This window comes from Myotis daubentonii, chromosome 1 (assembly GCF_963259705.1).
Source record: "Myotis daubentonii chromosome 1, mMyoDau2.1, whole genome shotgun sequence".
NCBI classification, from domain to species: domain Eukaryota; kingdom Metazoa; phylum Chordata; class Mammalia; order Chiroptera; family Vespertilionidae; genus Myotis; species Myotis daubentonii.
Genome location: NC_081840.1, coordinates 93,540,856 through 93,685,034, shown reverse-complemented (window position 1 = coordinate 93,685,034; position 144,179 = coordinate 93,540,856). Strand labels below are relative to the sequence as shown.

At 43.2% G+C, this 144,179-nt stretch overlaps 1 protein-coding gene and 1 non-coding gene across 18 annotated transcripts; one reads left to right on the top strand and one right to left on the bottom strand.

Annotated features, from left to right (window-relative positions):
- Positions 1-59,924: 59,924 nt before the first annotated feature.
- BEND7 (BEN domain containing 7) lies at positions 59,925-143,317 on the bottom strand. 17 transcript variants are annotated; one of them, XM_059710973.1, is made up of 10 exons: positions 143,181-143,312; positions 142,721-142,821; positions 140,898-140,981; positions 118,538-118,837; positions 114,760-114,882; positions 111,509-111,774; positions 96,952-97,177; positions 75,896-76,015; positions 65,742-65,792; positions 59,925-64,094 (listed from the first exon to the last, which is right to left on the bottom strand). In XM_059710973.1, exons 3-10 carry the CDS (start codon positions 140,956-140,958, stop codon positions 64,081-64,083), a joined length of 1,161 nt encoding a protein of 386 aa, XP_059566956.1. In that variant the 5' UTR covers positions 140,959-140,981; positions 142,721-142,821; positions 143,181-143,312; the 3' UTR covers positions 59,925-64,080. The 17 variants fall into 17 exon arrangements, with proteins under 17 accessions (XP_059566956.1, XP_059566951.1, XP_059566969.1 ...); XM_059710968.1 differs by lacking the exon at positions 143,181-143,312 and having other exon boundaries at positions 65,742-65,795; XM_059710986.1 differs by lacking the exon at positions 142,721-142,821 and having other exon boundaries at positions 59,927-62,311; positions 65,742-65,795; positions 143,181-143,317.
- LOC132224862 (small nucleolar RNA SNORA30/SNORA37 family) lies at positions 74,500-74,626 on the top strand. Its single transcript, XR_009450747.1, has one exon. It is a non-coding gene; the product is annotated as a small nucleolar RNA SNORA30/SNORA37 family (small nucleolar RNA).
- Positions 143,318-144,179: the final 862 nt, after the last annotated feature.

Below are 144,179 nucleotides of genomic sequence, written 5' to 3'. Positions count from 1 at the left end.
TTTTCAATAAATGGAGTTTCACATATGTTGATATATATTTTGTTGTATTGACAGCAAGCTTCAAAACTTCATATGTCAAATTTGCTGAAGGTGTTAACATCATAGATATTTTTATGCTTAAAAATGTCAAATTTTGTGCCAAAAAGCATTTGCGGGAAGTTTTAATTCATTAATTTATTTTTTAAGAAAAAGTTATCGTATACTTCGGGAAGCTTATGGTGAACATGCTCCATCTCAAGATACTTGTGAACTCTGGTTTAAACGCTTTAAAAGTGATGATTTCAATGTGAAAGACAAAGAACGTCTAGGTCAACCGAACAAGTTTGAAGACCAACAATTACAAAAATTATTGGATGAAGATGCGTGTCAAACTCAAAAACAACTTGCAGAAAGATGAAACATTGCTCAGAAAACCATTTCCGATCATTTACAAGCAATGGGAAAGATTTTAAAGGAAGGAAAATGGGTGCCGCCAAAACCGGTTTGGCTCAGTGGATAGAGCGTCGGCCTGCAGACTGAAGGGTCCCAGGTTCGATTCCGGTCAAGGGCAAGTACGTGGGTTGCGGGCACATCCCCAGTAGGAGATGTGCAGGAGGCAGCTGATCGATGTTTCTCTCTCATCGATGTTTCTAACTCTCTATCTCTCTCCCTTCCTCTCTGTAAAAAATCAATAAAATATATTTTTAAAAAAAAGAAAGAAAAAGAAAATGGGTGCCACATCAACTGAACGAAAGATAAATAGAAAACCGAAAAGTCATCAGTAAAATGTTGCTTCAATGGCATGAAACAAAGTCTTTTTTGCATTGAATTGTGACTGGTGATGAAAAGTGGATTTATTTTGAGAATCCCAAACGCACAAAATCATGGGTTGATCCAGGTCAACCATCCACATCGACTGCAAGGCCAAATTGCTTTGGAAAGAAGACAATGCTCTGCATTTGGTGGGATCAGGAAGGTGTGGTGTGTTATGAGCTTCTAAAACCAGGTGAAACCATTAATACTGATCGCTACCAACAACAAATAATCAATTTGAACCACACTTTGGTTGTGAAATGACCAGAATGTGCCAGAATACACGGCAAAGTAATTTTGCTTCATAATAACGGACCATCACACAATTCAAAACCAGTTAAAGACACGTTAAAAGATCTTGCCTGGGAAGTATTAACCTACCCACTGTATTCGCCAGACCTTGCTCCTTCAGATTATCACTTGTTCTGATCGATGGCACACGCACTTTCTGAGCAGCACTTCAAAACATATGAAGAAGTGGAAAATTGGATCTCTGAATGGTTTGCCTCAAAACAAGAAAAGTTCTATTGGGATGCTATCCACTAATTACCTAAAGATGGGGGAAATGTGTAGCTAGCGATGGATATTAGTTTGAATAAAGCACTTCGATATTTCTCTCGAAATTATCATGTTTTCTTTGATTACAAAATCCGCATTATTAGCCAATACACCTAGTAATCTTCGTCCCAATATAAGCAGCTGGCTATGGAGGGTGCAGAGCAGATTTCTGTGAGCGACCTGCTGCTGTCCCATACTGCCGGCATTATTGGAATAAGCGCTCATATATGAGCTATAAATTTATCTCTTTGAGTTTCACCTTTTCTGTGAATTCCTGTGCTTGTACAATATTAATAAAAGGTGTATGCCTTTTCTGTTGTTAAATTGCCTTTTGTTAGTTTATTTGCAGGCTTCCACATACAGAACTTAAGAGGCTAGAGGAAAATTTTTTTTCCTCTCTGATACCATGTGCCTACAACATGGGTGGTGTCAGGGTTGCCGAAGGAGGAACGCACGAGGCCAAAGTGGGTTGGGATTATAAATTTATTAGGTCATCTGGATACTAGATGGGCCAGCACCCAGGGACAGGGAGTCAGAGACTTTAAAGGACTCTAGGCAGGCTTTTTCTGGGCAGAGAATTTTCTGGGTGGGTTCTGAAGAAAAAGAGACTGGTCTTTAGCAAGTAGAATATGGTCTAAGCAAAAGAGAAAGTCGGTTATGAAGTAGTCTAAAGGTCAGTTCCCAGGGGAGGGGGCATCCATTCAATTATTTGATCAGACCTAACAGGTGGAAGACTAGAGGCATGCTCTGCTTTTTGCCACTGGAGATCAGGGTTCCTTCTCAGAACTTGCTCCAATGCCTGGGCATTATGGGAATTTTCCAAGGATGTTTTTGTGATGACCATCCACTCGAATTTGCTTGGTAAATAATGGTTGACCAAATGGCTGATGACATGCTAACAGGAATTAGCAGAGAACAGCATTTTTGTAATGAATTTTAGTCATAGACTCAATAGAAAAGGGAGTAGAGGCAGGCAGATGTTAAGGTGGAACTGGGGGGAAAGCTGTGCTTACTGACCAGAGTCAGAGGTACAAAGTACAACTGAGCCACACCAACCAGGGGTACTGTTAATAGCTTCTCTCATTTTCCATAAGAGAAAAGGAAACTTACCACCAAAGGTAAAAGGGAGTTATACAAGTTGTTGGCTGATTTGAAGAGAAATGATCTTCCAGTTGTTCAAAAAGGATGTTTAGTCATCTGAAAAACATTCCAAAGCAAAGGTTTGTTGAAAGAATTTAGAGTACATGTCTCTCAACTGTAATCCCAAAAGACATGTTAGTAACATTTAGTTTCCTAGAATAAGTGTTACTAAGCTTTTGGAGAAAGACAATACATGACACATCATAAAAAATATTTAGGGATAGAAATGGGAGCCTCTGATTTAAGTTTTCAATTGCATTTCACCAACCAGGACTAAAAACAAACACTTTTAGTCAGGCCGGCATGACTCAGTGGTTAAGCATCGACCTATGAACCAGGAGGTCATGGTTTGATTCCCAATTAGGGCACATGCCCGGGTTGGAGGCTCACATCCCAGTGTGGGGCATGCAGGAGGCAGCCAATCAATGATTCTCTCTCATCATTGATGTTTCTAGCTCTTGCTCCCTTTCCCTTCCTCTCTGAAATCAATAAAAATATACAAAAACAAAACAAATGCTTTTACATCTTCAGTGAGAAATAGCATGGTTACGAAATATGCTGTTTTAATATATTTTATTGATTTTTTACAGAGAGGAAGGAAGAGGGATAGAGAGAAACATCAGTGAGAGAGAAAGGTGGATCTGCTGTCTCCTGTACACCCACTACTGGGGATGTGCCCTTGACCGGAATCGAACCTGGGACCCTTGAGTCCACAGGCTGACGCTCTATCCATTGAGCCAAACCAGTTACAGCTGAAATATGCTGTTTTAATGTGGCTATCAATCAGCTACAATGCCAGCCAAATAAAATACTGAGCTGGATTGGGGTGTAGACAGAGGAATGTGGAATTGCACATGGCAGGGGGATGGTGGAATAATCCTTCCACCTTTTCAGAGAAACATAAATGTGAAAGTGAAACATTGATAGGCTGCCTCCTGCAGGCCCCCTTCCAGGAATCAAACTTGCAACCTTTTGGTGCAAGGGACAAATGTCAAACCAACTGAGCGACACCAGCCAGGGAAATCCTTCCACCTTTGAGAGCAGAGCCGGGTTACCAGATTTTTGTATTGAGTCCAGGCAGTGACACAGCCTGTAAACATAGGTTGATGGAGCATTTAAACATGGGGCTCCTGAAACTGATCAGCTCAGTGTGTAGGCTGGGGAACCCTTCATCCAAGAGGTGAAATAATCTCTCTGTACCCTGTGGGATTAAAGGACATTTTAGTTTGCGCTGGATCAGAATAGAAGAGGTGGGTGAGGGAGGTAGGCCACACAATGGAGACCAGAGAGCAAGAAAAAAAAAAAAAGAACACTGGATTCTGAGTACAGACATAAAAGAAGTTTGTTTAGCTAAGAGAAGGAGAGAACGGTGAAAAAGAAAAGTGCAGTGTGGCACATCAGCAAGAAAGGACCAAGAACCGGTGGAAACTGGTTACTCTCCCTGGGCAGCAGTTCTAGCCAGGCCAAGGAATCCAAGACTGATTGCCAAAGATTGGAGGTACAAGACTCAAGAAGAGTTCAGAAGTTCAGGAAAATAAAGGAGGATTATCATTTAAGGTTCTGTGAACCAGAGAAAGAGTGAAGTGACAGAGCCCTGGGAGTGGTGGAGGTGGGGGGGAAGGGGGGAGGGTGGTGGTGGTGGTGGTAGTGGCAGGATGGGGGGAGGAGACGGGGGGAAGGGGAGGGGAGCACTCATTTAGAGTGAGCTCCACAAGGAGGTGCAAATAGGGAGAGGGCAAGGAACCTAAGTAAACAGATTGAGGTGGGCCAGCCTTTCTTCTCTCAAAGTGCCTAATCAACCAAATAATCTCCTAAAAAACAGGTTAGAGAAAGAGGACAGTGGAGGACTGTTTCTGGGCAGGCTCCATTGTTGTAATTTCGGAGAGAAAATTCCTGACAAGGCATTTCAATTTTTTGGTTAAAATATTTAAATGCAGCCTGGCCGGCGTGGCTCAGTGGTTGAGCATTGACCTATGAACCTGGAGGTCAGGGTTTGATTTCCAGTCAGGGCACATGCCAGGATTGCAGGCTCGATCCCCAGTGTGGGGCAGGCAGGAGACAGCCAATCAATGATTCTCTCTCATAATTGATGTTTCTATCTCTCTCCCCTCTCTCTTTCTCTCTGAAAGCAATAAAAATATATTTTTATTTTTTTTCATTATTATTTTTTAAAATATATCTTATTGATTTTTTACAGAGAGGAAGGGCGAGAGATAGAGAGTCAGAAACATCGATGAGAGAGAAACATCGATCAGCTGCCTCCTGCACATCTCCCACTGGGGATGTGCCCGCAACCCAGATACATGCCCTTGACCGGAATCGAACCTGGGACCTTTCAGTCCGCAGGCCGACGCTCTAGCCACTGAGCCAAACCAGTTTCGGCAAAAAAAAAATATTTTTAAAGAAACCTTTGTTTAATATATATGTATATGTATATGTGTATATATATGTGTGTGTGTGTGTGTGTATATATGTGTGTGTGTATATATATGTGTGTGTGTGTATATATGTGTGTGTGTATATATATGTGTGTGTGTGTATATATGTGTGTGTGTGTATATATATGTGTGTGTGTGTGTGTGTGTATATATATAAAAATTTGTGCACTCGGGGGGGGAGGGGGGGTCCCTCAGCCTGGCCTGTGCCCTCTCGCAGTCTAGGACCCCTTGGGAGATAACGACCTGCTGGCTTAGGCCTGCTCCCGGGTGGCAGAGGGCAGGCCCAATCCCTAGGTGCAGCCCCTGGTCGGGCTCAGAGCAGGGCCCATTGGGGAGTTGGGGCGCCGTCCCCTGTCACACTCAAGGCAGGGTCGATGGGGAGGTTGGGGCGCCACCCCCTGTCACGCACAGAGCAGGGCCCATCAGGGGGTTGGGGTGCTGCCCTCTATCACCCACAGAGCAGGGCGGATCAGGGGGTTGGGGCGCCGCCACTCTCACACTCAGGGCAGGGTTGATGGGGAGGTTATGGCTCTACCCCGTCACACACAGAGCAGGGCCCGTGGGGGGGGAGCTCCCCCCTATCAGGCACAGAGCAGGGCGGATAGGGAGGTTGTGGCCCCGCCCCCTGTCACACACAGAGCCGCAGGGCGATCAGGGGGTTTGGGTGCTGCCCCCTGTCACGCTGATTCCAGTGCCGGGAGGCCTCACGGCTCCGCTGATCCCGGTGCTGGGAGGCATATTACCCTTTTACTATATAGGGTAGAGGCCTGGTGCATGGGTGGGGCCGGCTGGTTTGCCCTGAAGGGTGTTCTGGATCAGGGTGGGGGTCCCCACTGGGGTGCCTGGCCAGTCTGGGTGAGGGGCTGAGGGCTGTTTTCAGGCTGGGGGTGACTGAACTCCCAAACGCTCCTTTTTTCCTTTTTTTTTTTTTAATTCTGGGCCAGCTTTAGCTTGAGGCTTGGCTCCAGCTCTTAGGCCTCCGGCTGAAAGTAGGTTTCTGGCCTTTGCTTACAATGTTGCGAATCTGCTGGCTGAAGTTGGGCGTATTTGTTACAGAGTTTCTTAAACTGCCAGCTCAGAGGCAGCGGCAGGCGGGGAACGTTGGTTTCCTCCGTCACTGAGGCAACCAAGCCTCATGTTAGTTTCAAGCTGCCTGGCCGCCGGCCGCCATCTTGGCTGACAGTTAATTTGCATATCTCGCTGATTAGCCAATGAAAAGGGTATCGGTCGTACGCCAATTACCATGTTTCTCTTTTATTAGATAGGATATATATTTAAGTGCAATATATACACACATTTCTATTTTAAAGAAAACCATGCCAGATTTGAAAAGGAACTCAGAGGACTGGGTGTGAGGAAGGGAGGCAGAGAGGTGGGTGTTCTGGGCTGCATATCTGGCGCTTTGGCCAGACGGGTCATGCTGTGCTGTCTGTTCCTAAAACACATAGATAGGAAGGTACTGACATCAGGCCAGACCTTGAGATATGGTCTCATGGCCCCTTCCCAGCATGCAGGCCTTCTTTCTCAGAAGGCCTGGAAGTCTCATTCCAAATTTGGGAGACAAAGGACTGGAAAAAGTATAAATAAAGTTTCCTTCATATTGGGGGGCCCAGAATTTGAAAGACACATTTTTCTCTGGGCCTCCACAAAATTTAATAATAAAATGTAACTCCTGTAGTCTGGGCTGCAGTTCAGCCTCTGCTTCGGCAGGGTGCTGTAACTGTGCTGGGATAGAGAGTTAGAAACATCGTGCTGTAGTCAGCTGGCCAGCTTAATAAAGGCTCTTAAATTTAAATTCTGAGTCAGTGGTCTATCTCGCTGAGTGAACCCATAACAGTGGGGAGAGAGCAGGGAGTGCCAAGTGGCCCCCCTTTCCAGGGAGCTTCTGGTGATAGAAGACAATAAAAAAGATGAAGAGGTAATAAGAAGTGTGGTGAAGGCAGGGCAAATTAGAGAACTAAATTACTGCCCAGAACAGGAGACAAATCTACAGGAAAATATTGTCAGCCAGGAAGAAGGAGGGAAATCTATGTAAATGATGGATATGAAAGAACAAATGAAGACTAGCACACATTAAGAATCAAAGGAGAGCCCTCACTGGTTTGGCTCAGTGGATAGAGCGTCGGCCTGCGGACTGAAGGGTCCCTGGTTCGATTCCGGTCAAGGGCATGTACCTTGGTTGTGGGCATATCCCCAGTAGGGGGTGTGCAGGAGGCAGCTGATCGATGTTTCTAACTCTCTATCCCTCTCCCTTCCTCTCTGTAAAAAATCAATAATAAAAAAAAAGAATCAAAGGAGAGAAGGCAAGGCAGGTCCTGAGTAAAGCCTGAAGCATGAAGGGCTATTGAGGGAAGGAAAGGGAGTAAAATTGTTGTTTAAAATGAGGATCAATAAAGCTAGTGAAAATAATTTTTAAAAGATACAATTTTTAATATACTAAGAAGTTTTAAACTTAGTTAAGATGTTACAGATGACACAGAATATTTAGATTTAAAGGCAAACATTAGAGCTTGAAAGGTAAGAAAAAAGATAAATGTGTTTCTTATTCAGATAGACTTACTATTGATTTAGAAAAACTTTTCTTCAATATTTGGCCAAAGGATTTTGATGCATTTTAGAAATTTGAAATGATTGCAAAAAGTGAATTCACAAATCATTTAAAAAATTTTAAAAATATATTTTCTCTATTTCTTTTTCCCTATCTCTGTACAAACACCCACACCCAAACTCACATATTCCTTCTCCTACATTTGTAGGCATAGTAATACTTCAGTATGCATTTCCTACAAGTAACATTCTACTTGCCCACAAAACCACTATCATGCCTAAGAAAACTAATTCCATAATATCTCATAGGCAGTTAGATTTAAATATCATTAAAGCCAAGAATATTTTCAGCTGTTTTTTTTAAAGTGAGAATCTAACTAAGGTTCACCCATTGCATTTGATTGTTTTATCTTTTGGGAGTCTACATTCTTTTTAGCCCAACCTTATCATTTTTGACAAGAGAAAAATACCATTGGGATAAGGGGATTTGCCCGAGGCCATTGCAAGAAGCAGCAGTTCCTTTTTGTGTAAGTAGTTTGGAGTTAAGATAGCTTTATAATTTAAGATAATTAAAAAATGGTAAGTATAAAAAAGTCTTCATCTCACAGGAATGATACTCCACTCTTGGCAACACTGAGCCCCCAGGGTGTGTCAGACAGTATACTAGGCATTTGTATTCCCATGGCGACCATGCCTTTGGGAGCCTCCCAGTCCCTGCCCCACAGGAGGTGCTCACAGCTGTCAGGCAGCCTGACCCAGGTCTGCCGGCTGGCTGCCTTTTTACTACCTGCAGCTCTCATACTCAAGTGTACCCACACATGCTGTCTCTGAGTATATTTTGAGACATTATATTTGTAAACTGTTACTCTTTGAGGGAAGTTTTAAAAACAGATGGCACACTCTTGCTTTGCAGTAGTCTCAGTAGTTAGCACTCTGATGCTACTTTGAAGAAAATAAAAAGGCAAGGTAAAAGCTTCAGCCTTTGATGCTTCAGCCAACAAACTGATGGGAGACCTAGATCACATTCCGGCAATGAAGGGGGGCTGTCGGCCACATAGTAATGGTAAGAGCAAGAAGAGATCATGCAAATGAGAAATACTGATTGTGCTACCCAGTGAACCTAGATTAAGAGTAGAATTAATAAAAGTGGATTTTTCTCTTTCTGCCCTTTTTTTTTTTTTTGGCAAATTATGTGAAGACTAGAGGCCCGGTGCATGAATTTGTGCACAGGTGGGGTTCTGTAGGAAGTTGGCTGTGGGAGTGCACTGACCACCAGGGGTCAGCTCCTATGTTGAGCTGTGACTGGTCGACCAGTCATTCAGTCGTTAGGTCGCTTAGGCTTTTATATATATAGATGTCAGAAAGATTAGGGTAGATACCATGCTTTATTTACCTTTACATTCCCAGAACTTAGTGCATAATTCAGAATATACATAGATATTCCGATAATACATTATTTCCTGAATGCATTCTCTGTGCCACGTGTTGTGCTGGTCTCTGCCCCAAGGCAAGAAATAGACAGGAAATTTCCACTCTGCTGGATAAGCACGAGGGAGGACAGGAGAAGGACCGAGTGTCAGGAGCATGAAGGAGGGTCACCTGACATGGGCTGGAGAGGAGCCGGAAAGGCTTCCAGGAGGAAGTGCCATTTTAGTGACCCTGAAGGTGGAGTAGCAATGCAAGTGTGCTAAACTGAATGAGAGAATTTTCTTTTAAATAGCCTAAAGCCACAGGGGAAACTAAAGTATTTACACAGACATGTTTGAATTAGCAAATGACATCAACAATTCACGAGCGACAAAAAAATGGTGACAGCCCTAACTGATTTGGCTCAGTGGATAGAGTGTCAGCCTGCGGACTGAAGGGTCCCAGGTTCGATTCCAGCCAAGGGCATGTACCTTGGTTGTGGGCACATCCCCAGTGCGGGTGTTCAGGAGGCAGCCAATCAATGATTCTCTCTCATCATTGATGTTTCTATCTCCCTCTCCCTTCCTCTCTGAAATCAATAAAAATATTTTTAAAAAATGGTGACAGTGGTAGCCTGTGTGTAGGAAACCTAGTGACTGGCACAGGGAGATATACCCTTTATACCCTTTGAATTACCTACTAAATTTTTTGAGTAATTATAAAAATGAATTTATGTTCTAGACATAAGGTCACTGCAGGGAACAGACAGGGAAGATGCTAAACACATCATCCTTCAGTTTAGCAAAATTTGAGGATGCTGTGAAATTGACAGTGGTCTAAGGGAAGGAGCTGTGCTTTCCAAACTGTGGCCACTCTGTAGGCTGTTAAGAAAGAGGGACTAAAGCCCTAGCCAGTTTTGCTTAGTGGTTAGAGCATTGGCCCACAGACTGAAGGGTCTCAGATTTGATTCCAGTCAGGAGCACGTACCTCGGTTGCAGGCTTGATCCCTGACCCCAAGGCAACCAATCAGTGTGTCTCTCTCACATCAATGTTTCTCTCTCTCTGTCTCTACCCTCCCCTTCTACTCTCTCTGAAAATCAATGAGAAAAAAATATCCTCGGGTGAGGATTAACAAAGAGAGAGAGAGAGAGGGAGAGAGAGAGAAACTTAATGGAATCATTAACTTGGCAATTTTTATTTATTTATTTATTTATTTATTTATTTATTACTTTTTAAAAATTGAATTTATCAGGGGACAATTGGTCAATGTGAACATATACACTGAGTGACCAGATTATTATGAACTCCTGACGTTTGTAGGCAAATTAGCTGTACACTGCATCGTATGGGATATGGAAGCTGAAGGCCTGTTCGAACACCTTTGCTGTCTGCAGTTACCAAGATAAAATGTCTCCAATTCGCACAGGAACATAAGGATTGGACAGTTGAGCATTGGGAAAAAGTCATGTGGTCTGATGAATCATGTTTCCAGTTGCATCATGCAGATGGCAGAGTGAGAATTTGGCGGAAACAGCATGAAAGCATGCACCCCACAAGCTGGCGGGGGCAGTGTTATGGTTTGGGGCATGTTTTCCTGGCATGATTTGGGCCCTTTAATTCATGTGGAACAACGTCTGAATAGCACAACATACCTAAGTATCATTGCTGATCAGGTTCATCCTATCATGTTGATGGCGTATCCCAATGGAGATGGCTTCTTCCAACAAGACAATGCGCCATGCCACAGTGCTCGTATTGTGCAGGAGTGGTTTCAAGAACAAGAGGGAGACTTTACCTTGCTTAGGTGGCCCCCACAATCACCAGATCTCAATCTAATTGAGCATTTGTGGGACGAAGTTAAAAGAGCCATCAGGCAGCTGGTTCCACAACCATCAAATCTCACAGAACTGGACAGTGCTATTTATCAGGCATGGTGTCAGATTCCTCGCATCACCTTTCAACAACTCATGGAGTCAACGCCAAGAAGAATTGCCACAGTATTGAAGGCAAAAGGTGGCCCAACAAAGTACTGATGGGGTGGTCATAATAATGTGGCCACTCAGTGTAGATTTCAGATATGGGTTTCTATGTTACAAGATCTGCATATTGCACTCTCACAGGAATGACTACTCCACTCTTAGCAATACTGAGCCCCCAGGTGTGTCAGACAGTATAGTGGACAGCTGTGTGCCCCCCATCCAAAGTCAAATCTCTGTCACCATATATTAGGATCCCCCTGCTCTCCCCATTCCCTTCTCTCTGGCAACCACCAAACTGCTGTTTGTGTTCACGAGTTTTCAGTTTTATATCCCATATATGAGTGAAATCATATGGTTCTTAGCTTTTTCTGACTGACTTATTTCACTTAACATAATGTTCTCAAGGTTCATCCATGTTGTTATAAATGGCGCTATTTCATCCTTTCTTATGTCTGAGTCATATTCCATTGTGTATATGTACCATACCTTCTTTTTCCAGTCCTCTATCTTGGGACACTTTGGTTGTCTCCATGTCTTAGTTACCATGAATAATGCTGCAATGAACATAGGGGTTCATATATCTTTTCGAATACATGATTTCGAGGTTTTTGGCTATATACCCAGGAGAGGGATTGCTGAATCATATGGTAGCTCTATTCTCAATTTTTTGAGGAATCACCAGACTGCTTTCCAAAGCGGTTGTACCGGTCTTCATTCCCACCAGCAGTGAATGAGGGTTTCCTTTTTTCCCCTACAACCTCTCCAACACTTGTTATTGCTTGTCTTGTTGATAATGGCCACTCTAACTGGTGTGAGGTAGTATCTCATTGTAGTTTTGGTTTGCATTTTCCTAATCATCAGTGAGGTGGAACAGCTTTTCATATATCTATTGGCTGTTGTTATCTTTGTCTCGTTTTGAAATCTATTTTGTCAGATAAAAGTTTGGCTACACCTGCTTTTCTGTGGATGTTATTTGCTTAGACTTAGAGAATCATTTTCCAACCTTTTACTTTGAATCTACCTTTGTCTTTGCAGCTTAGATGGGTCTCTTGTAGGCAGCATGGTTAGGTTTTGTTTTTTGATCCGCTCTGCTAATCTGCCTTTCTTGGTGAATTCTGACCATTTACATTTACGGTTATTGTTGAGGTCTGAGGATTTCCTATAGCCATTTCATCTTTTGTTTTCTGTTAGTTCTGTGCCTGCATTGGTTCTTTTCCTTTGTGTTTCTGTCTGTTGTTGTTTTTTGTTGTTGTTATTGTTTGGTGGTATTCCATACTTCTTTCCTCTGTTTCCTTTTTAAAAGCTATGTGTACTGGCATGGGATTTTTGTGTGTGGTTACCATTAAGTTTATAAAAAATAAACTTACATATATACTAGTACTGTCATCTTTTTTTTTTCTTTTGAGTGCATCTGATCTTCATCCTCCTTTGCTAGGTCAGACCTTGACCATCTCCCCTTTTATGTTTTTGTTTTCACAAATTATCCCTGTTTATGCTGTAAGTTTTTTGGTGATCTTACTCACAGTGTTGTGGCCTTATGTTCTTTGTTTCAGGTAGAATAACTCCCTTGAATTTTTCCTACAATGGAGGTTTTTCTGGTGATAAAATTCCTCAGGTTCTGTATGTCTGGGAATGTCTTTATTTCTCTTTCATATTTAAAGGATAATTTTGCTTGATATATTATTCATGGTTGGTAATTTCCTCTTTTTTGGACGTTTGAATATTTGGTTCTACTCTCTTCTTGCTTGTAGACTTTCTGCTGAAAAGTCAGATGAAATTCTGATGGGTTTTTCATTGTAGGTTACTTCCTTCTTTTCCCTGGCTGCTTTGAGAATTTCCCTTTGTCATTAATTTTTGACACCAACTGCCTTGGAAAGGGCCTCTTTGAATTGAGGTAACTAAGTGTTCTGTTTGCTTCTTGGATTCGAGGGTCTAATTCTTTCCACAGGTTTGGGAAGTTCTCATCCACTATTTATTTGCATAGATTTCACATTCCCTGCTCCCTCTCTTGCTCCTTTGGAATGCCTATAATTCTAATATTAGTTTTTCAGATGGAGTCAGATAGTTCTCATAGAGCTTTTTCATTTTTCTTTATGCTCAGGTCTATCTCATCTTCCCTCTGTGTCATTTCTAGATTGCTATCTTAGATATCACTAATTCTATACTCAGTAGTTCATTCTTAATCTCTTTAATTGCATGTTTCACTTCCAGGATTTCTGATTGGCTCTTTTTTAAAGTTTCAATCTCATTGGTAAAGTACTCATTTTGTTCATTGATTTGTTCTCTGAGTGCATTGAATTGCCTGTCTATATTTTTCGCATCTCATTGAATATTTTCAGAACTGCAATCCTGAAATCTCTGTTATTTATATCACATATTTCCATGTCATCCAGCTTGCTTTCTGGGGACTTTTCATTTTCTTCCTGTTCATCCTTGTAACTGTGGTTATTCATGGTATTTGCTGTACTCCTTGCCTACGCATTTATCTCTGTCTATATTAATGACAAAAAAAAAAGCTTTCTCTGAAGAGGTCTTTCTACTATTTTCCAGGAGATGGCACTGAATTGAAAGATTTTTTACTTCTATGCTCTCCGAGTCTTGACCTCCAGGGCTTCCATAAGACAGTACAGACATTATGCTTGTTGGGGAGAGGGGGGGTGAATTGCCCTCAACATAATGGTGACCCTTGACCTCCTTGGGATCAGTTGCAGAGGGAAACAACAGTTCTACTGCAATAGCTCTTGGTTTCCAGATAATATGCTCTTGGACCTGACTCCAAGGGCAATTGGAAGAGAGTTTTGGGAGCCCAAGAGGTGGCAGGGCTGTATGATTCCATTTCTTTCTTTTTTTTGTTTTTGTTAATCCTCACCAGAGGACATTTTTTCCATTGATTTTTTAGAGAGAATGGAAGGGAGCGGGAGAGACACATAGAGAGAAATATCCATGCAAGAGAGACACATTGACTGATTGCCTCTCACACATGCTATGACTGAGGCCAAGGATCAAGCCTGCAACTGAGGTATATGCCCTTAACTGGATCAAACCACCAACCCTTCAGTCTGCAGGCTGATGCTCTATCAGCGGTTCTCAACCTGTGGGTCGCGACCCCTTTGGCGGTTGAATGACCCTTTCACAGGGGTCGCCTAAGACCATCCTGCATATCAGATATTTACATTACGATTCATAACAGTAGCAACATTACAGTTATGAAGTAGCAACGAAAATAATTCTATGGTTGGGTCACAACATGAGGAACTGTATTTAAAGGGCCAGAAGGTTAAGAACCACTGAGGAAAAACTGGCTAGGGCTCATTCCGTTTCTTTGTCTAAAACACCACCGCCCTACTCAACCGTGAACCACATGTCAGAACCCCGTGCTCTGTCAGGCATCTGCTAACTCAGACACTATTTACTCCCCTGCTGCTTGCCAGGCTGAACTGCACCCTCCACAGCTCTCTGTTACTACCAGCCCAAGGAAGTGCCTGCTACCGCTGGCTTCCTCTCCTCTCCCAGACAGGCTGCAGTGCTGTGTCCTTTCTCATCTCCCTGTTTATTCCTGGTTGCCCACTTTTAGATGTTTCAATGTGCTGGTCTCTCAGGCATGGGTCTGTGTTGAGCCGGGATTTTTTTTGTAGAATTATAGTTGGTTAACTTGTTGAAATTTCAGGGGGAAAGGCCAAGCAGCTTTGCCATGCCACCATTCCTTTGATGTCACCTTCGTTTTCTTCTTGGCAATTTTTATTAATTTTCTTAATCCTAACCTGAGGATATGTTTTTATTAACTTTTAGAGAGTGAGGAAGGGGAGGGGGAAGGGAGAGAGAGAGAGAGAGAGAGAGAGAGAGAGAGAGAGAGAGAGAGAGACACACGTCCATGAGAGAGAGAAACATTGGTTCATTGCCTCTGGTATGCTCCCCTATTGGGAATCTAACCCACAACCTTTTGTTATATAGAAAGATGCTCCAACTAACTGAGCCACCCAACCAAGGCTACATCTTGGCAATTTTTAAAAGAAAACCTTTAGAAACAGAAATGGGGAGAAAATCTGGAAAAACAAGAGGAGAAAAGAAGACTATAGGAAATACAGCCAATGCATCACTGAAGCAATTAATATTTTTCAATCTTTAGTTTTACCCACTTGTTGCAGTTCACAATGCAAACCAAACAAAGGGCAGTTTTGATGAGGAATTTCTGTAAAGGCAACATGTCTAACATGTTTATAACACAGCAATCACATGTGCATTTTTTTTAATGGAGCTGTTTATTTTTACTTAAAAAAAAAACTTCCGTCAGGGCAGCACATTAAAGACAATTTAAATCTTCTTTTAAGCCCAGTGTGAAATGTGATGATGCTCTGTAGCACTTGGAGAAGAGAGGGGCCTTAAGGGGACATTTTAGCTGTCAGGTTGAGATCTTAGACAGGAAAGGACTGAGTTAAGAGAGTAAGAGCTGGTGAGGGGGCCTGGAGACTTTCTCAAATATCACAGACTAGTTTACCCCAGTCTTGGTTCAGGTCTAAGTTCATGATAAATCAGAAGTACGGCTCCACAATGCCTCACCTTGGCCATCACTGCTTTAAAGGCAAGTTTAGAAGGAACAGAATAGGCGAGGCAGCAAATTGCAGTAAGTATGCAGGACATTCCTTCGCACTCACTGTATTCAAGTTCACTAGGAACTATTGACAATGGCAGTGGCCATGTGCACTTTGTCGCAGTTGATGGTGGGTAGAGCCGTTGAGCGATCACTCTGGATCAGCTTTGTTTGCATCTATGAAAAGTCTTCCACTGAAAAACTTCTGTGTTATGTTTTATCCCACATTTCTCAACCTCCTCTCCAAGGATGAAAGACATAAGACATGTCTTGCTAAAGTTCTGATCCAGTATGTTTAATGCTTTGGTTCTAATTTACTGGTTTAGCCATAGAAAGAAATTTAATAAATCTTACATTAACAAAATTGTATCTTGAAAGATTAATTTGTCATTAGTGTGTAGGATGTATTAGGAAGGTGAATAGGGAAGTGAGGAAGCAATTTCAAGGAGACTGCTTGCCAGTAGTTGTGCAGCTGACAATGTTGGTTGAAATTATAAGATGCTACAGAGAGGCAGAGGAGAAGGAGGAGGTGAGGCAAGGCTTTCAAATATAACATCGAGAAGGTCATTGGCAGTCTTGGGGTTGAGGTGGAAACGACTATAGGAGGTTAAGGAAAGAGCAGGTGGGAAGGAAATGAAGACGACAGGTATAAACTTCTCTTTTAATTGGATTGATATGAAGAGAAAGGAAGAGAAAAGCTGATGGCATGAGTGGGAAGGAGGATTTTTTAGGATTGAAGACAGTCATAAAAAGAGGGGGAGGAATTACTCCATGGGGAAAGACTGAGATATAAGCAGAGAGGAGATAACTGATGGAGTAGAATCCTAGTGAGAGTGGAAGGGAACACTATTAAGAGCATAAGCACAAGGCAGAGGGAACCCTGAAATGAAGGAGAATTTGTTTCTGAGAAGAGAAGAAATGTGACAGTGTAGATGAAGAGTCATAAATACGTTGATGTAAAGTGAAAGTGTGTTGAAATAGGTCACTTCAGGTGCTCTCAAATTTTTTAAGGCGAGGCAAATCTGAGGGTGAGGAGTGGAGTGAGCTGGAGAGTCAATTAACTACCCATTCTGGTAGCTTAATTTTGCACTCACTTTTTGGTGCCCTCACACCCTTGATTTTCCACTGTGTCCAGTTTGCTGAACCCTACCCTGGGTACATCCAATCACCATGTATGTTGCTCTGTGCACACACCAGCAGCTGCATGACACTAAAGGGAAAAGCACGTAGTCAGGCCAAGCACACCTTTTAAAGCCTCTAGTCCTTGCTGGGATATCAATACTGCCATCCATTCCCAGGCTCATTCCCCACAGTAGCTGCTTTGGAAATCATGGAGAGAAAAATGAATCTATAGCTGAGTTGAGTGGAGATCATTTCAGATCATGAGTGTTTCAGATATTATCCTTGGGGCTTTTGGTAATAGAATGTTTTTTAAAAAATAATAAAAATAATGCTTTAGAAACATTACATATCCTATATAATAAAAGGGTAATATGCAAATTGAATGACGTGGAACTACTGGTCGCTATGATGTGCACTGACCACCAGGGAGCAGAGACTCAATGCAGGAGCTGTCCCCTGGTGGTCAGTGCGCTCCCACAGGGGGAGCTCTGCTCAGCCACAAGCTGGGCTGACGGCTGCGAGCACAGCGGCAGTGGCAGGAGCATCTCCTGCCTCCTCAATAGCACTAAGATGTCCAAATGCCAACTTAGGCCTGCACCCCATGGGGAATGGGCCTAAGCTGGCAGGTGGACATCCCCTGAGGGCTGCCAGGCTGCCAGAGGGATGTCTGAGTGCCAGCTTAGGCCTGATCCCCTGGGGAGCAGGCCTAAGCAGGCAGGTGGACATCCCCCAAGAAGTCCCAGACTATGAGAGGGTGCAGGCCAGGCTGAGGGACACCCCCCCCCCATGCCGAGTGCATGAATTTTCATGCACTGGACCTCTAGTATATACTGTATTAATATTTAAAGACTGGAAATCCTGGCTGGAAGGCTAAGCTGGTTGGAGCTTCATCCCTTGCACCAAAAGGTTGTGGGTTTGATTCCCAGTCAGGGCACATGCCTAGGTTGTGGGTTTGACCCCCAATTGGGGTGAGTATGGGAGGCAACTGATCAGTGTTTCTCCTTTCTCTCTCTCTCTCTCTCATCCCTCCCTTCATCTCTCTTTAAAAATCAATAAAAAACATCCTTGGGTGAGGATTTAAAAAAATGACTGAAGATGATACACTAAAGTATTTATTTACTCATTTAACAAATATATATTGAGTACTGTTCCCAGTGCTCAGGGAAATAAATTCTGCCTTCATGGACATTATGTTTTACTGAGGTGAACAGACAATAAATAATAATAATAATAATAATAATAATAATAATAATGCAGAACTATGAACAAAAATAAGGCAGAGTTAGAATATAGAGGGTGCTGGAGAAGGGACAGTACTTATCTCAAGACGATAGTGTTACAGGTGATTTATATCTTTTTCTTTGTGTCTTTCTCTACTTTCCAACTTATTTCCAATAAATATGTATTCCTTCTGTAATTAGAAAAAGTAAAGTAATTTGGAGAGGTTTTCTATTAAGTGGCAAGGACAGATTATCAGACTTCTTTTACTTTCTACCTAGTTCTTTTTTGACAAAGTTCTCTTTGGTTTGTTGTTTAGTTATCCACTGTATAAGGTGTGATTTTCATGGGAGAAAAAGAAGGAAAAAGAAGGTGGATTTACTACTTTTTATTTATTTACCTTAGCCTGTAAGCAAAGTGCAAGGAATCAAAGGCTGACCTAGCTAGCTCTTGGGAAGAAATGATTTGGCAGAGTGCTAAGTAATAGCTCTGGCAGCTGCGGTCCCACTCCTCTTTGGTTATGTGTGTCACCACAGTAAAAAGGGCACCTCTGGGGTTGTCAGAAAAACCACTGCCTCTCCCATGGGCCGCTGGTTGACAGTCTGCCAGCAGGGCCCTGGTACCTGCCTATGTTACTTACCACCTGAAGGACGTCTGCAGCCCCTGGCTTGAAGCTCAGGTGACTGAGCCTGTTGCACCTGTCTGTAACTTGATTAGCAGTTATCAAGTTCATAGAACAAAGTCATGTAAGAGTGATAAATGAATAAGAAGCAACTTTGGAATTCAGCATAGAGAATCTTAGGGATTGAAACCGACTGAAGGCTGGTGTTTTTAGAGAAACACCCTCTGGATATGCCTAGGAAGAAAGATCTTGGTGTTAGGAGAGATGCTGGAGTGAGAGGCTGGGGACATATGTGAAAGTTCCATTAGAAGTTAATGCTATTATATCTCTAGGTATCACTTATTAGAATGTGCAGATGTCCTTGGTACATCCTGTTTTTATTCAATATTTTAGGATGCACTCCAGAACATTATCTCCACACCTAGTAGATTATCAAATAGAAAGCTTTTCACTCCATGATTAGAGATAAGGATGAAAATGTAAAATTCCATGTTATGTATGCCAAACTTAATATGACCGGGTTCCAGCCCTCAGGGGGTCAATGTGATAAGAGGTCAGGCCAGATGCTTCAACAGTGTAGAGAAGGGGCAAGATATCGTAAAATATATGTAACATAAAAGTTGTTACTTAATTACTTTTGTTATTGTTAATCCTCACCTGATGATATTTTTTCCATTGATTTTTAGAGTAGAGGGAGGAAGGGAGAGAGAGAAACATTGATGTGAGAGAGACACATCAATTGGTTGTCTCCTATATTCGCCCCAACCTGGGCCAGGGATCAAACCTGCAACCCAGGTACATGCCCTTGAGTGGGAGTCAAACCCTCAACCCTGTGGTTCATGGGCCGACGCTCTAACCTTTGAACAACCAGCCAGGTCTCTTAATTACGTTTAAAATGTACAATTTAGTGTCATTAATTATATTTACAATGTACAGCCATCACCACTATTTTGTCATGAAATATATATTACATAAAAGTTGTCATATAATCATTTTTTAAAGTATATAATTCTTGGTATTAGTTGTATTCAGAGTGTTGTGTAAGCATCCCATCACCAATATTTCCAAAATTTTATCACCCAAACGTAAACTTGGTATCCATTAAGCTGTAACTCCCCATTCCCTCCTGTCCCCAGCTTATGTTAACCTCAAATCTACTTGCTGTCTCTGTGAATTTGCCTATTCTGCATATGTCATGTAAATGGAATCTTATAGTATATGTTTCTTTGTGTTTGGCTATTTTACTTATGGTAATATTTTCAAGGTCAGTCCATGCTGTAGCATATATTAGAATTTAGTTCCTTTTATGGCTAAATAATATTTCATTAAATGTATGTAGCACAGCCTTGGCTGGTGTGGCTCCGTTGGTTGGAGCATTGTCCCATATACCAAAAGGTGTCAGGTTCGATTCCTGGTCAGGGCACATACCCAGGTTGCAGGGTCAATCCCTGGTCAGGGTGAGTGTGGGAGGCAATCAACTGATATTTCTCTCTCACATCAATGTTTCTCTCTCTCTCCCCCTTCCTCTCTCTAAGATCAATAAAAATTTTTAAAAATAAAGGTGGGAGATCCAAAGATAGGTGTTTTAGAAAAAATATATAGAACATTTTGTTTATCTAGTCATCTGTTGGTGGATACTTGGGTTATTTCAGTTTTTTGGCTATTGTAAAAAATGCTGCAGTGAACATTGAAGTACCGGTACAGTATCTGTTTAAGTTCCTGTTTTCAATTATTTTGGGTATAAACATAGGAGTGGAATTGTGGGATTATATGGTAATTCTGTTTGGCTTTTCGAGGAACCACCAAACTATTTTTCATAGTAGCTGCATCATTTTATATTTTCACCACCAATTTACCTGGGTTCCAATTTCTTCACATCCTTGCCAACATTTATTATTGTCTTTCTGATTATAGTTAACCTAGTGGGTGTGAGGTGGTTTCTCATTGTGGTTTTGATTTCCCTAATGACTAATGATGTTGACCATTCTTGCTTATTAAACATTGATGTATCTTCTTTGGATAAATGTCTATTCAAGCCTTTTGCCCATTTTTTCAATTGGATTATTTGTTGTTGTTGTTGTTTTTGTTAAATTGTAGGAGTTTTTTTTTTTTTTTACATATATTCTGGATATTAATTCTTTATCAGACATATGATCTGCAGATTTTTTTTCTCCCTTTTTTGGGTTGCCTTTTCATTCCCTTGATGGAAAGAGATACACAAGCTTTGACGTGCACAAGCTCTGCCTCCCTCTTGTAAGGATTCTTGTGATGACACCCAATAGTCCAGAAGAATCTCTCCACTGCAAGATTCTTAATTTAATTACATCTGCAAAGTCTGTTTCTTTGCCATGTAAGGTAATGAATTCCCCGTTCTGATGATAGGACATAGTTGAGCCATTATTCTGTCTACCACAGTCCATTTAAAAAAATGTCAACAAGGTCAGAAAGTTTGAATGTGTTTAAGCAAAAAGGTGAAAGCAAGCAACTTTGAAAGAAAACAACCTGCCCTGTGTGCAGCTTTCACTTAAGGCAGTGGTTCACCTTCTGGCCCTTTAAATGCAGTTCCTCATGTTGTGACCCAACCATAGAATTATTTTCGTTGCTACTTCATAACTGTAATGTTGCTACTGTTATGAATCGTAATGTAAATATCTGATATGCAGGATGGTCTTAGGCAACCCCTGTGAAAGGGTCGTTCGACCGCCAAAGGGGTCGCGACCCACAGGTTGAGAACCGCTGACTTAGGGCTTCTGCTCTGTATCCCTCCATTCTCTCTGCCAGGAATGCTCTTTGCTGGGTTACTTAACTTCTCTTTTCATTCTTGAAATGGGACTAGTTATCCTTCCTCTTTTCCTCACATACGTCTGAAGGGTGAGAGATAAATAGACCCAGTTTGGTGCTTTTTGTCATCTGTGTGAGCTAGAAGTTCCTAATATAAAATCCTTTTGGGGAAATGCTAGGGAAATAGGACCATCTGAGTCTAAATGCTGACCCAGCAAGTTGGAAGCTGTGTGAGCTTAAACCCGTTAATTAACTTCTCTAATTTCCTTGTTTTGTAAAATAGGATCGATAATGTTGGCACCTTAAAGATTGTTATTAGGGTTATATGAATTTTAAACAAGGAAAGCACTTAGAACAGTACTGGGCATATAGGAAGCATTCAATAAAAATTAATTTTTAATTGTGGTAAAATATACATAAATTTTACAATTTTAAGCATTTAAGTGTATAGTTCAGGGCCTTAAGTACATTCACATTGTTGTTCAGCCATACCCACTGTCCATCTTCATAACTTTTTCAATTTCCCAAACTGTATATCTGTTAAACAATAACTCCCCATCATCCTCTCCTCCCAGCTTCTAGCAATCACCATTCTATGAATTTGACTATTCTAGGTTCTACATATAAGTGGAATCATAGGATAGTAGTCCTTTTGTGACTGGCTTATTTCACATAACATAATGTTCTCAAGGTTCTTCCATGTTGTAGTATGTGCCAGAATTTCCTTCCCTTTTAAAGCTGAATAATATTCCATTGCACGAATATAGAATGTTTTGTTTATCTATTCATCTGTCAATGGACATTTGGGTTGTTTCCATGTTTCAGCTACTGTAAATAATGCTACTCTGCACATGAATGCACAAGTATCAGTTCAGGTTTCTGCTTTCACTTCTTTTGGGTATAGACCCAGAAATGAGATTGCTGGATCATATCGTAATTCTATGTTTAATATTTGAGGAACCATCATACTATTCTTCACAGCAGCTGTACCATCATCCTCATGGCTTTAAACACTACCTACAAGCTGATGAATTCCAGCTTTATACCTACAGCTTTATGACCTGTCTGAGCTGTACATTGGTGTATACAATTGCCTACTTGGTCTGGTCAATTAGAGATGTTTCATAGACCTGATGAGATTAAACATGTCCCATAATGAATTGTTTACTCAGCCTCCTTCTCTTCATTTTTGATAAGTGGCACCAATAAAGCACCTCGTTGCTCAAGCTAGAAAACTTCTAGCAGGCCAGGACAGAATGACGATGTGGAGCCCCAGCCAGGATCAGGGAAGGCAATACCCCTTCCCACAGGTCTATTGCCCCAACCCACAGAGGATAGGCTACCCCAAAGGGACTGTAGCCTCTGTGCTGGGATGTGCTCAATACTGGATCCAGGGAGCCTGAGAGCCCCTCACTGAGGTCACTGCCAGCTTAGGGTGGGGACAGCTGTTGCACTGGTCACAGATCCATGGAGCTGGCTCTACCTTCAGCTAATCCTTGATTCTCTTTCCCTCACCTTTCACATTCACTTTGTCAGCAAGACCTGTGAGTTCTACTTCTGAAATAAATCTCAGCTCTTTATATCTCTGTCTCTACTGCCATTACCTACATCAAGCCCCCATCACCTCTCTCTACTATAAAACCGCCCAGCTGGTCTCTTCACTCACACTCACCCTCTCCCACCACATTCCACACTAAAGCCAGAGCAATTATTTCCAAAAATAAACCAGTCCATGCTTGCTATCCAGTTTTAAGACATTCACGGGTTCCTCGCCACACTTAGAATAAGAAGCCAGCTTCTTGGCGTGGCCTACAAGGCATGCCATTGGGCCTCAACCTACTTCCCTGACATACTGCTTTTTTTTTTTTTTTAATCCTCACCTGAGAATATTTTTCCATTGATTTTTAGAGAGAGTGGAAGGGAGGGAGGAGGGGGAGAGGGAGAGATGTGAGAGAGACATGTACCTCCCACATGTGCCCTGACTCTGGCTGGGGATGGAGCTACAACTGAAGTATGTGCTTTTGACCAAAAATTGAATCCCTGACTCTTGGGTCCATGGGCTGATGCTCTAACCACTGAGCAAACAGCTGGGGCCCTGACATACTTCTTAGCCCTGCCCTCTCTTCTGTTCTTCTCTGGGCATGGTGTCCTGCTTTCTACAAGGTGAAAAGGCCAAACAGTCAAGGCAGAGTTTTTCAACCTGGACACCATTGACATTTTGAATAATTCTTTGCATAAGGGTTTGTCCTGTGCACTGTGGGATGTTCAGCAGCATCCCTGGTGCTACTGTTAAATGCCAGTAGCACCATCCTGAACCACCAAAATGTCTGCAGACATTGGCAAATGTTGTCTGGGGCAGCCCCTCCGTATTCTTCAGAACGCTTCCTAGGAGCCTTAGGGCACTGGTCCTTCCTCTGGTAGATTGCTGCCCCATACACTCTCCACCACCTTCCCACACCTAGCACTTTCTTGTCTTTCAAATATATCAATTTAAATGTCATCTTCCCTGACCAACCAATATAAAGTAGTCACTGGGTCATATTCTTGTCTATTTTAACTCACTGTATAAACACTCACCAATCTCTGATGTCTCTTTTGGTTAATTATGTATTTGTTTATTTTATGCCCCCCTCGCCCCAACCCCAAGATGCCAGCTCTTTGAGGGCAATAATTTCCATAGTTTTGTTGAATACTATATTCCTAATACCTAGAATGGAACCTGGCACACAGTAGGTGTTCAGCACATACTAGTATTTGGTGAATGAATTCACAACACTTTGAACCCTGCATCTTGTTTCTGTGTCCTTATTAGGCCATTTCCATTGACTTCTAGCTCTTCTTTCTTTCTTAGCCCCAATTTTTGCCCCTTTTTTCCTCTTTCTTCATTATACCACAAGTGGTATTTCTCTACATTAATTTGATTTAATTTCTCATAACAGAAATACAGGCTAGACAAGCATGACACAAATGAAGTCTTGGCAACGTGGAACCTGAGTAGCAGGATCTGATGGTCTGGACTCTGCACTCTACAGAACGGGAGGGTCTCCCAGGGCAGAGGACCCCAGGGCAACAAGACCCAGAGAAGACAGCCCTGGTGGGAGTTCAGGAGGGCCTCTCACGCTGTCTCTTGTCTTTCCTTTACTCTGAAGGTTGGCGTCATTCTTCCCTCCTATGCCTCTCAGTTCATTGCTGCCATCAACACCTCCATAAGCTTTATTGAAGAAATCAGGCAGATGGAGCTAAAATGTCTTTATCCCAAACTCCAACCTCTGGGGAGAGGAGTCTTTGGTTCACTTGGGGAGAAAGTTATTATTACTGAGTATTTACCATGTGCCAGGCACTCTCTAGGTGCCAAGGATACAGTACAGGACAAAACAGACAAAATCCTGCTGTTCTGGAACTTACATTCTATGACGCTGCACTGACTATATGTTTATGACTGAGCACCTCTCAACAACCAGGCCCTAACCTTGTACCAAGGATACAACAGTGAGCAAAATATACTGGTACATAGAATTACATATGGCGATAAATTAATTAAGTAATTTAGGCAGTAGTCTAGATTACTATGTGAACACGTAGCAGGGGGGACTTGGTCTGGTTGAGGGACTAGGGAAATTTTTTAAAATGTGAATTACATGAACTTTAGCTTTTAGAAAAGTTTTAGATTTACAGAGAAATTGTGAAGACAGTACAGAGAGTTCCCCAAAATCCCACACCCAGTTTCCCCTATTATTAATATTTGTCTCAAGTAATGAAGCAATATTGATACATTATTATTAACTAAAATCATAATATGTTCAGATTTCCGTAGTTTGTACTTAATGTTTTGTTGTTGTTTGTTTCAGGATCCCATATTGTAGTTGTCTCCTTAGGCTCCTCTTGGCAGTGACCATTTCTTGGACTTTCCTTGTTTTTGATGACCTTGACAGTTTTGAGGAGTGCCAGTCAGGTGTATTGAAGGATGTGCCACTACTGGGATTTTTCTCATGATTGGACTGGGGTATCATTTCTGGGAGGAAGCCACAGAGTTCAAATGCCATTTTCATCACATCATATCAAGGGTACATAAACACTATCTACATGACTTGTCATTGTTGATGTTGACCTTGATCACCCGGGTGATGTAGTTTTTGTCAGGTTTCTCCAGTGTAAACTTACTTCCCCTCTCCTTTCCATACCACAGTGCAGCCCACACTTAAGGGTGTGTGTGTTATGCTTCACCTCCTCAGCAGTGTGTGTGTGTGTGTTTAGTAGCTTTATTGAGGTATAATTTACATACCACAAAATTCACCTGTTTGAAGTGAACAATTTGATGAGTTTTAGTAAATTTGTACCCTTGTGCCTAAGGAAACTGGTCATTGAGCTGACATCCAAAGGATGAGGAGGATTTAAGTAGGCAAAAATAGGAAAAGACTGTTCCAGGCAGAAGTAACTGCATGCACAAGACCTCTCAGGGAGCATGGTGCATTCAAGAAACTTGGGTTAATCCTGAATCACCTAGAAAAGAAAAATAATGTCACCATTCTTCATTTAATATGCTTCATAAACTTTTTTCTTCAAAACATTTTAAAGCTGCCTTCACTGGTGTGCTCAGTTGGTTGAGTGATGTCCCATCCACCAGAAGAGGTCACTGGTTTGATTCCTGGTCATGGCACATGTCTGGGTTGTGGGCTTGATCCCTAGTGGGGGCCATTCAGGAGCAGTTGATCAATGTTTCTCTCTCATCAATGTTTCTCTTTCTCTCTTCCTCTCCCTTCTCCCCCCTCTCAAATTCATAAAAAACATTTTAAAAAGTACAGTAAAATATTTTTTTAAAAAAAACCAGAAACATTTTAAAGCCAAAAGTGTTTTATTGGCTAAGTGTAAACACTCTAGTTCTGTGAAACACTGGGCTGTTTAGAACAACTCAGTCCCTGATGGCTTATCCAAGGTTTTACTATAACAATAAGTAAATCTACATATATAAAAGCCTAAGTGACTGTTCGACCATTTGACTGGTAGCTATGACACACACTGACTACCAGGGGGCAGACGCTCAACGCACAGGCATGGAAACATGGAACAGACTGATGAATCTCAGAGGGAAGTGGGGAGGGAGGAGGGCGGGAAGAGATTAACCAAAGATCTTATATGCATACTAGAGGCCTGGTGCACGGATTCATGCACCAGTGGCATCCTCGGCCTGGTCTGCGGTGATCAAGTTGAAACTGGCTCTCCAACATTCCCCAAGGGGTCCTGGATTGCAAGAGGGTGAAGGCCAGGCTGAGGGACCCTACCAGTGCATGAATCCATGCACCAGGCCTCTAGTATCTATAATCATAAAAGCGTAATATGCTAATTAGACCAGACAGCCGAACAACCTTCCGGACGTCATTCCGGATGTCCTTCCAAACAAAGCCATGGCAGTGGGGGCCGAGGCAGAGGTGGTTAGGAGTGATCAGGCAAGCAGGCAAGCAATTAGGGGTGATCAGGCAGGCAGTAGAGTGGTTAGGGGCGATGAGGCAGGCAGGCAGGCAGGTGAGTGGTTAGGGGGCAATCAGGCTGGAAGGCAGAGGTAGTTAGGGACAGTCAGGCAGGCAGGTGAGCAGTTAGGAGCCAGCAGTCCCGCACTGCGAGAGGGATGTCCGACTGCCAGTTTAGGCCCAATCTTGCGGGATCGGGCCTAAACTGGCAGTCAGACATCCCCCGAGTAGTACTGGATTGTGAGAGAGTACAGGCCAGGCTGAAGGACCTCCCCTGCCCCATGCACAAATTTTGTGCACCGGGCCTCTAGTTAAGATAATAAAATACAGAATGATTGCTGAGGGGGAATAAAATTGGAATAATTTTTTTTCTTTTTTTTTTTTAGGTATTCTTTAAACAAGAATGTAAAGTACATGTTACTATTTTCTTTCTGGAAAGTTTTTGATTTACTTCCCTTTGGAATAAACACACCACAACAAAGTGAGAATGAAAAGATAATTCAGAGGTAAAATGGAAAGGAACTATCCTTAGAAATATGTCTTCATACAAACTTAAAATCTGTTAGCATTTACATGTGTGAAATATCCAGGAAGCTCTCTCAGGACTCCTGTGGGACATTGAAAATCCCTGGCATGTATGAGTAGCGTATTAGTCAGGATAGGTAAGGCCATAGTTCAGTGACAGAGAAACCCCATATTCTCAGTGGCTTAACACAATGGTCATTGTCTGACATGGTTCAAGTTGCTCTCCTTGGTGGCTTTCCTCCAATAATTGATTCAGGGGTTGAGGCTCCATCCATCTTGCAATGGTTTCATCTTAGTCATGTGGCCTCAAAAATTTGCCATAGAAGAGGAAGAGAGAGTGTGGATGATGACTTAGGAATTTTATGGCCACGTCGGGAAGGGGAGTACATCACTTCTGTCCAAACCTCTTTGGTCAGAACACAGTTACATAAGCCCAACCTAAGTGCAAGAGGGGCTGGGAAATTAGGCTTCTTGTGTATTCAGGAAGAAGAAAATGGGATTTGGTGAACATATAGTATTGTCTTTGCCACAAGCTCTTAATTTTTTTGTTTGATGCTTTTCAAATTATAAAAAAATACATGCTATTGTAGTAAGTGAAATGGGTGTATAAATGTGAAGTGAATCACCTTCCTATTTCCAGTCTCCTCTCACTTCTCTTTCCTTGTATATTCTGCCACACCTCTCTCCTTGTTCACATAACTGTGTTCCATGTATATGTATAATCTGGGAGAAATGGATTCTGGAAGACACTTCTGAATTTGGACTTCTTCCTGATAATGCATCTGGAGTTCCTGAGAAACACCTGAAATGAAATGTTCACCAAGAAGTACCTCAAGTTGATGGAGTAATGATAAACTTCTGCAGAAATTTAAAATCCAGTGATTTGTTCATTTTCCCTGACTGACTGCAGGTCTTAGGCACTCACTTCTGCCTCTGGGAAGCCTCTCTGGGCTCCCTTTGTCACTGTTAGAGGTTCTGCCTCTGATGGTGGAACCAGCAGGAGCTTCGGCATCAGAACGATCTGGGTTCAGATTCTGACTGCCTCCTACAATCTCTGTGACTTTGAACGAGTAATAAAGTCCTCTAAGAAGAGATCTGGAAACAGAGATCTAATACCTAGAGCTTGTGGTATTTGCAGTATTATAAGATAAAATCTGCTCTTAATCTGCCAGGTTGCTGGATACCTATGACATCTTTGCATTCACAACTAGAGACTGAGGCAACTGGTATTTAAAACGTGTACAGTGTGATTGAGAAACTGGGGTAATCCTCTGCAAACACTGTGCTACAAGATGGGGAGGAAAGGAAGAGAGAATACAGACCTGAAAGTGTTAGTGAGCCAAAGAGGATTTGGAGAAATCATTTAGAAAAGAAAGAGGATGTGTAGGGAAATGAAGACTGGGAGATGTAGAAGTTATTAGAAACATGTTGAAACTGGTCAGTCTATTTTACTGCCAATTTTCCTCTTCATTAGTTATGCAGAGCTCCCATTCACAGGGGCAGAGTCCTGCTGTGCAGATTTTTTTTTTGTTAATGACCCAGTGGAACCCAGAGGTGTCCCCAGAGGAAGGGATGGGGCCTGCTCAGTGCTTTAATGCTGTCTTGCAGTTTTTGTAACAGTGGTCTAAAAGCAGAGGAGCCCAATTAGTGGCAAGCAGCAAGATTTTGCCAATGCTGAGAGGGTGGTGGGGAAAAAACAGCTACAAGAACAAAAAGATGTGAGAGAAACAAGATGGCGGCATAGGTAAACACCTGAACTGGCTGCTGCGCACAACCACATTAAAACTACAACTAAAAGACAAAATGAATAGCATCCAGAACCATGGGATGCTGGCTGAGTGGAAATTCTACAACTAGAAGGAAAGAGAAAAATGCATTGAGTCTGATAGGAGGTGCAGAGGTGTGGAAGTGTGGAGGTACGGAGGCATGCTGGCAGCTGGATATGCTGTTGTCTTTTTCAACCGGGAGGGAGATACAAGCTCCCTACTGCTCTGAAGTCCAGTCCCGGGTGAGAATTTGGGGACCCAGACTCATACGGAGAGAAACTGTACTGTCTGGCATTGGGCCGGAACGTGAGGGTGGCTTTCTCGCAGAGGTGCTTTCAGCATTCATTGTTCCTGCACAGGCTGCGGGACACAAAAACCCAGGGTCCTATCCGGGGGCGGGCCGACAGGCAACCATTGCTGTTTGCACCACTCCATGACTCCCTGAGACCACGCCCCACCCAATTTACAACCCCACACCAGCTGTGAGCAGAGGCTTTTGCATACTAATGGCCTGACCCTTCTCCACCTAAAAACCTGTCAAACTGCAGCTGGGTCAGAGAACCTCAGAGCTTCCAAAAGAAGGCCTAAGGCTCATCAGCAGCCAGCATTGCTTCACAGCTGCACCTCATCTGGGCACCTCCAAACCCCAAACAAAGAGGAGGAATCTGCAGATCTCTGTAGCTCCTGCTGGGTGGCCTAAGGCAGTGGCTGACTTAGCACCTCCTTGGAGATCCAAGAGCCAGTCTACCCAGTGGTCAGAGGGAGACCATCCAGATTACAACTCTTCACATCCGCAAGAGACACACTCAGGGGGCAGAGTCAGTGAGCGCCAAAGCCCCACTGCAGCAAGTCCTGCCCCATAAGGGTGTCTCCAGTACAGAAGTTCTCCCATTGTAGACACAACTGGTCCTCACAGCCATTTGGCCTGGAGGTCAATTCCTCCCAGTGATACCAACAACAATCAAGGCTTAACTACAACAAGACTGTGCACACAGCCCACAAAGGGGTGCACCAAGAGTGTCTACCTCAGGTAATTGGGGAGGCTGAGCCACTGGGCCCTATAGGACACCTAGAACACAAAGCCACTCTATCAACACAGGGAAGCAGCCAAAATGCGGAGACAAAGAAACAGGTCACAAATGAAAGAAATGGAGGAAAGCAAACTACTGGATATAGAGTTCAAAACCACGGTTATGAAGCTACTCAAGAATCTTCTAGAAACCTCCAAGAAATATAGTGAGACCCTTAAGGATATGAAAAAGGACCAATTAGAAATTAAGCACACACTGACTGAAATAAAGAATAATATACAGAGACCCAACAGCAAACTAGAGGATCCTAAGAATCAAGTCAAAGATTTGAAATACGAAGAAGCAAAAAACACCCAACTGGAAAAACAAAAGGAAAAAAGAATACAAAAATATGAAGATAGTGCAAGGAGCCTCTGGGACAACTTCAAGTGTACCAACATCCGAATTATAGAGGTGCCAGAAGAAGAGAGAGAGCAAGATATTGAAAACCTATTTGAAGAAATAATGACAGAAAACTTCCCCCGCCTGGCGAAAGAAATAGACTTGCAAGTACAGGAAGTGCAGAGAACCCCAAACAAAAAGAATCTAAAGAGGACCACACCAAGACACATCATAATTAAAATGCCAAGGGCAAAAGACAAAGAGAGAATCTTAAAAGCAGCAAGAGAAAAACAGTTAGTTATCTACAAGGGAGTACCCATACAACTGTCAGCTGATTTCTCAACAGAAACTATGCAGGCCAGAAGGGAGTGGCAAGAAATATTCAAAGTGATGAATAACAAGAACCTACAACCAAGATTACTCTACCCAGAAAAGCTATCATTTAGAATTGAAGGTCACATACAAAGCTTCACAGATAAGAACAAGCTAAAGGAGTTCATCACCACCAAACCAGTATTATATGAAATGCTGAAGGGTATTCTTTAAGAAGAGGAAGAAGAAGAAAAAGGTAAAGATAAAAATTATGAACAACAAAATGACAACAAATACATATTTATCAACAAGTGAATCTAAAAATCAAGTGAATAAAAAATCTGATGAACAGAATAAACTGGTGAATATAATAGAATCAGGGGCATAGAAAGGGAGTGGACTGACAATTCTCTGGGGGAAGGGAGTGTGGGGGGTGCGGGAAGAGACTGGACGAAAATCATACACCTATGGATGAGGACAATGGGGAGGGTAAGTGCAGGGGGTGGGATGGGAACTGGTTGGAGGGGGGCTATGGGGGGAAAAAGAGGAACAACTGTAATAATCTGAACAATAAAGATTTATTAAAATAAAAAAAGAGAGAGAGAGAAAGAAAAAAAAGAACAAAAAGATGTGATTGAAGAACTCAACAAAATAAGGACAAAAGACAGGGACCCAAACAAGGGCATTGACACAAATGGCCCAAAGAAAATAAATTGATAAAGGTTCTTCAGTAAGTATTTGGTCAAAAAAACCAGAAATCACTTCAGGTGTTTCAAACAGAGAGGGATTTAATACAGGGAATTAGGTCATAAAGTTGGCAGGGCAAAAAGATGGACAGTGGTGTCACCCAGAGATAAGAAATGCAGGAAGGTGGGCACATATTCCTATAGTTAAATTCTGGATGCTAAAAACTTTTTATCACCTGATGTTTTTAGAACAGCTCTGTAGCTTTTCTGGTCTTTGTGCTGCCCATAGTATGGATTAAACTCTAACCCCAGTGCTCAAGGCCATGGCACTGGTAATATAGTAACAGGCTGTGAGAAGTGGTGCATAGTATCTAACACTTTGACCTGTTAGTGGCCATTTACACAAATGGGCAGGTAAGTCACACACTTGGTTTTGCCTTCATCTGATTCAGGCCAGGGTTGTGTTTGTACAATTGGTTAACTTTTGTGTGAACCAAGGGATCATGCAGGCTGCCCTCTCAGGTGCATTTCAGGGGGAAGGTGGATCTGTGCTCCAGGTAGTGAGTCTAATACACCCAACAGCCAGTCTGACAGCAGGATTGGCGCACATTTTCATGGACTCTTTGGGTTCCATGAGTTTTTGAAAAAGCAATTTGGGAGGACCATAAGGTGTAGTGGGGGGCTATTTGATTTCTGGAAGGCTGTGGCACTCTCTCTCCAGGGTCTGGCATGCTGTAGCTTGTTTTTCAGGCTCTTCCCTTTTCTCCCCCCTCCTCTCTGGGTTGTCCTTTCCTCCTTTGTGCCCTTGGGTTTGCCCTCTCAGCACCATCACTCCAGGCCTTGGCTGGATGAGCTGCTCTCAAATACTGGCTTCTTTCTCCCACATTGTCCATTGTCATGGATGCTCTGTGAACATGGACCCCAAACACGGCCCAGCTGATTTTGCCATTGAAAACAGCTCCTTTCACAGAGTCCATGTCCCTGTGACAAGGTACTAAATGATACATTTTTCTGTTCTTAACTCTCTGCTTGCTACTCTGGAGCAGGCTGAGCATTTTCACAGTGATAGATGCCTCTTCTTTGGTACTTACCCTTCACCTAAGGAAGGTGACATTCTAGGCAGCTTCTTAAGGAGTATGTTCAGGAAGCCTGTGGTGACACCTGCATGTGACTGCTGGGAATGCCAAGACCCAAGAGTCCCCGCCAGGCCAATGAAAGGGACATGATTTCTCCCATGCACTGTGATTTATGGTTTGCAAAACATCTTATATCATAATTCACATTATTAATTTGATCCTTTCACTCATTATTTTTCACAGGTGACAAAATAGAAACTCAAAGATTAGGAAACTTATGCCTGGTCACAGGAATCAAGTCCAGATCTTCAGACTCTGACTTCTAGACCTTTCTCTAGTACCACACAAAGGACTAGTTTATGAAGATGTAATGGGTGGGGGTGTTGACAGCAAATTTGTCCTTGCAAGGCCAAAAAATATGAATTTACCCGTGGAGCTGGGGAAGAAAGGAAAGGAAGAAGATGGGATGGAAGAAGGAGAGGTTTAAACATACCTCATATCCGCCACGAATCTTGCTTTTCCTTTGGGCCTTTGTTTCATTGGCTCCCCTGCCATGAGAACATTCAGGTAAGCTTGTCATAGAGATAGATGGGTTTGGACTATTGCCAATATCTTCTTTTATCTAAGCATTTTATATTATTACAGAAAAATAATCTTGTTTATTTTTTTTAAAAATATTTTCATTGATTTCAGAGAGGAAGAGGGAGAGAAAGATAGAAACATCAACGATGAGAGAGAATCACTGATCAGCTGCTTCCTGCACACCCCAACTGGGGATCAAGCCTGTAACCACCCTGACCAGGAATCAAACCACTACCTCCTGGTTCCTGGGTCCATGCTCAACCACTGAGCCATGCTGGCTGGGCTTAAAGTGTAATTTAGTCTTATCTCTCAGTAAAGATTGAGAGACAAAATAGTTTAATGAAAAAAGCATTGGCTTTGGACTAATAAAGATAGCCCTCTGTAGGGAGCGGCTCTAGGGTCAAGCCTTGGGCTGACCTGTAGCAGGGCCACAAACAAGTCTCAGCCTGGAGGGCAGAGCTCTCCTAGCATAATTAAGCCTGACCTTGTAGCCCTCCCCAATTCCTTCCTAAGTAGCTAATTGACTGTGGGAGGTGCAGCACGTGTTGCCAAAACAAGAACCTTTGTATACATGTTAATCCACCCCTGTTTTAAACAGACTATAAAATAAAGCATCGGCTTGCAGGCAGGGTCTTTTGTGTCCTCATCCAGGCAAGGGAGATGCACTGAGCCCCAGCTGTATTCTCTTGTCTGTCTTTTCTTCAATCCTTCACTGGCCCTCCTCAGGTTCATCTTTGGCTGTGCTGGTGGGGCCCAGCCCTCCTTTACTGAACTATGACTGTGTAGTAAGGACAGGTCTAAGCACCTGAGATGTACTAAGTTATTGAATCCTCGTAGCAATCCTATGAGATAAGTACCATCATTGTTTTATTGAACAAATGGGGAAATGAAGATATAGAGAGATTAAATAATTTGCCTGAGGTCACACAGCTAAAAGTAGTGGAGTCAAGATTTAACTCAAGCAGTGAGATTCTAGAACCCAAGTTTTCAGTGACTCCCTTATAGTGTCAGGATATTGCTCAAAGTCGCTGAGCCTCAGTATCCTCATCTATAAAATGGGGAAAAATATATACCTTGGCAAGTGGTCAAATGAAAGAACTTACGTAAAGCCCCTGGCACATAGTAGGTTCTCAGATATTGGCTGCTATTATTACTGATAAGCCTATCGTGGCTAGGCTTGATGCCTACCCAGTGGTTCCTCTGAATTAAAACTGGGGTGTGGATCCTGACAGATGCAGAGAAAAAAGCATCTTGGCCCCACCACTAACCAGCTCCCCTAATGATGTTGGGGAAGTCATTTAATTTCCCGGCACATGTCCCTCATTTGTAAAGCGGAGCAAATAATAACAATTCTTCTCTTATAGAGTTGTTGTGACAAACAAATGAGATCATGAGACCATGCTTAACACAAAGACCATGTCCAGTAAATGTTAGCTTTTGTTATTAAGGGTACATTTTTGCAAAGGAAGTTCCTGGGGATTTAAAAGCAGGGGATGGTGGTGAGGACCCCCTCGATGGGGGGAGCTATTTCAGCATATTTTTCAAAGATAGTGTCTTTGATTTTAAAAATATTTAGAAAAAGTAGGTCTGCTCAGTATCTAATTGAAAGAATGGTTTGACTCTAAACCTTCTAACAAAGGTACTTGGAGCAGGTGCAGTTTTATGCTCCAGTCTCCCCAAACAGGCTCATTCCTCTGAAGCTATAACTTACGGATGCTCTAAGAGGAGGACTGAAAATGTATTGGTATTTCTCTGCTGTGACACCCCCAGGCCCTACCCTGCTAATACATCGGCCATTGCAGACCAAACTTAAATCTCCAGGATTCAGGCCTCATCTAGGTGTACCTGTGCGGGCGAGCTGATAGCTCTCTCCTGCCACCATTGTCATCCCAGACATTCCTTAAAGAATTTAGGAGTGCTTGTAGACCTACTCATGGCCCAACATTGGCAAGGATTGAGGGGTAATTCATGCTTCTCTCTTCTTTAGTGGTAACATATAAGTAGGTGGGCTGTGTCGATGTCCTGGGCACTGCAGAGCAGCCTCTGCTTGGCTGCACATGTGTGAATAGGTGACAGGACTGGCGTGAGGTAGCTTCCTGGAGCCTCCAGGCCTTTAGAGGTTGGGGCAGTACATATTCTTGTAGAGAACCAGAGTTCCAGTTGGAGAAAGTAGTGTGTGCCACGTGGTTGTGAGCGGCTCACCAGTACCCATGAGATGTCTTCCTGAGGTGTCCCTAAAATGATGACAGAGGATTTGGGGTGGTTAGGGAATCCTACCACTAACTGTAGGCAGGGTTGGAGCCAGATAAATATATATAACTTTAATGATAGATGTCTTGTTTGGGCTGTATCTTCTACCAGCAAGCCCAGTTCCCACCCTCCTGTTGAGTGACTATCCAGAGGCATAAGAGCTTAAGGCTTCCAGTGAGCAGGAATAACAGGAGGTGGCCTCAGGGCTCAGAAAGCTCACCTGTGCCACCTGCATTTGGTTTCTCTCACGAGAAAGGCATTCTTTCTGCTAACTAAACCCCAGATGAAGGGCTGATAACCTAAGGCGTGGGTGACAACGTGGCAAGCAATCTGACTTCATTAGGTTTCTTAGGGCAGGGCTATACCTTGCTCACCTTTCTGTTATCTTCCCATTTCTCATTGGTACCATATATATGTTGTTTGTAGACTGCTTAAATTGGACGACAAGGCCGGACATCCTTCTTGGTTACTGCTTGGGCTCCAAAGTTGTATCTGTCACCCTTGCATCCCTCACCTTTGTCCCTCGAGTGCCCTCCTGCAGTATTCCATGACTCCCCACCTATCAGCCACCAAGCATGCTAGAAAGTGAAGGTGGCCCAGTCAGGGGAAAAACATAAGGAATGGGGGGAGGGGAGTAGTGTGCACAGTGAATGCCAGGTGAGGAAAGCAGCGGAGACTGCTCTCCTAATTATCAGCCGAGTGACTTGGGAGTCCTCTGCACACCTCTTCCCTATAAAAACAGTACCAGGGGGTTAAAGTTACATCACCAAGGGAAGAGATAGGAAGAAAAACATCCCACTCACAATGGTACCTCCAGGGCTGACATTGGGAAGTCTCCTGAGCTTTGAATCTGGATCCTAGACTTGACCTTTAGAAGGCGAGGGAGTGCTCTAGTGGCAGCAGGAGGCTGAGGGCTTCAGATGTTTACCATTCTTGTTGAGCACCGAGTAGATCCTGGATCCTGGGCATTTTCAGTAGGTCTTCAGTGACCCAGTAGCACTCTTAGTCTCCAGAATGTGGCATGCCACCTAAACTTGAGGGTTTCTGTCCTCTCTTCAGAGCCGGCATCACACAGAACCCTGTGCTCAGAAGGGCCCTGTACTTGGTCACTGCTCTGCTGCAACCCTCTTGAAATTCTGAATTTTTCTTAATACTTTTTCTATTGTGGTAAAAATATGACAGTTTTTACCATAACTAAAAATGAAACACACATTATAAAGTTTGCCATTTTCAAGTGTACAATTTAGTGGCATTAATTCTCTTTACAATATTGTACAACCATCATCACTATTTCCAAAACTTTATCTTCACCCCAAATAGAAACTCTAAACCCATTAAGTAATACTCCTCTATTCCCTTCTTCCCTTAGCCCTTGGTAACCTCTAATGTACTTTCTGTGTATGCATTTGCCTATTCTAGATATTTAATATAAGCAAAATCATACAATATTTGTCCTTTTGTGTTAGATTTACTTCTCTTAGCATAATGCTTTCAAAGTTCATCCATGTGGTATCACGTGACAGAACTTCATTCCTTTTTATGGATCAGTAATAATCCATTGTATATATAGAATGCATTTTGTTTATCCATTCTTCCATTGATGGACACTTGCGCTGTTTCCACCTTTTGGCCATTGTGAATCATGTTACAATAAGCATGGGTATGCAAATATCTATTCAAGTCCCTGTTTTCAATTCTTTTGGGTATATCCCTAAGAGTTGTATTTCTGGGTCACATGGTAATTCTTTGTTTAGCTTTTTGAGGAACTGCCAAACTCTGAGATTCTTAGTGTTTGAACAAGGGGTCTTGCATTTTCATTTTGCACTGGGCTCTGCAAGTTATGTAGCTGATCCTGTCTCTCAGGGCTATTGTCGGAGAATATCAAAGGCTAAGGCACATCCGAATTACCTCTCCCTTGGATGGCTCAGCATGCATCAGCCCGGAATAAGCAGAGATTAGCCACCACACCTATCCTAGAGCCCACTTAGATTTCCTGTCCTCGTGTGGACAAACATGGTTTCCTTACCTGTGTATGTCATAGTGTGGAAGGAGAATGGTTTATTTAATGGCTCATTAGCCTGAGGACTGAAACAATGGGTGCCCACATAGCTTACTTAGTCTGCATTTATGTGACTACTACTCTACAGTCTTCATTATGATTTGTTCCACTGTCTTTGCCACCGTGATTTTATTGTCGGACAAATACTTGTAAATAGATAGCGTCAAATAGCTGTTACCTCAACTTGCTGTACTCCAAATCCTGAAGGATTGTATCATGAGACTTACCAAATCCTAATCCACCTCACACTGAAATGCCTACCTTAAACCAGATGAATATCCTGACTTTATCTGCTCCACTTGGAGACACCGTCAAGACTGCCAAGTAGTGACCTCTCTCATCGCCAAGAGCTTTGTCTTATCAACAGGGTGTCTTGGTGGTATTTTATGGGAGCCTGTGTTCACTAAGCTGTAATTTTACCTTTTACCCCATGTAGTTGTTTCATGCCCATTTCATCCATCATCTATCCATCCATCGATTTGTAGAGAGCCTATTATGTGTTAGGCAAACTTAGATACTAGTTCCATGATGACTGAGACAGAGATGGCCCTTATTTTTATGGAGCTCACCCTCTCCTTCACTGTTACATCAGATTCTACTGCTAGGGAAAGTGGAGACTAAGAGCCACTTTCAACTTGGGGGTTTAGCCTATCTAATAAAAGAGAAACATGGTAATTGGCGTACGACCGCTACCCTTCCCATTGGCTAATCAGGGCGATATGCAAATTAACTGCCAGCCAAATTGGCGGCCGGCAGCCAGGCAGCTGGAAGCAAACATGAGGCTTGCTTGCTTCAGTGACAGAGGACTCCAACGTTCCTCGCCTGCCACTGCCGGCCTCTGAGCTGCAACTCTAAGCAACTATGTTACAAATATAGAAGCTAAACAAAACCCCAGAAACCTGCTTTAGTCGCCGGGCTTCAGCCAGCAGGATCGCAACATTGTTTCAAATACAGAAGGTAAACAAAGGCCAGAAACCTGCTTTCAGCAGCGGAGGCCTAAGAGCTGGAGCCTCAGAGCTAAAGCTGGCCCAGAATAAAAAAGAAAAAAGAAAGAAAGGAGCGGTTGGGAGCTTCAGTCACCTGCCAGCCTGAAAACAGCCCTCAGCCCCTCACCAGACTGGCCAGGCACCCCAGTGGGGACCCCCACCCTGGAGGGTGTGTGACCAGCTGCAAACAGCCATCATCCCCTCACCCAGGCTGGCCAGGTACCCCAGTGGGGACCCCCACCCTGAAGGGTGTGTGACCAGCTGCAAACAGCCATCATCCCCTCACCCAGGCTGGCCAGGCAACCCAGTGGGGACCCCCACCCTGATCCAGGACACCCTTCAGGGCAAACCAGCCAGCCCCCACCAGTGCACCAGGCCTTTATCCTATATAGTAAAAGGGTAATATGCCTCCCGGCACTGGGATCAGCGTGACAGGGGGCAGCACCCAAACCCCCTGATTGCCCTGCGGCTTTGTGTGTGACAGGGGGCAGGGCCACAACCTCCCTATCGGCCCTGCTCTGTTCGTGACAGGGGAAGGTGCCCCAACCCCCTGATCAGCCCTGCTCTGTACCTGATAGGGGGGAGCTCCCCAACCCCCTGATCGCCCTGAGGCTCTGTGTGTGACAGGCTGTGGTGCCCCAACCCCCTGATCGGCCCTGCTCTGTGTGTGACAGGGTGCGGCGCCCCCTCCCCCCCACGGGCTCTGCTCTGTGTGTGATGGGGTAGAGCCATAACCTCCCCATCGGCCCTGCCCTGAGTGTGACAGGGTGCGGTGCCCCAACCCCCTGATCGCCCTGCTCTGTGTGTGACAGAGGGTGGTGCCCCAACTCCCCTATCGGCCCTACTCTGTGAGTGACAGGGGGGAGCTCCCCAACCCCCTGATCAGCCCTGTTCTGTGCGTGACAGGGGAGAGCGCCCCAACTCCCTGATGGGCCCTGCTCTGTGCATGACAGGGGGGAGCTCCCCAACCCCCTGATCGACCCTGCTCTGTGCGTGACAGGGTACGGAGTCCCAACCCCCCTGATGGGCCCTGCTCTGTGAGTGACAGGGGGCAGCGCCCCAACCCCCCAATCAGCCCTACCCTGAGTGTGACTGAGGGTGGCATTGCAACCTCCCGATCCGCCCTGCTCTGTGCATGACAGGGGCGGTGCCCCAACTCCCCAATCAGCCCTGCTCTGAGCCTGACCAGGGGCTGCACCTAGGGATTGGGCCTGCCCTCTGCCACCTGGGAGCAGGCCTAAGCCAGCAGGTCCTTATCTCCCGAGGGGTCCCAGACTGCGAGAGGGCACAGGCAGGGTGCACAACCCCTCCTTCCCCCCGAGTGCACAAATTTTTGTGCACCGGGCCTCTAGTATACTATATTTAACAAAGGAAAGGGGGTTTGGGCTTCTAGGATGATACTTTGTGGATAGGTGATTGGAACATATATGGGGAACTAATGGAAAATAAAGGTTAATTTAATAAGGTCTGTTTATGCAAACTAATCTCAGCGACTAACTCTCATCTTGGTGATGAGTCTCTCTCCTCTTCCTTGTACAGGAGAGGAGACTTTCACAAGGGAAATTCATGTCCTACTTTTAGGTCAAAAAGGGGAGGGAAGAAAACTCTTCTTGCATCTTGTTGATCTCTGTTGCCTTTACTGTAAAGTAATCCTTATGCCAAATGGCATTCCCTTCCACTTGACTTTTAGTAGGCCAGGCAGCAAGATGTCCTTAGAAGGAGTTTGTCAGTCAGAACGATTACTTGACTTGTCAGTGCTGTCTTGCTTCCCTCTAAGGTGCTTCCGGTGTCTTAGTGCCACCCTGCACAGCCAGTGCAGAGACAGAGTCCAGGCTTGGGAGCCAGGAGGTGGCCCGAGCCTGCCCAGCATAGTCGCTTTTACCCAGTGCCCAGGTGGTGAGACGACCCACACACAGGAGAGTCCCCAGGGGGATATTTCCAGGATCTGTGATCAGTCGGGTAAATAAGGCGCCCTATCAGAGGCTCCACCGAGAGATATGACCGGCCAAACCGGTTTGTAAACCAGCTTCAGTCACCTATGGGTGACCGCTGTGCTGTCTGGATGAACACAAATCAGGATGCTCAAACAGTTCTCTCAATGTTTGGCTTGCTTTTAACTTAAGAAGGGCTTTCACTTTTCTTCCCTTTTTATCTTTTTTGCAGCTGGTTCTTAGATATGCTGCAGCCCAGGCTATTTATCTGTGAGCTTCAGAAGGCACACACTCCCCTCCCCTCCCAGGGCTCCTTCCCCATCTGATTACATCTTTCCTAGGTAATGGGGTTTTGACCGGCCTTTTGTATAATGCTAAGCCACAATGGGACTAGAATACTCTCTCATTTTTATCAGTGTGTTTATTTCCTAAGTTGTTTTTGTAAGTGTGCCTGTTTCTGATTTTGCTCCTGGTCAGGAAGGAGCCCGGGATTCAGGGAGAAGATTAGATGCACTGGTGTGGCAATTGGTCTTTAAAAGAAAGAAGCAGAAGATGATCACATGCTGAGGGCCAATGCAGAGCTGCCTCTCAAGAGACCAATCAATTTCAATTAAGGAGATTAAAAGCCCGGAGCATAGAGAGGCCTTGTCATGGGTTTCTGAATGCGCCGCTCCCCAGCAGCCTGAGAGCAGGCCGTGGGCCCCAGAAGCTCTGCATGTTGTCCCCTGGGCCACTGCCAAGCGAGGGAGCGAATGCAAAAGGATGCTTCATGGGCCCTACTGGCATTTGAGGCAGGACTGACTCGTCAGAGTCCTCAGCTGTCTCCAGACCCAAGTCACTGGGCCAACCCAACCCAATCTGATGCCCCTGCACACTTCCTTGGGGCAGAATCAGATGGCTGGCAGCTGACTCTGATCTGCTCTCTAGGGGCAGAGCAAGCCTTCTGCGGCCCCTGGGTGGAGAGCTGGTTCTCCTGGTCTGTCCCCCTCACTGGGCACCACAAAGAATTCCAGGTGCCACCTTCCCTAACTGCTGGAGCATCCTAGAGCCCAGACCACCTGGGGCAAGAGGGGGATCGCAGCAGGAGGCCTGGTGGATGAGAGGGGCTGTGGCGTCACACAGGTCCAGGGCTGAGCCTGTCAGCATGTGACCACCCTGTGCTTGTTTCCTTTGAAGACTGGTTGACACACCAGGGCATCCAGTCTGCACCCAGGCATCCAAGTGAGCCTTGCTTTCCATGTTTATAAAAAGGGAGTTACCACTGCCTCACAGGGGTTGCGAGGCTCACAGGGGTGCTGTATGTATGTAAAGCATACGCTATATTCCCTAGCCACTCCCCTCCGCAGGGGGCCATGCTGATGACAGTTGCACTGGGAAGACAGTGCAAAAATTACACTCAGCTCCCAGCGCTGGTGACTTTTTTCAGTAGCCAGTATATCAGCGATATTGTGAGGATTCAACGAACGTGCTTTGTCCTCTGTAAATGCTATATAAATCTCGAGGATGTATTGCAGGATAGGGGCATGAAAATGGGGCCATCAGAGGAGGTGTAGGCAGGGATGTAGAGGAGGGGCAGGGCAGGAAGGAGGAAGAGGAAGGGCACTCTAGGAAGGGGAGCAGCACAGGGCTGACAGAAACCACAGTCCTTGTTGGGCAGGAAAGAGAAGTGGGCCGGGTGGAGGCCAGGTGCAGCCCTATGGCCCTGAGTGCAGGGCCTCCTGGAAAACTCCAGGAGGCTGAAGCCACCATTCACCTCGCCCACCCTGGGTGTCGGGTGGTAAGGTTCTCTCTAGGGACTGGTTGTTCGTCATGGGGTCTCTTCCTTCTCTCTGTGGCTCATCTTGTGGCTACTTTTCTATTTAATGGGATAGCCTGGAGGATGAACAGGGGGAGGGGTTCCCATTCAGGCCATAGGCTGCTTGTCTGGTTACCTATGGGACAGGAGGGGCACTGTTGAAAGTGATTGCTTCAAGAAGTGTGGGGTCGCCCGGCCAGTGTGGCTTAGGTAGTTGTCCCATGCACCACAAGGCCACCAGTTCGATTCCCAGTCAGGGAACATGCCTCGGTTGCAGACTTGATCCCAAGTAGGGGGCAACCGATGTTTCTTGCTCATCAATGTTTCTATTGCTCTCTCCCTTCTTCTCCCTCTAAAATAACCAAAATAAACATTTTTTTAAACAAACAAAAAATAAGTGTGGGGTCACAGAGCTCCAAATCCTATGGGGGAGGTACAGGGCAGTTCATGGACTTGCCCAAAGTCACCTTAGTCAGTGGCAGAGCCAGGCTCCTGCTGTCGTACTACACCCCCAGCCTCTAAGGCCTGCTGTCCTTTCTGACCTATTTCTCTCGATATAATTGAGAAGGAAGGGCCAGAGCTGCAGGATGAGGTTTATTGTGATGAGCTGGGATGGCTGTTCAACTTTGAAAGCCTCTGGACCTTTTTCTAAAACAGCAGCAAATGGATTGCACTATATAAAAATGGTCTTTTTCTTAATACAAATGTATTATACAACTGTGGAAGAATGACACGTATCATTTATATCGAAGAAGAGGAAACGATTGTTATAAGGAGCTTTAAGTTGCAAAGGAAGGAGTAAAAGAGTGTCCAAAAGCAACCTCACCTGGAGGCGGGCCCAGCTTCCTGGGAGGAAAGGGACCCTGAGCTCCAGCCCTTCCTTCTTGAGATAGAAACCAGCGCAAGAAGGCCGAGGGCAGGCTGTGGCTGCCACGCCAGGCACTAGGAGGAAAATGTGGTGCAATGTGCTCCGGGACCTACTTTTAAACACAGCACCTTATAGGGGCAGGTTTGTGAGTTGTCCTGACGAGGGAACAGAGGCCAATTTAGACAAAGACCTGAGGGAAGAAATGCTGCCAGTGGAGGTAGCACCGGACAGCAGGAGGCTTTGCCCAAGCCACAGCTCCGTGGGTTGTCAGAAGCAGCACCAGGGTCTCAGTCCTTCTGTGTGCCATAACAGAACACCATAGACTGAAGGGCTCAAACAACAGGCATTTACTTCTCACAGTTCTGGAGGCCGGAACTCTGAGATTAAGGTGCTGTCTGATTCCTTCCGGGTGAGGATCTATTCCTGGCTTGCAGATGGCCACCTTCTCATTGTGTCCCACATGATGGAGAGGGGCAGCTCTGGCCTTTTTTCTTCTTCATTAAATGTCACTAATCCCATTATGGGGCCCTTAATTTCAGAACCACATCTAAACTTAAATTCCTCCCAAAGACTCCACCTCCAAATTCCATCACAGTGAAGGTCAAGGGGGGTGGGGATGGGCAAACATTCAGTCCATGATGCTTGGGCTCTGTTCCTCTCCATTGTCTTGATGTCTTCTCAGTCAGTTTATGCTGGCCTCTGGCCAGCGCTTCTCAAACTATGTGGTGAAGGACCGGTTTGTCCTTATTTGTAACGGGGTACGATGTGTGATGAGAAACATGAAATTACTGTATAAAAAACATGTATGAAATGCAAGTTCATTTCTGAGTATTGGTTTCTACCAACATAACAGGTGTTACATTGGTATAGATCAGTGATGGCGAACCTTTTGAGCTCGGCGTGTCAGCATTTTGAAAAACCCTAACTTAACTCTGGTGCCATGTCACATATAGAAAGTTTTTGATCTTTGCAACCATAGTAAAACAAAGATTTATATTTTTGATATTTATTTTATATATTTAAATGCCATTTAACAAAGAAAAATCAACCAAAAAAATGAGTTCATGTGTCACCTCCGACACACGTGTCATAGGTTCGCCACCACTGGTATAGATGCTCCTGAATGCCCACTCTCACCTCTGTATTCAGCTTGTCATGGAGCAGGGACCAAGCCTTCCGTGCCTCCTGCATAGACCACCCCCTGAGCGCCACTGTTCCGCAGCCCCATGGATAGCACTCAGCCGTCACGGTGACCAGACTCTGAAGCTTCCAGAGACAAGATGTCATGAGCCCTGGATATGTTCCCAGGTGCCCAGTGGATGCTTGAAACCGAACCCTGTATACACTATATATACTATGTTTTTTTCCTGTACATACCTATGATAAAATGTAATTTATAAATTAGCCACAGTAGGAGATTAACAGCTAGTAATAAAATAGAACAATTATAAAAATAAACTGTAATAAAAGTTATATGAATGAGGTCTCTCTCTCTCTCTCTCTCAACTGATCTGATAGCTGAGTGACTACTAAGTGTCTCACCAGTGGAGAGTGTCCACAGCATGGACACACTAGACACGGGATGATTCGCATCATGAGAGGGGCAGAACAGGACAGCACAAGTTTTCATCCCACCACTCAAAATGCTGCACAATTTAAAATTTATAGGTTTTTATTTCTGGAATTTTCATTTAATATTTTCAGACCACAATTGACTGCAGGTAACTGAAACCACAGAAAGCGAAACTGTGGGGGAGGATTACTGTCATGGATCCTATTTCCCCCACGTATGAGCTGTGTACGCGCCTCAGTTTCTCCATGTAGCAAATGGAGGTGATACTATCTTCCCTCAGGGAGGCTGTGAAGTTTAAGTGAGGCCTGGCGAGCACTTAGCACAGCGCCTTATTCCTCTCTGTTCCTCCCTCAGAAAAAGACTCGAGCCAGGTCCCCCAGAAAGAGGCAGGACTGCTCCCCAGGACAGAGAGCAGCATGGCCTTGAGCTTTACAAGAACAGGGGCCTTTCCCACAAAGCCACTGGGTGTCAGAGCAGAGGGTATGGGTGGGGACCACCTTTGGGAACCAGGACCTGAGAAAAGATTTCCCAGAAGAAACTTTCCCCAGTGAGAGAACTGGAGGGAAAAAAGTAGGGTGTCAACCCAACCCCGGACCAGCTGACCGGAGGCTCAAATTCCAAATCTCTCATTAAGGTTTGTGGGGGGAGGCAGCCCCGACTGAGGAGAAACTGAAGCTTCAGATTCCCGGTTCCTCCAAACTGCCCAAGATACACACGAGGCTTATGAGCACCAAACCTTGGCATTGGCGTGTCTGGATTTCTGGCTCCAGCACAGTGAGCCTCACAAGCCGCAGGGCCTGCATGTTGGGACGGGGTCCCTCACTCATCATTGATAAAGTGGCGGGGAGCCCCCCGCATTAGTCTGCTCCAGCCACCATAACAAAGCCCCACAGACTGGGCAGCTCAAACAAAAGAAATTTATTTTCTCACAATTCCGGTGGCTGGAAATCCAAGATCCACGTGTGAGTAAAGTTGGTTCCTTCTGAGGGTGTGGGGCCGTAGCCGGCAAACTGCGGCTCACGAGCCACACGCGGCTCTTTGGCCCCTTGAGTGTGGCTCTTCCTAAGCCTTAGGAGTACCCTAATTAAGTTAATAACAATTTACCTACCTATATAGTTTAAGTTTAAAACATTTGGCTCTCAAAAGAAATTTCAATCGTTGTACTGTTGATATTTGGCTCTGTTGACTAATGAGTTTGCCGACCACTGGAGGTTTCTCTATTTGGCTTGTAGATGGCCGTCTTCTCCTGTGTTTTCACACCGACTTCCTGTCACGAGCACTCTGGCAGTGAGTATAGTCTTTCCTATGAGTCACTCGATGTCCTGACCCCCAGATAATATCAGGGGTGCCTGATGGAGGCCGGGACCCTAGGAGGTCCTCTAGGTTCCCCGACACCAAGTAACGATAGTTAGCCAACACAGGTGACTATGCTGTCAACTTACTTTATTACTTGCAGGTTTAATCCAAATTACAAACACAGAACACATACACACAACTATTGGGGGTTAATGAACCCAAAGTCCAAGGGTCTCAAATATCCTCTACTCCGGGCAGAGTGGTGGTTACTGGTCACTCGGAGTCACAGAAGCCTCAGTGTCCAGGGGTCCAAGTCTTGCAAGGAAGGCTGCTGAGCCAGCTCTAGACAGCAGGGCCCCAGAATAACCAATGGCCACCAAGCCAGGTTTATGAGCCGTCAGCAGGGCTCATCCGCAGGAGGGGGAATAGCAAGTGTCACTGTTCTTCGTTTCACGTTTATCTTTCTCCCTCATCTGCACTTGTTAGATTACCTTGTGGTCTCTGAGATTAGCCCTTGAAGTTCAAATCAAAATATTTGGCAATGTGCACGTAGATACTTGGTCATTGTTATCCCTTGAACCTGTGGTTGCCTCCCTTTTGCTGGCAGCCCAGGACTTGGCTGCTGGCCTGGACTTCTATGTGTTCAGATGACAAGGTTGAAACACAAGCTGGAGTTAGTTACACTGACTCTGCTCTCCACGTCTCCTCCTGGACATGTCTGTGCCCAACGCCCCCTTCTTGTAAGGACAGCAGTCATGTTGGATTAGGGTCCACCCTATTGACCTCATTTTAACTTCATTACCTTTTTAAAGACCCTACCTCCAAATCCTAAGGTGCTGGGAGTTAGGGCATCAACATGAATTTGGGGGGAGGTGGTGCAGGGCAGGCAGTTCAGCCCATAACACCTCTTTACCCAACTGGCCTCAATTTCATGAGCATGGAAATAAGGGTTGAGCCAGATTCCTCTTTAAGGCTCAAGGCAGAACTGTGTATCAACCTTCCAAATGTGGCTGAGTGTATTACTGAGGACATGTAATCTTTCCAGGTTAAATTTTATTGATAAAGCAGAGGTCACAAAAATAACATATATTTATCTCCCTAAGTGTTTGCAGCCTTCAGTTCTGGTTACAGTGACGATGCATTGAAAAACCAAACAAATTAGGTCTTAGGACAGACAACCCAGAAGCAAGCAAATCAATACCACCACCACAACAAAAAAAACAAGATTTCAAACCAAGAGAAGACAAGATTATAATGCCTCTTAACAATGTTGTTTTATTGATGCAATGCAAGGAAAACGACATTAGATTCTATTGATTCTTGTTGAGATCTAATAATATGCTCTATTCAGATCTTATTCACATACCACTTCCTCCATGGGTCTTTCTCGGGAGCTGAAATTGGTCAGTTACAAACAGAATTGTTTCTGCAGCCCTTTGAAATCACAGAAGCAGGCGTGTTTTAGAACACAAAAGATACCAAACTTTGTTTGGGAAACAAGGCATAGTTGGAAAAAATATCTCACCTTTAAACAAAATCGAAAGCACATCTAACTTTAGATTTATTTGATGACAAAGTCTTTCTCAGGGCTAATAAGTTTTAGAACCCATTTCTATTGGCACTGGTGAACCAATAAAAAATCCAGAAGGAGAAGTAGTATAACAATTCTGAGAAACAAGGTTGTTCTTTTTTTTTTTTTTTAAAGCATTGAATTAATGTTTACAATGTTGAGTCAAATTATTTACACATATGCTATCAGCTTTGCATCTCCAGAATTTGTTAACATTCAGAGTACGATAAATTGTACCTGACTTGCTTGTGAAAGCTCATCTTGAGAACAATTTTTTTTTCCAGTGGGAAAACATGTAGACGACATGGTGGGGCTTTCTTCTTCAGGGGTGCAGCCTAGAAAAAGGGTCTGTATTGAAATAAGTTTGGAAACATAGCCTACAACATCTGCCACTTGGAGATTCACAATTCAAGAATTCCTACAGGAAAGAGACCTGTGAAACTGTCCACTGAGAATGTCTAAGACCTCTGAGATTACAAACTCTTTTGTCTTGTGATATTGTGATTTACAATAAGAAATACAAGCATACCTTGTTTTATTGTGCTTCACATATATTGTGTTTTTAAAAAATAAAGGTAAAACCCTCCACCAGCAAAAAGGTTACAGCTCACTGAAGGTTCAGGTGATAATGGTTTTTTAGCAATAAAGTATTTTTTTTTATTTTTATTGCTAGCAATAAAGTATTTTTTATAGCTTGATAATTTTTATGCACATTAAAATATTTTTAATTAAGGTATCTACTTTTTAAAGACATAATGCACCCTGGCCGGTGTGGCTCAGTTGGTTGGGTGCCATCCTGTGCACTGAAAGGTTGTGGGTTTGATTCCAGGTCAGGGGACAGGCCTGGGCTGAGGCTTGATGTCCTGAGAGGGGGCATGCAGGTGCAGCCAATTGATGTTTTTCTCTCTATTCCTTCCTCTCGCTCTCAATATCAATAAAAATATATTTTATTTATAATATATTTTTATTGATTTAAGAGAGGAAGGGAGGGGGAGAGAGATAGAAACATCAATGATGAGAAAGAATCATTGATTGGCTGCCTCCTGCACGCCCCCTATGGGGATCAAACCCACAACCTGGGGATGTGCCCCTGACCAGAATTGAATCTGGGACCCTTCTGTCCACAGGCTGACGCTCTATCCACTGAGCCAAACCAGCCAGGACAGTAAAAATGTATTTTTAAAAAGGCATAATGCTATTGTACACTTAATAGACTACAGTATAGTGTAAACAACTTTTATATACACTGGGAAATCAAAAAGTTCCTGTGACTTGCTTTAATGGTGCTATTTGCTTTATTGTGGCTTTCTGGAACCAAATCCACACTATCTCTGAGGTATGCCTGTATATATTTATTTTTGCCCATGTTTCTGGCTCAGATCTCCCCAAACCCTTTGAAATTTCCTAAGTGTTGGGAACAACAGAGGTGTTGTTTGTTATGTTAATAAGGTGGATTTTGGAAAGCACTCTGGATGGGGGCTGGTTGCCCTGAGAACAGCCAAGTGACTGGAGGGTTGGAACTTTCAGTACCACCTCCCTGACCCCCTGAGGGGAGGGGCAGGAGAATAAATCAATTACCAGTGGCCCAGGATTTAATCCAGGGGTGGGGGACCTTTTTTCTGCCAAGGGCCATTTGGATATTTATAACGTCATTCTCAGGCCATACAAAGTTATCAACTTAAAAATTACCTGCTATGGTCAAACATTTAATTAACTCACCCTTAAATGCCTTGGCAGGGCCAGACCCAACGATTTCAAGAGCCTTATACACCCTCAGGCCCGACGTCCCCAACCCTTGATTAGTCACTCAGGCCTATGTAAGTGTGAGAATAAGCATATCATCTTTTCTGTCAAAGAAGTTTAGACAGCTGCCATGTTGGACTGCTTGACTTGGCAGCTGCCATATTGGCCACATGGCTTGCAGCTCCCCTGGGGGCTGCCATCTTGAAACAGCAAAGGCCACCCCCTCCCTTTGAATTAGCCAATCATGCAAGACTGTGCACCTGAGCTCCAATCAAGAGCAAGGGACAGGTCACATGTGTCAGACCATGTGTGCGCACCTTTCTACGAAGAAGTGAAGATGTTTGCCTTGCTGCCTGGCTCCCGAGTATGTTTGGTGTTCTACCAGGACCCCTGAATTGGGGGGCTCACCGTATTTCTAACAGTAAGGAAGCCTCCACAAAACCCCCAAAGGTCAGGGTTTGAAGGGCGAGGTGCTGGGTTCAGGAACACGTGGAGATTCGGGAGGGTGGTGCACCTGGAGATGATACGGAATTTTTGGACTGGAACCCAGATTCTTTGTCCGTTGGAGTCCAAGAAGCAATCTATGGACAGAGGGTGGTATAGCAAAGGTGGAGATTTATTGAAGAACAAGCACAGACTCCCACGTGGGGAGAGGGAAAGGGTCCCACCGGCTTCCTGTTTCAACAGTTTATAAAGGCTGCAGTTCCTGTGCCCTGATATCCCCTTTGATTGGTCAATATTCCCTTTCAAATTGGTTACTATAGTAACTACTGAGGCCCTTCTCCCTCATTGTCCTCCTATTTCCTCTGGGCTTTCTTCCTCCTTCTTTGTTTTGTAAATATAGACCTTTTTTGGTTACTTCCAGTTCCCTTGTCTTATGGAAATGTAGCTCCACCTGGCTTCCTTGTGTTACGGAAAGGTATCTTCTTCCAATCCATAGCCCTGTGTTTTCCCATGGACCCCAATTCGAAAATTCCCTAAGCCTGCCTATATTCTCCTAAAGTTCCTGTTTCAGAAAGAAAATGGAAGCTGCACGCCCTTTCCCCACACCTTGCCCTAGCCAGCTCTTTAGTCTGGCTGTTTCTGAGTTATAATCAGTAACCTAGTAAGTAAAAGATTTCTCTGAGGTCTCTGAGCCACTGTAGCAAATTAACTCAACCCGAGGAGGGAATCTTGGGAATCTCTGATTTATAATTTGTCAGTCAGAAGCACAGGTGACAGCCTGGGCTTGCAATTGGCATCTGAAGTGAGGGGTAGGGGGACATTCTTGTAGGACTGAGCCCCTAACCTGTGGAACCCGATGCTAACTCCAGATAGCCAGTGTTAGGAGTTAATTGAATGGTAGGACACCCAGCTCCTGTCTAAGAATTTCTTGTTGGTTTGGAGAATCCGCCTCTCCATGTTGGAATTGGTACCAGACTCCATTTAGCCCAATAATACCTATTAAAATTCTATCAAGAAAATATTCTAAGAAATACTTACACATTGGAAACTCTGGCCTATAGAATAAATCCCAGAATTCCATAGTCCAGCTTTCAAGGTTTTTGACCACTGGGCTCCAAGCTTCATCTCCTCCCATGCCTACGACCCCGGCCAAACTTCCTGCCCTTGGAGACAGCAGACTTCTGAGATCGGCATGTTGCCCTTTCTCACACCTAGCCTTCTCCGGGTACTGGCCGCTTTGCAGGGTGACTCCCGCCCTCTTCTCAATCTGTACAAGTTCCCTCCATCCTTCAAGACTCAGTTTGGGTCCCTCCTCCTCCACAAAATCTTCCAATGTGTGTCCATCTCTGAGCTCTTAATTTTGTTGATTGTTCATCTTTTGGTCAGACACCGTGGGGTGCCTTGTGGCCTCTTGCACAGAGTTCCTGGAGCTTGTCTTGCTGCTGTGATTGTGGTGGGTTTTGTCTTGTCTCCTCACTGACCCCTTGACAGCAGTGACCAAATGTAGGTTCATTTAGTCCTGGTACAAGGCCTTCGGCATAGTAGGTGCCCAGTAAATAGTTGTCGGTTTATTTAATGTTTTTTTGATCTTGTGGTTTTGATTTCTTCTGCAGCTGGTGCTGCCTGACCTCCTGGGCCATAATGGTCATGGCCCTCAGGGTCCTTCTGGAGGGTGGAGTGCTGATCAAGCGCTGAGTGGGTTATGTGACTTTCTAGGGCAACCATACAAAGGAAGGGCTGGGAGGACACAGCCTCTGAGAAGGATTTGGGGAAGGGAGCGACAAGCTGATTATGTGGCTTAAGGGAGAGAAAATTCTGGTGTCAGTTTCTGCCTCTAACTCCTCTCTGCCCTCTAGGGCCTCAGCCCAGCAGCCAGTAAAAAGGGGGCTGGGTCTCAACTTTTCCCCACAGCCAACACCAACAGTCCATGGTCCCACACTTTCCCTACTTCCACGGGTCCCTGGGGTCCTGGCACTTCCTGTACTTCTGTAATGCCACCCAGTCCTCTCTCCTCAGAATGTAAGGGGAAGAGACACTATCACAGGCAAAGCTTTGGATCTGCTCTGATTCATGAAGGGAGCTGTATGGTCCATGGGGACATGGGAGACAGTGAAGGCCATCTGTAAGTGGACTGTGAGACCTTGAGAACCTGGCTGTTTACAATCCAGGCCAAAGAGAAGCTGCTTCTACTAGTAAATGAGCCTGGGTTGCCGACAGCTAGTGTTTCGATCTCCTGCACGTTCCCCTCCCCCTGCATGGCCTGCCCTGCTTTCCTCTCTTTTTTGTACTCTCTAGAACCTTGTGTTGGGTAAGTCTGGAGGGCTGCAAACAAAAGCACCCGCTGGCCACCCCCAGAGCGACCCGTCTGCAGGTCAGATGAGTCTTAATGGAACAACTTCACTGGTGGCAGCTGGTGCGGTGGTAAACCTCACTGGTAGGCCACCACTGGTGTGCACACACGTCCTAATAAACCCGTGTCTTTCACAGCCAGCCTTACAGGTTATTTCTTTGGAATCCACAAACAACACACCGAGGTTTTCTGGGACCTCAGCACTTTGCATAACAGGAGGAATTCACACATTGTCCTCATTAGCCACAAGTAACTTAAGGGCTTTGAGGTTGGGGTCCTGTGTATCTCCCAGGTGTTCAAGGGCTGTTGGTCCCAGTTTTCACTCCGCATCAGGACAAACTGCAGAGCTTAAAAGACTTAGGTCCCAACCCAGAGCTCTGGGCCAGCAGGTAGGGCAGGGCTGGAGATTTTGCATCTGTAACAAGTTCCCAGGTGGTGCTAATGCTGCCAATCTTAGGCCCACACTTTGAGGATCACTGGTTTTTGGCATTACCTCCTTCCAGCTTTTCCAGCCCTGCCACCGGCAGCAAATACCTCCACACTGAAAGGAGGGCTCTCAGTGATTTCAGTGGCTTTCGTTATTCTGGGGATGGTTTGACTTCCATTTAAGTCTCCTCTAATTCTTTTGGTCAACCGATGGACAATGGAAAGTGAGAGGAAATCAGGAATAAAGATACCAGAGCTGAGCAAATGGTAGAGACAGTATTTAAACTCTGGTCATTTGGATTGCGAAGCTCCATCTTTTATCCACTCAGTATGTTCTCTTGGAGACCCTTTAATAGAAGCCAGTGTCAGGTGGAAGATAACAACAGCTACTTCCCAGCCTCTTTCTGGCAGTGGTTGGGGATACTTCAAATGAGATGGTTCAAGTAAACACTTACAAGCCTGACATAGAACAGCATCCAACACATTCACATGGAAGAATACCCTATTGCACAGAGATTAGAAGCACAGCTTCTAGGTCAGGGTGTCTGGGCTGGATTCCTGGCTCTGCCACTTATTAGCTATGTGACTTTGGGCAAGTAAGTTAAGCTCGCTGTATGTCAGTCTCTGCATCTGTCAAGTGGGGCTGATCACAGTGCTTCCAGGATTATACTGGGGTTCAACTGAATTACTATCTGTACAATACCAAGGACAGTTCCTGGCTCATTAGAGGCACTGAATAAGTATGTGCTACGATTCCTGGTTGAATGTTTTTGTGCAAACTAAGCAGAAAGAGCCTTGTAACCCCGAACACTCATTGGGGTTATTGTGAATACTTCTCTCCACTGAAAGTGGGAGCAGGGGTCACACATCCTGGGTTCTAATCTTGTCTAAAATCTGCTCCTTAATTATGTGAGCTGGAATATGGAGAATTGTTCATGATATATTTATTGGAAAATAATATGTTCCACCTGATTGGATTTACTAGTAGATAATAGTATCTACTTCTTAGGATATTTTGAAGATTATATGAGTTGAACTGTATGTTAAGGTGTTAGCACTGTGCCTGGCATGCACGTGTCCCCCACGTGTTAGCAGGTTTTCTCAGAGTTGTCACAGCATGTGGGCTTGATGGCCACAGGTCAGTTTTCCGAAGAACATCACCTGTGAGGTCAGTGCAGAATTGCACAGGTGCATAAGCCTACGGGAGAACAGACTATCACCCTGACTGCTTAGGTTCTTGCACTCATTTGTTAGAGCAGCCCACCCGGTGTTTTATGTTTCCAGGGTAGTCATTCTCTCCAAATCGCTAGGCCCTGACGGGATTGTGTTTTGAACTGAGGTGTCAAGTGCACTTATGCCTCAGATGGATTTCTTCTGGTCTTGCAACTAATACATTTTTTATAAAGCACCCAGTTTCCTTTCAAGCTACAGAGAGGATATCCTTTTTGTACTTTTTCTGTCAAGCTTCAGATGACTGTTTACCCCTTCAAAGTAAAGCATTAACCTCCATAGTCCTGTAAATAGGTTCAAGGTATATATTATTGAAGAAACAAGGGGTTATATGTATTAGAGTAACAAGGAGGTACATGTTATTGGATTAATGAGAATATATGTGTTACTGGAATAACAAGCTGAAGTTTTCACTGGCACTTATGTGATAGTCCAGAAGCCTGTATCATAAGAGTTTACATCGATATCTCAGGTATTCCTAAGAGTATGTAAGAGGGGAGCATTACATATATGCAAATATGTAGACCACTAAGCCTTTTTCTTCCTTTACCTTTATTTATTTTGAAAATGACATATGTTCATTTTAAAAAACGTACATCAATAATCTTTTAAAGTCAGAGATAACCACTGTTAACAACTTTCTATTCTTCTGTGCATGCATACAAATACTTCTTTTACAAAATTGGTCAGGCTGATGGTTAACACAACCTCTATACCTCTTTAGAACTGTTGGTGACTTTTGGTATATATTTTCGGACTGCAATTTGTCAGTGTTTGTAGTTACAACTACAATTAAATCCAACTTTATAAAAATAAATATGTTTCTGAAATTTAAAAAATTCAATCAGGTTGAACATACTATTTTGCAATAAATATATCATGAACATTTCTCCATGCCATTAAATATTCTTCTACATTATTAAAAAATTTAAAAATAAGTTCCTCATTGCAAAAGCAGCACATGTTCATCACAGAAAAGTTAATTTAGGTAAACAACAGGAAAAAAATTTTAAAGTAACCATAATCTCACCGTTGAGAGGTAGCCATCATCAAACATGTTGGTGTGTGTTCTCTTAGACTATTTTCTATGAGTATGTATATTAGAAAAAAAAATCCTGCAGTCCATATTAACGTGACCTGCTTTTTCCAATTAATTGACAGTGGATGTAGACGTACACTACTTAAAATGGCTGCACAGTATTCCACTTTAAGGATGTAGTATAATTTTAAATATTATTGGATATACGCATTAATTTTTTTAACCATTTAAACTATGTTGTGATGAACATAGTGGCTTAATCTTTGGGCAAATCTTTATTTCTTTCAGATAAATTCCTTCAAGTAGAATTGCTGGGTCAAAGGTGTTAAATTTTATTTGTATTGACAAACTGCCCTCAGAAATATTATACCATTAACATGCCTATCAGTACTGTACACCACAAGAAACACTGCTGATACCTTTCTTTCCATTTTTGCCAACTGAATAACCCAAATATTTGATATTTTGTGTTTAATTTTAGTATTTTAATATTTATTGGCCATTTGATTTATGAGTTGGATATGTACTTTGTATTAAGTCTATGCTTTCTTAATATCCACTTTTTCCTACAAATACTTTTCTCATTTTGCCATTTGCTATTCAATTTTGTAAAATCTTTGAAGTATGATTTAAAAGTTTTAGTTAATAAAATGAATTAATTTTTACTTGATAATTGCTTCCTATGGCACTATTTTTGGGAAATCCTTTATCTCCCCACGCTTATTATAAATATTAATTTAAATTTCTAGTATTTTAATGACTTGTTTTACTTAAATCATTTAAACATCTGGAATTAATTGACACATATAGAGTAAGGTAGAGGGTCTAATGCTATTATTATTAAATAATCACTTTATTATTTATTTTGAAATATATTTTTATTTATTTCAGAGAGGAAGGGAGAGGGACAGAGAGAGAGAAACATCAATGATGAGAATCATTGATAGGCTGCCTCCTGTATGACCCCCACCGGGGATTGAGCCCACAACCTGGGCATGTGCCCTTGACCAGAATCGAACCCAGGACCCTTCAGTTCACAGGCCAACGCTCTATTCACTAAGCCAAACTGGCTAGGGCTATTTAGTAATCACTTTAACGTGATTATATATTCACAGAGTTGTGCAGCCATCACCACTATCTAATTTTGGAACATTTTCATCATTTCAATGAGAAGCCCTGCATCCATTAGCCATCACTCCTCATTACTGCTCCCCCTCTCGGCCCTAGGCAACTGTTAATTACCTACTGTCTCTGCGTACTTGCCTATTCCAGATATTTCACAGAAATACAATCATAGAATATGTGACCTTTGTATCTAGTTTCTTTCACTTAGCATAATGTTTTCAAGGTTCATCCATGCTAGCATGTATCAGTACATTTTTATTGCTAAAGAATATTCCATTGTGTGGATATGCCACATTTGTTTATTCATTCATCAGTTGATGGGTATTCAAGTTGTTTCTACTTTTTGGCTATTATGAATAATGCTGCTCTGAATATTTGTGTGCAAGTCTTTGTGTGCAGATGTTTTCAGTTCTCTTGGGTATATACCTAGGAGTGTAATTGCTAGGTCAGATGGTAACTCTATGTTTAACTTTTAGAGGAACTGTCAACCTTTTCCAAAGGGAAAAGCAATATTGAGAGTCCAATTTCTCCACATTGTCACCAATGCTCCTTATTGTCTGGCATTTTGACTATAGCCATCTTTGTAGGTTTAAAGTGGTATCTCATTGTGATTTTGATTTGTACTTCCCTAATGACTTATGATGCTATCTTTTCATATGCTTTTCAGCCTATTGAACATTTATATATTTTTAAAGACAAGGCTGTTCCCATCTTTTGCCCAATTTTATTTATTTATTAAAAGCAGCTTATTTTTCAATACATTTTTCATTGATTTCAGAGAGGAAGGTAGAGGGAGAGAGAGAAAAATCAATGATGAGAGAGAATCATTGATCAGCTGCCTTCTGCATGCCCCACACTGAGGATGGAGCCCACAATCCGGGCATGTACCCTGATCAGAAATTGAACCGTGACCTCCTGGTTCATAGATCTATACTCAACCACTGAGCCACACCAGCTGAGCACATCTTTAAAAAAATCCTCTGATTTTAGATATAGAGGAAAGGAGAGAGAGAGAGAGAGAGAGAGAAACATTGATTGGTTGCCTGTATTATGAACCCTAAGCGCCCTGACCGGGGATCAAACCTGCAACCAGGTTTGTGTCTTCACTGGGAATTGAAAATGTGACCTTTCTGTGTATAGGACAACATTCCAACCGAGTCACACTGGCTATGGCTTACCCACTTTTAAATTGTTTTTTTTGTGTGTGTGTGTGTGTTTTTAGTGTTTTATAAAAATTGATTTTAGAGAGGGAGGAATGGAGAGAGAGAGAGAAAGAGATAAGAGAGATACATCTATTGATCAGTTGCCTCCTGTATGTGCCCTGACCAGGAGTCAAACCTCGACCTCCTGGTGCACTGGAGGATGCTCCAACCAACTGAGCCACACCGGCCAGGGATTTTGTTTTTGAATTGCTAAAGTTCTTTCTATATTCTGGCTTTTCTCCTGCATTCAGTTTTTCAAATGAATTCATACTAATTTCATCAACTTCTACCACCTTCTCCTTCTCACCTCCTAAGTTATTGGTTTTTTTCCAACTAAAAGTAATCTCTTGGTCTTTGAGAGTTTGTTCCTTTTCTAAAGCTGTTATTTATGATCAAGCCTCGGCACAATCAAGGTGCATTTCGGCTCCTGTTTTAGGATGGTCAACAGCCAGTGTCCAGGAGTCAGTCTAACGTTTAACATACGCCCGCTCCGCCTAAACTACTGAGCCAGTCCGCTGGGACAAAGCGAGGGAAGACGGCTCCCGGAAACACCAAGAGCAGGTGGATGGGACAAACACACTTGAACAGTACATGCCTTAAACCACAGAAACAAACACAATCTTCGTTTTTTGTGTTAATCTTCACCCGAGGATATTTTTTCTATTGATTTTTAGAGAGAGAGAGAGGGGGGAGAGACAATTGATGTAAGAGAGACACATTGATTGGTTACCTCCCCCACACGCCGACTGGGCCAGGGAGTGAACCTGCAACTCAGGTATGATAAGCCCTTGACCAGGAATCAAATCCAGGACCCTTTGGTGTGCTGGCAGACGCTCTAACCATTGAGTGACACCCCCTAGGGCAACCAACACAATTTTAACGGCTACCCACAGCTGTAGCTCCTTGTTAGAGGGAGTGCTGGTGACAGGTGGGCGTGGAGGAAGGTGGCATTGCTTCACCCAGTGAAACGTTTCTCCTAAGGACTATGCAATGCACTGTGTTCATCACAAGATGGGGGTGGGGTTAGCGTGGGGTTGTTAATCGAGTCACTTCTGACTTTCCCTATCCATTGGTTAGAAATACATCACTTTTGGAGGATGCTAAACTCAGTGATATACAGAGTGTCATTTATTATAATGTATTCCCTTTCTCCCTCCGTTGCTAAAGTACAGCAGAAAGTAGCTTTTCTACGAGAATGTGCAATTGGTCCCCCACTTCATTGAACCAATTTAGGACACTCGATTTCCTTTGTAAAATTGATTTTTCTCTCCATATTCACATTGAGGGCCCTTCAGGTTTTCAATCTGTGACAGCATTGTGGTGGAGAGAAGGCACGCCTAGAAGTTGAGAGGGCTGGTTTCTGACCAGCTCCCCCATTTAACACACTCGCATCAGTTTGAATTTTGGAAAGTATTTTAAAGGAATCATCTCAAGTCACTTAGCTTCAAAATTTAGGTTAAAAATATCCTCCAATTTCTCAGCATTAACAGATTAGAAAAAAAAAATGGGCAGCCCCTGTCCCAATTTAAACGGCCCTGGAGTATCCAGTGTGTCTGGGGTGTCAGTAGGAGCAAAGCACATCACACTGGGCTTTCCCACCGGGCTCCAGTCCTAGATCACTTTTTGGCCTTTTCATGGACTCTTTTACATTCTTTTAATTTCACTGATAACAAAATGGGCATACATAAACAAATATACACATGTATATAATATACAGTATATTTATTTTAGGGGGCATGATCAGTTTCATGCTTCTGCGATTACAAAATGAGAATTCAAAGTGTTGCTTTAAATCATTAGTTATCAGTTCTCTTGGAGCCACCCAGCATCTCTTTGGTGGGTCCACTGACACAATTTCGCTACCATTTATGAAGAGCGGTGATGTAGGGACAATGGAAGTGCACGTGATCCAAGACTACAGGAAGGAAAGGGAGTCGTGTGGTCACTAATGCTCCCATCTGTCCCAGTCCACTCTTGCTGGGGCAGAGGGAGAGGGAGCGTCCTGAAATGTGCTTTCACGGGGGCCTGAAATCTTAATGGCCTTACAGATAAGAGCCCTGATATCCCGAGGCTTAGATTCCGGAGGAAAAATGGATGATAAGAACCACATAAATAGCAAGACAATTTCAGAGAGCGGCAAGGGTCACTGTGACTAGATGGTGGAGACTGGTGGTTACTTGTGAGCGGATAGTCACAAATCCCTTGGAGATGATGAAATTTAGTTGAGACTTGAATTATACGGAATGAACAGTACTTCAAATCTTGATTGCCTCTAGTTTGGGACAAAGCTTCCACATTTAAGTTCCCTTCTCTAGTTCAGGAACACAACGTACCTTATACGACGGTTTCCTGGGATCATAGTCCTTCATAAGTGATGGTCAGGATGAGCTCCGTGCCTGCCGTGCCAGCCCCCAGCCAGTGCCATGCATACCCGAGTGCCCAAACACTTGCTGACTGAATGAACGGAATAACATCTGAACCTGAACTCGAGTGTCATCCTCCAAATCGCTCCGCCCGGTGCTCCCGGTCTCAGCCAAGTAACACCCCGTGCAGAGACCTGTGTGTCAGCTCCAACGATGCTCAACCACTGAGCCGCGCTGGCTGGGCATAAAACATTTATGTTTTAACAGCTACTCTGTACGAGAGAAGATTGATTTGTCCTTCTGATGTGTTGTTTCCATAGAAGCAGGGCTTACCTTTAAAGTGAAGATTATAAAGCTACCTAATTCATGTAAAATGAGGCTTCAAGCATATCAGTGCTTAATGCTTAAGTGTCACTGGGGGACTTGCTGCAGCCATTGATCGGGAGGCTGGGCAGAGCCTGTGGCTCGCCGTGTTTGAATATGATCTTTCTGGTAGCAATTTAGTTTATTCCTAAAAATTTATCTCCTTCAGAAGGAGATAAAACTTCTTGGGTAAGATCACCAGAATATTAATAAATACCTTTTAATTAATGACTAGCATCGACTCCTCTTCATAATCATGGGAGGAATGGCACACAGGCATGAAACAGGCACTTTCAATTAAAGTAATTTATTGTATTCTTCCAGAATGGGCATAAAGAGCGTCTTGGGGATTGATATCACAACACAGTGTCATACACCATTCTCACCACTAGCCTTGTGTTGAACTTTTTTAAAGAACATAGTAATTTAAAAAAATCTAAATATTTACATATTAATAAAACATATATACAGAAGATTGAGACATTATTCATAGATATGGAATAATTTGCTTTTGCTAAGAAAGCCTATAGAAAGGATTTCTGAATAAAGTCTGAACAGTAGTCACAGTAAGTAAACACAAATACAATTTTAATTTACAAAATACGATTTCACTCTTGCAGTTATATGATATGTATTTCCAATTTGGGGATCCATTGCACATACTCGTGAGTTGAACAGTCCCCACCCCCCTCCAGGGGTGAACACTCCATGCTGTCGCCCGGTCTTGGAAGGACGTGCTCAGAACGCGCGTGGTGTATACTTAACAGATGCCACAGTGGGAAGGTGAACGTTTCTACCTCTGTTAGCAACATAGTCATCGTGTTGTAATAGAGCTGAAAGGGCACTAATTAATCTTTTCAATTCCCTTAAGAAATACTTTCTTCTGAGAGGCAGCAGACCAGTTTGAAAACATATGTTGCAGAAAAACAAAAGCCCTGTTCACAGTATCTCACCAGACTTGGTGATCAGAGAGGCTGGTTTCAGGGGAGTGATTACCAGCTCGCCTTGCATGTAAAAGGCTAACTAAGGGTGTGATAGAAACAACCACTCTGAACCTCCAAAAAGACAATGAACAAAAGACACACATGTATGAGATGAGCTGTCTAGCAGTTGGATGGATGCCACAAGCCACACCTAGCACCAGCTTCCTGCCACTGTTGGTTAATGAGCTGGTCTTCAGTGGAAAACAGATTCATCCCAGAGCTCTCTCCTCAGGCTTAGCTGTTCAGTGTGATGCGGCACAAGTACCTTGGACAGGGGAGTAAGGCAGTTAGATGCCAGTCCTGGCCAGGCCACTGATGGGTTACCTGGCCCTGGGCAACCATGACTCTCACTCCCCAGCTGCCTCCCTTAGTCCTACTAATAAGGACATCTACAATAACTCTGAGCTTTAACACTCTCTGACTCAATAAAATACGTGCTAGGGAAATGCATTAAACAGTAGCACAGTAATTCCCCCTCTCCCCCATCCTGGGGGTGTTTCTAGTCCACATTTCTTTCAAGCCAAGTTTTGGCCTTTGGGTCAAGTGTCAAAGTTTCAAGGTAATTTGCTTTATAAAATAAATGAGGTGTAAATGCAGTGTTTCTAAATAAAATGGTATTTTAAATTCACCATCTTATGAAAGGAATCCAGATGAAAATATTTCTGTAAAACAAATATGCACGTGGCATGATATCTCTAAAATGAATCCAGATTTCATTTGTTGGCTTTATATAAAGTGGAGTGTAAGTGTACTAGGAACCAAATAAAATACGTAACATTAATGGAATACGTGTGTGGCGGGTTGCCAAAACGCTGACCCACTCACTCGGCTAAAACCATCTGTCAAAACAGCTGGCAGGTATCAAGTAGGTAACTGCTTACTGAGTTTCTCCCCTTTCAATGAGTTACTTTGTCACTGTGTCGATACCACCTCCTAAAAGGTTGTTCTTTCAAAGAAATTCATATATCACTTACCCTTATCCTATATAATAAAGAGCTAATATGCTAATTAGACCCAACAGCAGAACAACCATCCGGGTGACCTTCCAGATGAAGCCGGACTGTGAGGGCTGAGGCAGCCGGGGCTGAGAGGGCCAAGCCCCTTGCACAAATGGTTATTTTGGGGGAACTGATGTCACAAATGATTTCATCTCACAGAAGGGCTATCCTGTCTCCCAAAACATCTTTTTCATCTTTTAAGCTGATGAAGGTCTAATTAATTTTAACAATTGCTCCCTTTTCAGTACTGGAAAGTGCCATTCTCCTTTATATAGCATCTACGCAATTTGTGTTAAAATAACTATGCTTCAAAACTCCAAACATTCACATTGAGGTTATGGACAAAAACAGGGAAGAGAGAGCTTCTTATTTTTAATGGACAATGAACTAACTGGATCAGATCTTGGACTTCAAGGGTGATAAATCAACTCTAGGAATAATTTTTAAAAATCTTATACCAAATTGGAGGCTTGCTTATCACAGTTGACAAAGATAGTACATCAAAACTATTCAAACAGGACAGGCAAACTTCACAGAACACGCACACTCTGCAGTACACTGAAATGCTCGTGTGGGTCTTTGAGGAAATTCAAAGGGAAGAGGTGCATATGCTAATGAGCACTGTCACTAAATGAAAGTCTAGGCAGTGAAATCTGGCTCTGAGTCTTCCTTGTTTTCTCTCCTGGTGTCAAATATATTACCTACAACAGAGAAAGAAAATGAAGGGGGCACTTCTCTGAAGGCAGTTGCACACTTTCCTATGACATGGCTAGAGGTAGTTTGTATACGTGAAGAATGTTGTGGGTGAGGTGTCTGTGTTTCATGTTTAAATCACAAATTTTTAGCCAAGACTTTAGTTGTGCTAAATAAACAATTTTAGCCATTAGAAATTTGTAATGATTATTTTTGCAAGGAAGCTCTTGAGTGTGTATCACTATTAGAGAATGTCCATATGTTGTCCAGTAACAGAAAAGAGCCAAATAAAATATGATTTACCTGTAAAACAGATCATCATGCAGCTATTCAAATACATACGTGCATGAAAAATGGTAATTTTTCAATTAAAATTAAAAGTGCTTATTAGGTTAAAAAAAATCCAACTCAGCAAACAAAATTTTATATATTTGATCTCCATTGGCTAAATTAAATATAGAGAAAAGTCTGGGGGGGAGGGGAAATACCCAATAATGATTGCCTCTGGGTGGTAAAATTAATTTACATTTTCTCCCTTACACTTTTCTTTATTAATGTTTAAAACGTATGTGAAGGAATGCCAATTGATGACAAAGACTGGCAGGCCCAGCTGAGCTCTGCACTACTCTATTTCAAATTCAGAAGCCTCCTTACCACATTTTAGAAAGCACTGTTACGATTTTACTTTCTCTATGCTCTTTTCTCCCACCACAAATGTCCCCAAGTCCTGGAAGGTTTTTGCCATCAGCCGCACTCTCCACACCTGGCTGCAGGTGGCTGGCCTCTGCCTGTCACAGTGGGCGGGGCTCTGAAGGCGGGTGTTTGTTCACCACAACCTGACACAGTGCTGACTCCTGGGAGCTGCTCCAAAATGCTCACTGACAGGGCTGAGGGAAAATGTTTTCCCACTATAAAATCTCTATCCATTTTTGTTAAGTCTAGACACACAAGTTTGCTTAAATGAAATGGATCGAAACAAATGTCATTTGGCTGCCAGACTATAACCCTGACCTGTTAGATTCTGATTCATACATTTACACTCTCCTCTACGCTCCTCCATATACATGAATTTGGAAGAAAAGGAAGACCTAAAGTTAATAAAAGCATTGTTAAATCTTTAACAGCTCAAATAAACATGATAAAGAAAGTCTGGCCAGTGAGCCTCAAATCCCAGGAAGAAGCGCCTGTACAAATAAGGTGGGGTCTCCTGGGGGTGCACGCAGGCGGGAGAGGTTAGTAATAGCCTTGTATTCAGAGAAGCCACCAGACTGGCGTTTTACTTCAGTGGCAATCAAGAGACAGGCTACTGTAATCAAAATTATTTAATTTCATTACTACAAATTTTGGGCACCAATCTGGGAATTCTTTTTCCCCTTTTCTAAATGATAAACAGTACTTCTTTTTATCATGCTGTTTAGTAGTTTGTGTTAAAATTCTGTCAAGAGTCTAGTGAAAAGACCTATAGGGCCATTCTACTCCTGTCTTCATTATGACCTCACAGTGCTGGGCAATATTCCGGAAAGAATTCCATGAGTTTGAAACTGCAGTGGACTTCAGGGGACTTACGATGGACATTCTAATTGTGGAGACTATGGGACAGTGAGATGGAATCCTGAAGGGATTAGCACATCCATCAACTCTTGGGATCTTTAAGAAACATGCCGAGGAAAGCTGGCTTTGGCTTAGGTGTAAGAAAGCTATGCGGTGTAATGACTGGGAGTCGAGAGGCCATCAACAGCTGTGAGACCTTGAGAAAGTCATTTAGTGTTTCTGGGCCTCAGGCTGTTTTACCTGTAAAATAAAAGGACTGGATAAAAAGGAGGCATGGGACTAGATGATCTCTAACGTTCCTTCACACTCAGAGTCCTTGAAACTCTTTTCAGTTCCATGAGGGGTTCTACATCCCGTGTTCAATTTTCTCATCTGAAACATCTCTCTGCCTCCATCTTCAGGTGTGGAAACACAAAGGGAATGGTTTTCAAGTAATAGTAATTTTTAAAAGCCCACTGTGTCAGATGACAGTGAGGATGGGCAGTGCAAATGCCCTGGGGCAGTGGGCTGGAGAGGAAGGAACCTGGACAGCACAACCAGAGCAGCATGGTATTCCTCCAAGGGGCCTCCTGAACTGCACAGTTTCATTATTAGCTGCACTTGGTGAGTCTACAGGGAATAGGCCGGGGTGATAAGCACACAGCTATTCTGAGTTGTTCTGATATTCAGAGGACAGATGGGAAGGAACAGTAGAGATCATGCATTTCAATTCTCTTAATTCATAAATGTGGAAACAAAGCCAAACAAGAAGAGAAATCCCTTTTAAGTAATGATTATATGGTAAAACTTGATATAAGAAGGTCCTTTTTCATTTGCCCATTGACCTGTTGCTTAGCTACTCAATGGCAGAAAGCACTGTATTATTTACCTGGTTGAGCTTTCTCGCTGCTCCAGTGTTCTCTGACATAAGTCTGTCCTACACCTGTGAACTCTTGGTTGTCATCTCAGGGTAAGTGCTATTAATGAACACATGACCTAGTAGAGTGCTTACACAGACTAGCTACTCCATTCACATTTGCTGATTTCCATTTAAACTTACCAGCCCACATCTAGAGAAGAAAACACTGCACTGAGCTTTTTCACTTAAGAGGATTTTTTTGGGCACCTGGGTTTTGTGGGCAGAAAATCTTCATGTATTCTTTTGAGGGCAGTCAATAGAGTCATGAGGCCAACTGAGGAATACATTGCTTGCCACATGGCTTGTGGCTTAGACACCTGTCCCGCTGGCTCTCGGGGATGAACTGATGCAGAGGCAGGAGGCCAGGGCAGAAGGATATCACTTGAGAGTTAAATAATGTGGTCAGAATTATGTCTATGGCTTGATATTGTAGCAGACGCTTCAGGGAAATGTTGCATTGGGGCGATCTGGTTGTAACATTGGTAATGTGCCACCCATGCCAGATGCACTGGCGTATTCAGTCACTCAGTTAAAACACAGCATTCACTGTGTGAAGGTGCCCACTGTGTGAAGAGTTGTGACTGCCTGCCTCTCAAAGCCCTTTGGAGCAGGTGGGAGAGGACAGAATGGACATGCACTTCATCTGAAAACTGGTGATCCCTGTTCTAAAAAGAAATGTCATATCATGTTAAAATATGTTTTAATGTCCAAAGGTTTTGGGAGGCAAAATCTTGTGACACTAATTTCTTAGGACTTGCTGTTCTGAGGTTTTTAAGAATATAAAACTGTGAGAAAAATGTAGCTTTTCATATTCACTGTGACAAATATGTCTGACCACAGGGCAATGCACACCTCTGATTGTCGTCTGGGTCTGTTACAGAAGCATTCTGCTCAAGCATCTGCATCTCTAATGTTAAAAACATTTTCAATGCATATATTTTCCTTTGCTGTATTTTCCAGTGGGTGATGAAAATGTAAATGTGTTTTACCTGTTGGTGGTAGAGAGATGCTGTCCAGTCTTTCATCACCGTCAGCTACCTCTGCTGGTTACAAACATAAAACACAAATCTCATTAGTTTCAGGGAGCACATCCATTTCACCAATACAGTCACACAATTTTAAATCTCCATTATACATAGGAGTTTTCGCCTTTCTTTTCCCTTTTCAGCTCCAGCCAGTTCACATTATGGATTTTAGTGCCAATATTTAAATAAAATATTTTAAAGATAAAATAAAATCAATTTTCCTGTATTAAGTATTTTTTATAGCTTATGAAGCTTATTCTATCGATCATTGATGATTTCAATGCTTTTCGCTTATTTACATCGGCTTAAATATCCATCCAGATTTGGGGGTGACTTGTTGAAATATGATGCATGCGGTTAGTGAATTCTTGTGGTAGATTTGTGCTTGCATTTCCAGAACCATTCCTGTGGGGCGGGCTTAGGAAATCTTGAGAATGACTCTTTCTCTGGAGATTACTGGAAATTCAGATCTCAGAGCTGGCAATCTAAGTTGGCATCAGTTCAGTCATAAAGAAAATCAGAAGGAATAAGCACTTTTTTAAAAGAGCCATCACTTCTGTTTTAAAATGCAAACCTTTGCTCATCTCTTATATATTTCAATCTCCTTATGAATTTTCCAAAGGTAAATCCTTCAGTCACAGAAAATCTTCCACTAAACATAAATACAGGTGCCCATATGTCTCCTGAGAGCTGATGGGCTTGTCCGTCTCCCCAGCATGCTACAGGACAGGTCAAAACATTTCATCATGGCCAGCTGCATAACGTCAGCAGTGCTCCCTGTCTCAGGGCTGGTGGCCCCGCGGGACGTTCCCTGCCTGTGTGCATGTGAGGCTAGTCAAATGAGGGCTGCATTTGTATCACCTTGTAGTGCTCAGTTGGGAAGCAAGCTAGTCCTGTGTTCTTGTGTTTTGTTGCTGTTGCTTTAAACACAATCAGGGCTCAAAGATTTCCACTCTAGTCCACTCTCTTACATCTTGTCCTCTGACGGGACACACTGACTCAGTGACCCACTGTCTGCTGACCCGCCCAATCCACCACAAAGAGAAAACACTGAGAAGAGAAAGACCAGTCAAGACCAGTTTTGTTTGGAAAAAAGTAGAAACCCCTAAAAATTATGTTGTACATGAATATTTAACAACAAAAACATTCAAGTGAAGCAATAAGACAAATGGTAAGAATAAAATTTTGTATATAGATTTATAGATAAAATACAGGAAAAATTAAAATATTAGTGGTGTTTCTCTGAATGAAAGGCTTGTAAGTATTTAAAATTTTGTTCTTTGGGTTTTTACAATTATTTTGTATATTTAAAAAATAAATAACAGTTATTTTTATATTTAGAAGATATTATTTTCTTCTAATTAGTTTGATTGGATTTGATAGATGAACTACATGATAATTCTTTCATTGTCTAGGACTAAAAATTTTTTAAAGTATATTTTTATTGATTTCAGAAAGGAAAAGGGAGAGGGAGAGAGATAGAAACATCAATGATGAGAGAGAGTCATTGATTAGCCGGTCTACATGCCCTGACCAGGAATTGAACTCTGACCTCCTGTTTCATAGGTCGATGCTCAACCATTGAGCAACACTGGCCGGACTCATTGTCTAAGATTTAAAAGGTTCTCCAGCAATAATAATAATAATAGCAATGCTAGCCACCATCACTTATTAGATGCTTTCCATTTACTGAGCATTTGACATACACTGAGTCATCTAACCCTTAGAAAAACCCCTCAAGGCAGGTCTGTTATGTCCATTTTAACAAATGAGGACACTGAGACAGACAGGCCAAGAACTGTACCTACGGTGACACAGCTAGTAAGTGACACTGCCAAGGACTTGACTCAGGTTTATGCTTGGACTCTTAATCTCTTTGCTATTAATCATCCAAACATATATCGCATATATGACTATGAGCTAATTTTTAAATCTCCAAGTTTCAGTTCATTTTATACTTGAGTAACTTTCTCCTCTTTCCATTTCAATTTCTTTTCATTTAGTTATAACAAAAATCGGTTTTAGGTATAAGTTGATCTTCCTTTTGTAATTAAGTTATCTTCACTTTTAAAAAGCAGGCCTATGCAATTATGTGCTTTAGTAAGAACAATATATGTAAAAACATGTATAAGTTGGTATATACCAGCTGCATGAACAGGGCACAGGGTCATGGAGGAAGAACATGACTGTGTTACTCAAATTTAATTATAATATCTGTCAATAACAATGACCTCACCATCTTTCTTTCCTGGTGACAAATTGTAAAATTTGGAAAAGATTGAGAAAGTCCAATAAAAATTTAATAGCAATGACAATTTTACTTGTACAGCTAACACACACACAAAATTGCAATTTCAGCTCTGAGGAAATAATCTAATGAAAATGATAAAAATCCACACCAGGAAAGGAATCATTCCAGTTATAGAAAAAAATTATTACATGTAATGAGAGCCCCAAATGAATTTCTGTTTGGATTCATATAACAACCTTTCAGATCTGCATGGGGCATTTTTTCAAGAGGCAGTTCGAGCCGCCTTCCTCTTTTTTTGTTGTTGTTAAGCCCCACCCGGGGATATTTTTTCCATTGATTTTTAGAGTGAGTGGAAGGGAGGGAGGGAGAAGGGGGAAAAGAGAGAGAGAGAGAGAGAGCGAGAGAGAGAGAGAGAGCGAGAGCGAGAGAGAGAGAAATACCGATGTGGGAGACATTGGTTGCCTCTCTCATGCTCCCTGACCAAGGCTGAGGATGGAACCTGCAACCCAGGTACGTGCCCTTGACCAGAAATTGAACCCAACCCTTTTCTGTGCTGGCTGATGCTCTAATCACTGAGAACACTGGCTAGGGTAGTGCAAGCTTTCGTAAACAGTGAGCTGATTAGCTTGCCCAGGTGGAGTCTGTATCTAATTCCAGGAATTGCACCAAATATGATAATAAAAAAAAAGGTTAAAATTGTGGAATATCTGTGAGACACTGTTTGGATTATCATTTGGACCAAAAATAATGAAGACAAAAAGCAGGAGAGCAAGTAATATTTTTGAGAAGCCCGTGAGTTCCTATCAGCATGACAATGGCTCTAGTTCCAATTTGCTGGGGTCCCACTTTTGTGTTGCTTGAGGAGAATGAAGTGTCACAGGATGTGAAAAAATGGGGAGACAAAACCTATTTGGCAGGTCACTGCTGATGTGCTGGTCTGGTCTGTGTGGCAGGGTTGGATTCTGTAGACACCTTCCACATTTTTTTTTTTAATCCTCACGTGAGGATATTTTTTTTTTTTAAATTGATTTTAGAGTGAGAGGAAGGGAGAGAGAGAGAGAGAGGAGGAGGAGACAAACATCAGTTGGTTGCCTCCCATACACCCCGACCGGATTGACCTAGAAATCTGGGTATGTGCCCTGACTAGGAATCAAACTGGCAATCTTTAGGTGAACAGGCTGATGCTCCAACCAACTGAGCCACCCAGCCAGGTGGCACCTTCCACTTTTTGGATGCTAACAGAACCTGCTAGAGGGGCAGAAAAGTGCCAAGGTGCTGATCCCCAATATTTAGGCAGATAAGCTAAACCTACTGGCCAAAGTGAAAATGTCCAAAATCAAATATTATGAGAACTACGGAGCAGGCCACACAATGTTCTGGGCACGTGCAAGGCTACCCCGGAAGGGAAGGGCTGGGAGCAGTCTACGGTTTGGGACCCATTCTGTAGAAGCAGGCATGGGCGTGTGGAAATGAGCCTGTGTCATGTGGTTGAGAAATGTGTTCACTGGTCAGTCTGTTTGTGGGACAGAGAAACAGGAATGGGGGAAAAAAGTCCCTACTGTGTGCATGTGTGTTTGTTGGGGGGAAGCGGAGAAGGGAATAGAGACCAGAACTCATAATAATTTGTCTTAGCATCTGAAATAGGAAAAAAAGGTGTGTTTATGTATAAAATATATAGTATGGGGAAACAGAATTGAAACGGATCTTCCTATTTCAGTCACGTGGCCCACTGCCAGGAAGGCAGTTTCTGTGTCTCTGAGAAGAGGCCTCTCCAATACACTCAGCAGACACTCAACAGTCTCCCCACCATTTGTCTTCAATGTTTCAGGCCCTTCAGGGACTTGTAATCACGTCCAGCCATGGGCACATGTTTTGTCCACAAAGCCCTCTCCTTCCTCTCTCTGGGTTCCTCTGCAGCACCCACGTTAGTAACATCAGCATTCTGGACTTACAGTTCTTGTCCCTCAAGCCCGCAAGGAGCTCCAAGCATTTCTCCCATTTTCCATTTACCCTACCGCCCATGTGAGACAAGAAGGGACCGGCATGCTTCTGTGGATTCTGAGGGGAGGAGTGTGCTAGCCCACCTCAGACTAGAAGCTGGTGGCACAGTTGCAGTGGTGTGTGGAGAACCAAAGGCTAGCTGGTTCTTGCTACTTTGGCCCTTTGCCTTTCCTTTGGGCTGAGTATTAAATTTAAGTCTCTTCACTATGACACCTTTAGATCTCTCTCAAACCTGAATATTAAAGTTAGTGTCCCTCTTAGGGGGATCAACAATTATCCCCCGTAAATCAATAGACAAATGGAAGTTCTTACATACCCAACAGTCAAGATTGCCAAGGCAGGATTTAGGCAACACAAGACCAACTTAATACTAGCAACCACACCGCTCAGGCTACATACTTGAAATCTGATTTGGGATACAAAAAAAAGAAGAGACACAGCACTCAATATGGTATTAGTGCTTAAGCATTACTTACTGTGTAAAATGATTGAGCAATTATCTTTGATAACACTTGTCATTTACTGTAAAACATTTTTTTTTCACCCCAATCCTTTCCTGGAGCCTGAAATCTAAAGGGGCTAAAGTAATACAAAGAGCCTGGCTGGTGTGGCTTAGTGATTGAGCACCAACCTATAAGGCAGAAGGCCACAGTTCGATTCCCAAATGGGGCACATGCCTGGGTTGCAGGCTCAATTCCCAGTGGGGAGCATGCGGGAGTCAGCCGATTGATGTTTCTCTCTCATCAATGCTTCTATCGCTCCCTCACCCTTCCTCTCTCTGAGATCAATAAAAATATTTTTTAAAAAATAAAGTAATACAAGAGGCTTTGTGAGGTGGCCAAGGCGGAGGCTGGAGGCCTTTAGCATAAGAAAGCATAAGAGACCCTGCTGACAGCAGTGAATAGAGTGTTACTCAGTTACCCTCCCCTGAGTGAGGTCAGGCACCATGACACAAGACTCAACCTTTGGGGGAGGAAAGGAGAAGAGAGGAAATTAGGAGGGAACTACGAAGATGGGGGTGCAGAGAAGGAAATAAGAGAAAGGGCTTGGGGAGGAGGAAGGGCACTCTGGGACAACCGTGTGAGCGGCCACAGGCATACCCTAAGGGGCCCTAAGGATCTTGTTCCGGAGAACAGAGCTCAGGGACGGTGCTGCCCTGTGGGTTTTGGGGTAAGTATTTGAACCTCAAGGAAGAAACTGATGAAAGAACATTCTCTAGGTTCTCACAAGAACTAGATGAGCTAAACAGTAAGACTTTTTGCTGTGGACTATTTTTCCTTCTTTTCCATGGATTGATTCGCTGGTTCATTTGTTGGTTCCACGCTGTGCCACACAATGTTTGGAACAGAAACATGACTCAGAAGCCATCTGTGCTCCGGAGGCTCTCATGGTCACTGGAACAAACAGGTGGGTGACTCCTCTGGTGGCAGAAGACTAAAGTGCTGCACTGCCTATGAAGGCTCCAGGAGGAAGAACCTGATGCTATGACAGGCAGAGGGAAAGTGTGAGTTGGAAAACCTAGCATATTTCAGAACAGGAAGAGTCTGCAGATGAGGCTGGTGAGGGGGTTGGGGCTGACTATGAAGAGCCTTGCCTGCCACACTGAGGGCAGGGGGTGGTATGTAGAAGGGGCTTTTACTCCGGGGGACAGGAAACGAGGAGAAGTATTTAGTTGGGGCAGGTAAGGTCAGATTTCATTAGCTGAGGCAGAGAATGAAGTCTAGGGTCTCAGGCCATGGCCATGTCTAGGGCTGCACACCTGAGAGCCACTGATGACGGACAGTTCAAGTCAGGAGTGAGGATTTAGAATGGGAAAAGTAAGGACAGAAACTTGGGAATGCTGGCTTTAGGAGATGGGTGAAGGAGAGGCAGTGAAGGAGACCGAAGGCATTGCCAGAACATGTGGAGGAGAAACAAAGAGAATGAAGTCATAGAATCCAAGGGAAGAGAGCTTCAAGAAGGATGAGGTTCCACAGAGTAAAAATCAACATGGAGGTTGTCGGAGTGTTAACATAAGGAGAGTGAAATCTGGTCGCTGGGATGTGAATGCAGCAAGAGCTCACGTAGAAGACGAGGTCAGAGGGCAAAGTGCAATGGATTCTAAAGTGAACTGGGATAGGGGAGCCCACTCAAGGATGCAAATCTATTTGGAAGAATTCTGACCAACAATGCGAGGAGAAAGAGAAGGTAGTGGTTTTAAGAAATGGCCAGGATAAAGGAGTTGTTTTGCTTTTGGTTGGCAACGGGAAGGAAGATAAGGTCATGAGCATTTTTTGTGTGATTATGTGTCAGTTCTCTGTTACTGGCAATACTTACATTGTCTTATTGTATCTCTGAAAACACCCCTGAGGTAGCTGTTAGCCTTGTTATATAAATGAAGGATGCAGGCCTGCTAGAGGTTGAAAAATTTGTCAAAAAGTCCCAGGAATTTGTAAATGGCAGCTCAGAGCTAGGAATTCAGACCGGTTCTTCCCACTCTATCATGCTCTGTGATGAGTTGTAGTGAAGGAGAAGAAGGCAGGGAACACTGAGAGACAGGGAGGATGACCAGATCATTTATCCAAGTCTGGAACCTTTGAGAGTGAAAGGGGCTTGATTAATAACTAGAGGCCCGGTGCACAAAAATTTGCGCACTTGGGGGGGAGGGGGGCCCCTCAGCCCGGCCTGTGCCCTCTCGCAGTCTGGGACCCCTCTGGAGATAATGACCTGCTGGCTTAGGCCTGCTCCCAGGTGGCAGAGGGCAGGCCCAATCCCTAGATGCAGCCCCTGGTCGGGCTCAGAGCAGGGCCGATTGGGGAGTTGGGGCGCCACCCCATCATACACAGAGCAGGGCGATCGGGAGGTTGTGATTCCACCCTCAGTCACGCTCAGGGCAGGGCAGATTGGGGGGTTGGGGCACCATCCCCTGTTACACTCAAGGCAGGGTTGATGGGGAGGTTGCGGCGCCACCCCCTGTCACTCACAGAGCAGGGCTCATCAGGGGGGTTGGGGCTCTGTACCCTGTCACGCACAGAGCAGGGCCCATCAGGGGGTTGGGGCACCGCCCTCTATCACCCACAGAGCAGGGCCAATCAGGGGGTTGGGGTGCCGCCACTCTCACACTCAGGGCAGGGCCGATGGGGAGGTTATGGCTCTACCCTGTCACACACAGAGCAGGGCCCGTGGGGGGGGGGGGGGGTTGGGGCGCTGCACCCTGTCACACACAGAGCAGGGCCGATCAGGGGGTTGGGGCGCCGCACCCTGTCACACACAGAGCTGCAGGGCGATCAGGGGGTTTGGGCGCTGCCCCCTGTCACGCTGATCCTGGTGCCGGGAGGCCTTGTGGCTCCACTGATCCCGGTGCTGGGAGGCATATTACCCTTTTACTATATAGGGTAGAGGCCTGGTGCATGGGTGGGTGCCGGCTGGTTTGCCCTGAAGGGTGTCCTGGATCAGGGTGGGGGTCCCCACTGGGGTGCCTGGCCAGCCTGGGTGAGGGGATGATGGCTGTTTGCAGCTGGTCACACATCCTTCAGTGTGGGGGTCCCCACTGGGGTGCCTGGCCAGTCTGGGTGAGGGGATGATGGCTGTTTGCAGCTGGTCACACACCCTTCAGGGTGGGGGTCCCCACTGGGGTGCCTGGCCAGTCTGGGTGAGGAGCTGAGGGCTGTTTTCAGGCTGGGGGTGACTGAAGCTCCCAACTGCTCTTTTTCTTTTTTTTATTTTTTATTCTGGGCCAGCTTTAGCTTTGAGGCTTGGCTCCAGCTCTTAGGCCTCCGCTGCTGAAAGTAGGTTTCTGGCCTTTGCTTACAATGTTGCGATCCTGCTGGCTGAAGCCCGGCAGGTTTCTGGGGTTTTGTTTAGCTTCTATGTTTGTTACATAATTGCTTGCAGCTCAGAGGCCTGCAGTGGCAGGCGGGGAACGTTGGAGTCCTCCGTCACTGAAGCAAGCAAGCCTCATGTTAGTTTCAAGCTGCCTGGCTGCCGGCCGCCATCTTGGCTGACAGTTAATTTGCATATCACCCTGATTAGCCAATGGCAAGGGTAGCGGTCGTACGCCAATTACCATGTTTCTCTTTTGTTAGATAGGATGACGCTGGGACAGCAGTGGTAAAGCAACGCTGCTCAGGCACGGCAGGCTGCTGGTCCCCACCCGGGATGCGAGGGGCCACGGGTTATGACTCCTCAGCGACCTCCACTGCTTCCAGGCACTGCTGTGTATGACGCAGACAATCTCAGAGAAGATACACTAGCTTCTTTTGTAAAGACATTCATGTACAACATGTGTCTGAGCCTCCCAACTCTGAGGCAGGCTTTATTTTTATGTCCACTTCATGAGAGGGACACTGAGGATTAGAAAGATGGGGTGACGTGCCCAAGGCCCAGAGCTGGTAAAGAGCAGCCGTAACACTCGAGACCAAATCTTCTCCCATTATGACTTATTACCTGATATGATAATACATATTTTACCAATTAAAAATATTAGTTGTCATAGCACTTTCACAGGTCCTCCCCAGGCAGTGGGCCAGGATTTGGTAGCTGGTGCTGAAAGAAAACCCTTGAGTGCATCCTTTTCCTGAGACTGTGCCAGTGGTAGCTGTCGCTCAATGGCACAGAGGAAAAAAACCTAGTAGTCTATTGCTCTTTATAAAAAGAGCATCAATTAAATATAAAAGAAAAAGATGATGGGGAGATTTTTAATAAAAAAATCATCCAAAGCTACATATTTTCTTTGTCAGACATGACCTTGGGACTTAGAGCTTTGTAAACTGCTGATATAACTCTATCATAGGTAGGTCAGGGGATGCTCAGGTAGAGCTTACATACATAGGTGACCCTACAGCTGAACATTTTAGAGTCCTAGTAGCGACTTTCAGAGAAAAGAGCTGTAAGGTTTTCATACTGAAAACCACTTGGTCCCTTGGTGCCCATGTGTCTCGTGATGCTGCCAGGGTCTTCCCAGCCTGTGCCAGGAGCTCTCCCCGAGGCCGTCAGCTGTGCTCCACCGGCAGGTCACAGTGACTACCACTCACTGTGAGTTCACATACTTTAGGGTCGGTTAGCGACACAGCCTCATGCACTGTCCTGCTTTCTCATGGATCCCATGCCACCCAAGCCTGTAACATGTCAGCACTTCAGGTCTGTCTCCCAGACTCTCACACTCGAGCCCCAGAGCACAGGTGGCTCTGAGCAGGGCAGACACTGAAGTTTGATCAGGATTAAAAAAATAGAGAGAGGTTTGCGACCTCCTGAGATGATTATTTTTACGTGATAGCAGAAAACTGACCTCAAAGGGACTCTTCACTGCTAAACTGGCCGACTGTCAATGGGGAGGTTGAGACTTCAAATGACTGAATAGTCATAATTCAACTTGTGTTCACTTTTCCTGGAAGAAATTCCAGAATCACCAAGGCCAGATTTAAAAAAACTGTTTAAATAAATAAATATTTGACTTAAAAATCTCTATTTCATGGTGTTCCAGGTGGAATGATTACTGTTATTTTTTTTTTTTACCTTAAACAAATAGTACATTTTATCAAGTTAGGCAGATTCAAACAAACAAAAATCAATGGGCAATGGAAGCAAATCACAACAGAGACCCACTTTCCTCCATAAGAATGTAAGCCCACAGATGAGGTTAGCAATCTTTTTCCTTTGTACTATTCAAAGTGAATGGCCTGACACATTTTCACTATTTAATCTTCAGGTGAGTTTCAAAACTCATTTGAGTAAGACTTTAAAAAACAAAACCATAGCACGTGTATGTAGCGCATCTCCTTCAAAAGACGAGAGACGGCGAAGCAGCCGAGAGCAAAGCTTGCACGGTGCCATGCCCGGGGATTCAATAAAGGGCTTCTGCGATTATTTTCCTGCAGCGCGCTCATACCTGAGCCTCTTTTCAACCTTCTTCTGGCCAGTTTAATCTGATCCTGCAGAATCTGCACCCAGTCTCTCGGGCCAGGCAGCTTGTCCACATGGTTAGCAGTGCAGTACTTTTCTGTGAAGACTGAAAGAAAATGTGAAATACTGTTAAATGCTTCAACAAATAAAACAGGCAGATCCGAAACAGAAATGTATCCCAAGAAGAAAAAACATTATATATGGATGGGTTCTGCACTAGATAGCTTCACTATCCATATGACATCCCTGTGGTGGGGGTGGAGCCTGGCAGGGCCCTGACGCCATAAAATGTACTGGGCTTCGAAATGAAACCAGCTCTGCATAGTGAGGAGTTTTTATGGAAAGTGCCTATGGAAAGTGCATGTCCCTGTATATATGTCTTATGAGCAGAGAAAATGCTTCCTATGGATCCTCTGGCCCCATGACAAAATTCAACAACTGTATTAAAATATTTCACTTTTTAATTAATTCAAAATCTTATGCAAAATTACACAAAAACGATGATGTTCTCATGGTTATTCCTACTAAATCAGTTCTCAGAATAAGTAGAATGTAATTGTTTCTTTTTAATACATTTTTATTGATTTCAGAGAGATGAGGGAGAGGTAGAGAGACAGAAACACCAATGAGAGAGAAACATCAATACTGGGGAATTGAGCCTGTGACCTCCCGGCACAAGGGCAGACGCTCAACCTACTGAGCACACCGGCTGGCGGAATGCAGTTGTCTCTTAATGAAAGTTCCAATTCTATATGGAGGCAACTCTTGCAATATTCTACTGGCTTCTAGGAAAGAGCTATCTATTAAGCACAAAAGAAACTATGGAGTCATAGGACAGGACGAAAGGGAGGCCAGACATTATCTTAACCCGCCCAGTGTGTGACTGCACAGGCAGGAGCTGGGTGGACGCTGCTGCTCCGCATGTCATTCCTGAGTGCTTCCCAAAGTGCTCTCCTCTCTGTAGGTCACGACCAAGTATGCACTCACAGCACACTGCCCACTTGGTATTTAAAATATCTGGCCCGGCTGGCATGGCTCAGTGGTTGACCTATGAACTAGGAGGTCACCATTTGATTCCTGGTCGGGGCATGTGCCTGGCTTGTGGGCTCAATCCTCAGTGTTGGGCATACAGAAGGCAGCCGATCAATGATTCTCTCTCATTATTGATGTTTCTATCTCTCTCCCTCTCCCTTCCTCTCAGAAATCAATAAATACATATTTAAAATGTTGGTCATTTTAATGTTCTTAAGGCTTCTTTTAAAAATAAATGACAAAGGAAAATGTTGACAGATTCAACTACTCTGTAAAACTATAAAATTTCTATTGAATAGAAAATAAACATTACATTAGAATGAGAAAAGCTAATTGCACTAAATGTGACTGAAAAGGTTCAATATCTACCACTATATAAAGCACTCACTCAAATAAAAGAGCAATTTCAAAAGACTCTATAGATAACGAACAGTGTATTTAGAAAAAAACATTAGGAAAAATGTTTAACAAATATGTAAGCCCCCAAATTGCAAAACACATTTTATACCTATTAAGTGAGAAGAGCAATGTTAAAAAGCTAATACTTAATATTGATAAAATTGTGGGGGCCTGGCATATTCAAACATCATGGTTGGCATAAGCTGGCAAAACCCTTTTGGGAAATAAGATGGTACTATATAATGAGAGGCATAAAACTTTTACACCTTTGCATTGGAAATCTTACTCCTAGAAATTTATCCTAAGAAAATAATTTGAAAGAAAGAAAAAATCCACACACAAATGTAAAGAACCCAGTCATGCGGGAGGAGCTGGGTGGCAGCGGGAGGATGGATCAGGGAGTGAGAGGAGGGTCGCTTTGAGGAAGCTACTGCAGCGTCTGAGTTGGGGCCGCATGAGTAAAGGTGGACAGGTGACCGGAACTGTATATAGAACAGGCATTTCTGCTCAATCACATGGCCTGGGAACTATAGAAGAAAGGGAGGTTTGTGGGGGCAGAGGCAGATGTATTAGGCTTGGTTTGGGACAAGTTGAGTTTGGGTACCCTTCCCTACACAGAAGCCTACATACAGTTCAGGGAAGGGTCCAGGCTGGTACCAGTTTGACAGGCACAAACATACAATGGTAGTTAAAATGAGAGAAAAAGCATTGAGTAGGGAGAGCCTGTGGAGTGAACAGAGCGCTGGGCCAAGCACAGAGCCAGCGAGAACCCCGATGGTTGAATGGAGATTAAGGCGCAGGAGTCCATGAAGGAACCCAGGATGGGCCAGAGTCTGGAGACCCAGGAGGGGTCCTGTAAAGCCAACGAGTGGTGCTGATGGAGGAGGACCCACAGTTTAAGTGCAGAGGAAGGGCCAGGAAGGGAGGTTTGGAAAGTGTCCACTGAAGGTCATCAAGGAGTGGTGGGGTGGCCACAGAGGACACTCTCAAAAAACTGGGTTCATTTGGAGGAAGGAAGAGAAGAAGGGCTGCCAGGGGAGGAGGGCTGAGGGCCGGGAAACCTGGGCATGTCTGCAGGCTGACGGAAACAGCAATGTTGTGCGGGAAGACAGGAGCCAGGAAAAAGGGGGCGATAAAAGGGGACGGGGTCAGGCTAGAAATGGAGGGTCGCCCTCAAACAGGAGGGGCTTCTTCCTCTGACCTCAGAGGAAGGGAAGACAGGCAGGTTGAGAAGTGGTTACAGGCTGGAGTAATCACTCCCAGACCTCCTTGCATGTACAGTGAGGGGAATGGAGAGTGTGGGGAAAGTCTGGGATTGCCTTTGAGAAGAACATAAGTAGGAAAGCAGCAGACTGACAATGGGAGGACACCAAGCAGGCCTGTGGTGTGGGCAACAACCTGTAGGCAGGCTGTTTTTCCCAGGGCACTTTGCAGCTCCTCCTTGGAGCGGAGCCCCTGGATGGTAAGGCTGCTCTTGGGTTAGAGCCCAGCTGGATAGTCTTGGCAGAAGGACAGGGATACAAAGCACTTGAAGATGTGCTGCCACCTGGAATGAATGACCTCAACTTTCCTCACTTCCCCTTCCTGCGCAAATCTGGGAAAGAAGCGAAGCCAGAAAAAGGCTCACAGACTTAGAAAAATCTATAGAGACCAGGGAATGGAATTATCAACAGGGTTGGCGGGAGTTGGCGTGGAGTAAGGGCAACTGGGAGTGCGGTGCTGGAGTGTAAGTGGGCAGCGAGCAGTTCCGGATGAGAATGCTAAGGTGTGCTCACGGGTGGGGCTGAAACGTAGTAGAGGTGAACGTCACTGTGGATGAGGTCTGGATACTACTGGCTGGGGGTCAGATGGACCTTTCACGTGAACAGTGAAGTTATCGAAGATGGCAGGGCGACAGGGAGTGCGAGGAAGATATGTAGCTGTGGTAAGAACCTTAGAGGAAAGGACCCAGCCCAGCCCAACTGAGTCGAGGAGGAGTGATGGTTAGGAAGCAGAATTAAGGACCAGGGAAAGTATCACCCAGGCTGCCTGGTATATGATATGTGGGATGGGAGATACACAGAAGGAACAATACCTTGGGGGTGGGGTTTGCTTTTGAATCTCCCACGCCGGGTTATAGACACCTCAGGGTCTTCACTGGGTTTGGACCCCCACAGCACCTACAACAGTACTTAGTACTGACTAAGAACGCAATAAGCATTTGATTTGTATTTAGCACCCTATTCGTTTATATGAAAGTGTGTAGCACCGAAAGAGCTGAATACATTGTCTTAGCAGATAAACATCTCCCCCTTGTAATATCATTTATATAATTAATTTCCATAGCAACCCCTGTTTTCTCAGATTGTGAAATGCAGGGTGTCCAAATTAGCACCCATTAGAAAGTAGTGGCTCCAAATGAACAAAGTTGATTTGGGTTATGCCCACATCAAAACGACTCTCAGCCACTACGTGTGTCAACAACCGGGGTTAGGAGGACCAGAGGGAAGCCTGGAATGCTTCTCCCACACTGTGAGGAGCTTCCAATAGATCTTTCCAATCTAATCTTGAGCTCAGGTATTCTGTCATTCCTAGAAAGGCAACCATTTCTGGTTGTTTTTTCTCTTTTCAGTTAAAACCCATCCAGTTTCAATAAAAAACAACAACCAGGAAGTCTCTGCCTCCTGTGTCTGTGTCTGAGATCACTGAAGGCACAGCACAGGCTTCTTGAAAAACACCTGCACAACAAATATTTCCACTGGGTCTATTACCGACATCCTATTTCTTGGGTTACATTCATACTTAAAAGCGACTTTTAACTAGGACCTATCTGCCGATGAAATCCTATTCTGTTGCAAGTGCAGATGAGGCCTTAGGCCAAAATATTGTGATTGTATTGACCTGAAATCGCTCAATATGCTATGTGAATAGCAGTATCGAGTAAGCAGAATACATTTTTGCTGTCTGATTCTATAGCTAAAGGTCAAGCTATTATCCTGGTAACAGTTCCATTAGGAGTAATGATGTGAAAAGAGGTATTGCATTAATGTACTGGGGTTCCTACTATGTTAATAGTGGCTCATTAAGAATCATAGAACATTTTGCATTCATCCTTAGAATGCAATAGGTCCTAAAAAGAAATTTTTTTCCTTTTCTATTTTACATATTAAGGGGAAGCAAGAGCTAATTTCAAACAAGTCCAAGTAATCTGAACAAGTGGATGAAGGCCAACAATTAAACTAAAAAGAGTTAAAGCATCTACTCTGCTTAATATAATTTGAGGTCCCAAGGCACAAAGAGCATGTTAAATCACTGGAGAAATGACAAATGTTCAATTTGATCTGTACATGAATAATGACTTTTCTCAGATGTTTGCATTCAATTGAGCCGAGCTCTTTAATTGTCTATAAATAATGAACAGGCTAGTGGTGGCTGAGCAGATCCTTCCATCCCTAGGACTGTGGCATTTAACATAATCATCAATGAACACAGCAGAGAGTGGCGTGTCTGCATGCAACACGCTGAGAACAGAGCAGACTGGCCGGGTTCCCCCAACAGCTGTGTGTTCACACCGTTCCTTGAGGACTCTATCGGATTTGTCTGGCTCTCTATGCTGGGAAAAGCAGAATATGGTATGGATTTTTAAAGGGTGTCATTGGATCATACAGACATTTAAAGGAGCAGGAGTAGACAGCAGAGCTTTAATGTCACTGTGAAATCCTCTAATAAAGCAAAAACTCTGGCCAGAGTGAGTGCCCAACTTCTGATCTGATGACTCAGTTTTAACTTCCGGTCAAATAGACAAGTGAAAGTCAGGTTGCCATCAGGCAGAACTGAAAGCGGGGTCGTCATAAGATCAGCTGAAGTCCCAGAGCTTGAGGGGGACTAGGGACGAGTGAGAAAGATCTGTCCGCAGTAGAGTCCTGTGGCTGGGGTGAGCGGAGGAGAGGGAACCCTGGGACCAGCCCACAGACGGAGGAGGGGGAGACGAGGCTCCCTACAGGCACTTGATTTCCATCTCCTCACATGGCGGGCATGGAAAACGGCACCCCTCCCACACCTCCCTCTTCCCTTTTACTCTTTTAAAGCTGTCTTTTGAAAGGTCCCCTAAGCCAAGCACTTTATACCTATCTCATTTAATCCTCACAGTAACCCAGTGGAGGAGGTATTGTGATCCCATATGACTGATGAAAACATCAAGGTAGAGCAGGTTACATAACCGGCCCAAGATGGCACAGCTAATAGGAGCTATTTTCCACATAAATGAAATATTAATTTTATGTTGCAAATAAGCACACAGATTCTGTAAAAGAAAAATGATTGAATTCTAAATATAAGCAAATCAATAGCTAAGGTAATACTTGCATGTGAAAGAAAGCTGTGAACACTGGTGTGACTTTCGACTGCATGAGGCAGAGCGTGGCAGGCAACGAGCAAAGACGGGCCTCCCCTCCAACTAACGGGGCAGGGCCTGGGGCAAGGAAGGCAGAGGGATGCTGTGTAGGTAGTTTCAGCTTGAGATGACGACTCTGGTCTAAATTTTATACGGTTCTAATAGAGTATATATTTCCTTTGATGATATCATGGTGCTTCATTCCCCTATTTCATGGTTAGAGCCGAAACCTATAAATTATAGGCTTGACATCCATTCCAATAATTTATTAAAATTACAATGAGCCTGGCACTCCAGGCACTAGGAGAGAGAGGAAAGAGCTAGAATAAGTCTGGCTCCAGTGCAAGGCCTTAATGTGCTCCATATCTTGGTGCAATTGTTACCGACGTAGGGACTGGCCCTCAGCTGTGCAGGTTCAGAAATCGGACTTTATCTGAGAAGCAGGGGCTCAAGCCTAGAAACCAGCTCACAACAACTAAACCTGCAAGATATTGGTAAATAAACTAGGACGACAATTAATTAATGTGGAATGGGGTTATCTTTCTAGCATCTGAAACACTGGATATCATAACCTAGTTCTCCCACTTTTTGGAATCAAGGTGCTGGAAGGAAGAACTTAGCAGGTTGCTTGGTGAGAATCAGAGGTTGCCGAATGGTGTGGGGCTGCCCATGCTCAAGGGTGCCTATGGGAAACTGCCCATCCCTGGTCCTGCTGCCATCTGGGCAGGAATGTTTCACACCAGTGCCCTCCAAGCCAGAGCGTGACTGCAGCAGAGAGGATGAGCAGGAGAGCTGTGGCGGGATGCCGTGAGCAGCCCCGACACCTTGTGCAAACCAAGACTATGAGGAGGCAGAAGCAAAGCGGAGAAAGCCAGCTGGAGAGGAGAGGGTGAGGCAGATGTGCCGAGAGCAGCAGGGAGCCAGAGGGACTGAGGCTAGGTGGTGAGGCAGGGGTGCAGAGCATAGGCAGGCCTGTGAGCAGCCTCCATGCCTACGGTTTCCATGTCAGCCTCACAGACTTCCCGTTTCCTAAGGGAACCTGAGTGACACCCTGCTTCTTGAAGAGAGCATTTTACAGGGGTTGAAGTATAGCCCGATTCATTTTTTTTTAAGCCTGATTCTTATTCCAGCATCGATGGCCTATCAGTGACCACCACTCTAATGCCCGGCCCTCTGGTACCGAGAGGGCACCGACAAGTCCCTGTGCTTTCCGGCGGCCGGCCTCTGTGCACACAGATCTTCAGGGCACATCCTGAGACACAGTCCCAAATGATCTGTTGAGGTGCAATTACTTCAGTGTATGGTTTACCTCACCTGTCTGTGTTGTTCTCATTAAGAGCAATGCCAGTGGATGATGTTTCCTGACCTCATACAGAGACTGGGGTGCTTCACAGCTAGCACCTGAACCCTATTTTCTTATTATAAAACAACATGCATTCATTCGAGAATATCTACCCAGCACCCAGCAGACTATGCCAGGCACCAGTGAACAGACAGTCCCTGTCCTCAAAAGACTTCGAGTGAAATGGAGGATGAAGGCAAATGAAGTGAAGAGGAGTGCAAAGTGAAGCTGCTATTATCGAAGTGGGTACGGGACACACAGAGCAGGGCACGAGGCCACTCCTGGTGGGGGTGGCGTGTGGGGAAAGCTGTTGGATAAAGTTGTGGCTCAGCTGAAAGCCAAGGAAGAGGGGAGGTGAGATGAAGAGTGGGAGAGGAGAAGGACGTTCTAGGATGCAGTTGCCCTGAGGGGGTACGGAGAGAGGCAGTCTCAATAGCTGGAAAGCTTAGGTTCCTACCCCTGCAAGGGAAGAGAGAAGGAGGTCCTGGGCCTGTGTGGGGAGGTTAAACCAAGGCCTCTATATGAGCCGAGAGCCTGTGGAAAGGGAACCATCTTCCCACCAGTACAAGGAGCTCTGTCTAGTCTCTGGAGGGAGGAAGAGTTTCCTTGGAAAATTCTAATGCTTGGCCTGGACCTCACGTAGGTTTGGAATCTGAAATTAAATACCCTGCATAAATGAACATAAGCAGTGCTGTTGATAGCTCTGGGCTCCAGACAAAAGGAAATGCAGAATTTCTTCTACAAACTGGGCCCCAACAGTTTCTCATGGAAGCAAAACAAACACCGGCCCACAGCAGATGAACTCATAAGTGAAAATAGTGCAACACATAATGAAAAAATCAGCTATAAGCAAGAGTCAGCCAACCCAAGAAAATCAGGATTAAACCCCCAATAACTTAAGGCAATGGAATTACAAAGTATGTTTAAAATGATGAAAGATATTAAAGAACTTAGGTCATTAAGAAAACAATGAGGCTGATTTAAAAGAGAACTTATAGAAATTAAAAATATAGTACTTTATTTTTAAAAAGTCAAAGAACAGGTTAGTCAATAAATTAATATCAATGAATAGAAAAGGGAGAGAGATCTGAAGAATTACCCAAAATGTAGTACCAAGAGATGGAGAGATGGGAAATATAACAAACAAATTAAGAGACATGAAAGATGGAATAAAAATGTCCAGTTAACACTAATGGATGTTTCAAGGGAGCGAAATAATGGAGGAAGGCAAAATCTGAAGAGATAGTAGATGAAAAATTACCAGAATAGGTAAGTCATGAACCCTTGGTTTCAAGAAGCACAACAACGAAGCAGATTAATAAAAATGAAGATATATCCAAACGTAAAATAAAGAAACTGGAGAATGCCAAAGGCAGAGAAGTCTTAAAGGCAACTACATAGAAAAAGCAGATTATCTACAAAAGGATAACAGGCTGCTAGATTCACAACAGCAACAAAATCTAGAAAACAGTGGAATATTTTCAAATTGCTCTGAAAAAAGTCCTCAGTCTAGAATTACCCAACTAAACTCCACATCACTCAATAGTGAGGGTGAAATAAATAAGTTTTCGGGACAAAAATAGAAAGAATATACCACAGAGACCCTCATTCAAATAATTAGTACAAGCTGTATTGAGGGAAAAGAAAACTAAAGTAGAGGAAGCATCTGGAGGCTGGAAAGAAGAAAGGAGGACATGACCTATAAGATATTAAGAATTATTACAGTGCCAAACTCATGAAAACTGTGTAGTATTGGCTGAGTTAGGTAACAGACCAAGTGTTAAAATGTGAAATGGGAGCTCAATATATGACAGAAGTGAAATTAAAATTCATGTAAAAAAAAAAAAGGGGGATGGTGTTAGAATGATCAACTACCCACAGAGAAACATATATTAATCCTCCCCTCACAGTTTATGCAAAAGTAATAAACGATAAAACTTTAAAATTTAAGATAATACCATTATATAATTGGGGTAGGGAGACTTTCTTAAAACAAGCACATAAATATCACAAAGCATAAAATAATCTGGCTTTTACACTGAACTTTGCTATGAAAAACAGTCATCATATGCAAAGTTTTCACAAATTGAAAAACAAGAAAAAATATTAGCAACATGAATAACTGAAAAAATAATTTATATAAATCAATAAGAAAAGAACAATCTAATGGAAAAATTGGAAAAGGGTGGAAATTCACAGAGGAAACTAACCAAATAGTAATAAATATGAAATAATACTCAACTTCATTAATAATCAGGGAACCCACCACTGAGGTGCCATCTGATATGATACTAGATTGGCAAACATTAAAGTTTGTTAACACCAGATGTTGGCAAGAATGAGGAAAAGTAGGATTTCTTATACATTGCCGGTGAGTGATGAATGATATTGGTCACTTTAGAGAGCCATTGGCAATGCTTACTGAAGCCGAAGACGCGTGAACCCTGTGGCTCAGTTCCACTCCCCGGTGTGTCCCCTAGAGGTTGTCACACCTGAGCCCGGCAGACACGAAGATGACTGCACTGCTGCCACAGGTAATTGTGAAAAAGAAGAGGCAACCTAACTCTCTTCACCGAAGACTGGAGAAAGAAACTGCTTTATTTGTATGAATAAATCTTGATTAAAAGGACACAAAGTTGCAAAAATACAGCATGAAAATATGTATGTAGATTTATAAATTTACAAAATAATAGTAAGTGTGATTTATATTTAGTGAAATAGAAAAATACAAATGGGAAGTTTCACATCGACTTCAGGTTACTCTGGAGCAGGAAGGAGAAAGAGAAAGAGAAAGGGAATGGATGGTACAGGAACATTTTGATTCTTACCCAAAACAACAACAACTACAAAGGAAGGTGGGTATGAAGCAAATACAACATCTGTTTTAAATCCCAGTGGTAAGGTGGAGAGAAAAATGCATCTTGGAAAATGTCTCCAACATACTCAAGATGAAGAGGAATATAATTTCCACTTCTGACCTAAAGATGACTGCTTACGGGAACAAGTGTCATTCTTCAACCAATGTCTGAACAAATCAGGAAATTTCTCCTAGGATGATGCTGTGAAAATGTCAATACTGACCAGATGTCAAGTACATGTCTCACATACACTCTCTGCTAGGATACGGACCAAGAGCTATCTTTAAAAGAGAGCTGGGGTGAGAAGGGTGAAGACATGAGCCATCAACCTTCAGGTCTCACCTGAAATGTGACCTTTGGAGTCAAGGTCTCCCTGAGTTTGTTAACTAGTGGTTTTTAAATAATAACATCTACTGATCATCTTGACCATAAACTCAGATGTGTGGTTCGTGAAAGAAGAAACCTGAGAAACTTTTTCTCTGCTGTGTCTTGACTTGAAAGGATGGAAGAAAGAATTTCTTTGGTAAACAGCCACAGGTCTTGAAATATACGGAGCCCTAAAGTTCATTTCAGGTTTGATTTAACATTAGGATTTAACAGAGTTCATCAATGAATGCACCTAAACTGAAATCTTTAAATTAAAAGGAAAGGAAATACAGCAATACACACAAGAGTGTACTTATTGATGAAATTAAAATACCCTACTGAGTTATGTATGCAGAAAGGCTGCAAGGCAGTCAGCTGGTCAAGTTGAGTAAAAGCTGACCATGACGGCCGTTGAGTAAAAGCTGACCATGATGGCCATCGAGTGCAAGTGCCAATCCTTGGACGGGGCTGTCACTTCCAGTTGGTTGTGGTAATGAAAAAGGCCCTAAAGATCCATAAAATTGATTCCTAGTCATATTTATTTCATTCTATCGGTTTACTTTTGAGAATCTGGACAAAAATTATTGAACCACAGAATTTCTGAACTGTAAGAGACTTTAAAATTTAGCCAAGCCACCCTGTGATTTTTTTTCTTTCCTTTTCTTTCTTTTTTTTTTAATTTATTTTTTCAAGAGAAGGTAATGTTTCAAGATCTTAAATGGCAGAGTCAGGAGTAAGTCCATATCCTACAATGCTCCTTTCACTGTCCCCGAACTGGTGGGACTTTGAGGTTTGAATGATCTTGTTTAATCACAGAGATTCTCAAGTATTTGAGGCCAGAGTCGTCTGGAGGGAAAGAACAACATCCCTGTCTTCCTTTGTTCGGTTTCTAGTACAATGGCACCTCTGTCTAAAACAAAGTGCCTTCAGTGGTTTCTCAAATTAAATAAAGTTAATTTTAATTTTCAATTTACGAAAGCCCACAGCAGAGCTTATTTATAAGACAGCTACTAGGAACATGATGGGCACTTTCTTTTGGCCAGATGAGTTACAACATATGGTTGTCTAAATGTTTGGTATATTTCACGGGGATAAGTTATATCCGCTAAATATTAAGATCTGGGCAACAACAAGCTCTGATGTAATGGTGCCTTACTCTTTACCCCTTTTTTTTGGCAAAGAGACATGCTTCAGAGAGTGATAGAAATCCTACTTGGAAGGCATCTTGGACATAGGACAACTCATTTATTTTACAGACCAGTAACTGAGGCTCAAGTGAAATAAAACTGAAAAGATTGGGAATCATCAACTCAAATGGTTATTAGAGACGTGCCATAAACCACACGTGCACTAACACTTTACAGAGTACATCTGTTTCTATCTGTTCTTTATATAAATGGACGAGAAAGTACTGGGCTTTTCTCCCAGCTTTTAAAGCTAGAGTTTCTTGGTATATGAACTTTCCAAGTCATTCCGTGAGGTACTGAGTTCATCCACTGGCCAGAAGTCTGCAAGTAATAGCCACAGTACCAGAGTAAGCTATGACACAGTCAGGAAGTTCAGGTACCATCCTGTCCCTCACAACCACCCCGATTCAGAGATGGCCAAGGTTGGAAGAATAGAATGATGAGTCAGGAGAGCAGAGGTGGTGATGGGGGTCTTGCCTATGAGAATCAGGTCATCCGGTCAATACACTCATCCCAACCCTGCCACCATCAGGGTGAAGATGCTAAGCGTCGGGAACAGGCTGACGCCGCACAAGGATTTTGTTTTCTGTTCTTTTTTAATGGTGGCAACTCCCTTCTAATTGATATCAACTCTAGGAAAATTTTGGGCTCACATTTTGAATCTGATTATTAAAAAGTTCTCAAACATTTCTTTGATACTCTCTCTTTGAGGTACAAAGTTGCTATGAGGACGTTTAAAAAACACAAGGATGGATAAGAACACCAATGTATCAAGAGATGGTAAAAACAGGAAATGGCACATTAAACCTGCTTATGATTTTATTATTGGGTTTAAATAAAAATCCCACAAGGCAATTATTATACTTAACCTTCTGAAGATGATTACCTTCTGAACAAATGCATGATAAACTTCCATATTGTGCACGTTCCTCTTTGATAATTAACAATAATCAATGCTTTTAGAGCCCCCACTGAATACAAATTGGGTTTATATGTAGGTCCCCTTGATAGTATTAATTGTTGAGATCTGTGCCACCTTGAAATGCTGTGCATGACTTGATTTCTGTTGCTGTGGTCTCTTCAGATCTTCAAACTTCTCTTCTGCCTGCTTGATTTCAGCTGCCTTCTTCCAGCTTGTCATGGAGAAGTTGTGTGGCTATCTTGGTATTTGTGTCCTGCATATATCAGTGGAGTGGAGTGGACTTTGGATTTTTAAGAAACCACCTTTTTCAGTGAAGGTAAATTGACTGCTTGATTCCCTCCATCTCTCCTTCTTGTATTTATTTAAAATGTTTTTATTGATTTCAGAGAGAGGAAAGGAGAGGGAGAGATAGAAACATCAATAATGAGAGAGAATCATTGATTGGCTGCCTCCTGCACACCCCCTACTGGGGATTGAGCCCTCAACCCGGGCATGTGCCATGACTGGGAATTGAACTATGACCTCCTGGCTCATAGGTCGATGCTCAACCACTGAGCTACACTGTCTGGGCATCCCTCCTGTATTTCTTACTCATTACTTCTGTGAGTGGCTGTTTTATATGCCAAGGAATAAGCAAATCAAATATAGAACATGGACTCTGCCCCATAGAAGCTTACAGTCTTGGAAAGACAAGATGTCCAAACACAACTAGGATGACCATGTATCTTGATTTATTCAGTTGGAAATGCCTATTTTCCTAGTGAAATGATTAACAGCATCATTTTCACTCTCAAAAGGGTCCCGGTTTGGTAAACAAATTATATAGCCATCCTCCATATAAGCCACCAATAGCAAAGCAATTTAATCAAGACTTATTTGCTGGACTATGTACAAGTAACGTACGATAGAAATGTGGAGAAAGGGGAAATCAATGCCGTCTAGGGTACCTGGGGGAAGTCTCATGGTAGAAGTAATGAGACTCGGGCTGGACCATAAAGAATGAGTTGGATTTGTCTACAAAGAGAGGTGAGCATTGTAGTCCTGGGAATACAGCCTAACTCCAAGTCTCAAATGAGTAGGTGATGCCTGAGGAGTAGTGTCAGCGCTGGGCTGGTTCACCTGGGAGTTCCAAGAAGAGAGCCATCAAGTTATGTGAAGTCTGGAAAAGGCCTAGGTTGGGGCTTGATTTAGTGGGCAAAGAGGAGTTCAGTAGGTAAAGGTCACAAAGTTTTGTTCTACAAATGTTACTTGGCTCTTAGTTTACAGTATGGTTTGGAAGGGGAAAATGAAGGTCAGGGAGGATATTTAGAGTGTTTTGTGGTGATGGATGTTGATTAGATATACTGTGGTGATCATTTTGCAATATACATAAATACCAAGTCATGTTATACACCCAAAACTAATGTAATGTTATAAGTCAATTACATCTCAAAAAAGAAAAACTTTTTGCAGAACTTCAGGGACAAGGTGATGCACAGCTGGACTAGGGAGGTGGGAGAGAAGCTGAAGAGTAATGAATGAGCAAGGAAGGACACAGAGACTTGACAGGGCAGAGTTATTAAGCGGGATTAGCAGTAAAGGAAAAAAAAGGCATTGATGAGAAGGGAGGGAGAGAGAAAGAGAGAGAAGCATCGATGTGAGAGAGACACATCAACTGGTTGCCTCCCTCACATGCCCCAACTGGGGCTGGGGATCAAACCTGCAAATGTGCCCTTGACCAGGAACTGAACCTGAGACTCTTCGGCGAGCAGGCTGACGCTCTAACCACTGAGCCAAACCCACAAGGGCAGAAACATCTCTCTTTTGACAGAAAGCTGTTTTTGTCAGCTCTGACCGCGGTGTTAAAACCCACGTTTTGTAAGAATGCAGTAAATGAGAATCAAGTTGAATCCTTGAAAATTAATCCACAAGTGGATCCCGTCCATTATATGACAGGCTAAAGAAAGATCAGGAAAAACCATATCCTTCTTCTTAACAAGTTTCTCCAATTTCCATTTGCTCCTTATGTACCAAGAAGATGGAGCTATAACTTTGAGGAAGATAAGATTCCTTTTCTGGGTTTAGGGAAAGCCAGTGACAAAGCAGGGACAACCTTTTGACTTGCTGTGGCCCTACTCCCAAGGGTCTGATTCATTAGGTCTGGGATGGGGCCTAGGAAACTTTCAGAAGCAACTTTAAGAAGCACAGCTCTGGTTGAAAATCCCTGGGTATAAACTGTATTTGCATCCATTCACTGGGATTTATATTCACGAATGTAAACATCTGAAGGTAAACAGTTGCTGAGGACTCAAGCTCTATCACTAAGAAGAGACTTTAAACAGTTCTGGGGCAAAAAGGCTTTCACCCAATGCTTTATTTAATTTAAACTTCATAAACTTATCCTGTGGTTAAGCCTTTTCCATTTCCTTTGCATTTGATACACTGCTCTTTTACGGTCTAGTTTAGATGTCACTCATTCCTGAGGTCTTCTCCTGAGGGATTTACATCCTCTATGTTTTCCTCTCCTTCCACACTGGGCACCTGACATGTTATTTTCCTACCTGCGAGTATGCTCCTGTGTTATGGCTCACTGATGACTGCCTAGAGAATACACATTCCTTAAGGTGAGGGGCCACGTCCTATTTGCCTTAATGCCACTAGTTCCTCACTCACAGTGAGTAGACAGTACACTTTAGTGTTGTGACAGAAATTTCATGCCTGCTGAGGATTTTTAAGTTTGCAAGGTCAATGAAAGTACTGCAAACACTTTGGTGTTTTCATGACACATCCAGTATTAGAAAAGCAGCAAAGACCACATCTTCTGTAGCACACTGTTTGGTGAAGAAACTTGGTTTCAAATGTGCAATCAGGGAGACTGGCGGAGAACTGGCTTATAGTGGAGACTACATTTTTTTTCAAGGCTGCAATAAGGCCATAAGGAAAACAACATGGCATTTGTTTGGTGATTCGTCCGTTCAAGTTGTGCTGACGTCTGGAACGCCTTCCTTCCAGCATGGTGAAGCAGGCAGTCCCAGTCAAGGCCTGGAGAGGCACTGCGGACAAGTCTGAAGCCAGGACCCTTTGTGACATGACAGAAAAGATCATTTTAAGCCTCAGAGGTTCAAAGGATGAGGGCCGCTGACACATGCTATTTTTCCATTTGCTCCAGGAGAGAAGTGGGGCAGCCTTCAGAAAATGGGGTGCCCTTAAGCAACAGCGTAAGGAAGAGTTTCACAGGAAGGCTATCGCATGCTGCCCGAATGGGCTGTTAGGATCAGGAGCTGGGGTGGCACTGCTTCTCCTGGGCGGTCTGGACATCTGTGTCAGCCACCTGCAGCTGCTTGTTCAAAAGTCAGATTTCTGGGGCTACCCTGCACCTACGAAATCACTCTCTGAGGGTGCGACCTAAAAATCTGAATTTTGAACCAATTCCTCAGGTAATGCTGATGCACACTAGAATATGAAAGCTGCTGTGAAGGGACTGGACATATGCTCTTCAGATAGAATGGCCAAGAGTCAACATCACCTCTCGGTCACTGGACCACATGAAAAGTGGGAAGATAAAAACAACCACCACCATTGGGCAGGAGTTATAAACAGAGCTGAGAGACAAGCTATGTGCCTGATGTCATTATACTAGTACATTGTTATATATGATTTTGTTGTTATATACTAGGCAGCTCTATCCTGTTTGAAGCTGATCTGATAGGTAAGAATATGAGCAGATGAGTTGACAATGATTATTCATCTTCCAAAAGGATTTTTGAATTAAAGCGTTCATCAATGGGTTCCAACTGCCAAACAATTAAACTAGAATTTAATTTACATCCTTTGAAAGACTACTTAGATACAGTGTGACTTCCAAGCTCTTTCTTTGTGGTTCTGTGTCCGAGGGTGCATACACAACAATTGACTGGTTGTTTTAAATAAGTAATATGACAGTCTTCTAGTGAAATTTCTAAAGAATCCAAAATGCTAAATTTTAAGATAGAAATTTAAAATTGGGATACCTTTGTTTCTTTTCAAATACTCCTAAAAGGAATGAAACATGCTAGACAGTGGCTTTAGGGTCAGAGAAACCTGGGCTTAAATTCTGGCTCTACCACTTAACAGCTGTTTAAGTTAATTAAAGTAAGTTTAATTTCTCAGGGTCTTATTTTCCTCTCCTGTGAGAATAAAATCAACATTGTAAGGATATTCAAATGCAAGCTGATATTTCCGCCTCGTTCTTACCTATAGTTCTGAGAAAACCCAGAAGTTACTATCAAGAAATAACAAGTCAGATGTAAACTATACCCCAACCAAATTAATTGAGGTCTATGTGAGATAAGATAGAAAACAGCTATTCACTTTTCTCGATTAAATCCAAAGAAATGAACGATAGGCAGTAAAAATAAAAAAGAAAGGTATGCCATTCCAAAATGACAAATATGGACCCTGTAAGTCTTGAGAGAGGCTGAAATAAAATGAGAGGTTTTGGTGGTCAGTTCAGCAGAGCCAGTGAAGGGGGAAGTGAAATGTAGTCAGTTTGTTCTAATCCTATATAATAAAACACTAATATGCAAATCGACCAAACAGTTGCTATGACGCGCACTGACCATCAGGGGGAAGATGCTCAATGCAGGAGCTGCCCCCAGCCCGAAGGCCCCAGGCCAGCTAAGGTGGGTGCCAGTGGGGCCCCTCCCCCACTCCTGATCGCCCCACAGAGGGAGGCAACTGATGGTGGCGGGGGGGGGGGGGGGCGGGCGGGGGATCGGGGACGGGGCCAGCCAGTGAGTGGGCCGGCACCACCCCAGATCACCCGAACGGTCGCCCCACAGATCGGCCCTGATCGCCGGTCAGGCCTAGGGACCCTACCCATGCACAAATGTTGTGCATCAGGCCTCTAGTGTAGTCAGAAGCACAGTTCAGTTTTGGAGCACACCATCCAAGGAGTGCTCCCTCCCAGGGCTGCTCTGAGGCCTGGTGTGTGCCTTGGCAGACCATCACACTGACCGCTCCCCAGGAGAACAGCAGTGTGTATAGCAGGTGTGCGTTGCCTAGAGTAAAATGAAGAGCAGTTGACCAGTTCTTTAACTTGACAAGCATATGTAATTTCCTTTGAATGTAAGAAGATTTAAGAATCTAATGTAGTTTGATACTAATACAACTTTCTCAGCTAATGTCTATGAAGCTGAACTAAAAATCATAACCCACGTTCTAAAAATGGCTTTGGGGTAACTGTATTTTCTGCAGAGCATTCAGAGATCCAATGATTCCATCACTATTTAGGTGTCTCTAACTCATGGTCTCCTGGTAAATGATATCAAGAATCAGATGGTCTTCAGCAGGTACAGCATGAAGTGAGAAGAGCGTAACTGGGCACTAACCCTCCACTTAATAAGAGCATATGTTGATTCTTCCCAGTTGAGCTCAAAGTGTTCAGGTGTACTGCTCATTAAGGATCCTTGGGTCATACCTATAAATGAATTTCTAATGAATTACCAATATCTATTAGCCACCCTAAAACAGATGAGACTATGTGAAAAAATGTGATCTCTACAAAGAGGATTCTATTTTATTTTCAAGGTACTGTCATGGGGATTTTAATTATCACTACAGAGAGCTCTGTATTTATTACACAATAAATTCTTTTATTTTTCAGTCCATTTCTGTTCCTATTTATAAGCATTTTAGAGGTTTCCATCCACTTCTTTTCCCATTGCTATCTTAGCCAACCTAATCACTTTGAAACAAAACCCAGACTCCACTGTTATTTTTACTTCTCAGATTTTATAAAATCTACGTCTTCGTATATTCCTAGGTTGTAGAACGTTTCACATTAATACAGTATTAGTGCATTATCTCAAAAGACAGAGAAAGGAAGACTGAATAATATTTGCAAAATCTTTTCAAAGTCTGTGGTAGACAGCAGTAGTAACACAAGTAGCCTTGTCACTGTTATATATAAAGAAATGATTTTTCACTTTCCCAGTTTGCTCAGGTTCAAAAGACCTGGGTTAGGGAAATAAATTTTTCTTTTTCTCTCTACTAATAGCAAGAAAAACTGAATATAATTATTCTAAAAGACCTTCAATTAATAGCTACCTCCAAAAATCACTTTATATTACAATATGTAGGTTAATAAACTTTTAAAGTATAATATGCAAAGGGAAAAAGTATTAGGGAATTAAGAGAAATGTATTCAAATTTATATTTAATTTTGGCTTCTTTTTTTTTTTCTTTCATGAGAATTTATTAACTGGTAGAAATTTATAACAATGTTTTAATGTTGATCATTACAAATGAGCTGTGAGAAGACATAAAGATACATGTTGAGTGCTACACCCAATAGGTCAATAAATTTAGGCTAAAGTCAAGATGAAAAATAAAATCCTTTCTATCCACTCACCCAATGTGTATTTTCAGAAACCCTACTCTGTACAAAGCTCAGTAAAGTGCCACAAGTAATAAAAAATATTTAAGACAAAGCTTGTCCTTAAGATACTTACAAGAAATGATCAGAATCAATCAGGTGAGAATGCTGACCAGTAAGTACAAAGAGAATGTTCTTATAAGAAAGACAAACTATAGTGCATTCATACTTTAAATAAAGATTCTAGGAAAGTACACAGTAACCTCTGCAGAGTGAAATTATGGAGGCCTTTCAGCTTTCCATACGTTTTTTATGGTTTGGAATTTTTACAAGCATGTATTATTTTTGTAATCAGGAAAAAACAAAAGAAAAATGTTTCTGAATAAACACTGCAAGGAAACAAGTGAATATACAATATTTGTTGACTTAGGTTGTTGGTGGTTTATGGGTAGATTTTTACCTATTTCATATTTACTTTGTTGTTCTGTAATATAAGAAGTGTATAGAAATTTTAAGTTCTTTGATTTGAATAACTTTTATTATGCAAAGGGAGCAGAAACCTGATTGCCATATTTATTTCTAGCTAAAGAGTCGGGCTGTGAAGAAAATTAAGGCATCTTCTCTATTTCTGTTTATAATACACATTTTTAAACTACTGTGTGATGTCCAGTTAGCCTGAAAACAGTAGTATAAACCCATTTTAGTCTACTTGTAATGATATATTTCATCACCATCTATTTATTATTAGGGTAACTCTTCTATTGTTAAATTGGAACATGGTCATTTATGTTTCCCCAATTTCCAAACACTTTCATAATCTTAATATACTGTCCCCCCCAAAAAAGAAAATTAACACAAATCCTGGCTCCGTTTCAGTGTGTTTCAAAGCTTCAGCCAAGGAAAGCAGCACCAGCCTTGACCTTCCTGTCTCCCGCAGCCACATTAAATCTTCACCTCCTCAAGTCCAGGTCACCACTGGCCATTCCCAAAGCCTGCAATCTTTTTAGTGTCACTTCAGGCCGAATCCTTCTTTTCAAAAATGACACCGACTGTGATATCTCTGTGGTTTTTCTTACTTAGTACAACTCAACTATCACTTTTAAGTGAAAAAAATTCTGTTGGAGAATGAAAAATTTTCTGTTAATGAATGCTTTTGTCCTTCTGGCCATGAACAAAAGGTGCCTGGAACTTGCTGACTCCATTTAAAAATCATATTACTTTGTGAAGCTCATTGTAGGTTTCCAAGTATCCTTAAGTACTATTAAATTAATTTGCTCATTTTGCAGAATAACGGGTCCAGGGGTGGGGAGGAAAGGGCCTCTGCATCCAGTCCCAGTCCACAAGCCAAAAATGTAGGAACTGAGGCAGTGATTCTAGTAATCATTAAGGCCTGATGCACAATTTCATTTTCATTGTAGTTGTGTTTATAGTTGAGAATTCATTTACATTCCTTTAAAAAATAACACTTATGTACTTCTATTACCTAAAATAACATTTATCAGAGCCCTAAGCAAGAACATTTTAAAATTAAGAAATAGGTCTAGGATCTGGATCTGGATATAAATGAGTATCGACTCATACAGGCACCTGCATGGCTATTGTAATGCGGTGGAATTCAGACACATGTTCACAGGAGCTGACAGGAAGACACCCATGGTCTTCTTTGCATGTACCTGGCATGGCTCCATGTCACAAAGCCAGGAGAGCAGAGGAGACCAGGAGTGTGTAGAGATGCACAGGGTTTGGTTTCATAGTGGGTTCATTTACATTTAAAATGTCTTTGGAAGCAATGACCTTCTAAAAGCAACTTCTGACCTTTGGAGACAACTGTTTTACTTTATTTTCAAAAAAACATCATAGCTTTATTCTTATTTACAATTAAATATTTAAGTTGAAATTTGATGAAGTTCTTAGTTAGAAATTACTGAGAGGAAAAATATCTTCATTTTAAAAATCGATTAAGAATCAACTTATTTTTAGTTCTGCAGCAGATTACACTAGTTCTTAAATTGTTATTTTAACAGATGAACATCACTAGAACATTACCAAATTCTAGTGGTATTTAGAGTGGTGAGTTACAGAGCTCACGCTCAAAAGCCATGCCAGTGGGTAAACTGCCAACGGCCTATTAAATGAGCCTCCACTTAGTCTACTACAATTTCAGCTGCATCTTTATGGAATGAAACAAAGCTCAACAAAGAACCCATAAAATGAAATGATGCAGACCAACCTTTTATTGCACCCACAATATTTTGGTCTAGTCCTTTCCGGTTGTCATTGAGTCCTCTTTTCCTCTTCCCATTGGGTAAGGAGTTAGCCAAAGTCTTGTCATCAAAAAACGCACACACCAGTTTTCTAAACAGAAGGCTTCCTGAGCGAGTGTAGTTTGACAATATAGAGTCCAGCTGAGATTTAGGCATAAACACATCAAAGCCTTCAGCAAGTTGCACTTCTGGCTACCAAAAGAACATAAATATTTTATTAAAAGCAAGATTTGAAGCATTTGACTTTGGGCATATGTGCAACAAATAAACATTACTAGCCATTACAATGTCCACAGCCTATGAACCACACAGTCTCATCCCAGCTTTGTGTGTATTTGCAATTTACAAAACCAATTCCTAGTTGTAATTCACAAAACAAGATGCTTTAATTTCAGTGTTAAGTCTTGTCAAAAGCAATGGAAGGAGTACACTGAAAAAGCATTCTTGTCTTTAGATTTAGCCAAGGGAAAGCTGGGTAATCACAAATCATATAATTCTAGAACTACAGGGGACTTGAGACTTCTGGGTGAAACATCCTCATTTTTTAAATGAAGGAACTCAGGCCCAAATGACTTAAAAATAATTTAAATATACTCAGTGCCTTACTGCTGACAGATCACTTTCTCCTCCATGAGACAAATGAATTGCATGTGCTTAAGGACACAAGTAAGGGACTCTCCCACAGGTCCCATGCTCTTTGTACTAGGCCAGGAGTTTTCAGCTACAGAACCGTGCTATTTCTCTCCAATGAAAACCCATGTAAACTGATATATGAAATAAATGTAAATGATAGACAGGTGCCCCAGGCAGTTTAAATCTACCCGACCCCTAGTTTTGGAAGGAATGTGAAGCTATACCCAGAGCACCAATGGAAAATGAGTGCATCAGTCACACTGCTTCCCTGTCAGGGATTTCGTGACTGGGGCACTGGACTGGAAGATCTGTAAGGTGCCTTTCAACGTAGACTCTACTGAATATGCTCAGACACTAATAACACATTCTCTGCCACCACAACATGAATGTTCACAACTCGCCTTTCATCTTTCCACACCCGGTTCACATCATTTCCTTTTCAAACTCTTTCCTAACTCCTTCCTGCCCAAGGAGGTGGCTGTGTGTTCTTTGTCACCACTAATGATCTGACATGCTTATATAATTGTAATTATTACACTGTATTAAAATTATTTACTGGACTATGGTCCTTCCTGGTGCGTGGAACTCCGACTTTGTATCTGTAGGGCTTGGCACATAGTAAGCACTCAATAAATTCTTGTCTAATAGATAAAAACTCAGTCATAATCTGTTGGTCATAACATGACTTTAAAATAGTAACTTTAATATGAAGAAATGCAACTGGTAAACTTTCATTTTAAAAAAGGTCAGAAGGAAATCTCACTTAAGATGTATTAGAAAAGCTTATTCTCAGTTATCTTATTTATTACTTTGCAAACCTGGAACTACTTTAGATTTTTCTAAATCATACTAGAAACACGAGGATTTGGGATTAGTTTTTCTCCTGGAGAGAAAAATAGGAATTATTATGTTTGTTTGTCCTATTGCTTTTCAAAAGGCCTAGCACATTATGGTCAGAGTACAGAGGAGCAGAGAAGGGCTTAAATTATTCAGATGGCGCGGGAAGGAGTTTGGGCTCTGCTCCTCCCGAATGGAATTCCTGACTGGGTCGTCCAGAAAGACATCTCATTTCTCAGCTTCACTCTGCCATTCAACGTGTGGTCTCTGAATGCTTGGGAAACATCACTATGAAAACAGTGCTGTCAGACTGTTTCCCGACTTTTGCATCTTGCTTCCGGTAAAGGTCAGCAAAGGAGGCAGATGGGAGCTGGGGCTGGACCCCGACTCCTAGAGCAGAAGCTGGCACACCCCAGGCACCCGGAGTGTATTTGTCAAATGTAGAAATATTAGGGTTGAGAGAACTTTATCACCATAATCTCAGAAGAAGTTTTGCTCATAAGCAGAATTTTATTTTGCACATTCTATGACTGCATTTAGATCTTAAATTCTAAATGAACTGATTGCAGATTTTTGCTAAGTGCTTCTGTATCATTTGAAAGCCATGAAAAAAGAAAACAAAAGAATCCTTGCCTACTTTGTAGAAATAACTACTCCCAAATATTTGAGGGTCTAGGGAGAAACAGACGCTCTTAAATTTGCGAGAGGGAATGGAAAGATGCCGACCTGTCTCATCCCCATAACTGAAACCATCACAGGCTCTGAACACTCAGCCACCTGACCTCTGGGACTCCCAGGACCTCCTCCGTGACTGTGACTCATCTTGTAGGACTTGGTTTCCTAGCCGCCAGGCAGAACTAGCCCCTCCCTTCTTCGAGCGCTTACAGTGTTTCCTATGAGCTCCGTTTATGGTCCCTCCCACACTGCATTCATCTAGTTGGGAGTTTGTGTTTCTCATCAGACTGTGCACTCTTTCGTATTGAGAGTGCCACCCCCCCATTAGTGCCTGATAGATATTTGTCAGAACACACAAAAAGCTATGTGGAAATTCATTCAATGTGACTAGTATTTAGCAATTTTTTATTCCTGTATAAATGAAGAAGTGGGTTTGAAAGTTTGAGTCGTGGTCCAGTATCCCAGTCTTTTCCTAAAAGTATCTGCGCTAACTCAGAGCGGAGAACCCAGAGAACACAGACCTGCCTGAATCAGTATTTATTGAGCACCCTCCGTGGGTAAGGAGTTTAAGGTCGGACTCAGCAGATGAGACACACACACAAATACCTGCCATGCAAAGTAGAAAGTGATAAGCGCTACGTACGAGAGCGGTACAGATAATTAGGAAGCATTTGACTGGTGAGGAGTGAAGGGGTACAGGAGGGACAGGATAACATTTCATCAGGCCCTGGATATAGGATTTAGGAGGCAGAGATGCGGTTGCTGATTCTGCCATCTGCTGTGAGTCCTAAATCTAAATATCTGGAAGTTTCTATGGAGCCAAGAGACTCCCTGTGAGATCATAATAGTATTTTGATTTCTGAGACACTATCCCAAAACAGAAGTTGTCAAAGCTTCCTGTTCTACTTTCTACTGCCAGAAAAATGGGGTTTTTTTTTGCAGCATTCTTTCCAGATCAAGGAACACGAACTCGCCCAGTTATGCACCCTGTGTAAGGGAGTCAGTTTTATTAGTTGAGGCAGCAGCCAGAGCAGAGGTGACAAATCTCTGCCCCCTTCTTGCTTTTCAGGTCCTTTCTCTTAGGCAGATTTCTTAGCTGGTGGTGAATGAGCACTAACATTATATCTACAATGCAACACAATCAAACCAATTTCTTAAAAATAGCTTCACTTTCTGAGATAACGAAGAAAAGATCATCTCAAATTTTCACATGAAACCTTTTTATTTTCTCCATTTTATAAATATAACCACACAGTGGATTACTACCATCTAATGACCCACATCTTTGTATATATATTTAAAAACAGGCTAAACTCTTTAATTTTATCTTTGAATCTCTTTTTTGTTTACTGTCTCTAGTTTAAATGAGATCTCCCTGCTTACTAATCATGGCTATGACAGAAACCAGCATTCCAAATGAATATCCTTTTAAAAACCAGACTTCCTTGGACAGAATCACTATTTGATACTCCCATGAAGACAGACAGTTAGCACACCAATTTTCAGACTCTACTGATTACTGAAGTAATATGTTTCAATAAATTCTATTGGATACTTAAGATCTTTGAATGGTGATATCCAAAGTGTGGGACATAATTTATGACACTTATAGTCATTACTTTAAGAGCTAAGCGTCTGAATTGCTACTATAAATTTGGATTTTCATGCATCCCATGTACCTCAGCCACTCAGCATAACAATGTATCACATATAGAACTTTCCTTATCTAGTGGCATTACATCTTACACTGAGTGAAGTTCTGGAGGCAAAAACTGCATGTAGTCGTAAGGACTCTTGAAAATGTTCCTGGACCCACGTTTGTGAACATTAATTATCTTGTTTCTCTTTCCATTTCAGTTGTGGTCTCCCTCTGCTTAGAAGTTGACCCTTGAATATCATGGGTTTGAAACTGTGGGGGTCAAATTACACATAGATTTTTTTCATAAATCCATGTACTGTTTTTGATCTATAGTGGGAGTCCTAGGATGTGAAGAGCTTACCGCATGTATTGTTCTCTGCCATTTTACATAGGGGACTTGAGCATCTGTGGGTTTTTGTATCCACAGGGGGTCCTGGAACCAGTCCCCCTCAGGTACTGAGAAACAACTGTGTAGTTAAATTCTGGGGAAGTCAAGAGTTACATGTGGATTTTTTACTGTGTGGGGGCGTTGGCAACTGTAGTTTGGGTCCAAACCTACTGTGGATAAGAAATCCTCTAAGCAGGTAAATTAAATTTTTTTCCCCTTAAGTCCCTATGAGAATATCATGTGACTTCCCTGTATAATCTAAAGAAAAATATGTAAAACAATTTGAAAGAAATGATACAAATTAATCACAGAGGGAACATTTCTGATACAGGCTTTTTATATAAGGTACTAGAGGCCTGGTGCATGAAATTTGTGCAGGGGGGGGGGGGAAGAGCTCCCCCTCAGCCCAGCCTGCACCCTCTCCAATCCAGGACATCCCTCTCACAATTCTGGACCGCTGGCTCCTAATCACTCACCTGCCTGCCTGGCTGGTCGCCCCTAACTGTTTCTGTGTGCCAGCCTGATTGCCCCTCACTGCCTCTGTGTGCTGGCCTGATCACCCCTAACTGTCCCCCCTGCCAGCCTGGTCGCCCCTAACTGCCCCCTGCTGCCAGCCAGGTTGCCCCCAACTGCCCCCTCCCTGCCGGCCTGGTTACTCCTAACTGTCCCCCCACTGGCCTGGTCACACCCAACTGCCCCCCCACCAGTCTAGTCACCCCTCACTGCCCCCCCGCCACCTAATCACCCCCAACTGCAACTCCCCCCGCCGGCCTCGTCGCCCCTACTGCCCCCCGACCCCCGCAGCTGGCCTGGTTGCCTCTTACTGTCTCCACCCCCCCCCCCCCACCGCCGACCTGGTTGCCCCCAACTGCCCCCCTCTGCCGGCCTGGTTGCCCCATACTGGCCCCCACGCCAGTCTGGTCACCCCCAACTGCCCCTCCTGCTGGCCTGGCCACCCCTTACGCCCCCCTCTCCCCACCCCCGCTGGCCTGGTTGCCCCACTCAGCCTGCTGTTCAGTCGTTTGGTCTTCCCTCACTAAACCCCCTGCTAGTCTGGTCACCCCACGCAGCCTGCTTGTTTAGTTGTTTGGTCATCCCTAACTAACCCCCCTGCAGGCCTGGTCGCCCCATGCAGCCTGCTTGTTCAGTCGTTTGGTCGTCCCTCACTAACCGCCCTGCCAGCCTGGTCGTAGGCAGCCATTTTGTGAGGGCATGAGGGTTAATTTGCACATTTCCTCGTTATTATATAGGATTATCAATACCAAATTTTAGTAAGATATGTAAAAAGCTATATGTGATCATAGGTGAAAAGAGTAAACAGAAGTGTATGAATATTCAGAGTGGGCACTGGCCCCAGATTTTCAATTGTAAATTAATAAATTAGACACAATAGTTTGTGTCTCTATGTAAAAAACAGGTAGCCAGTTTCAGACTGGCTTACTATTTGCTACTTACTATATTCCAGGCCCTAGTAACACACATCCCATGGGTTTTCTAACTTAACTCTCAGCCTATGAAGTGGCTACTATTATTATCCCCAACTTTCAGATGCAAAAACTAAAGTTTAGAGACATTAGGTTACTTATAAAAATTACTTAACTAATATGTAATGAGGTAAGGATTTGAACCTAGGCAGTCTAGGCTGGAACTTACACTAACAAGCATATACTGCCTTAATTCAATGTATCAATTAATAAATTTAAAAACAGCTTGCCTGGTTGATTTGCTTTACTAGTTCCCAGTGAATTGCTTTATTTATTGTGCTAAAAAGAAATTAAGAAAACAGATTCTGAATTCAGAAGCCACTTCGGTTGAAAGCACCAATGCATTTTAAATTATTTAATAATTAGTGGCCCAGTGCACGAAATTCATGTACGGCGGGGAGGGGGGTCCCTCAGCCCAGCCTGCACCCTCTTGTGTAATTTAGGATTTGCTGGAAAATATTCATAGTTATTAAAAAAATAGAAAAATGTTTTTTTAAAAAAATTTAATAGTATTTTAAAAAAAACTGATCTTAGTGTTTCACCAAAGCCAAAAAACTAGCCAAACAAGAAGCAACAACAATGAAACAAACATGAGCCATGCACATCTGCCCTAAAAATCACAAACCAATATATCAACTAAGTAGGAAAAAACAGGAACTGTAAAAAAGTCACAACTGTCTTGTCTGAATACCACTAGATTATTGGGTTGTACATGTGTCAAAAAATAATATTGTACTTAAATCTAAAATTTGGTTTGGGGTTTCTGCTTTTGTGTTGGTGTAATATAGGTTTCAATTTTGTTTAATGTGCTAATTAATATGGGTTACATAATCCTGCCCCCAAAGAGAAACATTTCTGGCCATTCATTTAAAAAACACACAATTTGTTCATGTATATTTGTTCATTTATATGTAAACATAAATTTACTTAATAAATATTTATATTCATCCCTCTAAAGATACTTAGCTAGGACTGCTAAAGTTTAAAAAGAATCAGTATTTACTGGGTGCTTGAAATTTACCAAGTACTGTTCAAAGAATTTTACATAGATTACTTCATTTAACTCTCCCAAGAGGCCAACTCTAAGAGGTCAGCACTATCACTATCCCCATTTTATGGATTGAAAGCTGAGGAAGGCGAGGGTAGGTGTGCTTGCTCAGGGTCACACAGCTGAGCTTCTAGCCCAGGTAGCCTGATCTCAGAGCCTGTACCCTTAACCATTAAGTTCTCCTACCCAGAAATTCCTAAGTAAAGAGAATCACAGTTGTAGTCTAACATTCCAGTTCCCCTTTGTGTAGCAATCATCCCGTGAACAGCTACTAAGTGTTGGGCATGTGCCGGGAGCCGGTCCATCCTTGCTGTTTCAAGGGACCTGGCATATATGGCATATGGTTCTTAATATGTTTGCTCACCTTCTTGGCACTGTGTTTTAACCAAGGTCACCTCTCCCAGAAAGGTTGAATCCCCAGGTAGGGATTTTCCCCTGAAGTTAGGGAAGGGAATAAAACCCCTCAACTAAGTGCCAGGCGGGTAATTAATCCCTTTAACTACGAACAATCATGCTTAAACTACATAATCTTTTCTCCCTGGAATGGAGATAAGAAACGCCCTAACCTTTGTAATAGAGATTGATAGGATTAAATCAACTGGTATAAATACAGTTGTAACAAGACAGAGACACACAGAATTTAGAACACAGAACTCATGAGACAGAATTCAGAAGACAGAACCTACCCGGAGCCTGGAGACAGAAGAACTTCACTGGAGAGAACATGGCAAAAGATCCTGGACTGAACCTGACTATAGAACATGGCAAGAGAACCTGACTAGAATCTGGTGACTGAACCTGGCTGGACCTGGACAGAACCTGGCTGGAGATCCAAAGCAGAACCTCTCTGGAGATCCAGACCAGAACTTGGCTGGAGATCCTGGCTAGGCTGCTGATCAACTGAACGCTGTCTCCGTGTCATTCCTTCTTCGCCGACTCCGTCCACACCTTTGGGGACCCCTGGACCCGCTGGGGCTGGACCCCGGCATATGGCGCCCGAACAGGGACCCCTAGGTAAGCGCCCTGCACTCGGGACGGATCGGACTCCACCGTAAGAAGAGGGTGGATAGTCTTCGCTGACTTCGTCCACACCTTTGGGAACCCCTGGAACAGGATTCCCTTAGGTAAGCCCCCCCATTGAGAACCCCACACTCGGGACGGATAGGACTCCACCGTAGGAAGAGGGTGGATAGTCTTCGCCGACTCCGTCCACACCTTTGGGAATCCCTGGAACAGGATTCCCTTAGGTAAAGCCGCCCCCCCCCCCTTTGAAAACCCCCACACTCGGGACGGATAGGACTCCACCAGGGTGCTACAGACCCCCCTATAGAGGATAAGTAGGGTAAGAAGGTGGATAGTACAGAACTTAGATTGAGAAGATGTGCCATACTGAGTCCAAAGAAAGAAGACTCTGTATTGATCCTTAGATTGAGAAGATGTGCCATACTGAGTCCAAAGAAAGAAGACTCTGTATTGATCTTTAGATTAAGAAGATGTGCCATACTGAGTCTAAAGAAAAAAGACTCTGAATTGATCTTTTAACATATATGCTTGCTAGCAGAGGAATTAAGGTTACTCCCAGTCAGACAGAACATTTTATACAAGAAATACGTCCATGCTTTTCTGAGGAAGGAAAGGTGCCGGAAAGGTAAATGTAGAGGCATGGGAGAAGGTAGGCCCAAGGAGCCTTATCCTTAACCCCACTGCAGCCTTTCCACCCCGGAAAAGTGCAGGATTGGCAAGCTCTCCCTGGGGTGATAGATCAGGACTCAGGTAATAGCAGAAAGCGCCAATCCTACTCTTAAAATGGATACAAGAGAGCGTTTCAGGTTTTTCTTTTTAATGCTTGCTTTTAAAAAATAAAAAAGGGGGAATTTGCCGGGAGCCGGTCCATCCTTGCTGTTTCAAGGGACCTGGCATATATGGCATACGGTTCTTAATATGTTTGCTCACCTTCTTGGCACTGTGTTTTAACCAAGGTCACCTCTCCCAGAAAGGTTGAATCCCCAGGTAGGGATTTTCCCCTGAAGTTAGGGAAGGGAATAAAACCCCTCAACTAAGTGCCAGGCGGGTAATTAATCCCTTTAACTACGAACAATCATGCTTAAACTACATAATCTTTTCTCCCTGGAATGGAGATAAGAAACGCCCTAACCTTTGTAATAGAGATTGATAGGATTAAATCAACTGGTATAAATACAGTTGTAACAAGACAGAGACACACAGAATTTAGAACACAGAACTCATGAGACAGAATTCAGAAGACAGAACCTACCCGGAGCCTGGAGACAGAAGAACTTCACTGGAGAGAACATGGCAAAAGATCCTGGACTGAACCTGACTATAGAACATGGCAAGAGAACCTGACTAGAATCTGGTGACTGAACCTGGCTGGACCTGGACAGAACCTGGCTGGAGATCCAAAGCAGAACCTCTCTGGAGATCCAGACCAGAACTTGGCTGGAGATCCTGGCTAGGCTGCTGATCAACTGAACGCTGTCTCCGTGTCATTCCTTCTTCGCCGACTCCGTCCACACCTTTGGGGACCCCTGGACCCGCTGGGGCTGGACCCCGGCAGGCATGTACAAGAAATGTGCTAGACAGGTGCCTGAGTCTCACTCAGATAAGGGCTCACTGCAGACCAGGGTTTGAGAACCAGCTCCACCCCTCTGGGTGTGTGAACTTGTGCTTCAAGTCATTTATGACATGGTGTCCTTATCTATAATAATCATGCCTCAGAGTGAGGGAGAAATGTGAGAAATTATTTAGCAAAGGATAGTAAACAAATATTACAAACCAGTATACAAAGTTCTAGAAGAAAGGGCTGTTGAAATTATACTGGGGCCTTTGGGGATTGGGGGGTAGGGAGAGAGGGCAATAACAAGGAAAGAAGAGAAAATGGGAGTTAAATTGAGGGGAGAGTTCTAAATTAAAGCCAAGTCCTAAACCCAAAGTTTCATATGTTTATTTTATTTTATTTTTTTAAAAATATATTTTATTGATTTTTTACAGGGAGGAAGGGAGAGAGAGAGTTAGAAACATCGATGAGAGAGAAACATGATCAGCTGCCTCCTGCACATCTCCTACTGGGGATGTGCCTGCAACCAAGGTACATGCCCTTGACCGGAATCGAACCTGGGACCTTTCAGTCCGCAGGCCGACATTCTATCCACTGAGCCAAACCAGTTTCGGCCATACGTTTATTTTATACTAGAGGCCCAGTGCATGAAAATTTATGCACTGGAAGGGGCGGTCCCTCAGCCCAGCCTGCCCCCTCTCACAGTCCAGGAGCCCTCAGGGGTGGGAGGCGACCCAGCGATCAGGGGAAGGCGACGCCCCATCACACCTCTGCTGCTGCCACTGCCGGCAGTGCAAGCCGCAGCCAGCCCTGGTTACCTGAGCCTCAGGCAGCCCTGGGCGGCTGGGCAGCCGACATCTGAGGCTTGCCTGCACCTCGGACAGGCCCTGGGCAAATTGGGGGCTGAGGGGACTGGGGGTCTCCAGAGGCAGGTACGTGGAGTGGCCAGGCCCGCCTGGGGTCGGGCCCGGCCTTGCTGCATGCCTGCTGCCCTGGCAGGGCTGAGGGAACTGGGCACCACCATCTTGTGGCCGTGGGCGCTGCCATCTTTGAGGGTGTGGCAGGCAATTAGCATATTCCCTCCTTATTGGCTGTGGGTGCTGCCATTTTGCGACGGCGTGAGGGTCAATTAGCATATTCACTCTTTATTAGATAGGATATTATGCTTAATGCAAATGCAGATGTTTCATCACCTGTAGACTAAGTAACATTTACTAAGTACCTTTTATATGCAAGGCACAGCAATAGGATTTTCCCACATACTCTGTATCATTTAGTGTTTCCAAGACTGAGGCATTGACACTGCAGTTGGCTGTGATTAGAGCTCACCATTTTTTCTACCTTTGAACACAGATAATCATTATCAGTGTTCTACCTGCAACCATCTATGGCCCCACATGTGTGCTTAGGTTTGTGTTTGTGCATAGAGATACAAATTTGTATTTTGGTGACTCTAAAATTTAGTCACAGCATAAAAAAGATAACTTAATGCATTGTGAATTTTTAAAAATGTACAGTATTTTTTACACTTAAAAAGGTAATAAAGCATAGGTTTTGTGTCATATTTCATTGCTTCTAACTTTAATTTTTCTCCTGTGCTCCCAACTTTTACTTCCCATCCAGAGTTGAAGGCTGCTTCTGCTTTCTTTTCCTATCTCAGTTAAAGAAGTCAGGACCATCTAGTTAGCAACCCAGTTTTCCAAGATAGAAACTGGAGGTTACTTCCTACTGCGTTACCAAGTTGGGTACCTCCTAAATGTCTCTCATGTTTTCTCTTCAGGCTCACTGCTTGTGTACTGACCCTCCCAATCTTGCCTGGCTGACTGTAATTATCTGCCTCTGGTCTCTTTGTGTCTAGTATCTTCTCTCCATCCACAACGTTGTTCCACTTTCCATTCTAAAACACAGGTATGATTATTTCTCTACTTGAAACTTGCAATAGTTCTCTAGTTCCCATAAGAGTAAGACCAAGGGCATTGGCAAGACATTATATGTCCTTCACTATCTGGCCCTGCCCTACTTTTATATCATTATCTGCTACCACTTGCCCAATCCTACAACTTTAGATCTACTTCTCCCAATGCTGGGTACTTTTCAGAGTCCATCTTCAAATACACACTTCCCACCCACTTATATATATATCTAATTATATTTTCTCCGATCTGTTTTATAGGAAGATTCCTTTAAGATTATTATAGATTTTGTTTTTTCCTCTGGACTTCCACCAAATTTTAAAAGGTTCATGGCTAAGAAATAATAAGACTAAAAGGTACTAAGTTTGGATGCCTTAGCATGGATGGTCCCAACACCAAAGGGAGTCAATCTCCTCCACCAGGGACTTCGAAGTACAGCCCAGCCCCATGAATGCCATTGAGCGCTACCTGTGGACAGAATTTCTTTATCCACCAATGGGACTCACTGCACAGGTGCAGTGCATTTCTGTTGAACAATGGCTTATCAGCTGGATAATGTATTCCATACTATATAATAAAAAGCTAATATGCCAATTGACCAAATAGCAGAATGACCGTTCACTATGACATGCACTGGCCACCAGGGGGCAGACGCTTAACGCAGGAGCTGCCCCCTGGTGGTCAGTGTGCTCCCACAGGGGGAGCGCCGCTCAGCCAGAGAAGCTGGGCTCACAGCTGGCGAGTGCACTGGTGGTGGCGGGAGCCCCTCCCGCCTCCGAGGCAGTGCTAAGGACCCCTCGGGGGATGTCTGCCTGCTGGCTTAGGTGGGGAGTGGGCCTAAGCCGGGAGCCAGACACCTCCTGAGGGGTCCTGGATTGCGAGAGGGCACAGGCCAGGCTGAGGGACCCCTCTCCCCCCGCCAATGCACAAATGTTGTGCACTGGGACTCTAAAATATATATATATTTTATATATATTTATATATTAAAAAATATATATATTTTTATATATATTTATATATTAGAACATATAAATATAATATCCTATAAAGTAAAAGCCTAATATGCTAAATGTCTGGTCGTCCAGTGACCTCTTGACTGTTCAACCAATCAAAGTGTAATATGCTAATGATTTGCTAAAGGCCACTCAACCGCTTGCTCTGACATGCACTGACCACTAGAGGGGCAGAGAGTTGACCAGTCACTCTAATGTGCACTGACCACCAGGGGGCAGACACTCGGACCGGTAGGTTAGCTTGCTGCTGGAATCCAGCTGACTGGGACTGAACAAGATGGGCCGGACACGCCCTGAAGCCCTCCCATGGTCCCTCTCCAGCTGGCCAACCTCCCACATCCTTCCCTGGCCCCGATCATGCACTGGTGGGGTCCCTTGGCCTGGCCTGCACCCTCTCGCAATCCGGGACCCCTCAGGGGAAGTCGGAGAGCCACTCCCCTCGGGAGGGCACAAGACGCAGGGCTCATGGCTGGTGAGCGCTACTGCGGTGGTGCGAACCTCTCCAGATCAGGACTGATTGGGCGTGAGCTTGTGGCAGGTGCAGTAGGGCCGAGATGAGTGGGAGCGGCAGGTAGGAGCTGTAGGCGGTGTTGGACTGTGGGTTTTGGCCCGATCCCCACAGGCCACCCTGAGGGACCCCACCTGCGCACAAATTTGTGCACGGGGCCTCTAGTGTATATATAAATAATTTTGCTTTTCTTTACAAGTATGTTATTCTTTCATCAAGGTAATAAACACCTAAGTTTCCATGGACAATTCTAAATGTGCATTATTCAATTTAATTTCTCTTGTTAGCAAAAAAATAATTATAAATAAAAAGCAAATTATATTTATTTGGCATGTAAATAAAATTATAATACTGATAAAGATAAAAACTCGATTTCACTAATGTACATAAGGCCTTTATCAGCTAGTCCTCAATTTATCTCTGAAGTACATCTGCAGCATAAAAATTAAAAAAGATGAAGGTTCAGTTATTAGCATTAGGGGATGATTTATACAAGTTAAATGATTGCTCTTGATACATCAAAGCCTATCAGAAAAGAATACTAAAAAATAAAGGTATTAAGAAAACTTCTTATGACTGAATATATTTTGTTATGGAATAATGTACCTCTGTTTCCAAATATGTGATCCACATGGGTTTTGATCAGAGCTTTAGTTTCAAAACAATACGCTCTAATCAAAGGAGCTGACTGGTCCAGAGTAAAACATTATCATCATTAATGACATTTTAAAATTAAGTTTTAATCTAGAAAAACTTCTTAACAATTATAGCATGTGTTCATAAACAAAAAACTAAAACAAAAAACCTTCGACACTGAGGACTGAATAAAAGTTTGAATGATTTTCTACTCTAAAACAGTCACAAGATGATTTTGTTGCCCCCCTTTGTTAAGACCCAACATGGATACATGCTAGCAAACTGTCTTCCTGTGCAATGTGAAAGAGAACACTTTCTAAAAACAGCAATTTACTCCTTACTTAAAAGGTAGGACCAAACTCCAATCCCATATAGGCCTGTGGGAGTTCTCAGCAGGACTCTCATCCTATGCAATCTGATAATAATAGATCACTCACTCTTGTTTATTTTAAGAACTCTCCCAACAAGTTGGGGTTGGAAACACCAATGTTCTTAGATATTATGAAAAGGGTATGTAATTGCACATGTAGCACACTATTAACAAAATTAGTTTATGGTCATTGAATATAAAATGGTAAGTCAGATATCTCAGATGTCATCCAACATTTTGGACTTGCAACAATATGCTGACTATGTTATTAAAATAGAAAACCTTTGCAGAGCATTAACCTATCATTACACAGAGTAAATGGCATGGCACTGCAGCCTAATTAGCAGTGTAGCTTGCATCTATAAAATAGAATTAGCACTACTGCTCCTTTTTTATTGTTAGTTTGTGTTTCTAGAAAGGTGTGACCTTATCTGTAAGGTTTGGTTCATTTATGCCCATCTGCAAAGGATTTAATTATGTTCTTTTAGCTCTACACTGAGGAAATTGAAAATGGCCACTTCAAAAAAATGTTAAAGAAATTAGTGAGTAGATTACTCCCTCACCCTTCTTTCAGAGATAAAGAATGAAAACATGTTTAAATAAATAAGGCATAAGATTTTCTGAAGAGAAAATTCTAGGCAAGGAAATTATTCATCATCTTCCTTTCCTCTTTCCCACGTGTGTTCTGCAAGATTTTCCAGTTTGCCTGGGCAGCATGAGTTAAGGGAAAAGCGTAGTATTTGAGAAAATTCCTAACAGTTATATCACATTAGTGTCAGCAGCCAGAAAACATCAACTTACATCAGAGGAAGGTGATTCCAGAACAATGCCAAATCCTAGGACGTGGTTCTCCCCCGTGGAAGTGCGCTCAGCTGCCTGGAGGGCCGACTGCTCTGAGGCCACACCTGTCTTCTTCTCGGTCTCTAACGCACTGGGCTTCTGCTTCACAGTAAGAGGGTCAACAGTCTTTGGGGGCACTTTTTTCTTTTTATTTCTCTTGCGTGAGACAGCAGTTCGCTGGGAGCATATAAGGGAAATTGGGGGTTGTTGTCTGTTTGGGGTTCCAACTGTGAACAATAAACAAAAATATGGTACAGGCACTTGTGTCCAACTTAGGCAAATGTCTCCCTGTCTATCTGCATGCTCCACTGGCTGAGACTGCAATGGGCTCACCCAAGGATGAAGCACACCACATAAAGCACCGGGACCTGGATTTACCAAATAAAGGCTCTGGAGCACCTTAAAGTTCTACAGGCAGAAAACACCCCAGAGAGAACTCTGCTGCAGATGCTGGTGAATAATCGGATCATACTGCTACTGCCGGGTTCAATGAGCTACGAGGAAACATCTGAGCGTGATTTTACAAATCGTATGGCATTGTTATGTAAATGAGAACTCCAGAACTTAAACGGAGGTGTAGATATCCCTATTTTCTGGGAAGGCAGTCTCAGGAATATTCAGTTGTCATTTGGGGTTAAACTGATCAGTTGGCCTGCTGGTCACTTGTCAGGTCCTGTAACCCCTTCCTCACAGACATCAACTATCTCCACAGCACTACACTGCAGGCTCAGACCTGGCCACTTCTCCACACCTCAGTTTTATGTGGCTGAAAAATAGAAATAACAGAGTCCTACACGCGTCAAGCAAATGAGTAAAATCCAGAAATAGTTTGCGTTCCAAAGACAAAAAGCACTGACCAGGAACTAAGTACTAATACAGAAAATATACTTAAAGAAACAAGGATAGTAATTATAGTTTTTACAGGTGCACTTGGAGAAGTAATGTTTGTTAACCATTTAAAAATACTCTCATGGAAAATTTAAAAGAAAAATATGAAATTTTCATGTGTTAATATGGCTTACTAAATGTGATCATAGAATATCCCTGCCTTTTTGTAGAAATACACCTATAAATATGTCAAATGAAAACTGAAGATCTTTAAATGCAAATAAATCTGGAATATTTCCTATCAGCTTGCAAATGAACAATATTTACACTTTAAATTTGATATTTTCATTTCCAGCCTATAAAGAAATTTTTAACTGTTGGAAACAAACTACGGACACTGCATATAAACTGAAAAGTTTTTAATCACCGATGCAGTAATTCAATGAGCTTATGGTTTCTCGACCTGGAGCTTGAAAAAAATCTCAGTGTCTCAGCCTTACCCCAGAATAATTGAATCAAAATTCCCACGCACTGAGATTTTTCTAGAGTTCCTCAAGTAATTCTAATGTGCAAGCCAGAGTAGAGAACTTTTCTCTCTTCTCTCTGAATTTTCCCCAAAGTCAAGTGGACTATTAAAGCAATTATCAAGATAGTCTAGAACACACGCCTCTCCAAGACTCACTATTCTAAATTAAAGGTGAACATATTTTTGGTTTCAACACAGGGACTATCAGTTTTTTTCTCCTTTTGCAAGTCTAGACATAGCCAAAGTTTCTTGCATCCAGATCTTATTGCTTGATCCTACTACTTTAAAGCAAAGGTAAAACTTTCTAAATACCTGTCTTGAAGGCAATAAATTCTAGCCACACAGCATACATTTTTTGTTGTTGTTGATTTTTTTTTTTTTTGTTAATCCTCACCTGAGGATATTCTTTGCATTGATTTTTACAGAGTGGAAGGAAGGGAGAGGGAGAGGAAGAGAGAGAGGGAGAAGAGCGAGAAACATCAATGACAAAGAGACACACTGGCTGCCTCCACATGTGCCCTAAATGGGGCCAGGGATCAAATCTGCAATCCAGGTACGTCCCCTTGACCAGGAATCAAACCCGTAACCCTTAGGTGCACGGGCCAATGCTCAACCACTGGGCCACACCAGGCAGGGTGCTCACCTTACTTTTATGCAATCTTGGGTGACTGAAGTGTCTTAAGTAGTAAGCTTTTCAATATCAAAACCACATCATTAAATATTAAAATTTTACTAGAATTCACTAAAAGGCACCACATACAATTTCTGAACCACAACCTTCATAAATACCTTTACAATGAAAGGAGGGGAATGCTAGTCACACATGACTGTACTATTTCCTGCTTTAGGCCAAGGCCAAGCAGTGTTTTCCCTGACAAGAGGAAAAGTTTAATAAAATGATCGATTATTTTCGGTACATGTCACAAAAAAGTTCTGTTTCTCCCCTAATTGTGAAGATTAGAAAACAGAGCCGCGATCATCAAGATCTAGACTTCTATAAAATACTCTGTGGTCTTTATTACAACACTAACAAATTGCTTACACTCGTGCCATGCCTTACATAATTCATTTACTATCTCATTCTCCGTTGAAAACAACCCTGAGAGTGAGAGGTTAGTACTCCAGAGACAGGAGAGAAATCTGAGGCTCAGAGAAGTTACACAGGAGTAAGGGGAGAAACTGAACTCTCATCCCAAACTGCAAATGCACTGCTCTTCTAGTCTTCAGCCTAAGAGGAGTGAGGACAAAAAAGGCATCATGTAAATGAAGAAGACAAACTGTGCCTGAGCTCCTATGTCCTGAATGTCAGGGAGAAAAGCCACCAGCAGGGCCCATGCTTCCCTAAGGCTTCTTCCACACCTACCGGATCAGGTGGCTTCCACACTGTCATGCCAAGCCCCAAAGGGACTCGTGCAGGAGTGGAGGCCAAGATGCAGGCAGCCACCAAACTGAGCACCTCAAGGGGCCAGATAAGGCAGCTCATTTTCTTTCCTGATCGGAACCTCTTTGTCTGTTCACATTCGGACAATAAGCTGAAGAACTCTGCCCACCTTCATGTATAATTGTTTCAAAATATAATGAACCAACATGTGAGGTGCTAGGAGATCAGGGGGTGAGGTATATACAGCACATGTACATAGGTAAAGGATTAGTATTATTAGCAATACAAATTTTGTTAGATGTTCTAAAAGGAAAATAGGTTGGCAGAAAAGCTGAGAAAATGGATACCTAAAAAAATAATAGCAAGACAGCAGAGGGAAGAACTGAACAATAAAAGCACAATAAAAAACATCCCAACTGAAGATGTCAGACATGCATTAAGAATTAGGGGACTTGATCTGATGTGTAATCATTGTACCTGCTTGAATTTGCATTAATTTCCGCATGGTCTTGAGTTCTTGGAGAATGGCCTGCAATGTTGACTGGCAGTTACAAGTGCAGCAGTTTGATCCAAATGATGAATTTACCACTGGAAGTTCTCCTAAGCATGAAAGAAAAGAATTACATATTCCAAACAATACCGAAATTATAAAGAGAGGGGGAAAAGGTATCTTGACAGGACTTTGAAGCCTGTGCAATTATGAGACTGCGCCTAAGGAAAACGTACCCAATAATTTTCACAACTTAAATTTGGGGGTCTGACTTTATCTAATTATCCAGGCTTCTCTGTATTATAAGGTTCCTGCTGTTTCACGGGTGGTGGAGCTGCAGGAACGTCCGCATACAATGCGCTGTCACAGCAGTCCTCCCTCTAGTCACACCAGTTCATCTCAGATAACAATAGCTTAAAACTTCACTAGAAACATGCTCATGCTATTCTGCACAAAAATCTAACTCTGAGAACCGCCTTACAAAAACCTGGTAGCTACATGTGTTATAAAGGTTCCGGTTAAGAATTAAATGTGTCTAACTATTAAAAAATAGTCTTAGTATTGAGCATGCTATTTCAAAAATTAAGAACTGTCAACACATTAAAACTTTTAGACACTCTGAGTGTGGTGGGTGGGGTGGGGAAGAGTGGGGGAGCAGAGTATGGAAGGACATTTGAACTTCTACTGGCTTTTCTCCACCTTAATAAAGGCAATGATCCTATATATTTTTTCCATTCCCATTCCTTAGATTTCCCTCATTTTAGACTATTTTAACTGTTTAAATCTAATACATTTTCCTTAAAATATCAATCCTATTCTGTTTCCCTTAGAAGTAAAAAAATTATTTTTATTCACCTTAGAATAAAATGGAACATTTGGAAAAATCACTGTTTCAGTGGCGTTCCCTCTGCATCAGTATCCAACCCACTACCATAAAATGGACTGTATAACACACTACTATCACTTCGGTTTTTTTTCATGGGTGGAAGAGGTTAAGTTCTAAGGTAGGTTTTGGTCAGTTATATCTTTTATTATACATTGTATGTAATTTAAATGTGGATACAAAAGAAAAATTCACTACAGCAAAACCATGAAATACCTAAAGATAACTTAATGTTTGGAATAGCACAATTATTTACATTCAAAGTTGTAGCAAACTGAGATGTTATAACACCTTAAAATTGCAAATAATTTTAATGACATACCAGTCACAGTTATATATAATAATATGAAAATAAACATAAAAGCTCTATTTTCAAATGAATATGAGGGAATTTGTTTGTAGCTTTTAACATAATATTTTCCAAAGTAAATGCACTTCCTTGTTGTTTACTGGAAACCAAACTCTGTGAGCCCAAAACGTACTGATGTGAGATGTACTAACTCTATTCACACCTGAGGGCATCTTATTTCTCTTCTCGTTTCTTCCATGGCTGAAGAATCAGGAGGGCCTTGCAGAATATGCCTAGTCACTATTTTAAGTACTGTCTTTATCCTTTTTAGAGGACAAACCAACTCTTTTCAGTGTGTTATAAATCATTTTCTAATGTGAAAGAGAACTGCCTTTTTATTTTTATGGAGGAGTCTTTCAAGAGTCATCTCTCTCCAACCTGGAAGCATGCCAGCCTGTGAATCTGACACTGACTTATGTAATATTGAGGGAAACAGAAGACACCGGTACATCTCGTGGGGTCCCCTGCTATCTCATCAGCAGTGTCTCAGGATGGTTCTTCATGCATCTGAACTGGTAACTGGGAATTGTGTTTAAAAAACAACAATCAAAACAGTTCTCTTAATCTTGAAGATAATAGATAAAAAAAATCCTTTACTTTCAAGGAAAGGAAAAATGCATTACTTTTCCTTGTTTTCTTTGTGTGAACTGAACTAGAGAACAGCACATCTATACATAATTTATAGAACAAGTTACATCCACTATCTATGGATAGAAATGAACATGACTGAAAAAAATCATCCATTTTTCCCTTATGCTTTGAAACACTCTCATTGATTTTTTTCTAAACAATTAGATATTTAAATTAAGAAAATGTTACTTTAAAGGGCTACATTTCAACTCTAATGAAACAAGTTATGAACTATGAATCATTTGGTTCAGTAGCTGGAATGTGAAGTTAAAATGAAGGTACTAGGGTGCTATGTTATCAGTCCTCCCTTTAGCTATGATTCCTCAGAAGAAAAACAACAATGTCAGCAAGAGGATATATGAGTAGTACACCATATGACTAGGAAGCTTCTTTTAATGACAAAAGGGGGCTCTTTCTACCCTAATGTTCAGTCTTTTGTGACAATATTGATCCATCAACAATGATGGGCTAAAATCTCTACTAAGAAATCACCACTTCTACTACAGAACCCCCAGTCTTCCCTGCTTCTCAATTCTGGTATTCTATGATCTGCAACTTTTCCACTATGTCTTCCCTGTCTTTTGAAATAACTGAGCTAAGGCAGCTGATTTAGGGAGGGCTTAATGTACAGCAGGTCATCAAAGAATGTCATCCTATATAACAAAGCCTAATATGCTAAGTGTCCAGTCGTCCGGTCATCCATTCAACCAATCAAAGCATAATATGCTAATGATATGCTAAGGCCATTCAACGGCTCACTATGATGTGCACTGACCGCTAGGGGGCAGACAGTTGACAGGTCGACCAGTTGCTATGAGGTGCACTGACCACCGGGGGTAGATGCTCCAACCGATAGGTTAGCTTGCTGCTGGGCTCCAGCCAATTGGGACTGAGCAAGACGGGCCAGACATGCCCTGGAGCCCTCATGTGGTCCCTCCCTGGTTTGCCAAGATCCCGTGTCCCTCCCCGGCCCTGATTGTGGGTGGGTGGGTGAGTGGGAGCTAATCAACCAAAGACCATCTATATAATAAAAGGCTAATATGCAAACTGACCAAACAGCAGAACGACTGGTAGCTATGATGCGCACTGACCACCAGGGAGCAGATGCTCAACACAAGAGCCACCCCCTGGTGGTCAGTGCACTCCCATAGGGAGAGCACCGGTCAGCCAGAAGCCTAGCTCACGGCTGGCGAGCGCAGCAGTGGTGGTGGGAGCCTCTTCCACCTCTGCAGCAGCGCTAAAGATGTCTGACTGCCGGCATAGACCCCCTGCCCTGAGTGCATGAATTTTGTGCACCAGGCCTCTAGTTTTCTTATAATGTTGATGAGAAAGAAATCGATTCCAGGTCTGGGCCACTATCTGTGTGGAGTTGGCATATTCTCCCGGTATCTGCGTGGGTTTCTCCAGGAACTTGTTTCCACCTACATGTCAAAGATGTGTACCTGAAGTTCACTGGCGTGTCTACATTGTCCTAGTCTGAGTGAGAGTGGGCTGTGTGAGGCCCTAGGATTAACGGTACCCTTAATCCTTGCTTTGTGCCCTGAGCTGCCGGGAAGGGCTCTGGCCACCGGTGACCCTGAACTGTAGTCAGGGGGTTGGCAAAGAATCCTCTTAGTTGTTTTTAATAATCTTTCTTAAATGCATGGAATAGCTCATATTTACTTCAATGTTTAAAATTAGGGTCTTTATTTACAAGTTTGGTGGTGCTTTTGTGATAAGAAATAGGTCATAGGAATTTAACTCTTGTTTACATTAGTCTATGGTAAAATTGATTTAATTTCTTATGCTTAAAAGTTGCAGTTGCCAAGAACCTATTGAAAACCTTAAGTGAACATTTAGGAATAAAACAACATCCAGACAACGCCCCATAAGGACATTCTGAATGTCTAACAGCAATACCTACCATTGGAGCTCCCCGCAGTGTGGGGCTGACTCTGGAAGGTTCTGGAGCGAGGGCCAGACTGCCCTGAGAACTGACTCTGGGCTGGGAACTCACTCCAAGCACCCCGAGAAGAAGGGTGGAGGCTCTGCGGGGCCTCAGCAGAGGAGTTCAAACGCTGAGGCCAGACGGAGTCCAAATCCTGGGGTTCTTCTTTTAACTTCTCTCCTTCCTTGCCAACACGCTGATAGATCCTCCCCGTGCTGTCATTCAGTAATCTTCTCATTCCTGTAATTTGCTTTTTAATTTCCATGCTTTCACTTCCTAATGGGAACAGGGCAAAAGAGAGCACTATAAATTAGCAAAAGAAAAAATAGTGCACTATCAAAAATGCCACCACCCCTTCTCTGGAAATGGCAAAGATTCCTGCTTCCAGATACAAGCTTCTAGATACTAAGTAATCCAGAAAAATTAAAGGCAAAGAAGGCTATGGCCTGAAGAAACCAATTATATTCCTGGTGCGTCTCAGTTTAATCTCTTTCTCGACAAATTATCTTATGGTAAAAGATTTCTTGAGTGCGTTTCATCTGGGGCACACTTTAAATTCCTTCTTGGGAGTGTTTTCTGGGTGACGGCCTCATAAGAAAGCAGCTGAGGCAGAAGATGGGGGGATGGGACTACAAGCCTGAAATCCCCTGCTTGGAGCTGCTGCAGCCATCCACTAACCTGGCGGCAGTTAGGTGCAGACACCAGGGAGAATGTGTGGCACTGGTTGAGATGCAGAGCTTTTGGGGCAGCAGTGCCAGTAGGACACGGTCGGTGGAGACATCACCCCCAGAGGTGACAGTGCAGCAGCAGAGAGACAGCGAGGCACAGGAGGAGGCTTTGTCTTTCTCAGCCCAACTCACAGGGAGATGCCCCTAGAACTGGGACTCAGCCCAGTGATGTCCAGGGGTTTAAGGAAACTTTTATGTACTGTTTGGAAAGAAGTATCTTCCTTTTTTAAAATGGCAATAAGTATATAAATTCTACTTTTAATGTCTAACATGGGTGAACACAGACATTACATAGATTTCCAAACTTACAGTATTATTATGTGCTGCCATATGCTTGAGAGGAGAAATGTTTTAATTTGTAATAGAACCATTTTTGTATCAAACACCTATAAAGATCACAGTATAGAAACAGTAAATCATATTCCAGATTTTATGAGAATGACCAAGCACGATTTAAATGACGCAGCCAGCAGAATTTACAACCTCTTCAAGATGTCTAGAACAGGGTGTGTCTGGAGGAGCTCCCGGAGGAATTCTGGAAGATAAATCTACAGGCGAATGTGGTTGTTAGTTCCAGCACCCAAACACATACGTTCCTGGCTAGCTAGCAGCATGGTTTGGGCAAGAAGCAGCTTCTTTCCCGCAGGGGTCTTGTCCTCGATCTTCTAGATCAGGGACATTGTGCACCCACCAAAGGCTGCAGCACACTGGTCTTCACTGGCACTGCCTGGTGGCTGCCACTCCCCTCCCACCTGGTTCCCTGGCAAGAGCTGCATGGCGAGGCCACTCTCTCCCTGGCTGAGTCAGTGCCAGCTTGCTTCTCCACAGGAGCCCTGCACATCCCAGCACAAGGGATATCCACCTCTGCTCTGGAGATCGAATGCTATGATAAAGCACTGCCGGAAGGGGCGGGGGGAGTCCGGAGGAATATGGAACTTTCTAAGGGCACATCTGCTTTGTCAGGACCTTAGTCTCCTAGTTCCAGAAGTTATACCTCTGAAAATCACAAGACTGAAATACAATGTGAGTTTTGCATACTCTGTGGAAGACCAGAGTCCTGATGCGGGTTGAGTGGAGGAAAGAAGGGAAAAGTGACCCTGACTGGTTTGGCTCAGTGGACAGAGCGTCGGCCTGCGGACTGAAGGGTCCCAGGTTCGATTCTGGTCAGGGGCATGTACCTGGGTTGCGGGCACATCCCCAGTAGGAGGTGTGCAGGAGGCAGCTGATCGATGTTTCTCTCTCATCGATATTTCTAGCTCTCTATTCCTCTCCCTTCCTCTCTGTAATAAATTCAATAAAATATATTTTAAAAAAAAAGAAAAGAAAGAAGGGAAAAGTGGAAAGGGAGATTCTGGTTGTGGGCTGCCCCTGTAACGTTTAAAAACATTTCTTCCGAAGTAAAAACAAAAAACAAACAACAAATCGGGACCTGGAGCACCACGGAGGAAGAGAGTGCTGTGAAGGACAGATGCGGCCAAGGCCTCCCGATGGACTTCACTCCGCAGAGAGCCACAGTCTATCTGACTGCGAGGACCTTTTAAAGGGCAGAAACTAGAAAAATGCAGATGCCAATGAGAGGAAAGTGAAGAGACTGTGGGGAAGGTGGAAGAAGGGCTTACTGGGGAACAGCTTCTTAGAGGAGACATGCTGGGTGTCCCTACAGGACAACTGGATGTGTATGAATGATCTCTGGGGTAACTGAATTGTCCTGCCTTTAGCCAAAGAAGCAGGGAGCAATCCTGAAAATACCACCTGTGGGGACAGGTCCTGGACCCTGAGTACACATGGGCTCTGCATATTTGGGACAGAAAGAACAGAGGGCCAGAAAGGAGACCTGAAGGTTGTAGGTAGAGATGACCAAAAAAGCGGACTCCACCCACATTAACTGACCGCAGGTGAGTGAGCCCGCAGAAGCTCAGCCCCCAGATGCTGGGGTGGGGCCTGGGCAGGTCTGGTCGGTAATACTGGAGCCCAAGTTGTGTGTTTGTTTTTCAATTGAGGGAGCCCAAGTTCTTTGATTTTTAAAAAATGTTGCATGGTATGTAAGAGATTGATAGTTGAAGCATTAGCCGCCCTCTACTGTCTTTCCAGTTCTAATTAGCCAATATATCGTCCAGGGATAAATGCCAGGGAGAGGAAGCTGTTAGGGGCCATGGGCTATCCAAAGAAGTGCGATTCCATACAGAAATCTATTCACTTTCCTGATTTCTTTCCAAACCTCGCTATGTCTTTGCTTACACTCAACTCTAAGAGGCGGAATCTTTCTAGAAAAACAAACAAAAAGAAATCTTACTAAACTGGATCCATGCTATGTGGCTCTCTTTCTAGGTAAAACAACCTTAACTGAAATCCTGTTGAGAGTTTAGTAACTGTGCTCCTTGGACAAGATCTAAAAAAGATTGCAGCCCTAGCTGGTTTGGCTCAGTAGATAGAGCGTGAGCCTGCGGACTCAAGGGTCCCAGGTTCGATTCTGGTCAGGGGCATGTACCTTGGTTGCAGGCACATCCCCGGTAGCGGGTGTGCAGGAGGCAGCTGATCGGTGTTTCTCTCTCATCGATGTTTCTAACTCTCTACCCCTCTCCCTTCCTCTCTGTAAAAAATCAATAAAATACATATTTAAAAAAAAAAAGATTGTAGGCTGAATTCTACCCTTCCCTAAATTTCAAGACTCTACCAGATCACTTTCCTTCACACAAAGAATTTATTAACCCCTAGAGTGTCGGGGAGCGTGATAGCGCTCCTCCTGTCTTTAGCCAAGAGTGCCAGGAGTACTATCGCGCTCCTCCTGCAGTGTCACTATTAGATACTAGTAGTTCACTCTTTATTGACAGATGGCACTTAAGTGCAGATTACTTATGATGCCGAATGTTTGTAGTTCTAAAATTGACCATTGGCATTTATCTGCCTAACTTTTTACAGGTACTAAGATTTTATGAAGTTTACTCAGATTTTGTAGCCCTAAAGCTTTGAAATGGCGTCCAGTTCTAAGTCTGCTTTTATTAGTGATGATAATATCGCTAAATATGTCAATTCTTGCTGTGAAGATGACGATTTTGTGGAAGATATTGGAGAAGGGTGTCCCTCTATTTTAACATTATATGTTTTGTTCAAAAATTTTTTCTACTAGTATTTTATAATACAATTAGCAAACAATATATGTCAAAGATGAAAACAAATGTAGTAAAGGTTTCCTTAAGTTTTTGAATATGTAACTTCATTTACTTGCGATTCATAATTTTCTTCCTAAACTGCTGTAAAATCAGCAAAAATGCCTTGGCAATTTTAGCATAGTTCCTAGGATATTGGTTGGAACTCAAAGGGTTAAATACATAGAGTCTTGTAACAGAGAAGTCATCATATAGGATCTCCCTTCACTTGGCCAGGAGAGAAAGATATACCACACAGAACATGATTGATTATTCATGGTCTGGGATTATAAAAAAAAAAAGACGGCAACATACAAAAAGTGAGCGATTGAATGTAAAGATCATATGTCCATCTATGTATGTCTTCTTAGAAGGCTCATGAAGAACAGCCATCATATCTCTGCCTTATAAATGAACAAGTGTTGATGCATAGTAGGTATTCATCAGTAAACCTTTTTTTTCTCTCAAATATATTTTATTGATTTTTTTACAGAGAGGAAGGGAGAGAGATAGAGAGTTAGAAACATCGATGAGAGAGAAACATCCATCAGCTGCCTCCTGCACACCCCCCACTGGGGATGTGCCTGAAACCAAGGTACGTGTGCATGACCGGAATCAAACCTGGACCTTTCAGTCTGCAGGCCGACGCTCTATCCACTGAGCCAAACCGGTTAGGGCAGTAAACTTTTCTTAAGTGAATAAAAGAAATGGCTGACGAGAACTGAAATGAATCCAGTAGAATTCAATGTAATACTAAGGTTATAAACAAACAGTATCTTCATAGAATGGAGTAAAAAAATAGCAGAAATAAATTGCCCAACAAACAATTATTAAACGGCTCCTAGGCCCCAGAGATATAAAGATCATCTGGTACAAATTAAAAGGCACCCACATTTCTCAACATCTTTTACCTAAATCCATTTATATTCATCCTGAGAAATGGGCCTGATTTTTCCCAGCCTGCTGATCCCTACCTCTTTTAACTGTGGCCCCAGAACTCTAGTGAGCAAAATGCCGGACTATTTGCAGATGACTCTGCTTTCCTGCTAGAGCTGACAGACCTGCCCTGAGGAGCCTTCTTTCCAGGCAGCCCCTGCATGAAAGCTATTCACCTCCCATTCCCCTGGGGCTGGGAAGGGTGGCTTCCCAAAATGTCATTCTTCCCACCCCAGGAGGAAGCTCGGACTTGTCGAAGTCGATGCCACAGAGCTGTACCATCTCCTGCTCTTCTTCCTGCAGTTCTGTGCACTGAAATTTAAGATTCTTAAGGGGCAGTGGCAGGTGATGAAGTTGAAACATATAGGAAGGTCATCTCATTAAGGGCCTTACCTGCCAGCCGAAGGAAGAGTGATTTTACACTGGAGATATTGGGCTATTACTCTGAGTAATTTTAAATTCATTATCTCTTTTAATATAAGGATAGTAAATAATCAGATCTATCCTTTAGATCAGGGGTCCTCAAACTACGGCCCGCGGGCCGCATACATTTATCCGGCCCGCCGGGTGTTTTTGCCGCCGCTGCCTGTCTTGCTTAGCAGCCGACTCGTCCCGGGCCTGCAGTGCACATGTGTGGAATGTTTGAGGGACAGTGAACTGGCCCCCTGTTTAAAAAGTTTGAGGACCTCTGCTTTAGATGAACAATTCTGGCAAAACTATGGTGAAGTGGTGTAGGAGAGAAAACCAGTTAGAACATTATTGTTAAAGGTTACATGAGTGAGGTGAGGTCTGTACCAGGATGCTGGGGGTGGGACTGGAGAGAGAGACACTTAAGAAATTTCATCGCACAGACCTGGTGATTAACTGGACAATGGGCTGGGGGTTGGGGTGGTAAAGGGTAAGAATCTACTAAAGATAACTCCAACATTTCTAACTGGGGTGACTGATGGATACTAATACCAGTCAGAAAATTAGGAAAAAAGATTGTAGGAGAGCAGGATAGAATGAGTCTAGTTTTGACAAGGACACTTTAACGAGCAGGCAATTAGAAACACAGTTGTGTGGTATCTACAGCTGCTGCTGAAGTAGCACTCTAAAACTATTATCAGTAGTAGTTGCTAGTAGTAGCTAGTTTCTGAACTGAGAGGCCCTGGGTCCCTAACTATTCAGGGGGTGAAAAGACATCTTATATGGAGATACAGATTTCTTATTAATCCAACATGAGGAGAGCTCAATACCCCGTTTCAATATTTAAAAAGCTGTGACCTCATTTGTTTCAAGGCTGGGAAAGTGAGTCAACCTCCCCCTCCTGACTTCCTATCTCTGTGACAAGCAGCAATCGCAGTAGTCAGTACAGATCATCTCCAACTCCTTGCTTTCCTGACCTGACACCCAATCCTTCACCCAGAGGCGCCACACTTACACTCAGTAACCCACCTCAACAGAAGGACTGGCAGAATCTTAAAAATCCAAGGGACAATTCCTCCACTATATTCAGTATTGGTCAACTTTATTATAGTATCTTGTCTGGTTCTGTATTATTTTAAAGAGGCTGCTGAGAATCTTAAGGAGATAATGAAAAAGTCAACAAAAAGATTAAAGGAACAAGGAAAGATTAAAGGAAATAAGTTGTTTCACTGAGAAATAAATAGCTACTGAATGACTTAATTATCTTCAAGTACACTATGGGTTATTATGGGTAGGACGCTGTTCTGTACCAACAAGGAAAAAACTGATTGAAACTGTGGCTTCCAGGCAGGAGGCTGGGCAACATACGACCTTAAAGAGCTGGACCCTTCCAGTTCACAAATACTAGAAACCGAGTGGAAGCACCTGAGAAGATGTGCAGAAGTGACAATAAGAATGCTTTTCTGATTGGGATGAGGAAAAAGTTTTGGAAACAGATAGTGGTGATGATTGCACACCCTGTGAATCTACTTTAAAAAAAAAAAGAATGCTTTAAAACTCCTTACATTTTTCAGGTACTGACATGCTAAAATAAGCATAAAAAGTTGAGTGTATTAGTGAGAAATATTAAGATAATCAGGATTTGTATTAAATGGTTCAAATATCTCCTCTCAAATACTAGAAGCTGACATGGAGCATGGGGTAGAAACCGAACTACAGCCCGTCACATGATAGCAAGAGGAGGAGCAGGAGAAAGGAGACAGGGTCCTCAGCCTGTGTGGCAGCCTTCGCCAGAAATCTTAGCCAATGTGTCCACAAGCAAAGGAATTTGAAGACTCAGTGCTATGAGAGGACCTGGAGTTGGCACGCTGACTCCAAACCCATATTGACACACAGATGCTATCAAGAACCCACCTGGCCGCCCTTAGGAACAACAGCCCTGCTTATGAGACAAGACTGGGATTCTAACTCAGCAAAAATGGTCTGAAAAGCATTAGTTTGTAGAACAGGGCAATGGTTTCTAAATGAGACCTTTTTTCCCCAATGCAATGTTAAACAGAATCCCAATAAATGAAGAGGAGCACTGTTCTGCTGAAGAGAACATGCTAGAACACATATTCGTGAATCAATGCCTGCAATACATTCAAGAATTCCAAGTGTGCTGTACAACATAGTCTAAATGTCACTGAGAATGAAAGAGGCAAAAAAGTGGCTAAGGAATCATTTAGTTGGTTGGATCAAATACTATGATTAGGAGCATCTAGACTGCAAATTCATTGCCACAGGTTTGAGAGCACTGTTAAACTGAAAGTTATAGCTAGAGAATAATTAAGTAGGTCAATGTATACATGGCATTTTCATTTAAAGGACAACCAAAGCCAAAACCGGTTTGGCTCAGTGGATAGAGCGTCGGCCTGTGGACTGAAAGGTCCTAGGTTCGATTCCGGTCAAGGGCATGTACCTGGGTTGCGGGCACATCCCCAGTGGGAGATGTGCAGGAGGCGGCTGATCGATGTTTCTCTCTCATCGATGTTTCTAACTCTCTATCTCTCTCCCTTTCTCTCTGTAAGAAATCAATAAAATATATTTTAAAAAAATAAATAAATAAAGGACAACCAAATTCCTTTCAAATCTATTTAGATAATATTCGGTTCATTCATCCATTCAATATATATTCATTGTACTACTACTAAATATAAGATACCGTGACAAAAAAGAAAAGAAACACAGGCTCTCCCCTTCAGGGGTTTGCAGACTAACATGGAAGACAAATGAATGCACAAATAATTCTAAGAATACAATGCCTCTCTTCAAACACATGGGCAGGCTTACCCAGTATGGGCTGCCTGCTGTCAGGGCGGGAGGCTGGAGCTCTTTAAGCAGGCTGAGAAGGTGAAGCCAGGCCAGGACAGGTACAAGAGGGAATGGATCCTAGTTGGAAAATAGGTCTTCAAAGCAAAAGGGGCTAAAAAACTTTGAGACCTGTATTAAGAGCCAAAGGAGCAGAGGAATACCCGGAAATGAATCAAGAACCAGTGATTGAAATGGGCTGTCAAGCTGCTTCTCAAATGTGCTCCTCAAAGAACACTTACAAAGAAAAATAAACATCCATGAGAAGTTTGGGGGCAACGTCCTGAGAGGTGAATAAAGAACAATTTTCTTTGATGTCTTTGTTTTATCTTTAAAAATTAATGCAAATATTATACTCTGTTCTCTAAGCACCAAGATGTGCAGATTCCCATAGCCCATGAAACAACACGGCACCAGTTACACACCTGCCGGTTAAGACGCACTGGCCAATGGAAGGGTGGGCTGGACTGTCATAGAAAGCAAAGGGCTGCTGCTTTTAAGTCAGGCTTTTAAATGTCCCCCAGCTACACTTTCTAGGAATACACGTGCCTGTTCCCATAATGGAACAGGCAAATCAAGAGGATATATAATAACTTCCTTGGGCATTGCATAAATTACGAGTTTTTCAGAAACCAGAGAGGAAGAGAGCATTTAAACTGCGAGGATGACAGCCTGCTTCAGGAAGACGACAGCCTGCTTCAGGAAGACGGGAAGATTTGAGTTAGTCAATAAAAGATGGTCAGCATTTCCATGGGCGGTTTTGGAAAAAGGGTGTGACAGTGAACAAAGCCTGAAGGCAGAGGAAAACAAAGAGGGTGATGGTGAATAAGCTTTGTCGAAGTGAAGGCATTGAATGGGCAGTCAAAGACAGAAGGACTTTGAGTATGATTTTACTTTACCTTGAAAATAACAGGATATCAATGAAGGTTTTTCATAAGAGAATGAATGGTATGACACAGCTAGAACTACCCAACCAATTCAGTGTATCTACTATCCCTCCTCCAAATGTTCTTATATCAAGGACAACTAACTTTTATTTTATAATAATTATAACATGGTTGCCCTACCGAATGTTCCTTTCATGTGTAACTCATCATTAAGTGACTAGGTCAGAAGCCACCACTTCAAGTACTTACTGTTCAGGAGTAACAGAGCCAAAGAGTTAAAATCCCAAATATAGAGGAGAGGTGTTATAATTCAAAGAAGACAAATACTATCAATGGAAAAATGGACAAAGGACACGAACATGTAATTTATAAGAGAAATAAGCAGTTTAAACCTCTTAGCCTCCCTAATTATTAATGTAATAAAATTAAATAATATGAAATTCTTTGTCTATTAATTTGGCAAAGACCATAGATTCATAAAGCCATTTTTGGTGAAAGCGTAGGATTATAGTCACTCTCATACGTTGTTGGTAGAGAACTTTTTCGGAGAGAAATTCAGCAATCCCACTTGGAGGAATTTATCCTATAGAAATAGCCAAACAAGTATCCATGACATATGTACAAGGATACTTACTGCAGCATCATTTTACTAGGGAAACACTGGGATCAATCCAAACATTGTTCAACAACTGTTGTGAAAAGCATTGCCTTAAATAGCGAAGATTTTCAGGACTCTGCCCTCCACTCTCTTTCTGGGTCCTCTCTCCTGGCTCCAGTGACTATCTCTCTATGTGCGGATTCCAGTCCTGACCCCACTTCGAGGCTCCAATTACCTACTGGACAGCCCACTTGGACATTTAAAAGCAACCTTAAAATTATGTTCAAAATGTATTTTTTAAAAATTCTCATGCGAGGATATATGTATTGATTTTAGAGAGAGAGAAAGAGAGAAACATCGACTGGTTGCCTCCCATATGTGCCCCGACCAGCGATTGAACCCACACCTAGGATGTACCCTGACTGGGAATCAAACCTGTTGGTGGACTGGACGACGCTCCACCAACAGAGACACCCAGCCAAGGCTCAAAATTTATTTTATGACCTTCATTTACAAGCCTTAATAAATAGCACCTACTCTGCTGTCCAAGCCAGAAACAGTGGACTTACCTCTCTCCTCATCTCCCTCTCACAGACAATCCCCGAGCTCTGTTTGTTATAGTTTCTGAATTACTTGGAATCCTTCTATTTCTCTCCACTCTCCCATTATCATTTGATGGGGCTACTGCCAAAGGCCTTCAGTGTTGCTTCCCCCTGAAGTCAGAGTGATCTTTCAAACATGCAAATCTCAGTACATGACTTAGCTCAGCAGAATGCCAACAACTCAGGGTGGAGCCCTGCTCCCCACCCGGCTTACACAGTGGCCCTCCGCATCAGGCTTCCCTCGCCTCTTTCTGCAGCCTTGGCTCTGGCCACGTCCCGCCTTATCCTAAATTAGTGGCTCTCAGGTCTGGCTGCACATTTGGATCATGGGGACAACTTTAAAATACCAGTACCCAGGCCTCACATCATGACAATTAAACCAGAATCTAATTAGTGACTAGAATGGACAGCCAGAGCGCCCTCTGCTTTACATATAGCAAGGTCTCAGAAGTGCTCTCACTTCCTGGAGTCACACACATCCTCAGCCCCAACCCTAGACTTATCCTTCAAGAGTCAGCTTAAATGTCATGTTCTCAAGGGTCATATCCATTAATCCCCCGGCCTAGGGAGGCCCCCATTCCATGTTCCTGTAGAATCCTTAATTTTCTTTTGTGACAACCTAATAGGCTTTAAATCGTCCTAGCCTGCCACTAATGGCTACTCAATAAATACCTACAAAATTAATACAAGAATAAGCTAATTCTAGTATCAGATATGACAGGAAGCCACAGTTGAGGAAAGCTAAAGAAAAAAAAACTATGTGCAAAAACCAATGATGCGCAAGACATAAACCCACACCGGTGACACCTCTGAAAGAATTTCTCGTTTCTATGGAATTGTGTGGTGGTGGCAAGCAGAGGCCCTCGTGGTGCCTAGATTCATCATTTCTTCTTATGAAAGCTTTCCCAAAGGAGCCTGCCTCGTCATTGTCTTCTCAGTTCATCAAAGAGGATAGATAGGAAGTTGTTTCTCCCATTTGACAAAGGAAAAGACTAAGTCGCTTGCCCAAAATGACCAACATAAACCAGAGGAAGACATCAGGTCTGGGCCACACATCTGCTGTTGCTCCAAGCATCATGTTCTCTCTTCCAGAACAAACAGTGGAACAGCAGACTTACAGAATGCTGAAGCTAACATTCCTGTAGCAACTTTTCCTGAACCGTATTTCATGCAGTACTTACGAAGGTGCCCATTAAAGTCTTGCTAGTAATTGAAAAATTATATATGTGCAATGAGAATGAATTAATGTTCACAGAAGAACTTTAACTTTTGCATCTCCTGACTTTTTACTTTTATGTTGTACCTTGACCTTGCATTTTTTAGGGGTTCTTTACATTTTATATGTAGGTATAAAGTCGTATGTGAGATATAATTCCATTAGCCATACAAGCAACTTCATAGGCTATTATGTTGCATCAACTTCTTCCGTAGAAATAAATTGTTAAAGATATTATTCCTGGAACAGAATAAATTCTTGGAATTACTGAGTAACTTATGTGCTGTACCACTGTTCCAAGAACACATTACTTATTTTATCATGACAAACTAAAGTTATTAATCTTCTGGCTTCCATTTCAACAATGAGAAATGCTGGGAGATGCACAGGCACCTGCATTACATTTCGGTTCAACTTTATATCATCCATAAACATCTCTGTTTTGGACACCTCGTCCAAACAAATGCTCACAGAATATCCTATGTAGCATTCAATTTTATGAAACTATAAAAGTTCCTTGCTGTTAATTACAGAGACAAATGTCTCATCACACATTTGGTTACCAGATAGCATAATTAGTTTTCTCCATTAACCTTTCAGATATAAAATTTGATTTCCAAGTAAAAAAAACATTGTAAAACCCATGGAATTCAAATAGCACAGTATATTTGTACACGTTTGAAAAAAATAGGCGATACTAAAAAAATAATTTTATGGATTATTATATATAAGGATACTGATTGTCTGGAATACTGAAATAAAATCTGTCCAAACTTCTTAATGATTTTATAATATATGATCAAATGTGCATGTAATAAGCTGTCTTTGTGCAGAAAGGAGGTACAATAACCTGACCATGAATGGAATGTGCCCTTTGATCTCTCTCTTTTGGTATAGTGATGGGGTCAACTGATCCATCACAGTCTCTCCTTTGTTCCCCAGTCATGTGGGCATCTGAGAGACAACATGTGAGGGAAGAGTCTCAGGTCTATGGCAATGCAATCGCTTTTTTGGGTATTCAAAGCTAAATGACCCTACAACCTTGGCTTGCTAAGGACCACACTCTAGCTCACATATGTAGGGGTATTTTTGATTGTCACAATGACTAGATGCGTACTCCCAACATGTGTGTGTGTGTGTGTGTGTGTGTGTGTGTATAGCCAATACTCAGAGGCTGGAATCAAGACCTTCTGCAATATGTGACAGTCCTGCACAAGATTGTCCCAACTCAACAGACCGTTCCACTCAGACAGCAATGGCAAATCTTTTTGGTGCTTGAGACAACAGTCAACCAACTAAGCCATACCAGCCAGGGCAATTTCAAGATATTTTAAATGGTTCTCATTAATTTATTCAAAATTACTTATTCAGAGTCTACTCTGTGCCAAGTATTGTGCACTAAGAACACAGTAAACTCGAGGTCTTGTCCTACAGGGATTCAAGCTAAGACCTGAGGGATATAAAGGATCCTTAGGCAGAGACCAGCAGAGCAGATGCCAGGGCCACAGTACTGCGATAGTCCAGAGGCACCTGCGCTTCGTGCAGGGAGTCTGCAAGGCCCTAGAGGGGCTGGCACACGAGGGCACACTGGTGCATCCTATTTCAGAGCTCCATGGCAGAAAGGGTCTCCCATTAACCAAATGAAAAAGAAAAAATACGTGATGAAAAATAAACATTCCCTTGTCAGTATTGACATATTTTACTCCTGATTTGTGAGGTCCAGTTAGCTAGTAAGAGGATGTATAAATTTTCACCTTGAAAGACAGGGTGGGAGCTTAGAGATATGAGTTGGATAATAAAGTTTAAAAATGGATGACTTGGCCACTTTATTTTAAATTGAAAGGTGGACTCCTCACTCATTCACTGAGCATCTATTGATGTTTGTTATGTGACCAACATGGTGCTGGGCAGTGTGGACACTGAGATGATCTTCGGAGTTTCCAACCCAGCGACAGAGGTATGTAATACACTTTGTGAGAGACATGCTCAGGATCTGTGGAAGGGCGGGTGAGAGGGAATCAGAGAAGATTACCTGGAGGAGATGACCTCAACTTGGAGACTTTAGGGATTAACAGAGGGCCAAGAAAAGGAGAGGGAGGAAGGTGCAAGTGTGGAATCCAAACAGAGGAGGTGGCATGTGCAGCCACTGAGGTGAGGAAGTGACTGGCCTCAAGAGAGGAAGTGGGGCCCCTGCAGGCAAGAAAAGAGGTTTGTCTAGGGCGGGGGGATAAAATGGATACATATCTAATACCCTTTGTAATACTTTAAGCAATTAAAAAAAAAAAAAAAAAAAAAAAAAGAAAAGAGGTTTGGTGTGGCTGACGCCCAAAGGGCAGAGGGAAGCGTCACAGGGAAGCTCCAAGTAGACAGGTGGCAGTGCAAGCATGGTCTTATTGGTTATGCCTACGAGTCCGGGTCCTAATCTGAAAGCCACAGACGACCAAGGAGCTCAGGCAGGAGAGCAACCCTCAGAGTCGTGCACGTGCACCAGGAGGATAAAGGCAGCCAGATAAACCATTGCAGGTTCCGTCTGCTCCTCTCCCCACCCACAGCCCACCCCTGCCACTGCTGTTACACACCTTTCCAGGGAATGTTCTCTCCAATCATCTGCTGACTTATAAGAATAACAGACTTGCCATGTAAACTCCTAGATCTATTTTTAACCTTAAGATGCAAAACACACTGTTCCCACATCTTTATTTTATCTTATAGATGGCCATGTTATTCTCTTCCAAAAGTAAAAATCCATATTCCCATGGGAACCAGAAAGGCTAAATTGTTAACATATCTCCTTAGAGTCTGTCCTTCGTGGGATTTTTTAATGCTTTGGTCAAGATTGGTGGAGGAAAAGCAAACTATCACAATACATCACACGTATCCATCATGGGGTGGGGCTAAGCCACACCAGCCTTTATGAGAGACAGGAGGAGGCAGCTGTCCCTCAAGACACTGCCTTGGGGAGCAGGCCCCACTATGTGCAGCTGTGTGCAGGGACTGTTCCCACGCAAACGTGACTTCTGCCAAGTTATCTTGGTTAATGCATGGCTTTGTTTTCTTAAATTAAGATGGGAAATTTAAGAAATGCTTGCCTCCTGTGGATGGGAGAACTAGACAATGCCAAAATCAAGTTATAAACAGGCCAATATTGTGTTAAGCACCTCAATATTATAGCAGAATTCTGAACCGACAGAGCATATGCTATTTTTCAATTTTGCTTTTCAACATGGAGCTAGCTTTCAAAAAGATTTCAAGTTGAATCTCACAAATCAACATCAGAAACCCCAAATTTCTATGTTAGTTGAGTATCTTTATAAAGCTTCTTCCAGTTAAATACAGCATATTGTAGCTTGGCTCACTAAACGTCATTAAAGTCTCAACATAGCAGTATATTTTAAAACAAATCTTCAGAATGCTATACAACATAGTCCAATATACTCATGCATTTAGGTAACAAAGATTTGAACTTTTTCTTGATACCTTCCAATTCAGAAGAAGAAAGAGAAGGGGATAATAACAAGAATACAGCATTTTCTACTTTGAAAAAGTGTCTTACCACCTAGGAGTTCCTATATGCTGTAGGGAAAGATGATGGGGGGGGGGCAATGTTACTATCACAGAAGATAAAACCTTCAAGAGTTTTGTCCAAGGTGTTATTACCTGTTCACCTGAGATCCCAACCAAGATTTTCTGACTTTAAACCTGACTTGTCTCTACTATGCTTTATAACCTGAAAAGGCTCCTGGGTAATGTTTGAATTGGGCTTTAAAGACTGATAGGAGAGACAGGTTTGTAATAGATGAAGTGCAGACTGGGGTAAGACATGGGAGGAGACTGGTATAGAGAAACTTAGATGGTGAAAGGCACCAAGATGAGAACAGGAAAGATGCTTCAGGAAAGAGTGATGAGAGAACAGTTGGATACAAGCCAATGTTTTTAGAGAGGAGGAGGAGGGAAATAAGGCTAGAAGGTTAGAAATAGCCAACAGCAAAGGAGGGAAGTGAGTGGGACTTCACTTTCTCAAAGGCTGCATGGCCAAGTACAAAGAAATGTAGTAAGCCAAGTCCAAATCCAGGCTCCTATCTACGAGCTATCTGACCTTAGGCAAACTGGCATTTCATCTGAAAATGGACATAACAGTCTCTTCTCAGAATTGGGGCAAAGGGTAAATAAGATACAGAATGGGAAGTGCCCAGCATACAACAGATGTTAAACAAACCTCAGTTTCTCTCTTCCCAAATGGGTCCTGGGGCTGTCCCATGTCCACCCTTCTCCTTCTATCTATGGTTCCCCTTCACATCTGAAGTCCCATTCTGTTGGGGAGAGGAGTGGGGGTTATGATTAAGATCAGTCCGCGTGGTTAGAAGGGGAGGGATCAGGACTGCAGGCAGCTCTGACATAGTGAGGAGTGAAGAACTGGATGGAACTACTAATTACTGTGAGACCTTGGGCAAATCACTTCCCTCTTTGAGCTCAGCTACCCATTTGTGTAACAGATACAACACAGACCTTATGATGTAGTTGTGATATTAACTAAGTGTTTAGTAAGACAGGCCTAACTGCAAATGCCTCCCAAACTCTGGGCAGTAAGTAATATCTAAGAATGACTAAGTCTGCATCTGCGACTACAGAAACAGGTTAATCTGTGCACTTATGTTCAAAGATGCCATCAGTGCTGAAGTTTCCTCAAGAGGCTCTCTCATCTTTCACTTTGCTTGCAATCATTGTGTGTGTGTGGGGAGGGGGTGGGGGGGGGCCACGTCATTTTTTTTTTTTACTACATTGGTTAATATAAGTTATGAATTAAATGTTTTCTTATCTCCTGCATCCAGGAGTGAATTCATTAAATTCTCAGGTAATAATCCAAAACAATAGGTCCTATTCTTAAAAATAGGCAAAGTGAAAAGGGACCAAAGCCAGCCTGTCTGTGGTGTTGAAGAACATCCAATGGACTTTCAGGTTGTCTCATAATGAAGAGTACTGCAGTTTTATGAGATTAGTCAAACTTTAAAACAACATTGCATATAAAAATCACTCTTGAAGTTCTAAATGCCTTTTAAACAACTAAAATAAAAACTTATAAAGCAAAACTAAACATGGAGGGCTATCATGACTTCTCATTTACAAGGTAACTAGTTAGTAAGTTAACAGATGGCATAAAAATTAAGATTTAGATCCTTTTTTTAAAGGAGAAAATGTATGCTAACCCTAGAATAATTTTGAAGCCATGTTTTGGATCCATAGTACAACCAGATATGCTTTTAGTGTTGCAGGAAACTTTGGAAACAATCTAGATAGAGGTTTTAAAATTGTGATGAGGGTACCCTACAAGTTCTGTAGAGGCCCGCAGGGATGGGGAGGCAGAGGAATGTGGGACATGGTACAAGGTGCTCTGCGTCTCCTCGACCTGCTTCAAGCAGCCCCATCCTCTTTTACCTGTTTGACATATTGGGGGGTTCCACAGGGGAGTGCATTAAACAAAGCATTTCATGGGGTTAAGGGCATGATTCTGGAGACAGACAAACCCTGGTTTTATCCTGGTTCTGTCACTGAGTAACTGTGTGAACTCCTCAAATTCCTCACCCATAAATGGGAAATGATAATAACTTTCTTGGGACAATTAATGGGACAACATACAGGAAGTTGGTCACATAGTGCCTGACACACAGCTAGCTCTCCATAAATGACACCTACTATTATTGGCCACATTCCTAACCTCAAGAGCCACTCTTACTGCTCTGTCTCCTTCACTCCACCACCAAAAAAGGTGAGAACTGACATGAAAGAGGTCAGGGACATGGGGACATAGTAGGCCATGGTGCTGAGCATGGAGCTTTAGAGAGAAGCAGAGAAGAAACACTCTTATTTCCAAATGATGTGCTTTTTTGAGGGCGCGGTTTGGTGGGGGGAAGGTTCTTTCTTTTTCTCTCTATTGGGCCTTCCATTTGTTATTAAAATCCTCTCCAGAGCATATATTTTTTGCTGACGAGAGAGAGAGAGAGAGAGAGAGAGAGAGAGAGAGAGAGAGAGAGAGAGAGATGAGAGAAGAGAAAAACATTGATCCGTTGCCTCCGGTAACCCCAACCAGGGCTCGAGCCTGCATCCTTTGGTGTATAGGACCATGTTCCAACCAACCAGTGGTCGGCAAACTGTGGCTTGCGAGCCACATGCAGCTCTTTGGCCCCTTAAGTGTGGCTCTTCCACAAAATACCACGTGCAGGCGCTCATGTACAGTGCGATTGAAACTTTGTGGCCCATGTCCAGAAGTAGGTATTTTGTGGAAGAGCCACACTCAAGGGGCCAAAGAGCCACATGTGGCTCGCGAGCCGCAGTTTGCCAACCACTGCAACCAACTAAGCAAGCCAGCTAAGGCTTGGATCTTCATTTTATTTGAGGCTTCTTCCCACTCTGAGAACTCCAGCCACAGAGACAGTGGAAACATTAGAGCTTGGAAGGAGGCCCAGCTCCCAAGCCCTTTGAGGCCAAACAAGAACAGGAAGGTACCCAGGCAAGTGGGCTCTAGGGGGAGAGCCCCCACTCTCAAACATGGACCCATCCACTTCCCAGGAAGGAGAATCACACTGTGATCAGGGCCTAATTCTCTCACTTGGAAAAGTGGGAAGGAATTTTTCAAGTGGGTCATTTTTTAGGAGACTCTGGGGACCCTTGTGGGGGCAGCTGTCCTCAGGAAAGCCACTGAAAACAGACTCAAAAGTTCGGAGATCTAGCCTGGCCAGGTGTGGCTCTGTGGTTGAGCATCGACCTATGAACCAGGAGTTCATGGTTCGATTCCTGGTCAGGGCATATGACCGGGTTGTGGGCTCGATTCCCAGTGGGGGGCACATGCAGGAGGCGGCCCATCAATGATTCTGTCTCATCCCTGATGTTTCTCTCTCTCTATCTCCCTTCCTCTTTGAAATCAATAAAAGTATTTTTTTTTAAAGTTCAGAGATCTCAACCCGGCTCACTTGGCATGGCTACTACTACACCTGTACTTCATTTTCTAAAAGTTGTATAGCTGAACCAAATATTAAAAAGAACAGGGCGCCCTCGCCGGTTTGACTCAGTGGATAGAGTGTTGTCCCACTGACTGAAGGGAAGGGTTCCAGGTTCAACTGATCCCCAGCCTTGGAGGCAACCAATAGATGTCTCTCTCTCATATCGATGCTAACTCTCTCTGTCCCTCCCCTTCCCTTCCACTCTCTCTAAAAATCAATGGAAAAATATCCTTGGGTGAGGATCAACCAAAAAAAAATTTGTTAAGTAAATAAATGACTAACAATGAACACCTGGAAAATAGACAGTTAAAATTTATATACTATAATAATAAAAAACCAACATACAATGTAAACAAAGAGATTTTATTAAGTGTTTCTGTTATTGTTCTGAATAAGTTAATTAACTGCCTCGTTAAAATGCTTTCTAAAAGTGCCTTGCTACCAGCTAAGGTTTCTTCGATGATCCTTGAACTTGCCTGGCTCAACTTGCTAGAAGAAACAGATCTTTGGACAGGAGATTTGGGTTTGCTCCAGGTTCTGCTGTTTATTAGCAACTCACTTTAACTCTGAGCTTGTTTCCTCTGCTGGGTAGCAGGACTGATAACACCCACCCTAACTACCTTGCAAGAACACTGTGAAAATCATGAGACGGCAGATGTGAAAGCACGATCTGAACTGCGAAGCGCAGCCCACACTTCAAGTCTGGTTATAATGACCCTTTTCCTCAGCTGTGGCTCACACCACCCCTCCCACCTGCAATCTTGTCCAAATCCCCTTCATCCAAGTCTTTCCATAGTTCAAGGTCTAGCCTCTCAGTAATGCTCCACCAGAACCTGAACTGGATCCTTCCCTTCCAACTCTGCTTTTGCCCTTGCCTCAATGGTTCACAACTGTCATTTAATTATCAGTCGCACAGGAAGGTAGCACAGTGGGGTGTTTACAGCTCCGGCGGACCTGCAGGGGATCCCAGCGATAGCATTTGCTATTTGAAACCTCTAGTGCCTACCTAGCATCTCTAAGTCTCATCTACAAAACCGGGACGATAACGACTCTTACAGATTTGCTCTCAGAGGAAATGACATCATTCTCATAAAGTACTCAACTCAAGGCTGTGCATACAGTAAGTGCTCAAACAACTGTAGGTGTTATGATTACTGAATCTTGTTCCTTCACTGTGTCCTGAATTTGTCCTCTCTCTCCGACTGGATTTTTATCCTTGAGAGCAGGGACCCCGCCCTATCCATTTATTTTGTTACCCCCAAACCCACTTCCTTTTCAGAAGAGTGCTCAGTTCATAGTTTTTCCCTACAAACACCTGTTGAATTGATTAAAGTGAATTACAATAGTCCACCACAGCCAGCCTGACAAAGTCAATGCGCTCAGGGTAAAGTAACTGACCGATGCTAGCCCTGTTATCACACTAACATGTGTGGTTCCCAAAGCACACAGCCCAGCTACTCCTGCTACTGAGTGTCCTCCCGTGTCGGACACCCTATAGTCAACAGCTTAAAAACACTGCAGAGGATAGATTTCCTGTGGGGACCTCGGCAACATTCTGGAGCACTCTCTTTCCCCAAGACATGACCTTCAATCTTTTAAGTGCAGATAGCATCATGGATGACACACGTGTGAACACGGAAAATGCTGAACAAAAACCTGAGGGCCATGTTTTAGGGCTGCATTATGGGTGAAACAGTTCTTCTGGTGTTTTGCTAACAAACTTCCTTGGATGTCATAAACCTTCCACTGATCTCTGTACTGTAGTGCTATTATGGGTAGATGCTGGTGACTTACAAAACAAACATGATTTAACTCTATGTTTTCAGAAGAGTAATTACAAACTAAAACAAATGTCCATTTTCTAACAAGGTCAACGACAAAATTCTTAATTTTATATGCTATCCATAACTATTCCCAATTGCCCTAGAAATTATGCTTGTGTAATCACTTGCTTTTCCACTTAAAAAACTGACCTGATAAAATAAAAATGTTCTTTAGCAACCATATCAATTCTTGCCCAGAATGAATGAAAGATTGAAAAGTAACCCAGGCACACTTTCATGCTGTTCAGTCTTTTGTCTCCTGATGTCTGAGGCCTTCCTGCCCAATTTTGAAAGCTTATCCCAACCCTGGTCTGTCGCTGATGTTCTCTTATCTTCCTAGACTTGAGATAGGAAAAATGAAAGCAGCAATTACTCCCCCTTCAAGAGTGTACATTTTACTGAATTTTGAGCACTAGTATCTTCTTGTTCTTCATCCTCCACTCTCTCAGACCCAGAATTAACCTACTGTAAAGCATCCTTACTATTTTCCAAGTACACAGCTGACGGGGGGGGGGGGGGGGGGACCTGCTTCACTGGAGCATACTAAACCAAAGGCATGCTGCTCCATTTTTATGATAAATGCAAATTTTTTACTAATAGGCAAATTCTTCATTTCAAATGGATAAATCGAGTGGGTATCTAGATATAAAATTCTAACCAATCAAGTTGAGGGAACCAAAAATACAGAATTCCATCTGATTAAGTTTAAGAAACTGGAAAGAGTACAATTCAAGAATATTCTCTCTCTGGGTCATAGCATTTCACTTGACTATTAACCTTTTCATTTTTGGTTCTCTTAAGAGTAAACGGTGCTGAGAGCAATGCTGGCCTCAGTAATATTCTCTCTCTCTCGATGGAAAGATCCATGTACCTTCAATGATCACTTGTGTATGAAATGCTATGTCCCTCCTATTTTACCTCTAGTAAGTGTCTGTTTGATTTCTCCGTCCTTTGTCACCCACCCTTTCTCTTCCTCAAAGCAAAAAAGAGAATCCTGGTGACAGACCACTAAGCCACCTTTCACATTGTTTTCACATTGTTTTCCTTTGTAGCACTACTCACCCTGGGTCTGAGCAGTAATCTGCTTCCTTAAACTCTATCAACTCTCCCCCATTCTGACCTTTGCTTTTAATTACTCTTGCCCACACTTGCCCCCATTCTCTGCTCCTTACTGTGCAGCATCCAGTCCTCCCCCTACCAGCCATGGAGAGGCGTCCAGGATGGGCAAGGTCAGAGCCAAATGCCACCATTTACTCTCCACTCTGATTTTATGGGTCCTTCACTCCTAGAGGCAACATCCTAATTTTGGGCTCCTGGTCTGCAGATCCTGCACATGCTAGGTGCCAAAAACTGCACACGGAAAGAGTGACAACATCTGGGGCTACCTACTCATTCATCATGCAGCTGCATTTGTCAAAAGGTCTCAGAGAAGCTGCTTTTGCTCTCTGTCCCTGAGCTGCGCTAGGAATGAGGACAGTGAAAGCAAAGCATGGCCAGTCTCTGACCCCAAATGTTGTCATGAAAAGAACACAAAGCCAGGAAAATGAGGAGCTGCGCAATGATAACTAGCACTATCAAGAGGGGGTTAGGCAGACAATCACACTTTTATTTTCCTTATGCTTTTTGACTGTAGATTTAATTTAATCTTGTCATGGCAGGATTAGCAACCAGGCCAGAAAGGTGAAGGGACATAATAATAAGACAGCATATTAATCCTCTATCCCACCCAAGGCAGGAGCAAAACCAAACAAATAGCGGCTTCCTGGAAATTGAATTTCTGTTATCCAGATGTCAAAGATGTAATACCCCAATTACACAAACTATTGCCAGCGAAGCGTGCCAGCGAATATGCAATGTAAATGGGGTGAGCACAGAGCGACAAAACTGCACCGTCAGCATCTGGCTCTGGAAGTGAGTGATAATTAGCACTGTGTGTAGACACTAATAAACATTTATGTCTGAAATTACAACTTTTACCAACGTTAATAAGGGATATATTGGCAATCTGTAAAATAAAAGGTCTTGAAAAGAATGTCATACATTAAGCAATGGCAGACATTTCCCATTCTGGCACAATCCCTTCCCCCTCCCCTAATTGCAAATGGCCACCTTGTTTTACTGAGGAATTAACTGACATAAGAACCTACCTAAAAAAATGGGTTGTGTCTCTTTGGCCTCCCCATTGACATCACTGTTGAATTCTGACATCTTATATACCTCATGGTGATAATCTGGGATGAGAAAACAACCAAAAATTAGAATTCTAATGACCTACACAATATGAACAAACAATACAGACTAGAATCTCATTCTATATACTATGGGTAATCTATACTTTATTCCACAAATATAATTTTCCAGAACTCGGTCAATCACAGAATTTGTAGTTACTAATAATCCCTAAGATTTTGCTTACTCTGAAGTACACAAACTTGACATATTACTTTAACTTTAGAAAACAGCTTTGCTTGACCACATGGTTTTCAGAGTAAATTTGGCCCACAGATGCCAATTACTAGGTTTCTTTTCTTTCAAATGACAAGGATGTTTATAGAGAAAAGAGAACCGTGCCCAATCGTAGGCCAGGGGAGGGTTCCAAACTGATCTCCACAACCCATTTCATGAGCATATGAATAACAGTATGCTTTAATTACCTGGTACTCTCAGTTTACCCAGAAAAATCCCCACCTCTAAGCAGCTTAGAGGCAATCACACTGGAAAAATACTGACTTGTTATTTCAAATACAGAATAATTGGAATAAGAAAGCAAGATTTCCATCTTTCACACAAGAGAGTCTTCTGCATTCAGCTACTGTGCTTGAATACCCAATAGTTTATTTTCTAAAAAGCACCTGCAGAGATAAGAATCAGACCCATAATTTAGGGGGAGAAAGAAAAAAAAGGAAGAAAAACTTGCTATGTCAGTCAACTTTAAAATACAATATTTTACAAGTTTCTCTATAGAGGCTCCTGTGCTTTCACAATCTATTTCTAAAAAAGTAGGATCAACTAGGTAAGCAAAGAGAAGTTCCTTCTTAACAGCTATTGCTATGGCCTTGAACCTCACAGGACAAGGTCTACAGAAGTACTCTCACTTTTAAGATAAAGTAGTAAGTTCCCTGAGGTCATAAATAGGCAGCTACGTTCCTGAATGAATCAGACAAATAGGCCAATCATACATGGAGAGATTTTTAAAGTACAAATGACTGAGTAATCAACACTGCTAGGAAAAAATGTACATAGAAAGAAGACAGAGCCAAATATTTTGAATTCATAAAACTATTTCAGACTTCTTCCATTAAGAAGTGTCAAACTAAAGCAGGGGAAACAGATACAAGCAGATCTTCAAAATCTGTAAGAAAACCATTTTCAGACCAACTGAAAGCAAGCTTTATTGATTTGATGTGACAGGTTAGCTTGCAATTGCCCTCTAATTTTCACCAGCTTATCTGTGACTTCCCCAGATTGTTAAAACAATTGCCTTGCTCTCTACTCTGATACCAAAGTTAGACAACGCAACCAAGGAAAAATGGACAGGTTCTGCGGTTTGGTTTTGGCCTCAAATTGATACAAAGATATTTAAACCGAGTGGTTCTAAACTCAGTATTAGGACTTGTGACAGTGCCATGAAAATAAGTCACCTGCCTCTCATTTAAAGTGACACAATGCATTTCCATGGACATTTTTTACATCTGTTCTTAAGTTCTGGCCGTTTTTGTTGTGTGTTTTTTTTTTTTAAAAAGTGAAATCAGGAAAATAAAGACTCTAACAAGTAACTGAACACACTGTTCAATGATGATAGTATTCAACTTTCCCTTCCCCTGATAAAATCAGCCCAGCCCAGACACTGCGGTGCACACCTGTTAAATCATCAGGAACTGGCTGGGGTGTTTCGTTTTGTTTTTAAATGATACTTATCTGACTGATAAGTGATCTATTCTCAGATACCTTTGCAACTCCAATAACGTACCTAGAAACGATTTCGGAAATCGACAATTCTTATATGGGCTTGCAGGGCTCCTGAGCTTCTTTCTCGTTCTTAAAAGAATCACCTCCACCCTCTTCCTTTCTCTTCGGGGGTAAAAAAACAACAACCACCCCAAGCCCACAACCACCGGTGGGGAACGGTGTGCGCTCGGCCTGATGAAAGGCAGTTCTCCCCCAGCCCCCAACCTGGCCACGGGAGCGGAATACCAAAGAGGGCTCCCGGCTCCCCAAGTGTCATTGTTTGCTAATTTCCTTAGTGGCCTCCGACTTGTTTACCTGGAACGACAACCTCCCGCCTCCCCCGGACAACTTTGCTCGCCTCCCGGGGTGCGCGGCCGCGGCGCCCGCGGGAGGGAACTCGGGGGTCCCGGAGCCCGGCAGGGGCGCGGGCCGCGCGGGGCTGTGGACGCGGCGCCACGTCCTTGCTCGCCCGGCGCGCTCACCTCCGCGGAGCAGTTTGAAGCTCTGGGATTTCCTGCTCCTCTTCCTCTCGGAGAACTCCATGGTGCGGGGCCAGCGCCGCGGCCGGGCGGCGGGTCACCCGGCGGCGGGGGCGCCGGGACCAAGGTCCGTCTCCGGGCTCCGCAGGGGGGAGGCCGGGGGAAGGGAAGAGCCGCCTGGAACCCTCGCGGGGGCTGCGGCGCGCGGGGCTCGGCGGGAAGCGCTTTCCCGGGAGAAGTTGCCCCCTCCCGGCCGCCGCCCGGGCCCCTCCGCACGCCCCCCGACCCCGGCTCCTTCCCGGCTTCGGGGAAAAACGCGGCCGGAGCCGAACTTTCCGTGGGGGAGCGAGTTGGGGGCGGGGGCGGCGGGCGCCCCGGGGTGTCGCCGCGGGCCGGCCTGGGCGCAGCTCGGGGCGCGGCGGGGGCGGCGGCGGCGGCGAGCGCGGCCCCGGGGACGCGGCGGGCGGGCCGGAGGCGGCGGCGGCGGCGGGTGCGAGCCGGGTCGGGGCGCTGACCGCCCCCGCGGGAGGAGGGGCGCCGGGAGGGGGCGGCGCCGCTGGACCCCGGGGCCACCTGCTGGCGGAGCGCGGCCGCGGCCATCCCCGGGGCCCGGCCGCCGCCACCCACCCACCTGGCCGCGCGCGCCCCGAGGAGGAGCCGGAGGCCGCGGCACCCTCGGCCCAGCCCCGCCGGCTCCCCGGGGTCCTTGAGCCAGCCTCGGGGGTGGGGGGGGGGGGGTGGGGGGACGAGGAGTCCTGGCGCTGCAGCCCGCCGGCCTGTGGCTGCAGCTCCCTGGGGTCGATCTTGTTATAAATACTCCTGTGTGTCGGGGACCCTCCTGGCCAGCCCCTCCTTGCCTTCAGATCCAGGATGTCCAAGGGCGAGACTCACTGGTTTTAGGCAAGTTTTAGGAAAAACCAGTACCTGAAACTTACCCATCTGCGCTCTGCAAGGAAACGAAGAGATTTTAGAATTTATTGGTGAGGAGTATAGAAAGAGTCA

What these genes read in the sequence shown, in the direction of transcription:
- BEND7 (XM_059710986.1), bottom strand. Translation starts at nt 143,241, where the DNA reads ATGGAGTTCTCCGAGAGGAAGAGGAGCAGGAAATCCCAGAGCTTCAAA. An exon ending in ATTAATGCAAATTCAAGCAG is followed by an intron (nt 111,775 to 114,759) that starts GTACAATGATTA and finishes TATTGTTCACAG; the next exon opens with TTGGAACCCCAAACAGACAA. An exon ending in AAGGTTGAAAAGAGGCTCAG is followed by an intron (nt 65,796 to 75,895) that starts GTATGAGCGCGC and finishes GTTTGTAACCAG; the next exon opens with CAGAGGTAGCTGACGGTGAT.